The sequence below is a fragment of the Heterodontus francisci genome, chromosome 4, assembly GCF_036365525.1.
Source record: "Heterodontus francisci isolate sHetFra1 chromosome 4, sHetFra1.hap1, whole genome shotgun sequence".
NCBI lineage: Eukaryota > Metazoa > Chordata > Chondrichthyes > Heterodontiformes > Heterodontidae > Heterodontus > Heterodontus francisci.
The window spans coordinates 151,725,873-151,870,051 of NC_090374.1; the positions used below are offsets into that span (position 1 = coordinate 151,725,873).

At 44.1% G+C, this 144,179-nt stretch overlaps 1 protein-coding gene across 4 annotated transcripts; it reads left to right on the forward strand.

The window, feature by feature from the left end:
* The first annotated feature begins 24,384 nt into the window (after positions 1-24,384).
* On the forward strand, positions 24,385-121,260 carry mfhas1 (multifunctional ROCO family signaling regulator 1). 4 transcript variants are annotated; one of them, XM_068030345.1, is made up of 4 exons: positions 24,386-27,587; positions 113,141-113,364; positions 115,798-115,918; positions 119,741-121,260. In XM_068030345.1, the coding sequence occupies exons 1-2, from the start codon at positions 24,746-24,748 to the stop codon at positions 113,269-113,271; spliced, it is 2,973 nt and encodes a 990-aa protein (XP_067886446.1). In that variant the 5' UTR covers positions 24,386-24,745; the 3' UTR covers positions 113,272-113,364; positions 115,798-115,918; positions 119,741-121,260. The 4 variants fall into 4 exon arrangements, with proteins under 4 accessions (XP_067886447.1, XP_067886448.1, XP_067886446.1 ...); XM_068030344.1 differs by lacking the exon at positions 115,798-115,918; XM_068030346.1 differs by lacking the exons at positions 113,141-113,364; positions 115,798-115,918; positions 119,741-121,260 and adding an exon at positions 76,402-77,984 and having other exon boundaries at positions 24,385-27,587.
* The last annotated feature ends 22,919 nt before the right edge of the window (positions 121,261-144,179 follow it).

Genomic DNA, 144,179 nt, shown 5'->3' on the forward strand with positions numbered 1-144,179 from the left:
CTGTAAAATTCTAACAGGACTTGACAGGGTAGATACAGGAAGGATGTTCCCGATGGTGGGGGAGTCCAGAACCAGGGGTCATAGTCTAAGGATACGGGGTAAACCTTTCAGGACTGAGATGAGGAGAAATTTCTTCACCCAGAGAGTGGTGAGCCTGTGGAATTCGCTACCACAGAAAGCAGTTGAGGCCAAAACATTGTATGTTTTCAAGAAGGAGTTAGATATAGCTCTTGGGTCTAAAGGGATCAAAGGGTATGGGGTGAAAGCGGGGACAGGCTACTGAGTTGGATAATCAGCCATGATTATAATGAATGGCGGAGCAGTCTCGAAAGGCCAAATGGCCTAATACTGCTCCTATTTTCTATGTTTCTATTAGTTTTGAATATATCCCACCTCAAGTGTTGGCCACGTCCTGTGGTTCGATTGTTCTGGACAAGGTGAAATAGCTTGTCATTATCTTGCCCCTTTACAATATTAAAAACAGCAATCATATCACCTCTCACCCATCTCTTTTCCAATGAGCATATGGCCAATTTTCCTAATTACGCCTCATTATCCAATCCCTCCATCCCCTCATTCATTCTGGTTGTATTCTTCCAATACCTTTTGGTATGCAGCAATTACAAATATACTTAGTATTCTAAGTACAGCACCAATGGTGTATAAAGTGGCAGGATGACCTCACTATTTCAGCTCATTACTGACTATATAAAACATCATCGTACTATAAGTAGGTTTTCTCTTTGTTTTTCTTTCTTAAAGTTGATGATAATTGTAATATTTCATTACACAAGCCTCACATTATCACTGAGTCAAACAAGAGAAAAGGGAAAACAGGCCTCATAACCACATCCTGCCCACAGAAGTACTGGTATTGGCCCCAAGCAATTTACTGTGTCCATTTTGAAAATACTAGGATGTTCAACAATGCAATCTGTGATGTGATTACTTGCTTATTTTGTTAGTGGTTCCCAAATTTGAAACTTTAATTGAAAACGCAAGCTCATCGCACGTGGCAACATAATGCCCTATAGCCATTGAGGCTTGGCTCCTTCTTCTTTGGCCTCCTTGTCTCGAGAGACAATTGCTAAGTGCATCGAGGTGGTCAGTGGTTTGTGAAGCAGCGCCTGAAGTGGCTATAAAGTCCAATTCTAGAGTGACAGACTCTTCCACAGACGCTGCAGATAAAATTGGTTGTTGGGGCACTTAGACCATTAGCTCTCTCCTTGCACTTCTGTCTTTTTTCCTGCCAACTGCTAAGTCTCTTCAATTCGTCACTCTTTAGCCCGCCTTTATGGCTGCCCGCCAGCTCTGGCGATCACTGGAAACTGACTCCCATGACTTATGGTCAATGTTACAGGACTTCATGTTACATTTGCTGACTTCTTTAAAGTGGAGACATGGACGGCCGGTGGGTCTGATACCAGTGACGAGCTCGCTGTACAATGCGCCCTTGAGGATCCTGCCATCTTCTATGCGGCTCACATGGCCAAGCCATCTCAAGCGCCGCTGGATGTATTTGCTGGGGACGTTGACTGCCTCGAGGACTTCTGCATTGGAGATACGGTCCTGCCACCTGATGGCTCCTAGTACCTTTTATTTGTAGTGCAGGATCAGACTTGGACACACAAAGTTCAATCTACCAGCCTGCTTCGGTCTATAGAATTTTGGATTTAACAGCAAAACACCAGGGGTGTTTCACAGACTCTGGGGTCTCGAAATCTGACAAAGAAAGAAGACTTCCAGGAATATAAGTCTGTGAGACTTTCCCATCCTCCCCAAAAATATAGTAACACCTGCCTAGTTTTGGATTATTACAAGTTTCAGGTCTGCTTTAGATAGTCTCTTGGATAAACACAGAAAATTCTGGAAATACTCAGCAGATATGGCAGCATCTGCAGAGATAGAAACAGAGTTAACATTTTAGGTTAATAACCTTTCATCAGAACTGAAAAATGTTAGAAATGTGATGGCTTTTAAGAAAAAAGGCGGGATGGTGGAAAAAGAACAAAAAGGAAGGTCTGTGATAGAATGGAAGACAGAAGAGATTGAATGACAAAAGAGTTGGTAGTGTAGGGCCAAAGAAGTGGTAACGGGACAGGTAAAGAAACAAACAAAGAAACAAAAGATGTGTCTAGAGGAGTTGTGAATGGCAGAATGAACAGCTGCCATGTGAAAGCAAAAACAAGACAAAAACAAGAGTTAAACCAAAACCTTCAAAGAAAAAGGAAACAAACTGGGGGCAGAGATTATGGACTGAAATTGTTAAACTCTTTGTTGAGTCTGGAAGGTTATAGAGTGCCTAATCAAAAGGTGAAGTGCTGTTCCTCGAGCATACATTGAGCTTCATTGGAACACTGCAAGGACAGAGAGCAAGGTGGAGAATTTAAATGACAGGCTCAGTGTCACGCTTGTGAACTGAATGGAGGTGTTCCGCAAAGCAGTCACTCAATCTGCGTTTGGTCTCCCCAGTGTAAAGCAGACCACATTGTAAGCAGCAAACACAGTATACTAAATTGAAAGAAGAACACATAAATCACCCTTTCACCTAGAAGGAGTGTTTGGGGTCTCAGACAGTGAGGAGAGAGGAGGTAAAAGGGCAAATGTTGCATCTCTTGCGCTTGCATGGAAAGGTGGGTGGGAACCGGTGGGGGTGTTGGGAGTGATTGAGGAGTGGTTCAGTTGTTGCAGAGGGAACAGTCCCTTCGGAATACTGGAGGGGAGGGGAGATATCTTTGGTGGTGGCACCATGCTGGAGGTGGCAGAAATGACGGAGTATGATCCATTGAATATGGAGGCTGGTGGGTGGAAGGTGAGGATAAGGGGAATTCTCTCATGGCTGTGGGAGGGAGGAGAAAGGGTGAGAGCAGAAGTGCATGAAATAGGTTGAACACCCTGACAACCAAAGTAAGTGGAATCCTCAGTTGAGAAAAAAGGAAGACATATCAGAAGTGCCAATATGGAATGTTACATCATCAGACCAGATGCATCAGAGATGGAGAAACTGGGAGAATGGAATGGAGTCCTTGCAGAAGGCAGGGTGTGAGGAAGTGTAGTTGAGGTAGCTGTGGGTTTATTGTGAATATTTGTTGATAGCCTATCCACAGATATGGAGACAGCAATGTTGAGGAAGGGAAGGGAAGAGTTGGAGATGGACCATGTAAAGGTGAGTGAAGGATGGAAATTGAAGCAAAGTTGATGATGTTTTCTAGTTCAGGGCAAGACAGATATCAATGTATGCTTTTATGCTCTCTTGGATGTTGTGGGACCAGTCACTTCCATAAGCAGTCTGAGCCTTGTATGTTCCAGAATGCGCCTGTACTGTCAAACATTTAATTATACAATATGGTTACCCACAGGTTTAACAACAGGACCCACTTGTGACCTGAAGTATCTATTGTGTCTTTTGTCTATGTCCTCACATGTGCCTCTCTGTTCTTTCTTAACACACATTAGTGGTTTGAAGTCTGATGAGAACCATTAAGCTGCTTTATTTCTCTAACAGCAGTGAACATACAGAGCAACAGTTGCAGTCAAACCCCACTTCACGCAATTTTCACTTCTCTCCTTGAAACATGAGGAACAGAAATAAAACACACACCCTATCCCTTTTCGGGGCTTCCTTTCATGTTTTTGGCATTTCGCCCATCTTTCTAAACAACTTCTTGATATAAACACTGAATTCTTTATCTTAGTTTCCAACTCCAGGCTCAGGCACACAGTTTCTTGTTTAAAACTTGACTGACTGTCTGTGAGTTACTGCTAAACTCTTTGGTTTAGAAACTGGTTTGATGGTAAGCATAAAACACACGCCAAAACATTCCACATTGGTAAAGGCAGAAATGTTCAGGGCCTGCAGCTGAAACAGACGTTAGACTCCTGATTTGTATATACAAATTACCTAATTCCTGTTTGAGATCCCCTTTGCAAGTTTTGCCTGTCCTGAACACAACTGGCGCTGCATTCAGGAAAACGTGGTCTACAAATGGCCTAACTAAAGGGACTGCTGCAGACTGCTACCATTAAGGTAGGTTTTCTAAAAAAAAACTGCATGTGGAGGAATGCTTCTCCCAGGTCCACTGCAGTGCTGAAGACCACAGCTAGTTCCCGCTCCAACACTTCCTCTCCCAATCCTTCCCCTCCCTCTTGATCTTCCCCTCCTCTCAATTGCTTCTTCCTTCTCCTGATTGCCACCCTCCCTCTCTATCATCTCCCCCCACCCTGAAATTTAACAAATTTGGTGAATAATTTCATGAAGTATTAAGTTAATTGGTAACTTAAACATCAATTTAACCCCAAATGGGTTTCAGGCAAGCGTGAGTTTCGGGAGGGTTGGGGTAGTGCGTAACGCATGCACAGGTTTGAGGTCTGGGGTATTTTGACTCCTGGGCCTCGTCTACATGACCCCAGACAGCTGCTTGTCTGTATTAGGTGGAAAGCAGCAGCTGGCTTGGGTGGATGTGGTTCGGGTGACTGCAAGCTGCCAGCCGGCACCACAGAAAGGCTTGTCAACATGCAGTTAAGTAACAGAAGGTTGTGGGGGTGGGCATATTCCTTGTGGTGTTCAGTCAGAGCACTGCTGCTCCTCCTGGTCCCACAAAGGAAAGTCTTGCACTTACCTTGAAAGATTTGCTCTATCTGTACCTGCTTCAGCCTGACAGGAAAACTGCAGCAGCTTCCACACTCAGGCCACAATTAAAATTCCTCCAAAATCCTTTTGACACAATAGGACACCAATTTGCTTAATCCGCCTGTAGAACCCCACAAGTAAAAATCATCAGTGCCAGGAAAGGGTCGAGTTATCAATGGGAAAGTAACCCCGTCCCCTCGTTTTTAATTGTCCACCTACCCAATTTCTGCCAGGTGGGTAGTGTTAAAATTGACACCTTAATTAATTATGAAATAGAGCTAGTAACTTAGCGGATGATGAAATCTTTATCAAACTACTGGTTGCACGACCTTTCCTGTTGGGGCTCGATGTCAGATCTGCAGACTGTAATGTAATTCTTTTAAAAGACTTTCTTTTCCTAATAATTCTTTTGCAGAATGCTCCTGCTCCCTGGGTAAGTAGTTTTTAGGTCTTTCTCACAGAAAACAGTGCTGACACATCAACCCAAGGTTCGGTTTGCACTTGTATTTGTTGGAAAGGACTGAGTTTGAGCTGGGGTACTGGAAAGAAACCTGATTAGGTAAAAGAAGTAGCATTTTTATGGGTCTAAAAGATCAAATTAACAGTCCAGTTGATGCCACGCGAAAGGCAGAATTTATCACCTCTTTGGGGCATCCCAAAGTGCTTTTCAACCAATAGGTTACTTTTTGATGAATATTGGCCAAGACACCAGGGCGAACTCCCCTACTTTTCTACAAATAATAGCATTGATCTTTTATGCCCACCTGTGAGGACAGATGGGGTTTCAGTTGGATGTCTCATCCTCCTCCAATCAAGTAGGTGCTAACCCATATGTTTCCACAGGTACTAGTTGACCTTTGGTATCTCTTCATGTCTTCACATGAGAGCTTAGCTCCTGAGGCAATTCAGCACCCAACTAGTACTCATAGTCACTCAAGTCCACTTTCCAGCAGGAAGAAGAACTAGCATTTATATAATGCCTTTCAGGGCATCAGGAAGTCCCAAAGTGCTTCACAGTCAATGAAGTACTTTTGAAGTGTAATCACTGTTATAATGTAGGAGTCACTGAACAGTGATCAGGAGTCAGAATGCTTGCTGATTTTAGCACCTACCTGCACCCCTACCACCCTACCCCCCCTAACCCAGTGGCATATGGACATGGGGGACAAATATGACACCGGGGGTGGATTTCTGCCCAGAGCGGACTTTAAGTGGTTAACCACCAAAATTACTGTGATCTTGGTCCATTTTGAGGTTGGACCTCATTAATATCGGTCTATGACTGGAGATCATGCATCCTGCAATAGCCTCACCGGCCTCTGGTTCAGGACAAGGTAGTTCCATTGGGGAAGGCAGAGCCAGAGCGGCAGCACCAAGGCTAGTCTTGCGAAGAATGGAGCCGCAGTCCTGCTGCTCCTGGCCCCAAAGAAATAAAGAAGATCTCACCTTTGATGTCCTATTCAGGCAGGCTGGGTTGGGCAAGGGATAGAGCTAGGTTAAGTGAGTGGGCATGAAGGTGTCAGGTGGAGTATAATGTGGGAAAATGTGAGGTTCTTCACTTTGGTTGGAAGAATAGAACGACTGAAAACTTCTTAGATGGTGAGAAACTACTAAATGTTGGTGTCACAAGGGATCTGGGTGTCCTTGTACACAAAACACAGGAAGTTAACATGCAGGTACACCAAGCAATTAGGAAGGCAAATGGTATTTTGGCAGAATTGCAAGGGGTTTGGCGTACTGGAATAAGGAAGTCTTGCTGCAACTGTACAGGGCTTTGGTGAGGCCACACCTGGAGAACAGTGTACAGTTTTGGTCTCGATATTTTGATTCCTGCGATGAGAGAATCGTCATATGAGGAGATATTGAGTGGAATTGGCCTGTACTCTCTGGAGTTTAGAAGAATGAGAGGTGATCTCATTGAAATATATAAGATTCTGTGAGGGCTTGACAAGGTAGATGCTGAAAGGCTGTTTCTCCTTTCTGAAGAGTCTAGAACTAGGGGTACAGTCTCAGGATAAGAAGTCGGCCATTTTGGACTAAGATGAGTAGAAATGTCCTTGCTCAGAGGGCTGTGAGCTTTTGGAATTCTGTACCCCAGATGGTTATGGATGCTCAGTTGTTGAGTATATTCAAGGCTCAGAATGATAGATATTTTGATTCTAAGGGAATCAAAGGGATATGCTGATCAGATGGGAAGTTGAGGTCGAAGATCAGCCATGATTTTAATGAATGGAGGAGCAGGCTCAAGGGGTCGTATGGCTTTACTCCTGCTCCTATTTTTATGTCCTTCTGTTCTCCCAATCCTCTATTCACCTTGTTTCTCCTCTCTGATGCTTCATCCTGCTTTCCCTCTGTAGGTGCAGTTGTCCGTGATTCTTTTATCGTCATTGATGGAAAGGGCTCTACAACATTGTGCCATTATATTCAGATGTTGAAAAAGAACAAATATTTCAAAATGCAGGGTTTTTTTGGTGACCTTGATCTCACGTGGTGGAATGGCAGATTGATAGCTTGTCAAATTTGATAACATTTCTACCAGAAACCCATTAAAGTATAGCCACTCCCATCCTCTATTATCTTTAGCCACTTGATTTTGCTACCTTGTCAGCGTAGCCTTTCAGGCCCTCTGTTGTTGGTCTCACTCTCTTACCAACAACCCCATTATAATTTGATCCAGGCGTAATTGTAATTCAAGTATAGGATTCCTATTTAGGTACAAACTTCCTATTCCCTCATGTTATCATTGAATTAACTCAATGGCCCACAATTTGCTGCAATGGCAGTATTGGGGACGAACACTATGGGCTGGATTTACACTGCGGGGTCAGGAAACGGAAGTCGGGACCGTTTCCGAATTCCAAACCCACCCCAGGGGAACAGAAATGGTCCCTGAGTTTCACTAGGGTGACCATTTAATTGATATGGAGTCAGGTTTGGCGGCCAATTAACACTGTGACGGGAACAGAGGCGGGCCAACTCCAGTGTAGGCCTTATTTAAACTCACCCTGGCAGTCATTACAGTGGCTACTGTTTCACTGCTGTGACTGCATAGTGAAAGATCAGAGAAAATGTCATTTGCACAAAGTCTCAGGAACCCGTGGCAGGGCAGCCTCTCGATTTTCAGACACAGACTTGGAGGTGATGTTGGAGCCCACGAGGGAGAGGAGGGAGGTTCTGTTCCTGAAGGGTGGCAGGAGGAGGCCACCCACACAGACCAAGCAGGCATGGATGGCATTGCTGACACTGTCAAAAGCAGAAGCGTGGTCAGAAGAACTTGGATCCAATGCAGGAAAGGTTCAATGACCAGATACGCTCTGCAAGGTGATTGCTACCCCCAATCCTCAGGACAGGCTTCTGGGTATTTACCCTCCAGCAGGCACACCAACTGAGGAGCCTCAGGGCACATGCTGCTCCTGAACATGGGAGGAGTGGATGCCCAGAGCACTTACCGATCTCCGAATGGTTCAGAGCCATAGTGCTGCTGAAGACCTGCCAGCATTGAAACATGAATTGGAGCAGCTGCCATTGGCCATAAAGGACAGCGGGGCCTTATTATGCTCTCTTTTCTCCTTGCTGGAGGAATGGGCATATAATGCCCAAGAGAGGGCTCAAACAGGTGGAGGGATCCCATACCGTCAGATCATCACAGCAATGGAAGAGAGAACAATGGAAATAGCCAGGATCACAGACCACAAGGAAGTCAGCCCAGGCAAATTGGACATCCATGGTGGAGATGGTGATTACAGAGGGCAATGCACTCGTTAAGGGCAAGATTTGTTCTTCACCCCATCTGACAGCATGCCAAGCACTGAGTTGCATTGGGAAACCTCTGCACTGCAGAGTCTTTTGCTCTCCAAGGCAAGCTCTCATGATTTCTTCTTGTGTCCACCACAAGTGTAAACGTCCACCCAAGGAGACCTTCTCCCTCTCCATGACCAGGCCAAGATGACCAGCAAGGATCTGAAGAAGCACCATTACATCGTACAAGTGCACCATACACCAGCGCAGATTCATTCACCTCAGTGGGCCTGCATGCACGTTTAGATAGGGTTGGACTGGGTGAGAAGCATGGCAGTCATGTGCAGGAGGAGGTGCCAGAGGCAGAGGCAGCTGTGGTCAGTTCCTCTCGGAGGAGGGAGGACAGGCACAGCCCTGCTCAGCTGGCCACGGATACAGGGCCTCAGGAGTCACTGGAAAGGAGGCTCTACCGAGACCAACAGCAGCAGATACGCTCCTACATGTCAGAGTTCCTTGAAGAATGTGGGGTCATGGGCAGAGAATGGAGGTCCATCCAGTTCATGTGCACACAATGGGCTCAATTTTAAGGGGCTGTTTTAGATGGGAACAGAGCTGGGGGTGGGGACATAAAGTAGGTACAGAAGACATCGGACACGAAGTCCACGCTGTGACCTCTTCGGGATTTTACTATCAGCGGCTAACATGGAGGACGGACTTCGCACATTCACGAGGTAGGCAGCCAATTCAGGTACTTAACATCCCAAGGCTTTGTTCAGAGTTTTAAATTGTCTTGACAGCAGACGGGAACCACAGGGCTTCAGGGCCTCGCCTGGTAAAAGGGGAAGACCAGCAGATGGGAACTCAGTGTTGGCTTCATTGGGAAGCTATCGGGTTAAGCAGCGTCACTTGACAGTAAGTGTGGTGGAGGGGGGACATTGGGAATCACTGTAAGGAGTGGGGGCTAAAGTGCCAGCACTGCAGGGAAGCCATACTAGGATGGCATCAGGGCAGTGCCACCTCATTGAAGGTCACAAGTAAGAGAAGGGGGAAAGGGTCTGTTTGGCTTGAAGGCCTTGCACTCAGGGAGAGGCAATCTCTCATGGGCCTCATTCACCCTGACTCGAGGCCCCCGTGGAAGAGGAGAAGGAGCGGCAGAGAGGGAGGGAAGGAGGTTCAGGCATGGGCAGGGGCACGCCAGCAACTTTGGGCACACAGAAGAAGCTACCCTCCAGAGAGGGTCTACCAGCCACGGCTCAACTACCTGCAGAATTCTGAGGGACAGTGTCTTCGAAGACTCCACCTCTCCAGGGAGGCAGTCAATGATCTATGTGCCGTGATGCAAGATAAGCTGAGGCCCATGGAACTTGGTGGGCACCTGATGCCGGTGGCACTGAAGGTCACCATGGCACTAAACTTCTTTGCCACTGGATCATTCCAGGGGACCACTGGAGATATGTGCAGAATCTCCCAGTCTGCGGTGCATCGCTGCATCATGGAGGTGACCAGTGCCCTGTTCAGGAGGACCAATGACTATGTGCACTTTGCACTGATCCAAATCGAGATAAGGAGGCCCAAAAGAAAGAAGAAACAGTCAAGCTAAGAGGGCTATAGGATTCGGGGCCACTGCTGGATTGCCCCAGATCCGGAGGGTCATCGACTGCAAGCCCGTGGCCATCAAGGCTCCCACTGACCAGCCTGCCGCCTTCATTAATCGGAAGGGCTTCCAGTCGCTCAATGTACACATGACTGCATCCTGGTACTCAGCTCATTAGCATACTAAGATCTTAAAGGGACATCACTCTTAAAGGCAATCACAGAACACCTGGGGCCCTTCATCTGACACTGCCTGGGCAGCAGCATCCTCCACATCCTCATCAGAGGAGGCATCGCGCTCCACGATATCCTCACTGGTCAACGCCTGCCCCATCTGTAGTGCCAGGTTGTGCAATGCACAGCAAATCATCACGATACACAAGACCCTTGCTGGGATATAGTGAAGGCCTCCACCGGATCGATCTCGGCACCTGAATCTCAACTGATCTGCGACCACCGCAAACAGATCTTACAGGTGTGTGCACGATTCCCAGGAAGCAGCTACAAAGCCTACATACTAAGGCAGTCCCTGGTGCTGGAACCTTTCTGTGCTCCCACATGCATTCAGGGATGGATCCTTCGAGACAATGGATACCCACTTAGACCATGGCTATTGACCCTGTGAGGAACCCACACATGGATGCAGAGGAGAGGTACAACACCTGCCACAGGTCAACCTGAGCAACCATTGGGCTGGCCATTAGTCTCCTGAAGATGAGATTCAAGTGCCTGAGAGGACCCCCCAGATGCAGCAGGCAGCCGCTCCTCCCCCCTTATAAGACACACTTGTACCTCCCTGTGGGCCTGAGAGGGTCGTGGACCCGGTGGAGACTCCAGGTGCCTTGACCCCTCTCGCCTTGTCACTGCTGCATTGAACTCATGGACAAAACGATGCAGTGCAGGTCTGTGCGCATCTCCAGCAGCCATTGATTGGTCTGCTGGATGTGGCTTTCTCACCAGTCTCTCAATGGAGGAAGCCAAATGTGCAATCGGCAGAGACAGTGCAGCACCAAGGCCTGGATGGACTCCTCCTCCATCCGTGCTAATGTACGCATGGCCTCTGGCATCTCTGCCAAATGTTGCCTGACCTTTTGCTGCAGCTGCAGCATTTCCTCTGTTGCTGCTGACACCAGAGGCACGGCATCAGCCTGGGGCTCAGCATAGGCCTGGCCTCCCACTGTCCTCCGACTACCAGTGGTCTGGGCTGTCCCAGCCTCCGTTAGCTGCCATGGTGCTTCTGTGCTTTGCTCACCAGGTTGTGTGCCCGAATCTAAACGCATATGAGTGCCCACCGACGAGAGAGTATCTGCACTGGTGGATAGTGCGGGGGAATGATGTGATGGTGGACCCTCTGAGGCTGCATCCTCCTCCTCAGAGGTGGCCGGCTGTCCTCCAGCCTCTTCACATCTCCCTTGTCGTTCATCTTGACCTGCATTAGAAATCATCGACCTTGAAGGATTAGGGTTTGTCCATCGTCACATTCCTATCACCCCAAATGTGCTTTCCCATTGATGCAGTGGTGATCAGATGCACAACATTGCTCTTTGCCACCAGATAGATCCTTGTGCCCCAGGAGATACTCACTCACTCTTTTGGGTAAGCACCCCTATCTCACCATCAGCTAAGGAGTGACTGCCTTGTTGCCCAGTCAGTTCCATGGTCTCCTTCTCCCTCGAGATGAGGACATGTGGAAAAGGCATTCCACCACTGGTCTTGGTACTCTCCTTCCTATTGTGGGCTGTCTTCTCCTGCAGACATAATGATGAACAAAGTTGTCTCCCAGCAGGTAAAAGCCTCACACTTCTAATGATAGTCCAACGGGCTATGATGGGGCATACGTATGCCTCCTGCATGCAGTCACTCTTAAGGGACTATGTAGAGGAATGCATTGACAGACAGGTACCTCTCAGTGAGATGTAGCAATGCCTCACGAGACATTTCTGACTCCATAGCCCCATTGCCACGGCTGGGTGGTCACTCACTCTCCACCAAATGCAATCTCTTCCCTCTGACACAAACTGGGCACAAAGGGTTGGAATTGAATGGAGCACTCACCTTGGCAGACTGGCTCATTGACCATTTTCAGGCACTGGATCCAGATCCTTGGGGTGATCCCACAGCTGTTGACCTCCTCCCCTATCTGCATCTAGACTTGCTTGGTAAAGCAGGCTGGTGTCCTCCTCCCATCCCTGGGGAAGAGGACCTCCCACCTTTCCCTTGCAGCCTGGAGCAGAGTCCGGAGGGAGACATTGCTGAACCATGAGGCCACCGGGGTTTTCTTTCTGCCTGCAGGCTTCCAATCAGATCCTTGGCAGTTCTCAATGCTGGAGCTCTGGAACAGCAAGCAGCAGTCAGGCAGGGCTGTGTTACACCAGGTAGCAGTCAGGCAGGGGCCGTGTTACAGCGGGCGGCAGTCAGGCAGGGGCCGTGTTACAGCGGGCGGCAGTCAGGCAGGGACCGTGTTACAGCGGGCGGCAGTCAGGCAGGGACCGTGTTACAGCGGGCGGCAGTCAGGCAGGGACCGTGTTACAGCGGGCGGCAGTCAGGCAGGGACCGGGTCGCAGCAGGCGGCAGTCAGGCAGGGACCGTGTTGCAGCAGGCGGCAGTCAGGCAGGGACTGAGTTACACCGGGCGGCAGTCAGGCAGGGACCGTGTTACAGCAGGCAGGACTGAATGTAAGGCTGTCAGCCCTTTAAATATGGCGGCAGGAGCTTCTGCTCCGTGAGGGGTGGCACCCTCATCCTCCTGGCACTGGACGGACCCCGCACCTCCCGACTCTTAATTGGCTGGCCGCCATTTAATTGTGGTCAGCTGGCCACTCATTACCCCAAATGGATGCTGTGCCTGTTTCCGGTTCCGACGTTGGGACCTGCATCCTACAAATAAAATTCAGCCCAATGGCGCAGGGATAGAGCGCATGAGCTCCTCCGTGGAGAGAGTGTCCAATCTCACGGAGAGCCATATGCGGCAGCATTTGGAGCACATGCAGGAACTGCACACTGACGTCCATAATATGCATGTCACACTATGTAACCTTGACTAGTCAGTGGTGCTGATGGTGCAGAGATATTTGGAGGGGATTCCAGTTGCGCCCCAGCTGGTGATCCCCTCCTGCCTTTGGGAAAACAGCTAAGGGCTGAGGATGTCACCGAGGAGGATGAGGGTGCCACCCCTCACGGGCAGCACCATCATCTTCGGCCTCCCTGGCCCCTCTGACAGAGGGAGCATCTGTGCAGCAGGGCCCAGTGATGGAGGCTTCCCTTGCAATGATGCAGGTGCAGCAGCCTCTAGAGGAGCCCCCATGGGCACTTCCACGATGAGGCGACTACCACATGCATCTCAGCCACAAACCGAGATAAGTGAGCAGGCTATCTCCACCTCCTCCAAAGCCACAAGCGGAGCACCACAAGAGGTGGCTGAGCACAGAGGCCACTCTGTCACGCACAGCACTGAGTGGGTCACTGGGGTATCTTCTGGCTGTAACTGTGCACTGTTTTCCTTTCTGAGCACAATGTAAATAAAAACATTTGAAGCAACATGTGTAAAACTCCTTTAATTGATAGCAGGACAAGAGCTGTGAGGTGGTTAAAGCGATCAAGGGTTCCTCAAAGTTGACGGCAAAATCTCCGTGCAGATGTGCACCCTTCATTGGCAGTAAGAGTTTACACGTACCAGGCTGTGTCTTCAATGAAAGTGTTAACACAGGCACCTCAGAGTGAGTTCCATACCATGCTATTCCTCCTGGGTCAGAAGGGCTCAGTTGAAACATTCCTGAAACAGATGATCGCTAACATTCATTGCATCCTGACAAGACCTTCGCATCTTGTGCCATGCCGTGCCCTGCCACGTCTCTCGGCAGCCGGGGCACCACGGGTGTTCTGCATCTTCCTCCTCCTCTTCCTCCTCCTCTTTCTCCAGTGAGCTGTCTCCTTCCAGGGCCTCATCGTCCTCAAGAAGCACACCTCTCTGGTGGGCCATGTTATGGGGAGCACAGAAGACCACCACAATGAGCAATACCCTTGCAGGAGAGTATTGCAGGGTGCCACCCAACCGGTCCAGGCACCAGAAACGCATCATAAGAAGCCCAATAGCCTGCTCAATGGTGGTCCTGGTGGGCAGGTGGCTTTGGTTGTATCAGCTGTGATACAAGGGATATCCCTTGTCCCCTAGGATCCATTTATGGTCCTTGGGGTTTGGAGTAAAAAGCTGTGGCAGCCTGGACTGCACAGGATGAAGGAGTCATGGCAGCTGCCAGGAAAATGAGCCCGCACATCGAGGAAGATCTTGTTGTTGCTGAACGTTGAGGGAGTGGAAGCCTTTCGTGTTGATGAATCTGATTGGGTGGTCACTGGGTGCCTTGATGGGCACATTGGTGCACTCAATGATGCCCTGTGCCTATGGAAATCCAGTAATGGCAGTGAAACCCATTACCCACTGTGTCTGCAAGGCTGTATCAGTTGTGAACTGAATATACTGTTCAGGTCTGGCAAATAGGGCATCAGTAACCTATGATTGCAGTGGTGTGCTGCCATTTTCGAGATCCCAGCAAGATCCACTGCTGATCCTTGGAAGGAGCTGGAGGTGAGGTAGTTCAAGGTCACAGTGATTTTGATCGTCACTGGCAGGGCATGACGACCAGTGCTGTGAGGTGCAAGGCCTTCAGCGACGAGGGCACAGATGTCTGTGACCATCTGCCTGGAAAGTCGCAGTCTCCTGTGGCACTAGTTCATGGTTATCTCCAGATAATGCTGTCTTCACTGGTAGGTCCTATGCTCAGGGTATGGCCTCCTTGTCCCTCATTCCTCTCCTATACCCTCCTGATGCACAGGACTCTGCCCTTTCTGCGGAGGGTGTTGCTCCACATCACCACTGGGCCCAAAATCTGCTCCGTTGCCAACTGCTGTCTTCCTTGTGGTCAGGTGGCCACCAAATTGTCCTTGACCGCCTTTCCCCCTGCTCATATGCCCGCATGATGCCAAGAGGGTGATGGCCCCCTGCATTTCCCAAGCACTCACTGCCGGCTCTCCCCGCAACCTGTGCCGTTCCAAGGTGCACCTGTTTGTCAATGGCCGAGTCTCCCACTGTGCTGTTCACCCTTTTATGGGGCCCAGGGCTTTCCCTGGGATGGCTATGACTGGCTTCCCACTGTGTACCCTCCTCCCTTCACCTGGTTTGCCCCAGATAGTGTGTGCAGCCCAGGCGCCCCTGTGGAAATCACAACATCCCCCATTAAGGAGCTCTTCATGAGATGCTTAACCAGCTTAATTGGCCTTAGTAGGGGATCGGGCAGGTTTGCTGGGCCGCCCTTCCCCCACCCTAGTGAACTTGGCCGACGTCGGGAAACCGGCATGCTGGCCAGCACTAGTATTTTGGACCCCTGACCATGTCCGTTCCCACCCCTGGTGGGACCCAAAGATTCGGCACCAATAAGTTGGGCCACAGTTCTCCCCGATCCTCCAGTAGCAAATTCACACTTCAGTTTGCTGGAAAAATTATTTGAATACACTGCAGTGAACATAGAGGTGGAACATGAGCAGCATGGCCATTGTCTGACACACATTCAAGGCACCGGGACCCAACCCAGAACAGAAATACAGGTTATGTAACAGGGACGCATTTAGGAGCAATGATTCCAATATGATAATGTGGGGGTGGGTCACAATCTGTACAGACCCATCATCTAGATCGGGTTTAACTTGATTGTTGGGTTTGTACTGAAACAGTATAAATATATAAATTGATGTTAAGAAGGGGCTCAGATGAATTGGGTTGTCTCAGTAACTACATATGATCCCTAGATATATTTCATTTCAGTGCATGCTTATTGCATAAGCTCAGTAGAATCATAAAAGCTTACAACATAGAGGGAGGCTATTCGGCCCATCGGCTCTTTGAAAGAGCTATCCAATTAGTCCCAATCTCCTGTTCATTCCCGATAGCCCTGCAAATCTTTCCTTTTCAACTGTATATCCAATTTCCTTTTGGAAGGAAAAAATCATAACATAAAAATATCAATCGGGAAATCAGAGCATGTGTGACTGTCAAAATGCTTGTTTTATTATTTAATTAAGATTTAAAATTTCAATGAAATTCCTAGAGCCATTGTTCTCCTCTTACAACCCACTCAGCAATTGAATACTTTACTGATTCTAAGCCCTGTGGTGCCATTTTGCAATAAGGCAAGTACAATAATTTGGAAAATCTGATCTCTCCATTCATTTTAATGGGGGTGGAGCTGTGATAATTAGCTGTTCAATTTTTTAACAAGGGTCCCTATGGAGTAGCTCAAAAAGAGTGGAGATGATAAAAAAAAAAACAGCGAGTTGTTATGATCTCAAGTGCACTGTCTGAAAGGGTGGTGGAAGCAGATTCAATAGCAAGGTTCAAAAAGAAATTGGAGGTCGGGAACCGTGAGGTCACCTCAACACAGTGGCACCCTCACTGGCCTGCACAACAGTAATCAAATAAGAAGAATCCAGGCCGGTAAATACAAATGGATGGAGGGGAAAACCCTCTGATGAATTGGTCTGGGACGCGATAGTGTCCGTTTTTTACTTCAGCCCCCCTTTTTAATGGCATGGAGCCTCCGGCTCTGATGGCCCCCCAGCCTGCCACAGGGATGCTGCCTCCATTCAACTGGCAGCTTCCTCACGTGGCAGGGGGCCACGCAAAATGGCGAACAGGCTGCAAAATTGCCCCAATTGGGGCGTTAATTATGCAAATTGGCTGCCCAGCTCCATGGATCAGGCAGCCAACCCACTTCCCATCCTGCCCCGGGAATGTTCCGCTCCCCGCTATTTTACCAGCGGCCCTCCCCCTGGCCGCCTCCAAGCACGCCATCACTGGGCCAGGAAAATTCAGCCCAACACTTTAGGTCAATGACCTTTCGTCAGATCTGGAAAAAGTTAGAGATGTAACAGGATTTAAGCAAGTACAAAGTCAGGGAAAGGTGTTGAGAGGAGCAAAGGACAAAAGGGAAGGTCTATGATAGGGTGGAGGGCAGGTAAGATTAACTGACAAAAGGGATCATGGTGCAAGGCAAAAAGAGACAGTAAGGGACAAGGAAGGAAACAAAAGATGAGTCAAAAGAGGAGGTGTAAGTGGGAATAGCAGAATCAATTACAACATTTGCTGTCTCAAAAAATGGGGGCAGAGGTTATGATCTGAAATTGTTGAACTCCGTGTTGAGACCGGAATGCTGTAAAGTGCCTTATCAAAAGATGAGATGCTGTTCGTCGAGTATACGCTGAGTTTCTTTGGAACAGTGGAGGAGGCTGAAGACAGACAGGTCAGAGTGGAAGTGGGGTGGACAATTAAAATGACTGGCAACAGGAAGCTCGGGGACACATCTGTGGACTGAATAGAGGTCTCCTGCAAAGCAGTCACTCAGTCTGTGTTTGGTTTTCCCAATGTAGTGCAGACTGCATTGTGAGCAACGAATACAGTATACTAAGTAGCAAGAAGTAAAATTAAATTGCTGCTTCACCTGGAGGGTGTTTTTGGGGCGTTGGATGGTGCGAAGGGAGGAGGTAAAAGGGCAGGTGTTGCATCTCCTCTACTTGCATGGGAAGGGGAGGGGCATCAGTGTGATAGGGGAGTCGACCAGGGTGTGGTGGAGGGAATGGTCCCTGTGGGATGCTGAAAGGGGAGGGAAAGGGAAGATGCATTTGGTGGTCGCATCAAGCTGGAGGTTGCAAAAATAGTGGAGGCTGATATATTGAATGTGGAGGCTGGTGATGTGGAAGTTGAGGACAAAGGGAGCCCTATCATGGTTCTAGGAGGGAGGGGACGGGGTGAGTAAAAGTGCGGGGAATGGACATGGTCAACGGCCCTGTCAACCATGGTGAAGGAAAATGGAAGACATATCTGAAACACTGGTATGGAAGGTGGCATCATCAGAATAGATGCAAGAGCGATGGAGAAACTGAGACTGGAACAGAATCCTTACTAGCAGTGGAGTAGAAGGAAGTGTAGTCAAGGTAGCTCTGGAAGTCAGTGGGCTTATAATGAATATTTGTTGATAGCCTATCCCTAGAAATGGAAACAGCAAAGTCAAGGAAGGGAAGGGATAAGTCGGAGGTGGACCATATGATGGTGAGGGAAGGGTATAAATTGGAAGCAAAGTTGATGAAATTTTCCAGCTCGGGTGAGAGCAGGGAACGGCATTGACATCGTCATCAATTTACTAGAAAAAGAAATGAGGGTGGGGACCTGCGTAGGATGGGAACAAAGAATGTTCCACATATCCTACAAAAAGACAGACATGGTTAGGACCCATGTGGGTGCCCATAACAACACATTTTATTTGGAGGAAGTGAGTTGAGTTAAAGGAGAAGTTGTTCAATGTGAGAACAAGTTCAGCCAAGTGGAGGTGGGTGGTGGTGGATGGGGACTCATTCAAGGAAGAAGCGGAGTGCCCTCGTCCTGGTGGGTGATGGAGGTGTAGAGGGATTGGACATTCTTGGTGAAAAGGAGGCGGTTAGGGCCAGGAAACTGCAAACTGCACATCAGAAGAGCCACAAAGGTGGGAAGAGATTGGACAAGGGGAGAAAGAAAAGAGTCAAAATGAGAAGGAATAAGTTCCATGGGGCAAGAACAAGCTGAAATGATAGGACTGCCCTGGTAGACCTGTTTGTGGATCTTGGAAGGAGGTAGAAGTGGCCTTGTTGGAGGTTAGGGGACTATGAGGTTGGAAGTTATGGAGAGAAGATCTCAAGAGGGGTTGTCAGTAACAGTCTTGGAGAAAATGACTTGATGTTCCTGATGGGGTCATAGTCCAGGGGGAAGTAGGAGGAAGTGCCAGGGAGTCAGCGTTCAGCCTCCGGTAGGTGGAGGTCGGTTCACCAGACAACAACAGTCTCACCCTTGACAGCAGGTAAGGTGACAATGTTAGTGTTAGACCTGAGATAACGGAGTGCTGCACGTTCAGAGGAAAACAGGTTGGAGTGAGTGAGGGGAGCAGATCAATTGTCATGCCGACAGTTCTCAATGAAAAATCTAGAGAGGGTATGTGGTCTAAATGTTATAATCTGGACAGACAGTTGGTGAAGGATAGTACTGGAGCCTATCTTTACTCAGGCTTGCATTTATTTACAGAGTGAAACATTACAAGCATACACCTCCTAATTCAACCACACCACGGTGTCTCTTTATATGTGCCTGTGAAACCCCAGTTAATGCCCTCCACCTGTATATAATTAAACACAATATACAATTAACATAAGAGCAGGGTCCAGGTGGAAGGAGAATGCTGAAGTTAGGAGGAAGTGACCATTGTTGGGGGGTGGGGGGGAACTCCTGGCTAAAGAAATGGGCAGGGAGGCAGAGGCAATGGAAGAAGAGCTCATCATCATGCCGAGTTCAAAATTCATTAAGGTGGGGGTGTAAGGGATGAAGCTGATGCCTTTGCGAAGGACAGATCGTTCAGAGTCAAGGGACAATCAGACAAAGGATGAGAATGGAAGAAGGGATGGGGTCAGAGGAATGTGAAGAAGGATCCAGAGGAGTGCTGGTGCCCAAGAGTTGTTGAAACTTGCGATTTTTGATATCCTGAAAGGAAGATCAAAAGTTTTTTGTTAAAGCGCTGGATGAGGCAAAGGATGAAATGAAACTGTGCAGCAGAACAGCTTTGAGATAGAGTGAGTTGGTACTGTTGAAGAGAGAGGTCATGAGTGTGCATGTGGCAGTGCATGGCATTGAATGTGGATCTCAGGATGCAGCGAGAACAATAGTTCAGGGATGTTAATGTCTGGGAGATATCTGTAATCGTAGGTGGATTTGAAACACAAAGAATGGAATTTTAGCTGGAATACATGTGGAATAAGTCAGAGCTGGAGACAATTGCTGAGAAAAAAATTGTAAACTTGAAAGCAAGTTTTGGTAGATACCTGATCAAACACGAGAAAGGAAATAGAAAGCAATGAAAATAAACAAGGTAAAAGAAACAAACAGAAATCCTGTTGGAGAGAAGAATAGAACTTCTTCAAGATGGGCATTCCTGGTGGCACTGAATTAAACACTAATACAAAAGCAAAATACTACAGGTGTTGGAAATCTGAAATAAAAGCAGAAAATGCTGAAAATATTCAGATCAGGTAGAATCTGCAGAGAAAGAAACAGAGTTAGCGTTTCAGGTGGATGACCTTTCATCAGAACTGGAAAAAGTTAGAGGTGTAACAGGCTTTATAAACAAACTGATAGATCTCATTTACACATGAGAAATTCTGTGGAGCTAATCCTAAACCTATTAGTTTTAGTATATATATTGAAACTCCATTTAACATCCATGTAAATACTACGTACAGAGCAACACATTGCAGCCCTACGTCAAGGTTGTCTACCCAAAGAGTGGTAAGAATGTGGAATATGCTACCACAAGGAGTAGTTGAGGCAAATAGCATCGAAGCATTCAGAGGGAAGGTAAGTAAACACATGAGAAAGAAAGGAATAGAAAGGTATGCTGATGGTTAGTTAAAGGGTGATGGGAGGACGCTCATGTGGAGCATAAAAATTCACCACAGACCAGTTAAAAGCCAGATGGAGGTGACATTTTTTTTATCCAGTGAGTTATGTTCTGGAATGCACTGCCTGAAAGGGTGATGCAAGCTGATTGAATAGTAACTTTCAACAGGGAACTGGATAAATACTTCACGAGGAGAAATTTGCAGGGCTGTAAGCAACCAGCAGGGGATTAATTGGATGGGTCTTCGAAGAGCCAGCAAGGGCATGATGGGCCAAATAGCCTCTTTCTGAACTATATGATTCTAAGGGTTGAATAGCCTATTTCTGTGCTGTTAATTCTAAATAGAACTCATGTGCCTTAAAGGTAGTTGAAGTTCCCACAGAGCTTTGTTTCAAATAATTTTCTTTCATTGTCGAGTTCTTACTGGTTAAACCTTACTGGATGCTTTATAACTTCTTAATGTCTTGTTACATTCTACCTTTGCTTCCTATCTTTGCTTTTCCTAAAATATAGCCATTGTTGTATAAGCCTTTGATGTCTTATCTTTTGCAATCTCTAAAGTAAAAGGAACCTGTTTCCTTATTTATATGGCATTAATTTCATTCTTTTACAGAAGACCATACTAGGAGCAGGAGGACGCCATACGACCCTCAACCAGCTCCACCATTCAATAAAATCATGGCTGAAATTCTACATCCACTCCATCTTCCCATCCTATCCTCATATCCATTCCCCTTGTGCTCAAAAATCTATTGATTTCAGACTTGAATGTACTCATCGACTGAGCCTCCACAGCCCTCTGGGATGGAGAATTCCAAAGATTCACAACTCTCCAAGTGAAGAAATTTCTCCTCATCTTAGTCCTAAATGCCCAGCCCCTTATCCTGAGACTACAGACCCCTTTTGCTGTTATAAAAACCCTATGAGTTTTAACCTAACAACCCTTTTAGCTCCATATTATATTATTAATGCCAAATTGCTTATTATTTAATAATCTATATGTGCCTAAACTTAAGAGTACAATGTCTTTGGCTCTGAAGTTCATCCAGCTTCAAAGAAATGATGAGATTTGCAAGCAGACAGTGAAAGTCAATTCTGCCTACATTAGTTTTGCTGACCATTACAACCTCAGTGAGATCATTAACATGAAATATATGAGGTATGACTCCCAGACCAATTTAAAGGATTACATGACAAGATTTCATGTTTTAAGACTTTAACTACAACTACTAAACTAAAAGACTAACTAAATAATACTTTATAAGTAGCTGATACCCCACACAATTCAAAGAAGAGCAGGGGAGTTACCCCCAGTGTCCTGACCAATATTTATCCTTCAATCAACATCAGAAAAACAGACTATCTGGTCATTATCACATTGCTGTTTATTGGAGTTTGCTGTGTGCAAACTGGCTGCTGTGTTTCCAACATTACAACAGTGATGACGCTTCAAAAAGTACTTCATTGGCTGTAAAGCCGTTTGAGACGTCCAGTGGTTGTGAAAGGCACTATAGAAATGTGAGTTTTATTTTTATATAAATATTGTTGTTACAAGAACAGGTCAAAGGCTGGAAATTCTGTGACGAGTAACTCAATTCCCGCCTCCCCAAAGAATTTTCACTATCTACAAGAAACAAGTCAGGATATGGTTTCATTCTTCCCAATATTTAATTGGAGGAAATTTCTGCTCACCTAGTACTGGTTGTCGGATAAGTAGACTGACACGTTAGCAACAATGGAGAAGTCAAGAGGTATGGTGGTGAAGTGTCGCCAACGTACTTGTGGAAAATGGCGTGTTTTCGGATGATGTCACCAAGGGGCAGCATGTAGGTGAGAAATAGGAGGGACCCAAGGATAGATCCTTCAGATACCAGAATGGGAATGGAAAGAGAAGACATTTATAACGATTCTCGGACTATGATTAAATAGATAAGAATGGAACCCAGTTGGATGATGGTGTAGAGGCATTGGAAGAGGATAGTATGACCAAACATGTCAAAGGCTGCAGACAGATCAAGGAGGAATAGTGTGCCTTTGTCACATGTCATTTATGACTTTGATAAGAGCCATTTCGGTACTTGGGGGGGGGATCGAAAACCTGATTGGACAAATTCAAATATGGAATTCTGGGAAAGACTGTGTCATGAAAACCCTACATGACAAATGGGAAATATTAATTAATTTCATTGGTTGGAACCTTGCCTGAGACTTTTACTGCAACAATGGGGTGCTCTCTGATTAAATTACATGGAATGGCCTATTCAGTATGGTCGTCAAGGGCCACTGACTTTGAAAGAGCCAACCCGCCCCCCATCAAGTGTGACTGTACAGCTTGAGGGGGTAGAGTCTTGAATATCAGAGAAGCTTCTGGAAGGACCTCATCAAAACCACAAAGAGATTTGGTAATGTCATGTGACTGCTTGTGCATCTCTGGAGAGACTGTAAGCTTTTCTCAGACAAAGCAGAGAAGAGTAACTGTAAGCCATCAAGGAGGAAGCTCTCTCTCTCCACTAAAGATCCAGAGAAGACTTGGTTGCAACTGATAAAAGCCTTGAGCCTACAGACCACCATAACCAACAACTAGGAGACAAGAATCAAACCCCCTCTTCTGCCTTCCAGAACCCTGAGAAGCAAGCCCACAACCGTGCATGTGGCCCAATGAGGACTTCAGAACTACAATTTCAACTGAGGACTCTGGGCCTGATATTCAGTCGTTAAATTCCATTTATTCCAACCACCATGCTGTTTTCCCTCTGTAATCTATTTGCGTGTGTGCGATTCTCATGTTGAATGCGTGCGTGAATGTGTAGCGTATATTAGTAATTTTAACTGGTTACATCTTTCTTGTTCAAACTCAAGAAAACCTGTCTGGTTCTTTTACAATTACATTAGAGGAACAGAAGCAAGTGCTCACGGAGGTGGTAAGTTCAATCACTGTGTTTAAACCAGAGAAGGGACAAAAAGGGAGCCTGAGACCCCCTCCTCATCTGGCTGTAATAACAGGCATGAATTTGAGAGGCGACAACACTTTCAGGGACATTGGAGAAGAAAGGGAGGTTGGCGGTGGGCAGTAGTTTGCAAGGATGGTGGGGGTCAAGGGGTTTTTAGAGGAGGGGGTAATGACAGCAGATTTGAAGGAGGGACAAAACCTGAGGAGAGAGAACTGTTAACAATACCAGCTAACATGGGAGCCAGGAGGGAAGTTGGATGGTCAGTACTTTAGTGGGAATAAGGTCAAGAGAGCAGTAAGTGGATCTCGTGGACAAGATGAGCTTGGAGAGGGCATGGGGGGAGACAGAAGAGAAACTAGAGAAAGATTCAAGTTCGGGGTAGGGCAGGGGGAGCATTAGAGTATGTTCACTCAGTGGGCTCGAGGAAGGGAGTGAAGTGGCAGAGGCAACTGATCAGACATCTCCGTCTCAGTGATAAAGAAATTCATGAGCTCCTCGCACTTGTTGGAGGGGACAGGGGTTTAAGAAGATGGTTTGTAGTAGAGGAAAGAAGCCGGGGTTTATCTTTGCATTGCGGATGCTCAGGGAATAGTGAGCAGTTTTTGAAGACAAGAGGAGGACCTGATAGTGTTTTAAGTGGTCCAGCCAAATCTGGCAGTGAATGGCTAAACCAGTTGTTCACAATATCTGTTAGAAGTCTGAGTCCCTTGGATGTAGGGGAGTGGAAACGGGGGCATGGCCAGGGTGAGTAATGGTGATGAAGGTGGCGGTGAGGTAGAACACCAAAAGAGTAAAATTTTAACATGGCAAAGGGAGAATCGATTATGAATCATCAGTTCGTTTAAATTATGGGGAATTTGCTCTTGTACAGCTGTTCAATGTCACTGCAGTCAATTTTAAAGAGCGTTAGCTTCCCTCCCCCATCCTCCCCAGGGCAGGAGGGCCTGACTGCCTCGGAGAACCTTTATTCCACACCCCACAGGCCAGACTGCTCTTTGTTACCGGCGGCTGCTTTGGACAAGGCGGGCAGGAGGCTGAGGAGGGGCGGCGGCGGCTCCTCCTGGGGCACCCAGCCCGGCTTGACGTGCTGCGTTATTGGCTGCCGGGTGCGGCTTTGAGCCGGTGTCACAGGAGGAGGAGGAGGAGCAGGGGCGGAGGGGTAAGAGCTGCAGCCTCTTTGCCCGGGTACATGGCGAGAGGTGACAGGGGCTCCTCTCCCCCTCTCCCGGTATCACGACCCATGGCTCCCGGTGCAAGATGCGGATGCCGCCCGGGACACTTGGCGCTCGGAGCCGCGGCTGAGCCTCCTATGGAGAGGGGGAGGGAGCGGCTGGACATGTAGGAGCAGGAAGGAGGCTGTCCCGTCTCAACATGGCTGAGAACACTGGCAATGGGAAGACGGTCAAAGTGTGGCGGGAGGCAGCGCTGCGCTGCAGGAAACTCCGCAGTAACTTGCGCCAGCTGACTCTGTGCAGCCAGAGCAAGCAGCGCCTCACCCTGCCCGAGAACATCAGCCAGATCCAGATCCTCAACCTGGGCAACAATTCACTGCAGGAGCTTCCCGAGGGGCTGGACGGCTCGCTCAGTAACCTGCGGGCGCTGATCCTGCGGAGGAACCGCTTCGGCCACATCCCGGCGCCGCTCTACTCCCTGGGCCAGCTGGACGAGCTGGACCTGAGTCACAACTGCCTGAGTCAGCTGGCCGGGGAGCTGGGTCTCCTGCACCGCCTCAAGAAGCTCTGTCTGAGCCACAATAAGCTGCAGCTGCTGCCGCCCCAGATCGGAGCCCTGCAGAGCCTGGAGGAGCTGGACATCAGCTTCAATGAGCTGGGCCAACTGCCCGCTACCTTCAGCCAGCTGAAGAGGCTGCGCACGCTGGACGTGGACCACAACAAGTTGACTCATTTCCCGCACCAGATCCTGCATCTCAGCGAGTTGGAGGAATTGGATTTCTCCGGCAATAAGATCGACGTTTTGCCCAAAGAAATTCTGATGCTGCAGTCGGTGAAAATTCTGTGGCTGAGCAGCCTGAAGCTCTCGTACCTGCCGGAGACTTTCTGCAAGCTCACCGCCTTGGAGAGCCTGATGTTGGATAACAACACTTTAAATTCCCTGCCGGAAAGTTTCGGTGACTTGGAGAAGCTCAAGATGATTAATCTGTCATCCAACCTATTTGAGGATTTCCCAAATGCTCTCCTGGAGCTGGTTAATTTGGAGGAGTTGTATTTGAGCAGAAACAGGCTGTCTGTTATCCCGCAGAAGATTTCCAATATCACCAACCTGGCCACGCTCTGGCTGGACAACAACAAGGTGAGATACCTCCCAGACTCCATAGTAGAGCTCAGCAATCTGGAAGAACTTGTGCTGCAGGGGAACCAGATCGCCATTCTCCCTGACTCGTTTGGAAAGCTCTCCAAAGTCAGTCTGTGGAAAATCAAGGACAACCCTTTGATACAGCCTCCCTATGAAGTCTGTATGAAAGGGATTCCCTACATAGCAGCTTATCAGAAGGAGCTTGCACTGTCACAGCCTGCCCTGAAACCCAGGCTGAAACTTGTACTGATGGGCTCCAAATGTGCTGGTAAGACATCACTAAGACAGTGCCTGGTTGGAAATATGTCCACTCTCCCTGCCCTGCACAGCAAAGGAATCGAGGTAACACAATGGGTGGCCGATGCTGAAAAGAATCTAACGTTTATTGTCTACGATCTAGCAGGGGATCAGAACTGTGATCTTATCCAGCCATTTTTTCTCTCTCCTGGGGCTCTTTATGTGCTGGTGGTCAGTCTGAAAGCTTATGTTTCTGGTCGGTTTTATGAATTAGTTGGGTATTTCTTGCACCTCCTTGGGGCCAGGGTCCCTCACGGCGTTGTGTGTGTGGTGGGAGCACATGTGGACCAGTGCAATGAGAAAGAGGTGGAGGAAAAATGCCTGGACATCCATCACCAAATTGCCCTCCAAGAAAAGCGAGACGTTGAGTTCATGCAGGCTGTAGCTGAGAAGGTGGATGGGGCTCTTGGCCAGGAATTTGAGCTGCGAGCTACAAGTCCACATGCGCCCTTTTATGGAGTCTCTGATAAGAACTTGAGGAGGAAGAAGGCTCAAGTACAGTACCTGCTGAACAACCGCCTCCAGATCCTGTCCCCAGTCATCACTGTGAGCTGCCAGGGGGAACACATTGGAATGAACCGCTTGAAGGAGAAGCTGCTGTCCGTGGCCGAGCATCGGGAGATTTTCCCCAATCTGCACCGAGTCCTGCCCAAATCCTGGCAAAGGTTGGAAGAGCTGCATTACAAGCCTCAGGAGCTCTGGCTTTCCTGGTGGGACTCAGCCAGGCTGGGATTACAGGCTGGTCTTACAGAAGACCGACTGCAAAGTGCCCTGTCCTACCTGCACGAAAGCGGCAAGCTGCTGTACTTTGAAGACAGTCTGACTCTTAAGGAGTGCGTCTTTCACAACTTGACCAAGCTGATTGACATCCTGAATGTCTTCTTCCAGCGCGATGCCTCCATTCTGCTCCAGAAACTCTTGGCAGATGCCAATATCGACGAACTGAGGGCAACACAGCTCCATTATTATGTGGAGGGATTCCTGCTTCATGGGCTGCTCCCTCTGCACATTATTCGATTGCTTTTGAAGCCGCATATAAAAACCCAGCAGGACCTCCATCTCATTCTTGAACTACTGGAGAAAATGGGACTCTGTTACTGCCTCAACAAACCCAAAATTAGGCCTCTAAACGGCGCGGCAGTTTGGTTCAAATTCCCGTGCTATGTGAAAAATGAAGTTCCTCATGCAGAAGCCTGGATCAATGGGTCTAACCTCTCTGGGCAGCCGTTTGCAATTGAACAGCTACAAGTAGAATATAGTTTCCCCTTTTTGTTTCCACCAGGCCTATTTGCCAGATATAGCGTCCAGATCAACTCTCATGTTGTACACCGATCAGATGGCAAGTACCAGATCTTTGCTTACAGGGGCAAGGTCCCAGTGGTAATCAGCTACAGACCGACCCAAAGTAGTCTGCAAGCAGACACCTTATCTATTGCTAGCCATGCTTCATTGCCAAATATTTGGACTGCATGGCAAGCCATAATCCCTCTGGTGGAAGAACTAAACGTGCTCCTCCAGGAATGGCCGGGGTTATACTTCACTCTGCATGTCCTGTGCTCCAAGTGCCTTAAAAGAGGGTCCTCAAATCCTCACACCTTTCCAGGTAAGATCTTTTGATAATTGTAGAGTCATAGAGTCATAATGGCACAGAAGGAGGCCATTTGGCTCATCAAGTCCATGCCAGCTCTGTAGAGCAATCCAATCAGACCCATTCCCCTGCTCTATCCCCTTAGCCCTGCAAGTTTACTTCCCGCAAGTGCCCGTCCAATTTCCTTTTGAAATCATTCATTATCTCAGTTTTCACCATCCTCATAAGCAGCAAGTTAAAGGTCATTAGCACTCGCTGCGTAAAAAAAAAAAGTTTGTCCTCACATCCCACCTGCATCTCTTGCCCCAAACCTTAAATCCATGTTCCCTAGCCCTTGTACCATCAGCTAATGGGAACAGCTTTTCTTTGTCTACTCTATCCAAATCTGTTAGAATCTTGTACACCTCTATCAAATCTCCCCTCAAGCTCGTTTGCTCCAAGAACAACCCCAGCTTCTTCTAACCTTGTAACTAAATTTTCTCATCCCTGGAACCATTCTGGTAAATCTCCTCTGCACCCTCTCAAGGGCGGCACAGTGACGCAGTGGTTAGCACCGCAGCCTCACAGCTCCAGCGACCCGGGTTCAATTCTGGGTGCTGCCTGTGTGGAGTTTGCAAGTTCTCCCTGTGTCTGCGTGGGTTTCCTCCGGGTGCTCCGGTTTCCTCCCGCATGCCAAAGACTTGCAGGTTGATAGGTTAATTGGCCATTATAAATTGCTCCGAGTATAGGTAGGTGGTAGGGAAATATAGGGACAGGTGGGGATGTGGTAGGAATATGGGATTAGTGTAGGATTAGTATAAATGGGTGGTTGATGGTCGGCACAGACTCGGTGGGCCGAAGGGCCTGTTTCAGTGCTGTATCTCTAAACTAAAAGACCCTCACATCCTTCCTGAAATGTGGTGACCAGGACTGGATGCAGTACTCCAGTTGGGGCCTAACCAGAGCTTTGTAAAGGTTCGGCATAACTTCCTTGCTTTTGTATTCAATGCCTCTATTTATGAAGCCCAAGATCCCATATGCTTTGCTAACCATTCTCTCAGTATATCCTGCCACCATCAAAAATCGATGCACATGAACCCCAGGCCCCTCTGTCCCTGTACACTCTTTAGAACTGTAGCATTTTGTCTATATTGCCTCTCCCTATCCCTTTTGCCAAAATATGTCACCTCACACTTTTCTGTATTAATTAGAAGTAACTGTCTCAACAGCTCTTATATGTGTGATTCATTAAGCTTTTCACTTGTATGTTTTATTCGTACTTTAAATTCTTAAGACCTTGCAATTACTTAAGATACATTCAAAAGTCAGAATTCATAATTGAAATTGTGTAAGTTGTACTTGTTGAGTCTTTCACTGACTTTATAACCGTGTATCCACGATTGCTGATGCCACTAAGTTAGGTGGCTGATGGGAGCAGAAAGTTGCAACAGACATTGATATACTAAATCAGGGATTTTCAACCATTTTGCTTTTGAGGCCTCTCCTCCCCTGTCATAAAAAATCCATGGACCACCTGTAACAAGCCACAAGTATTTTTTCTGTATAAAAATTCTCTCAATGCCATTTCCACTCACCATGTTACTGCTGCTGCTATCCCAACAACTGTTCTTGGCATATCAACTGGTCCTGATTCTCTGCTTGATTGCCAGTCAAACAGCCTTCCCCATGCACCCCATCTCCAATATTTTTATAACCAATAAACAAACATGTACAATGAAAATTCAAAAGACACAATTAAGGCCCATATGATTTTAGTCCCCCGCCCAAGTGCCTAGATTAATGTTTTATTCCTGGTGACTCTGGGACAATCTTGGACAGTTGCAATCCTACTGGAGGCCAACATTGGGTGTGAATAATCAGATGTGCCTGGTGGAGCAAGACTGCTACCACTCAAAGTATAGGCTCACAGGTGAAGAATGAATGAGGTTAGGCACCAAAGGGCAACCAGCACCCTTTTAACTATACCACACTGTGACTCAACATTTTTTAAGGCAGCAGGAGAGAAAATGGGGACATAAAATTACAGTGCAGAATATTTAAATGAGTTTGCAAACCAGTTTTAGTTTCTTAACGTTGTGTATTCCACTCTTCTTCCGCCACGAAGACAGTGACTCACCGTTTGACCTCCTTGCAGCTGTTATCTATTTCCTTATCCCTTCTTCATTTGATCAATAATCGTGACCATGTATATAACAAAAATATTACAAAAAATTCAAATCTGAAATGGAACTGTGTAGAAAATCGCACGGAACCGCCATTGGCTGGTTTCAATCGTAGCAGGATACTTGAACTGAATGCATCACAATTGCTGCTGGTGACGTGGCAGCAGGAAGATTCAAGGAGTGAGAAGTGAAAGATTAACTGCCCCAATTAGCCCGGGGATGGTGGGGGGAGGAGGGGGTGGTGTTGGTGGGAACAACAACTCATGCAGTTTTGGCATTAGGACAAATGTGAGTGGGGGAGGGGGCTGCGAAACATACAGTAGGAGCTGGCGAGAGGAGAGTGGAGGACAGAGCTTGAGCATGAGATCTGCGGTCAGCAACCAGGGGCCACCATCTCTCTGTGTGAGTGGGGGCCTGGGCTCAGTGGCAACTGCCATCATCATCATCATCAGGCAGAGAAGTACTAGGCAGGTAGTGCAGAAGTCCCCTGGGTCCATCTCCCTAGCTAACAGATTTTCTGCTTTGGATACTTTTGGGGCAGATAGCTTCTCAGGGGAATGCAGCAAGAGCCAAGTCTGTGGCACCAGAGGTGGCTCAGCTGCACACGAAGGGAGGAAAAAGAGTGGGAGAGCTATAGTGATAGGGGATTCTATCATAAGAGGTACAGATAGGCGTTTCTGTGGCTGCAAACATGACTCCAGGATGGTATGTTGTCTCCCTGGTGCTAGGGTCAAGGATGTCACGGAGCGGCTGCAAGACATTCTGAAGGGGGAGGGTGAACAGTCAGAGGTTGTGGTTTGCATTGTTACCAATGACATAGGTAGAAAGAGGGATGAGGTCTTGCAACAAGAATTAGGGAGCTAGATAGCAGATTAAAAAGCAGGACCTCAAAGGTTGTAATCTCTGGATTACTCCTGGTGCCACGTGCTAGTGAGTATAGGAATAGGGGGATAGAGCAGATGAATGCATGGCTAAAGAAATGGTGCAGGAGGGAGTGCTTTAGATTCCTGGATCTGTTTCTGGCAAAGGTGGGAACTGTACAAGTTGGACAGGTTGCACCTGAATTGGAATGGGAGCAACATCCTTGCTGGGAGGTTTGCTAGTGCTGTTTGTGGGGGTGGGGGGGTGGTTTTAAACTAATTTGGCAGTGGGATGGGATACAGAATGGAGGTACAGTAGGGGGTGATGCACAGTCAAATATAGAAGAGAAACTAAGTCAGTCTGGAAGGCAGAGCAAATATAGACCTGTTAAGGCACAAGTGAATAATGCAAGGCTGGATTGCATCTATTTTAATGCAAGGAGCACAGTGGCGCAGTGGTTAGCACCGCAGCCTCACAGCTCCAGCGACCTGGGTTCAGTTCTGGGTACTGCCTGTGTGGAGTTTGCAAGTTCTCCCTGTGTTTGCATGGGTTTCTGCCGGGTGCTCCGGTTTCCTCCCACCTCCAAAGACTTGCAGGTTGATAGGTAAATTGGCCATTGTAAATTGCCCCTAGTGTAGATAGGTGGTAGGAGAAAGGTGGGGATGTGGTAGAGAATATGGGGTTAATGTAGGATTAGTATAAATGGGTGGTTGTTGGTCGGCACAGACTCGGTGAGCCGAAGGGCCTGTTTCAGTGCTGTATCTCTAAATAAATAAAATAAATAAATAAATGGTAAGGCAGATGCATTGAGGGCGTTGATTAACACATGGGAATATGATATTATTGCTATCACAGAGACATGGTTGAGGGAAGGGCAGGACTGGCAACTCAATATTCCAGGGTATAGAATCTTCAGGCGTGACGGGGAGGGGATAAAAGAGGAGGTGGCATTGCACTGTTGATCAAGGAGTCAATTACTGCAGTAAGGAGGGATGATATCTTCGCAAGTTCCTCAAATGACGCCATATGGGTAGAACATAAAAACAAAAAGGGGGCAATCACTTGGCTGCGAGTGTACTAAAACAGTCAGGGAGCGATAGGGGAGCAGATTATGTAGGCAAATCTCAGAGAGGTGTAAAAATAATGCGTTAATAATAGTAGGGGATTTCAACTTAAAGGCCTGCTCGGGTCGGGAAAAAGAACTCGACCAAACCTGACCTCCCCAGCGGACTCGAGCCCCTCCAATTTTGCCCTGAGCCCAACTTGATCCGAGCCCGATCCGACCATTCCTACCTTCTGACTCAGAACCTCCAGGAACTGTAGCGCATGCATGATGATGTCATAGTGATGTCACTCGCTCACTGAGCAGACTCAGTTTCGTCCCAGACTCCCAGCTCAGGTAAGTTTTTTTTTAAATTTCAGTACTTACCAGCGGAGCACTTAGCGTGTATGTCCAGCCCGACCTGACCCGAGCCCGAAAGCCGGGCCCGATCTGACCCGAACCCGAAACATGTCGTCGGGTCCTGTCGGGTTCGGGTCGGGTAGTAGGCCTTTATTTCAATTTCCCCAGTATTAGCTGGGATAGTCTTAGTGCAAAAGGCTTAAAGGGGGCGGAATTCGTGAAGTACATACAGGTGATCTTTTTGAGCCAGTACGTAGAAAGTCCGACAAGAGAAGGGGTGGTACTGAACCTAATCCTAGGGAATGAAGCCGGACAAGTGGTAGAAGTGTCAGTGGGGAAGCACTTCGTGGATAACGACCATAACTCTGTAAGATTTAAGGTAGTTATGGACAAGGACAAAGGGGGACTGGAAATAAAAGTACTAAATTGAGGGAAGGCCAATTTCAATATGATAAAACAGGATCTGGCCAAAGTGGACTGGGAGCAGCTACTTGTAGGAAAGTCTATATCAGACCAGTGGGAGTCATTCAAAAAGGAAGTAGTGAGAGTTCAGGGCCAACATGTTCCCGTAAAGGTGAAGGGTAGGACCAACAAGTGCAGGGAACCCTGGATGTCAAGGGACATAGAGGATTGGATGAGGGGGAAAAAAGGAGGCTTATGGCAGATTCAGAGTGCTGAAAACAGCAGAGGCCCTAGAGGAGTATAGAAGTGTAAGGGGGTACTTAAAAAAAAAAGTAATTAGGAGAGCGAAGAAGGGACATGAAAAAACACTGGCAGGCAAGATAAAGGAAAATCCCAAGGCATTTTATAAGTATATTAAGGGCAAGAGGATAACCAGGGAAAGAGTAGGGCCCATTAGGGACCAAAGTGGCAATCTGTGTGTGGAGCCGGAGGACATAGGTGAAGTTTTAAATGATTACTTTTCATCTGTGTTCACTGTGGAGACGGACGATGTAGGTGTAGAGATCAGCGAGGGGGATTATGATATACTTGAACAAATTAACATTGAGAGGGAGGAAGTATTAGCTGTTTTAGTGGGCTTAAAAGTGGATAAATCCCCAAGCCCAGATGAGGTGTATCCCAGGCTGTTATGTGAGGCAAGGGAAGAGATGGCAGGGGCTCTGACACAAATTTTCAAATCCTCTCTGGCCCCAGGAGAGGTACCAGAGGATTGGAGGATAGTGAATGTGGTACCATTATTCAAGAAGGGTGGCAGGGATAAACCAGGTAATTACAGGCCAGTGAGTCTAACGTCAGTGGTTGGGAAACTATTGGAAAAAATTCTGAGGGACAGGATTAATCTCCACTTAGAGAGGTAGGGATTAATCAAGGATAGTCAGCATGGCTTTGTCAGGGGGAGATCATGTCTAACAAACTTGATTGAATTTTTCAAGGAGGTGACTAGATGTGTAGATGAGGGTAAAGCAGTTGATGTCATCTACATGGACTTCAGTAAGGCTTTTGGTAAGGTCCCGCACGGGAGATCCAGGGCAATTTGGCAAATTGGATCCAAAATTTGCTTAGTGGCAGGAGGCAGAGAGTGATGGTCGAGGGTTGTTTTTGTGAGTGGAAGCTTGGGATTGGTGCTGGGACCCTTGCTGTTTGCAGTGTACATTAATGATTTCGACATGAATATTATGAGGTATGATCAGTAAGTTCACAGATGGCATGAAAATTGGTGGGGTCGTAAATAGTGAGGAAGAAAGCCTTATAGATGGGTTGGTAAGATGGGCGGAGCAGTGGCAAAGGGAATTTAATCCTAAGAAGTGTGGGGTGATGCATTTTTGGAGGTCTAACAAGGCAAGGGAATATACAATGGATGGTAGGACCCTAGGAAGTACAGAGGGTCAGAGGGATCGTGGTGTACTTGTCCATGGATCACTGAAGGTAGCAGCACAGATAGATAAGGTGTTTATTAAGGCATATGGGATACTTGCCTTTATCAGCCGAGGCATAGAATATTATAGCAGGGAGGTTATGATGGAGCTGTATAAAATGCTATTTAGGCCACAGCTGGAGTACTGTGTACAGTTCTGGGCACCACACTATAGGAAGGATGTGATTGCACTGGAGAGGGTGCAGAGGAGATTCACCAGGATATTGTCTGGCTGGAGCATTTCAGCTCTGAAGAGAGACTAGATAGGCTAGGGTTGTTTTCCTTAGAGCAGAGAAGGCTGAGGGTGGACCTGATTGAGGTATACAAAATTATGAAGGGCATTGATAGGATAGATAGGACGAAACTTTTTCCCTTAGCGGAGGTGTCAATAACCAGGGGGCATAGTTCTAAGGTAAGGGGCAGGAGGTTTAGAGGGGATTTGAGGAAAATGTTTTTCACCCAGAGGATGGTTGGAATCTGGAACACACTGCCTAAAAGGGTGGTAGAGGCAGGAACCCTCACAACGTTTAAGAAGTATTTCGATGAGCACTTGAAACGCCATAGCATACAAAGCTACGGGCCAAGTGCTGGAAAATGGGATTAGAACAGATAGGTGCTTGATTGCCAGCACAGATACGATTCTGTGCTGTATAACTCTATGACTCTATCGTGCATATGTTCGGGAGGGGCAAACAGAGGTAAGAGTTGGGGCCAGTGCTGCCAGTTTGCTCTGCTTGATCCGACCTTTACGTGACACTATTTTTAAAAAATCTTTTTTTTTTAATTGCTCAGGTTATTTATGGAGGATCTGTTGAAACCTTCTCTCGGATCCCTGGTTGAGAACCCCTGCATTAGTGACTGGGCAAAGCTGTGGCCGATGAAGTTCAATATAGGGAAGTGTGAAGTCCTTCACTTTGGTCCCAAGAAAGTATTTTCTAAATTTTAAGAAGCTAGGAGTTGTGGAGGAGCAGAGAGATTTAGGGGACCAAGTACAATTTTTTTTTAACTCCGCTATGATTTTTCCTCTCGGATCACTTGCAGCAGTGTTGAGAGGATTCACTTTTATTTCCAAGAAACTCCAGGATGAGCCAGGAAGGTTGGCAACCCAAGCAGTGTGCAAGAGCTGTGAATTTCCACATCAGAAGCTCTCTGCTTTTCCCTAATGGAAAAACATGGATCTTCTGCAAGGAAGGAAAATTGACGAGCGAGTCATGCTTGTGCACTTCTTGTTGACCAGCTGAAGAGCATCGTGGCTTTTGAAAGCAGGTTGGATGCCCTCTGATTCCAGTCTATTGCAGGGAGCAAGGGGGATAAAGGTAGCAAGAACTAATGGATGAATAATCTGTGTGTAAGGCTCTCATTTGTAGCCAAAGAATATTCAAGGACTTGTGACTCCATCCAGTTTTATATATATAAAAAAATGCCCTGCTTCTCTAAAGACTTGTTGAACCTTGCACACAATTAGTTAACATACCTTAGTGTTCATTAAATCATTTTTGAGTTTAGGCTGAGGTGCAGATTTAATCTATTGGAAACTATCTTCTGTTTGCTGGCCTTAACTATTAGGAATCCTGGGGTTTAGCGATGAGTTTAACATTGTTATAATTACACCACACGACCGCGCCCGACCCGACCCAAGCCTGAACCGACCCGAGTCTGAACCGACCACCGGAATGTTCGCTTTCTCCAGTTGACAGCATTCGTTTTACATCCATCGTGCACTCGCTGTACTTACCATTTTTGGATGGATGGAATGGAAGGAAGCTGCAGCATGAGCGCAATGATGTCATAGAGACACTCACTGCACAGACTCAGAGTCTGTGGTTCTAGATGCATGTTTCCCTCCTTGACGTCCCGGACTTCAAACTCAGGCAGGCTTTTCAAATTTTGTCGCTTACTTACTCAACTTCCCTTTTCCTCCCAGCAGAGAAAAAGGTAGTACTGTGTGTGTCCGGCCCGACCCAACCTGAACCCGAAAGCTGGATCCGGAAGAGCGACCCGACCTGAACATGACACATGTCATTGGATCCCGTCGGGTTCAGGACGGGTAGCAGGCCTTTATGCACACACACACACAAGAAGAGACAGAAATAGGGGAAGAAGGGGTAAGCGATTATAATTGGGGGGGAGCGTACGGGGGTCACGGTAAACCTATTGAATTCTCTTGGAAGTCAAGTTCTTGTTGCTTGCAGGTCTGAGATGTTTGTAGATTTCTCTTGGTTGAAAGTGCAGTTGAAGACAGTGGATCACTTCTAATTCACTGCTGTATAAAGTGGAGATGTAGAATTCTACAGCAGGGTGCGTCCCTTCTGATTTGCTGGAAACAAGCTTCTTGGATGTTGCTTTCTGGGTGCATGTGTCTGTCTCTCTCTAGGCTGCTTTTTAAGATAAAGATGTGTTGCATCTCGCCTCCTAATAGGAGACACTTTGGTCTCTCCCCCATGGTGATCACACAGTGCCCATGATGTTTCCACTTCACACCTTCTTTGTTTCAGAAGAACCCATTCAATTTGGGAATATTTCAGGATGGGTGCCATTGACACCTCTTAGCTTTGAATATTTCCCTTTGTTCCCATCAGACAGTTTGAATATACAAAGGCCAAGTCCTTTTTCTTCGGTGGCCATTTTGATGCACATTGTTCACTCTTTAAAAGAAAGGTCCATTTTTTTAAAAGACAAAGTCAGTTTTTATAACTATTCAGTTTTTGTCCATAATTTTTTTAACGTTGTACTTCTTGTATGTGTGACATTCCTAAGTAAACTATGATGACAGCCTGATTAGGTTCAGTAGCTTCTCTGCTCCACTCGTTGCATTGGATTGTGTTCAACATTAATATCATAAGATTCTTTATTTCCCTTTTAGTTATGATACATGGTCAAAAGGAGTTCTAAATGTAGAAATTGGATTGTTTGGCAGCAATTGGGAGCAGATTATCTTTTTGTGTCTTTGTACTGTATCACAAGCCCAAAGATTTGATGCAATCTATGGTTAATAAGAATTAGTAGCTCCCTTGATGGCTTAATGAGTTTATCCAGTAAATAGCTGAATCATGCAGATCAGAAAGGTCGCAAATTCGATCCTGGCCTGTGCTGAGAAAACTCATTTCAATGGGCCAGTGAGGTTGCTACAAATCTCCTCTCCCCATAGGGACTGAGGTTAATGTCCTGAGATTCCCATTCCTGAATGTCACCCCTGTTAAAAGTGCAAGATGAAGCTTTTTGGTTAGTTCCCCTTTGGGAAGAGGAAAATTCTGTATTCTACAGCCTCTGCTAAACGTGCTGGCTGCAGAGCAGGGTAGAGTTAAGATTAGTCCCAGTGCCTTTGCGGAAAGAAGAGAATCAGCTCACTTCCCATTGCTTTTCACTATCCATGCTCATAGGTAAAGAAAGGTTCAATCTGTTCCTGGGGAGCCAGTGGCCCATCCCAGGGAGTTCACAGGCCTTTGACTGCAGAGTAGAAAATTTGGGTGAGTGGAAACATGAAGTGAATGATTTGAAGAAATATTTCTGCGCACCTATTTTGCAGTTATTTTTATTTTCATATCTGCCCAATGCAGAGATTCCCAGGCTGGGCACAGAAAGATGATACTTTTCCAGTTCTTTATGTCCCTTCTGATGTGCCCATTCCAGTATGTGTGAGAGCAGCTCAGCTGATTCATCTGCTTTGGGATTTTCTTCTGTGGGAGTACCAATCTTCTGCTTGCAGCTTTTCTTTACGGATTAAATTTATATTTAAAAAATGCAACTTGACAGCATTGTTCTTGTCCTCATGATGTCCCATTGGCCGATGAATTACTTTGAAGTGCTGCCACTGTTATAAAAAGAATCAAAGCTACTGCAGCAAAATCCCACAAACTGGAATGAGATGAATGCCCAGTTAATTTTTTTCTGGTGCTGTTGCTACAGGGAGGAATGTTGCTCCAGAAAACCAGGAGCATGCTGCTCTGCATAAGTAGGATCTCTTGGACCCATCTGAACTGGTGGATGGGATCTTGCTTCAATGGCAAGCAAAAGAATGCACCTCCTGGCAGTGCAACACATTCTCAACACTTCACTGAAGTGTCAGCCTAAGTTATGTGACCAAGGCCTGGAGTGTGGTTTCAACCAATGATCTTCCGACTCCGGTGAATGTGTTACCAGTGGAAGAATGCCGCTAGCTGCGATCTGGAAATTGCAGGATACAGGTGCATGGGCACAGAGCCTCTTGTATATAAATTTATTTGCTCCCTGCTCATTCTTTACAAAATAACTTACACTTCAATCAGAGGAGCATTAAAAATAAAATCTGCGTGGAGGAGGAGAGGAGTAGGGAATCAGATGGAGGACAATTTTGAGAGTGCTGTACTGGAGGTGGAAAGAGAGAGAAAGTGCTGTCATTTTAAGGGAGGTGGAGTTTTTCTGTTTGAAGTTGCAGAGTGACTTCATTTGAGCTACAGCTTTTCTAGGCCAGGTACGTTGCACACATACTTTTAAGCTGTAGCACATTTGGAGGTAGAACATAATTGAGTGACAACACCAGTAGAATGGTGAGCTTTTCATGCACCTTCTCTATGATTAAGGAAGCCAGCATAAAAAGCCTCATTTACGTTTTGCATTACTGCTAGATCCTAGTCCCCATCCCCAACACACACACACAATGCTTTTGGATGGTCTCTATCCTCTTGACCCCAGGACACACCCACCCGACCCCATCCCAAGCCCTAAAATCCTCTACCACCTAGTACTACCTGACCCCAAGACCGCCCAGTGTTCTCATACACTTGCCTAGCTCCTACCTCCGCTGCCCTGTGCTCCGATATTCTAGGATCCGTCTCCAAGTTATTCCAGATCCCAAAATTGACTCCATTGCTCCCATAATTAAATCCTTATATAAGCCTTTTAAGTATCTAACTACCTTAACTGTGATACACGCAAACAAATGGACCGCTGGGTGGAGCACTACCTAGAACTGTACTCCAGGGAAAATGTTGTCACTGATATTGCCCTCAGTGCAGCCCAGTCTCTGCTAGTCATGGATGAGCTGGACGAACAGCTAACAAAATTGGAACTCAGTGATGCCATTGATTCTCTAGCTAGTGGAAAAGCCCCTGGAAGGACGGCATAACCCCTGAAATAATCAAGAGTGCCAAGCCTGCTATACTCTCAGCACTCCATGAACTGCTTTGCCTGTGCTGGGATGAGGGAGCAGTACCTCAGGACATGCGCGATGCCAATATCATCACCCTCTATAAGAACAAGGGTGACTGCGGTGATTGCAACAACTACCGTGGAATCTCCCTGCTCAGCATAGTGGGGAAAGTCTTCGCTCGAGTCGTTTTAAACAGACTCCAGAAGCTGGCTGAACGTGTCTACCTTGAGGCACAGTGTGGCTTTCGAGCAGAGAGATCCGCCATTGACATGTTGTTCTCCCTTCACCAGCCACAGGAGAAATGCCCTGAACAACAGATGCCCCTCTACGTTGCTTTCATAGATCTCACCAAAGCCTTTGATCTCGTCAGCAGATGTGGTCTCTTCAGACTAGATCGGATCTCCACCAAAGCTACTAAGTATCATCACCTCATTCCATGACAATATGAAAGGCACAATTCAGCATAGCGGTGCCTCATCAGACCCCTTTCCTATCCTGAGTGACGTGAAACAGGGCTGTGTTCTCACACCTACACTGTTTGGGATCTTCTTCTCACTGCTGCTCTCACATGCGTTCAAGTCTTCAGAAGAAGGAATTTTCCTCCACACAAGATCAGATGGCAGGTTGTTTAACCTTGCCCATCTAAAAGCGAAGACCAAAGTACAGAAAGTCCCCATCAGGGAACTCGTCTTTGCTGACGATGCTGCATTAACATCTCACACAGAAGAGTGTCTGCAGAGACTCATTGACAGGATTGCAGCTGCCTGCAACGAATTTGGCCTAACCATCAGCCTCAAGAAAACGAACATCATAGGACAGGACGTCAGAAATGCTCCATCCATCAATATCGGTGACCACGCTCTGGAAGTGGCTCAACTATCACCAGTAACCTGTCTCTCGATGCAGAAATCAACAAGCGCATGGGAAAGGCTTCCACTGCTATGTCCAGACTGGCCAAGAGGGTGTGGGGAAATGGCGCACTGACATGGAACACAAACGTCCGAGTGTTTCAAGCCTGTGTCCTCAGTACCTTGCTCTGCGGCAGCGAGGCCTGGACAATGTATGTCAGCCAAGAGCGACGTCTCAACTCATTCCATCTTCGCTGCCTCCAGAGAATCCTTGGCATCAGGTGGCAGGACTGTATCTCCAACGCAGAAGTCCTCAAGGCAGCCAACATCCCCAGCATATACACACTACTGAGTCAGCGGCGCTTGAGATGGCTTAGCCATGTGAGCCGCATGGAAGATGGCAGGATCCCCAAGGACACATTGTACAGCAAGCTCGTCACTGGTATCAGACCCACCGGCCGTCCATGTCTCCGCTTAAAGACGTCTGCAAATGCGACATGAAGTCCTGTGACATTGATCACAAGTCATGGGAGTCAGTTGCCAATGATCACCAGAGCTGGCGGACAGCCATAAAGGCGGGGCTAAAGATCGGCGAGTCGAAGAGCCTTAGCAGTTGGCAGGAGAAAAGACAGAAGTGCAAGGGGAGAGCCAACTGTGTAACAGCCCTGACAACAAATTTTATCTGCAGTGCCTGTGGAAGAGTCTGTCACTAGAATTGGCCTTTATAGCCACTCCAGGCGCTGCTTCACAAACCACTGACCACCTCCAGGCGCTTACCCATTATCTCTTGAGACAAGGAGGCCAAAGAAAAAAAAAGGACACAAGCTCAGTTCCTCACCTGGTTTGTCTGGATTCCCGCAGCCTGACTGCGTAGCCGGGTGCTCACTGCCTGACCCGACACTAGTATTGCAGGTTGTGGTTGCGAAAAGGGAGTTTGACCAGTCCAAAGTGTCACTCTGGCCCAGCAAAAATGATGAGCTTGTTGTGGTTACTACGCCGCATGACCGCAATTTACGGGCTAACTGATCCAGAAAGTGCGCATCCTGTGATGGTTGATAGTTTCTTTTTTAGTCCTACTGTGTCTCATTGTTCAGCAACGGCGAGCTTTGCGTTTACAAGCCTGAAACTGAGTCTGTCGGCCGTAGTATTTTTCCTTTCAATGTTTAACCTTTGCTGTTGCTTATTGCAATGGGCTGGGTGGGGTGTCAGTGTACAGAGGCTTCTCAGTGCAGTGAAGTAACTATATTGTTAATTCAATACAGCAGTATTTAGCAAGTAGCTTGCTGCTGAATCCTGTCTGTACTACAGTTTACTCACTATGTCTTTTCTTAAACTGCCTCAGATTGCAAGCATACTTTGTTCTTGAGCTGTATGGCCCAGTTTCCTTTATTTCCCCTCCCCCACTGCACTGCTGCCAATATCCATTAGTTTGCTATATTGTTCTTTTGGTGTCTGGCTTTGTTTTCTACTGAGGAATTTATTAGAGAGGCAGTGACTGAGCAGACATTCCTTTGGAAAAATGATCAGGGGCCTCACTGCATTTAATTTAAGGATCAGTAGAATTTTCCAACAAAATGTTGGTCTTCGTTGAAAGCTTTGTTCAGAAATTCATTCTTTGCGGTCACTGAGTCAGAACCAGGTGAGGAGTTTTTGTGCTTTTAAACAGGCGGTAAATTACAATACAGTAACATTTCTGAAGGTCATGGGTTCAAGGCCCACTCCAGAGACTTGAATGTAAGAGACCAGGTTTTACTGAAAAGGTAATGACGTCTGAACGATGCACACTGTTATTAATGCACAAATTGGCAAACGACCTGTAATGAGGAAGCGATACTCTGAATTGTGAATCGTCACAAGTTGCTGGAAAATTTGCACCGCTGCACCATTAGCTTCATGAAAATGGCATCTTGTGCTTAACCTCTCAGTGGTTTTCATGAATTTTCTGTTAATAAATTGCCCATTAAACTCGCCACAGAAAGTTAAGTCTTGTAATTAACAATGTAAGTACCCTTTTGACAACATGATAATTGTTGATGACTGCCAATCAAACTTTCTAGCCTAGAAAGCCAACAATTATAAATGTGAGTCTCATTCCTTCGGGTTATGAGTGGTTTTAGGAGATTTTAAAAATGTCAAATTTTAAAGTTTTCTTACTTTTCTGCCTTTTTCCCCTCTCAATCCAATCTTTCTCTTTCTGTACTTGATTTTGACATTTTTACTTTCCTTCTCAGCCCTTCCTCTGTTTATTTCTCAATCCTTAAATCTCATTAAGTAGATATATTTGTTCCATTGTACACCAAGGTCCTAGATACCCTGTTTCCCCTCACTGCGTCACTATCAGCTCACACTTCAGCAACTTTATGGGCAAAATATTTATAAAACCTAAGGATACATGAACAAGTCTAACTAACAGGGGCAGGCCACCAGATGATCTGCTGCAACAAAATCTGTGCAAATTGGTTCTGTTCCACACCAACCCTAGAGTGGTAGTGTAAATGCAGCTTGCACTGGAACCTGGGCCTGAGCTGGCACTGTAGCAAAGTCGAGTGAGATTCCCTGGAGAAAGAGTTCAGGATGAAGTGGAACAAGGCTCTAACGGTGAATTTTACACTGTACAAGTTTAGCATTGGTCAAAAGCTAAAAATCTGTTGAGTGAGTGCACTGTAAGCATTACCTCCCCCATACATTGACAGTGTGGCTGTTCAACATTGCATTCTCTGTAAAACTATGTCCAACAATAGCATGTCAAAAGGAAATGTGCTTGATCTGAAGACCAGAGCAGTCCTGATGACACTGTGCAGCGGAGTGATTGTGTGCATTTTCAGTAGTTTAAACACTAGCCAACTGCCATTAGTGAACGACCATATTCCAGATCTCATCCCCTCTCGTGCTGCTGGTAACCAGCTGTATTTTCACAGGTGCAAACATCGGGAACCGTACTTTGAAATGACACTTGAGTGAAAGACTGAGCAAAAAATAGCTCTCCATGAGGGCGAGGAAGGGAAATGACCCATTCCCTGCTTGTTACTGATATCTAGTTGCTGTTGGGGAGGAGGACAGGGAAGTTGAACTGGGCCTTCTGTGTTGTACCTGTTGTAGAACATCCTGTCTACACTAGCCAATTAGATTCATTATCTGACATATCTTCTTTGGCCTCCTGATCTCGAGAGAAAATGGGTAAGCGCCTGGAGGTGGTCAGTGGTGTGTGGAGCAGCACCTGGAGTGGCTATAAAGGCCAATTCTAGAGTGACAGGCTCTTCCACAGGTGCTGCAGAAAAATTTGTTTGTCGGGGCTGTTACACAGTTGGCTCTCCCCTTGCGCTTTTGTCTTTTTTCCTGCCAACTGCTAAGTCTCTTCGACTCGCCACACTTTAGCCCCGCCTTTATGGCTGCCCGCCAGCTCTGGCAAATGCTGGCAACTGACTCCCACGACTTGTGATCAATGTCTAGACACTTGGAAATAGTAATAGAGGGACATTAAAAGAAAATTAGCCTTTTCCTATTCCTTCACTCCTAAGTCTAAGGACATTGAGGCCAAATGTAGCTGGCTCAAATGAGCTAACTCAGCATAGTGTGGCTGAACCTGAGACCTTACTGATTTTTATCCCTCAGTACCATGCAGTCCAATTCCCCCCTGTACACTGTTTCCAATCTCTAGTTAAAAGGCACTAACCGTTTTCAGGGAGACTCCCTGTTCTGTTGACTACCTTTGATCATGGACTCCAAATAGATGAATACCCAGGATCATCAGTCTTTCAGTTTAGGTTGAGTCTTTTTTTTTGTGTTGGCCCAAAAGGTTTCAGGCAACGCATCAGACCTTTTTAGCTGAAACATAGGAATTATTGAGTCAGAAAAAGGTTATGTTCCATTTAGCTTGCCCTCTACCATCCTGGTCGTCACATGATACAATGATAATGGAGTTATTGACTAATTATGACAGTCAATCTCTATCAGTTAGTCTACAACAGATCCAGACATGAGGTAAGGAAAGTCCCAATGGTGGAGAGCTTTGGGAACCATAGGCCCAAAGTCACCTGCACTCTGCCATATGTCAAGTTTCAAATTACTGATACGCTGTATCCCAGAATATTATTTTCTGGAAGAAATCTATTTAATTTGCATACGAATGAATCAATGCTGACTGCTTCCACCATGGTGCCTGTTCTGTAGATCCACCATCCACTCATTGAAATAATGTTTCCATACATTAGTTTTGAATTTACCTCGCTTTAAGCACAGGTCAGGTCCTCCAGTTCTGCTGTTTTGCACAAGCTGAAATGGTTTATCTACATTATCTTTGTCCTTTAGTCCCTTTAGAATCCTAAACACAGTAACTATAATCAACTCTCAATCTTCTCTTTTCCAGTCAGAAATGTTGAATTTACATAATTGTTCCTCGTAATCCAATCATCCCCCCTCTCAAATGCCCTCAATCATTTCTGATCTCTTCTGTATTCTTTTAATAGCTGCAATATCCATTCTGTACTGTGGTGACCAGAACTTGTTGACAACCCTTAATCTCAGGGTGGAATTCTCTTTGGCTTCCATTCCACTGCTAAGGGTTGGAGATTGCAGTCTTGCTTTCTAATGGTGCATTTTATATTGTCTATTTGGCAGCTTTGCAAAGTGATTCTCGTGTACATGCAGGGTCTGATCTGCCTCTGGAGCGAAGCAGTGTCAAGACTGTGCTTCGGTTTGACACTGCATGAAGTATAAATCCAGTTCCGTGTTAAACCTGGTGTATAAAATGCTCAACAGTCCCTCAGAACCCTGAGCATTGTTTTTAACCTACTTGACCTCCATTTAAATTGTTTATAGAGTGTGGGTTTGCTGCTCATCCCTAATTGCTAAATATTTGCACTTCAAGTTGCGGGGAATGAGCCCTGCCTCTGTGTGGTTATAATCTTATGCACAGGTTTCAGTTGGGTAACTGCAGTGTGAATGCACCTTAACATTCTTCAGTTTCCTGTTACTCAATACCTGATGACTAAAAGAGGTCATGTGACTGAGAGCAGCCGCCTCTTTGCACAGTGAGGATACAGATGTGGATTGACTGCTCTTCTCGCTGTCTAAAACTGTCTTTGATTTAGATGTCCTTAAATTCTTCCATATGTAGGACAAGATGAAGGACGGAGTTAGGGCGTCCTTCCATTTGGGATTCAGCTTTGAGTTCATCATTTAAGTAATGCAACAAAAGCGCCGTCCCTGGGTAGTTTCGATCAAGTATTTAGAAAACACAGCAGCCAACTTGCACACAGCAAGGTCCCACAAACACCAATGAGATGGATGACCGCATAATCTGTTTTTGATATTGTTTGCGGGCGAAATATTGGCCAAGACACTGGGAGGACTTTCCTGCTGTTTGAACAGTACCATGGAATGTTTCTTGTCCACACGACAGGGCAGATGGGCCCTCACTTTAATGTCTCATTCAAAAGACAGTACCTCTGACAGTGCAGCACTCCCTCAACACTGCACCAAAATGTCAGTCTGGATTATGTGTTCAAGTCTCTGGCGTGGTACTGAAACCCATTGACTCAGCGATAAGAGTGCTACCACTGAGAAGAATCACACTGGTGCAGTACAGAGTGCTGTCGTGCAGTTCAGCTTCAGACTGAAGTAGAGTAGAGGGATCATGTCTTCCTTTTCCTATGTCTGACCTGAGACGGTGATGCTGAGATTCAGTGACACTGGTAGAAGAAGGAGCCTCTTGCTCAGAATTGAAAATCTCCAAACTTGATGTTCAAAAATACAGTAAATATTTCCTTAGGCTTGCATGCAAAACTCTTGGTTAATTTAGCTACAAGGTAACTAGAACTTTTTAGAATTAGAATTAGAATTAGAATATTACAGCGCAGTACAGGCCCTTCGGCCCTCGATGTTGCGCCGATCATCTGACCTACACTATTCCATTTACATCCATATGTCTATCCAATGACCACTTAAATGCCCTTAAAGTTGGCGAGTCTACTACTGTTGCAGGCAGGGCGTTCCACGCCCCTACTACTCTCTGCGTAAAGAAACTACCTCTGACATCTGTCCTATATCTTTCACCCCTCAACTTAAAGCTATGTCCCCTCGTGTTTGCCATCCTCATCCGAGGAAAAAGACTCTCACTATCCACCCTATCTAACCCTCTGATTATCTTGTATGTCTCTATTAAGTCACCTCTCCTCCTCCTTCTCTCTAACGAAAACAACCCCAAGTCCCTCAGCCTTTCCTCGTAAGACCTTCCTTCCATACCAGGCAACATCCTAGTAAATCTCCTCTGCACCCTTTCCAAAGCTTCGACATCCTTCCTATAATGCGGTGACCAGAACTGCACGCAATACTCCAGGTGCGGCCTCACCAGAGTTTTGTACAGCTGCATCATGACCCCGTGGCTCTGAAACTCGATCCCCCTACTAATAAAGGCTAACACACCATATGCCTTCTTAACAGCCCTATTAACCTGGGTAGCAACTTTCAGGGATTTATGTACCTGGATACCAAGATCTCTCTGCTCATCTACACTACCAAGAATCTTCCCATTAGCCCAGTACTCTGCATTGCTGTTACTCCTTCCAAAGTGAATCACCTCACACTTCTCCGCATTAAACTCCATTTGCCATCTCTCAGCCCAGCTCTGCAGCCTATCTATGTCCCTCTGTACCCTACAACACCCTTCGACACTATCCACAACTCCACCGACCTTCGTGTCATCCGCAAATTTACTAACCCACCCTTCTACACCCTCATCCAGGTCGTTTATAAAAATGACAAACAGCAGTGGCCCCAAAACAGAACCTTGCGGTACACCACTAGTAACTAAACTCCAGGATGAACATTTGCCATCAACCACCACCCTCTGTCTTCTTTCAGCTAGCCAATTTCTGATCCAAAGCTCTAAATCACCTTCAACCCCATACTTGCGTATTTTCTGCAATAGCCTACCGTGGGGAACCTTATCAAACGCCTTACTGAAATCCATATACACCACATCCACGGCTTTACCCTCATCCACCTGTTTGGTCACCTTCTCGAAAAACTCAATAAGGTTTGTGAGGCACGACCTACCTTTCACAAAACCGTGCTGACTATCGCAAATGAACTTATTCTTTTCAAGATGATTATAAATCCTGTCTCTTATAACCTTTTCCAACATTTTACCCACAACCGAAGTAAGGCTCACAGGTCTATAATTACCAGGGCTGTCTCTACTCCCCTTCTTGAACAAGGGGACAACATTTGCTATCCTCCAGTCCTCCGGCACTACTCCTGTCGACAATGACGACTTAAAGATCAACAACAACGGCTCTGCAATCTCCTCCCTGGCTTCCCAGAGAATCCTAGGATAAATCCCATCTGGCCCAGGGGACTTATCTATTTTCACTCTTTCCAAAGTTGCTAACACCTCCTCCTTGTGAATCTCAATCCCATCTAGCCTAGTAGGCTGTATCTCAGTAATCTCCTCGGCAACATTTTCTTTCTCTACTGTAAATACTGACGAAAAATATTCATTTAACGCTTCCCCTATCTCCTCTGATTCCGCACACAACTTCCCACTACTATCCTTGATTGGCCCTGTTCTAACTCTTATCATTCGTTTATTCCTGACATACCTATAGAAAGCCTTAGGGTTTTCTTTGATCCTATCCGCCAATGACTTCTCGTGTCCTCTCCTTGCTCTTCTTAGCCCTCCCTTTAGATCCTTCCTGGCTAGCTTGTAACTCTCAAGCGCCCTAACTGAGCCTTCACGTCTCATCCTAACATAAGCCGCCCTCTTCCTCTTGACAAGCGCTTCAACTTCTTGAGTAAACCACGGCTCCCTTGCTCGACAACTTCCTCCCTGCCTGACAGGTACATACTTATCAAGGACACGCATTAGCTGCTCCTTGAATAAGCTCCACATTTCGTTTGTGCCCATCCCCTGCAGTTTCCTTCCCCATCCTACACATCCTAAATCTTGCCTAATCGCGTCATAATTTCCTTTCCCCCAGCTATAATTCTTGCCCTGCGGTATATACCTGTCCCTGCCCATCGCTAAGGTAAACCTAACCGAATTGTGATCACTATCGCCAAAGTGCTCACCTACATCTAAATCGAACACCTGGCCGGGTTCATTACCCAGTACCAAATCCAATGTGGCATCGCCCCTGGTTGGCCTGTCCACATACTGTGTCAGAAAACCCTCCTGCACACACTGGACAAAAACAGACCCATCTAAAGTACTCGAACTATAGTATTTCCAGTCAATATTTGGAAAGTTAAAGTCCCCCATAACCACTACCCTGTTACTCTCGCTCCTGTCGAGAATCATCTTCGCTATCCTTTCCTCTACATCTCTGGAACTATTCGGAGGTCTATAGAAAACTCCCAACAGGGTGACCTCTCCTCTCCTGTTTCTAACCTCGGCCCATACTACCTCAGTAGACGAGTCCTCAAACGTCCTTTCTGCCGCTGTAATACTTTCCTTGATTAACAATGCCACACCCCCCCCTCTTTTACCCTCTTCTCTGTTCTTTCTGAAACATCTAAATCCCGGAACCTGCAACATCCATTCCTGCCCCTGCTCTACCCATGTCTCCGAAATGGCCACAACATCAGGATCCCAGGTACCAACCCATGCTGCAAGCTCACCCACCTTATTCCGGATGCTCCTGGCGTTGAAGTAGACACACTTTAAACCAAGTTCTTGCTTGCCAGTGCCCTCTTGCGTTCCTGTAACCTTATCCCCTACCTCACTACTCTCAACAGCCTGTACACTGGCACTGCAATTTAGGTTCCCATTCCCCTGCTGATTTAGTTTAAACCCCCCCGAAGAGCACCTTTAGATGTTTTAGCTTTGAACTGGAAGATGAGAGGTGCCTGGAGATAGGGTGATCATTGGCCCTCTCTGCTACTGGGATGAGGGATGGAGTCAGTAGTTAGGGAACAGAGTTTGGAGCAGGGACTCGAAACAATGGCTTCAGATTTCCCAATATTTATTTGGAGGAAATTTCTATTCATCCAGTACTGGATGTCAGATAAGCAGTCTGATAATTTAACAACAGTGGAGGAGTCAAGAGAGGTGGCGATGAGGTAGAGCTGGGTGTCATCAGAGTAAATGTGAAAACTATTGCTGTGCTTTCGAATGATATTGCTAAGGGGCAGCATGTTGATGAGATCTAGGAGGGGGCCAAGGATAGATCCTTGGGGGACACCAGAGGTAACAGTACGGGAGTGAGAAGGGAAGCCATTGCAGCTGATACTCTGGCTACGATTAGATAGACAAGAATGGAACCAGGTGAGAGCAGTCCCATCCAGCTGGATGACAATGGAGAAGCTTTAGAGGAGGATGTTGTGGTCAACTGTGTGAAAGGCTGCAGACAGGTTGAGGAGGCTAAGGAGGGATAGTTTAATTTTGTCACAGTCACATAGGATGTAATTTGTGACTTTGATAAAAGCTATTTTGGCACTGAAGCAAGGGCGGAAACCTAATTGGAGGATTCAAACATGGAGTTCTGGGAAAGATGGCCACCGATTTGGGAGGCGACAACACGTTCAAGGACATTGGAGAGGAAAGGGAAGTTGGAGATGGGCCAGTAGTTTAAAAGGACGCGGGGGTCATGGGTTGGTTTTTTGAAGAGAGAGGTGATGATCTAAAGGATAGAATAACCACACCTGAAGAGAGAGAACCGTTAACATTATCGGCGAACATGGGCACCAGGAGGGGAATTTGGGTTGTCAGCAGTTTAGTGGGAATAGGGTCGAGGGAGCAGGAGGTGGATCTCATAGGCAAGATGAGGTCGGACAGTCCGTGGGGAAGATAGGAGTGAAACTAGAAAAAGAGGCGAGTTCAGGGCTGGGGCAGGGGGAGCTTTAGGGGAAGTTTGACCCGCTGGGCTAGCGGAAGGGAGGGCACGACAGAGGTAGCTGATTGGATTGTCTCGATCTTAGCCACACTCACTCTCTCACTAATACTCATAATCTTACATTAATATTCACACTCACATACCAATAGTCTCTCACTGTCTGTTGTGCACACACACAAACACATCTACTCTCACACCCTAATACAGTGACATCCAGACTCGCATACTAATTTATCTCTCAAGCATATAGTCGCACACTAATACACAATCTCATACAAATATACTCACACTCTAACATTCTTGCACCCACTAATACACTCACGTACACACACACACAAACTGAAGTATCATAGAAATTATAACCTTCGAACTGTGGCGTTAATAACCTCTTAAAGCTGTTGTCTTATCCATCAAAAAGAAATCTTTGTTTCAGCCGCTAGTTTTCCTGCAGACTGAGGTTCTGTCTACCATTTTTATAATTCAGTGAAAATAGAGTGTTTTTCATGTTGGCCTTGTCTATCTTTTAAATAAGGCATGAAATAAAGTCACAAACTCCTTCCCTTGTCTTGGTGGTGGGGCTGATAATCAGATGGCATAAATTGTGCGTAAGGCTCATTAGACCCCGGCAACTCTTCAAATTAGGAGCCAGCCCCACCCATTTTCTTTGGTGCCTCTCCTGTCCCTTGTTCGGGGAAAATCAGGCAGCCAGTAGCCACTGGCGCCCAATATTCTGGCCTTGGCTCTCCTGGCACATCACAGGATGTGAACACAGAACACCAGAGAATGTTCTAATTGGAATGGCATTTATCTGGTTAGGTCAGTCCATTTGTGCAAGGTTGGGGCCTTATCACCAATGCGCATCACTGGTTTAGACAGGATGATGAATGAAGAATTGCAGCAAAGTTTTTTCATCTTAATAGAGATGAAATTACAGAACATTACAAATCACACTGGTTAGGCCTCAGCTTGAGTATTGTGTCCAATTCTGGGCACCACACCTCAGGAGGATGTCAAGGCCTTGGAGAGGATACAGAGGAGATTACTAGAATGGTACCAGGGATGAGGGAATTCCGTTACATGGAGAGACTGCAGAAGCTGGGATTGTTCTCAAAGTAGAGAAGGTGAAGGGGAGATTGAATAGAGGTGTTTCAAATTATGAAGAGCTTTGATAGAGTAAAATAAGGAGAAACTGTTTGCACTGTCAGGGGTTCAGTAACCAGATTATACAGATTTAAGATAATTGGCAAAAGAGTCAGGGTTGCGATGATTTTTTTTTTAATGCAGCGCATTGTTGTGATCTGAAATGCAGTGTCTGAAAAGGTTGTGGAAGCAGATTCATTTTGGATAAATATGTGAAAAGGAACACATTGCAGGATTATGGGGAAAGAGGAGGGAAGTGGGACTAATTATATAGCTCTTTCAAAAGGTTGGACCAGGCACAATGAGCCAAATGGCCTCCTGTGTATAAGATTCTATCATTCCAGTAGGTACGGGTTGTATATTTGAAGTGTTGCCTTTGCCGTAAATGATTGGTGTTTTTCTGCTGGGCGCATGTGCTGTAGGGTCATGGAGCAGAATCAGGCTGTCATTTCTCTTCTGAAATTCATTGCGTGCATTCTGTTAAGCAGTAAAGATTGTTTTTTTTTATCTTTTAAATCTCTTATGACCATAATTACTGTCTCCAAGAACGAGAATTCCATGAATCTTTAAAGTAAAATGCTACTTCATGACCTTTCTTGTCGGAAATATGCCGCCTTTTTGTCCTGTTCAGTGTTTCTTCCCACTGGATGTCTGGAATTCCAAGGGTGAAAGGTTTACAGATTTGGTGCTTGTCACGCTGCACTCATAAAAGATATTTAACAATTTTGTTCTCTCTGTTAATGATAATCCCATTCTTTATTAATCTTTAAGTACTTGGGAGGATTTCATGATTGACCTTTGCAGCTGTACTATATTAACACAGACACTTCATTTTACATGATTAAAATATGCAATGTTGCACACTGCACTTTGGTTTACTTTTATTACATTTTATTAAATTGTTTAAAAAGAAAAGACTAGGATCTATATAAGTGCCTTTTACAACCTCAGGACATCCTGAAACTCTTCATAGGTAATGAACTTTTTTTTTGTACATTACAACCACTACTGTAATGTTGGAAACATGGCAGCTAGTCTTGTACACAGCAAGATCCCACAAACAGGAATGAGATAAGTGACCAGGTAATCTGTTTTAGTGATGTTGGTGGAGGAATAAACATTGGCCAGGACACTGGGAGAACTACCATGCTCTTTGAACTTGTGCCATGGAATCTTTTACATCTGCCTGGGAGGACAGACAATACCTTGGTTTAATGTCTTACCTGAAAGACGGCACCTCTGACAAGTGCAGCACTCCTTCAGTACTGTTGAAGTGTCAACCTAGATTATGTGTTTAAATCTCTGGAGTGGAACTTGAACCTGCAACCTTCTGATTAAGGCAGGAGTGCACCCGATTGCCATTCCACCTGCAGTATTTCACAGATTAACAGTTGTGCTATCAAACCATATTCATCCATATTGGATGTCATTGTTCAGGCTGCATACACGCTGCATTTCTTGCTGTCAGACCCTTCCATGCAGCATCATACCTCTCTCTCTGAGCCAACTGATGCTCGAAAACCCTTATTGAAGCAATTCTGTGCCAAAAATCAAGAGAACATCAAGTTTCAGTGTGAACTGGAAGCCAGGGAGGAAATAGCGGACGCTCTGAGGATCATCTTCAAATCCTTACTCGACACAGGAGAGGTACCAGACGTTTGGAGGTCTGCGAACATTGTACCTTTGTTTAAAAAGGGTGCGAAGGATAGGCCAAATAATTATAGGCCAGTCAGTCTGACCTCAGTGGTGGGTAAATTGTTAGAATCAATTCTGAGGGATAGGATAAACTGCCACTTAGAAAGGCACGGATTAATCGGGGATAGTCAGCATGGATTTGTTAGGGAAAAGTCATGTCTTACTAACTTAATTGAGTCTTTTGAGGAAGTAACAAGGAGGATTAATGAGGGTAGTGCAGTGGATGTGGTCTACATGGACTTTATTAAGGCATTTGACAAGGTCCCACATGGCAGACTGGTCAGTAAAATGAAAGCCCATGGGATACAGGGGAACGTGGCAGGTTGAATCCAGAATTGGCTCAGTGACAGGAAACAAAGGGTAGTAGTAGATGGATGTTTTTGTGAATGGAAAGCTGTTTCCAGTGGCGTTCCACAGTGCTTAGTGTTGAGTCCCTTGCTGTTTGTGGTATATATTAATGATTTGGACTTAACTGTGGGAGGCATGATTCGGAAATTTGCTGATGGCACAAAAATTGGTTGTGTAGTTGATAGCGAAGAGGATAGCTGTAGACTCCAGAATGATATCAATAGTTTGTTTGAATGGGTGGAAAAGTGGCAAATGGAATTCAATCCAGAGAAGTGCGAGGGAACGCATTTGGGGAGGGCAAATAAAGCAAGGGAATACACAATAAACGGGAGGATATTGAGAGGGATAGAAGAAGTGAGAGACCTTGGAGTGCATGTCCACAGGTCCCTGAAGGTGGCAAGACAGGTAGAGTGGTGAAGAAGGTATATGGAATGCTTTCCTTTATTGGCCAAGGTATAGAATACAAAAGCAGGGATGTGATGCTGGAACTGTATAAAATGGCCACAGCTGGAGTATTGCATACAGTTCTGGTCACCACATTACAGAAAGGACATAATTGCTCTGCACAGAGTACAGAGGAGATTTACAAGAATATTATCAGGGCTTGAAAGTTGCAGCCACGAGGAAAGATTGGATAGGCTAGGATTGTTTCCCCTGGAACAAAGGAGGCTGAGGGGTGACTTAATTGAGGTGGACAAAATTATGAGGGGCCTAGATAAAGTATACAGGAAGGAGCTGTTTCCCCTAGCAGAGAGGTCAATTACCAGGGGGCACAGATTTAAGGTGATTGGTAGAAGAATTAGAGGGGACATGAAAAACTTTTTCACCCAGAGAGTGTTGGTGTCTGGAATTCGCTGCCAGCAATGGTGGTGGAGGCAGAAACCCTTAATTCGTTTGAAAGGTACCTGGACATGCACCTGAAGTGCTGTAACCTGCAGGGCTATGGACCAGGTGCTGGAAGGTGGGATTAGACTGGGCAGCTAGTTTGTTCGGCTGGCACGGACACAATGGGCTGAATGGCCATGATTCTAACACAATTTTAGTTGATGTGTTTTTTTTGAAAGTTCTAGTGTTTCTCTAATTTTAAAAGAACAGAAAGACTTGTCTTTCATGTAGCGCCCTCCACGACCTCAGGATGTCACAAAGTGCTTGACAGCCAACTAAGTTCTTTCGAAGTGTTGTCACTCTTGTCATGAAGGTAATTTTAGTAATTTGGTTAAGTTTTTTTTAGCTCCATTCGTGAGACTGATGCCTATTCATTTCTGGGGCATAAGATTGAATGGATTCTGTGCAGCACCCTAGGTTTCAGTGGGATTTACTTTTTTCAGTACTGGTCTTAGAATTGTAACATTTTACAGTTGATTAACAGACAACTATATTAATTGTTCCAAGTGTTTGTGCATCCTGCTGAATCAGCAGAGTGAAGGAGCATGAGACCATTGACACAAAAGCTGACCTGAATTAAGGCAAGCTCTCACATAAATTTTAAGTCAGAGGCTCTGGCATGTGTCCAAGGCAGCAATGTGACGGAGTGATGTTTTGGTGAAGTTATAAACTGAGGCTTGCTCTTGCAGCTCAACATTTCAGATGAATTTCCTGATTTGATTGCTGCTACAGTACAAAGGAAAGGAAGGCTTGCATTTATTTAGTGTTTTTCATAGCCTCAGGATATCCCACAGCGTCTAAGTCATTGAAGTACTTTTGAAGTGTAGTCACTGTTGTCATTTATTTAGAGATACAGCACTGAAACAGGCCCTTCGGCCCACTGAGTCTGTGCTGACCAAGAACCACCCATTTATACTAACCCTACAGTAATCCCATATTCCCTACCACCTACCTATACTAGGGGCAATTTACATTGGTCAATTTACCTATCACCGGCAAGTCTTTGGCGGTGGGAGGAAACCGGAGCACACGGCGAAAACCCATGCGGTCACAGGGAGAACTTGCAAACTCCGCACAGGCAGTACCCAGAATTGAACCAGGGTCCCTGGAGCTGTGAGGCTACGGTGCTAACCATTGCGCCACTGTGCCGCCCAAATGTAGGAAACAAAGCAGTCAATTTGCACACCACAAAGTCCCACCAACAACAATGAGATAAATGACAAGTTTTTTTTAGATATTTGTTCAGGGATAATCACTGCCCCTGCTCATCTTTGAAAAGTGCCACCAAATCTTTAACAGCCACCTGAGAGGGCAGACGGGACCTCAGTTTAACATCTTGTCTGAAAGACAGCACCTCCGACCATCAGCCTAGATTATGTGCACTAGTCGCTGCAGTGGGACTTGAGCCAACAACTGATTCAGAGGCACGAATGTTACCCAAGCCACAGCTGTAATATCAGTTTGATATCTGGCAAATGCCCAGTCTCTGTACTCACACACCTGTCAGCTGATCCCATGATGGCAGTCTCTAAACTGCCCTTTAGTCACACTGAGAGACCCTTGAGTCTTAGTACAAGAGCAGCACGAGCCTTGTGCAGAGAATGCGGAGGATGGATAAAAATGACAGTGTTCCACATTGTATATGCAGCCAGCTCCCTGCTCAAAATAGCAGGTAATCATTGAAAGAAACCTTACATTAGTTTTCATTGAAGTGTTTCTCTATAAATTGCTTTTCTCCCCACCCTTTTTATAGTGTTCGCTGAGCTGAAGGATGTCAGTAATATGTAACTTTAAAAAAAATTATGACCGATTTATGTTTGATTGGGCTGCGGACTTGCAGAGGAGTGTTTTTTGGGAGAGGACAGTAACCCGGGACCAGCAAAGGATTCCCCTGAGTAAAAAGTGGCACACTGGCCATAGTGGAAGTTGTGAGTTAAGATACTTCAAAGAAGGTTTGATGTGTCTGAGCTGTGTACAGATAGGTGGGTGGTGTATGACAGGCAAGCCAGCAGCTTTACTGAAAACAAGTAAAGCTGCACACATTACACAGGAATGACTGCTTTACTGGACAGTGTCATCTAGTCTATTGCTATCATTAAATTTATACCCAATTATTCAGCTGTTTGTTGTCACATACACAGAAACTACTTCCATATGGCTGCAGTAACTGAGTGGTAGAACTCTCACCTCTGAGTCAGAAGGTTGTGGGTCCTAGTCTCACTTTACAGACTTGAGCACGTAATCAAGGCTGACACTCCAGTGCAGTACTGAGGGACGTGCTGCTTTGCCGGAGGCGCTATCTTTTGGATGCGATGTTAAACCAAGATCCAGCTTGCCCTCCCGGGTGGATGTAAATGATCTCATGTCATTATTCAAATTGCTAAATTTAGTTAAATTTTGGAGCTGTCAATGTTGAATAATTTAGCAATAGCTTTGATTTTTAGAGTTTAAACCCAGGGTTTGTGCACATCAAGGGAAATTTTACCAAACAGGGTTACGACAATTTAAATGACTTTTAAGTACATGAATAGTGTATAAAAGAGATCCCCAGTTTTAGTTTTGAGCTCCCAAGATGCATCCCAGACACTTTTACCGATTTCACACTGCTGTTTTACTAACTTTAAAACCAACTTAATTAGCTCCTCTGTCAGATTGTGGCAGGAATCAATTAGCACAGCCACCTTCCTGTAAGACCACTTTATTTCTCTGCTGCCCCTTCCCTTTCCCTTCAGCCTTTTCCCCCCCCTCCATGTTAAATCCTGGTTGACGAAGGGACTGGACTTGCATGTATGGCTTCAGCAAGGCTCTTTGCTTCCTGGATGAATCAAAGGAGTTATTGTCCTGGTGGAGGCCGGAGCAGCTTTTCATCGAATTGTGTTAAACCTGCTTCTCAACATCAATCAAGCCTCCTCCTTGACTTTTTTAAAATTCCTGCCATATCCTAGACTGTCTTTTGATTTTAGGTATTCAGCAGTTCCAAGTAACACTGGCAATCTTGAGACATAGGTGTTTTGTAATAACTCGTTCATTTCCGACCTAATTATTTTCAGCCTCCACACCAGAAGATGAGGTTTTTTTTGCCCGTCATTCTCAAACCTATGCTGGGATTTGATCAAGAATGCTGAGTATGCTTTTCCATCTGATGGCCAATAAATTCTAGCTGATGGCCATTATATAAATTTAATTTTAGAATTTGTTTCCTTCTCTTTTCCCTTCTAAAGACATTGATTGCTGCTGCAGTACAATTCCATGCCTTCTCAGGTGGATGTAAAAGATCCCATGGCGCTATCTCGAAGGAGAGCAGGGGAGTTCTACCTAGTGTCCTAGGCAACATTTACCCCTCAGCCAACACCTAACATAGATGATCTAGTCATTATCACATTGCTGCCTGTGGGATCTTGCTATGTGCAAATTGGCTGCGACATTTCCTACATTACAGCAGTAACTTCAAAAGTGCTTCATTGATGGTAAAATGCTTTGGGATGTCCTGAAGTGGTGAAAGGCACTATTTAAATGCAAGTCTGTCCTTTCTTTAAAAGGTGCAACAAATAACTAATCACTGTATGCAGAACCCATCCTTTTCTCATGGTGAACAGTACCTGTTCTGTTTGTATATGGGACACCAGAGATGGTTCTGTCACTTTGAACAATACAAAACATTGCTTGCTGCTTACTCTGATGCTGTATTTGATGTTTCCAGTATGTGACTTAATTCCAGTGACCCAATTTTCAGGGAGTTAATCGCTCCTTTGTACCAACCTGCTGTGCACATTTTAATTTCCATGGTCCGTCAAGGAAAGGGAGTGTTGAATTTAACATCATGGAATGTAATTGCTACAGCAATGGTTTGGAGTCTCTTTTGATTACTGCCACACTTTCTGGCATGGCTAGTTTCACCAGTTGCAAGCAGTGCTAATGGGCATTTATTCAGCTGGGGGAGTAGATACCATAGTTAGGAAACCCTTTGGCACCTGAGTTTCAGCCCAATGGAATTGAAAGCCTCCATGTGTCCGATAGAACCTCAGTTCAGTTCTTCAGGGATATTGGTGAACAGCACAAAACTGATACTAAATTGATGATTTTACGCAGAAACCAAGGGCTGGATTTTATGGGCCCTTCGGAGGCGGGGGGCCTGTCGTCACCCCGTCACAATGCAGTTTTCCCTCCCTCATGGGCAATCTGTGGCCCACAGAGGATCCCCACTGGAAAAAATTACAGGTGCATGTCACTTCCAACATGCACTCCTCACCGCACCCCGCCCCAACCACAACCACAATTAGGGCATTCCGGACTTTCCCTGGCGACTTCGCCTCAACTACCCGAGGTCCAGGGTTCCAGCACTGGGCCTGAGTCCAAGGCCTCTGCAGTACCAGCAGTGGCCACCTAATTATAATTGGGAGAGGCATCCATTGGAAAACCAGAATTTGAATCTAAATATTGTTGGTATTCAGGGCCTGCCTAGTGCTCAGAGATGTGTTTGCCCATCTTAGTTGGGTCATAGGGCAACTTGGCATAGAACCATTCCACTTGTGAATCAAAGGCTGCAATATTTCATTCCTTCTATCTCTTCGATGTGCTTTTCCCAGCTTAAGGTAAAAGCTGTTGTGTTGTGGAAAATTATTCCGAGAGTTTTAATTGCTTATAGATGGTGGCATTTTTGAGTTGAATGTGTTTTAACACATACTGTATGTAGTTGAGATATTGCTGTGCATTTAAGTGCTTATTTCTTAGGAACATTGGTCTATTCCTGTTTCCTTTCGGCCCCTCAAACCTGTTTTGCCTTTCATTTAGATCATGACTGATCTGTACCTCAACTCTGCCATGCTCCATATCCCTTTATACTTTCAGCTAATAAAAATCTGTTCTGCCTTTAACATTTAAGTTGACCCACTGCCTTTGATGGGCGAAATCTTCAGATTTCCACTGCCCCTTGTATGCGAACTTGCTTTCTAATTTCACTTCTACATGGCCTAGCTTGGATTTTAAGATTGTGCCTCCTTATACTGGATTCCTCCACCAGGACAAATAGTTTCTCTCTATCTACCCTATCAAAATCCCTTTATCATTTTAAAGGCCTCGATCAGATCACCTCCTTCTAGAGTTTGTGCAGAGCTAATTGACAGCAGTGTTTCAGACCCTAGTGTGTTGACTAGAAGGAGTCGTGTTTATCCTTCATTCCAAATAAGAAACATTTGCATTTTGTGTTGAATTCTTCAAGTCCTGCTCTTGACAAGTGATCTAAGCTCCACTATGGAGTCTTACTAAATTTGGTTGCTACAGCCCAGTTTGTTTTGATCAGTGATGATTGATGCCTTTGGGTGGAAGTAAGAGATTGCGAGTCCCATTTTGTTAACACAACATAGTGATAATATTGGCATGTTACACCAGGGATTGTGTTTTAACCATTTTTGGTAGTTTTCTGCATTTTCTGTGCAAATATTCTGGCTGCTTTACAGGCACAGGGTGTACTGGAGCTCTGAGTCTCTAATTATTCATCTCTGAACATTGGCTTGAATAGGTTCCAGATTGTAGCCAGTGATCAATAAATATATTGTAACTATGGTAGTCTCTCCTCGCTTTCTACTCCAGGCAAGTTCATTTAAGACTTTTAAAGATAATCACTTTAACACAGCTTTCCCATTTTTAAACAACATCTTGTGTAAACTGCTGTTTAAATACGGTATGGTAGTGTAGTGGACTGGTAATCCAGAGGTCAGGCGATCCAATCCTACTACAGCATGTTGTGACACAGAATTCAATAAATCTGGGCGGCACAGTGGCGCAGTGGTTAGCACCGCAGCCTCACAGCTCCAGGGACCCGGGTTCGATTCCGGGTACTGCCTGTGTGGAGTTTGCAAGTTCTCCCTGTGTCTGCGTGGGTTTTCTCCGGGTGCTCCGGTTTCGTCCCACAAGCCAAAAGACTTGCAGGTTGATAGGTAAATTGGCCATTATAAATTGTCACTAGTATAGGTAGGTGGTAGGGAAATATAGGGACAGGTGGGGATGTTTGGTAGGAATATGGGATTAGTGTAGGATTGGTATAAATGGGTGGTTGATGTTCGGCACAGACTCGGTGGGCCGAAGGGCCTGTTTCAGTGCTGTATCTCTAATCTAATCAAAATTTGTAGGCTGGCACCGAGGAAAAAAGTGATCACAAAAGCTGAATAGTCAAAAAATCCAACTAGTTCACCAATATTCTTTGGGATATTTGCCCCATGTGGTTGACTCTTGATGCTCTCCTGGGCAACTAAAGACCAATAAATGCATCTCAAGATCGAAATTTAAAAACAAATCTACAGCAAGAACAGCTAAACATTTTAATGCATTTATGAGGCGACAATGTAATAATCTGAGGAAGGGCCGCTCATTTTTTTTTATTTGTCAAGTGGCAAAAAAATTATGGCATGAATGATAGAAAAGTTGGGGTCAAAAATTCTTGCAATGTGTCCATCATAACCTGTATTAGGCTAAGATCATGCATAACATAGACAGTGGGGATGGGAGGAGTACATATTGGGCCTGTTGGAGTTGTCAACAGTGGTCTTAGCCCCACCAGAAGAGAAAGGGTCATCAGCCAAAAAACATTTGCTGAGTGGCAGTTGTGTTTGAGAAGAGAATGGTTGGCCTACACTGATCAGAATCCATTTTCTCCATCTATGTCTTCACATCTGTTGCACCATGAGTGCTACAGCTTATTTCCCCCTTGTGATCTCTAGGTGGAGGAAATCTGTACCCTGGTGCCATGGAAGGCCAGAAGTGACTTTTTTAAATTCTTTCATGGGATGTGGGCATCACTGGCAAGGCCAGCATTTTTTGCCCATCCCTAATTGCCCTTGACAACTGACTGCCAGGCCATTTCAGAGGGTAGTTAAGAGTCAACCACATTGCTGTGGGTCTGGAGTCACATGTAGCCAGATCAGGTAAGGACGGCAGATTTCGAGTTGAGTGCATCCACCCACTCTTACATCCTGTCAGCATTACAGTCTACAGAGAGGACAGCAGGCTATTGTGTTGCTGAGCAATGGAAAGGTCACTTTCTCCATGGAGCAAGTCTCTGTGCTATGCATGGGGCATGAACCAAACATTAATAGAAGCCAACTGGGACAAGCCATGGAGCAGGGGATCTCCCAGATGCGCATTGATCCTGGGGGCATGGCTGCAGGAGGTACAAGTTTCGTGCCTGCACACATGGCTGGTCTGGACTTCCAAGCTGTCAACGTTGACTTCGTCTCTGAGAGAAAGAGCTACAGAGGAACTGCAGCAGCTTGCACAACTGCAAAGGTTCCTGCTGGTTTAGGCCTTAGTGCTGGCCAAGCCTCTGTCCAATGTTTTATAGAGCATTTCGTGCACTCAGAATGGTCCAATTGCCACTCCTTCTGATGAGTGATGTGTGCAGCCACAGAATTCTCCATGATGGTCTACTTTACACATTGGGTCTCTTCATACATTGTTTCAATCCTCTCAGGCCAGTCTTGCAACTGGCGCATGGCCTCATCATCTCAGGCCAGTCCTGCGCCTGAGGTATGCTCTCTGAGTCATTTATTGGCAAAAGCTGAGCTTGGGTTGGTGGGGAAATTCTATCACCTGTTGACATGTTCTGTGAGAGACCCATCATAGGGGATAGTTTTCAGCCTGCTCCTGTGGAGCTACAGGACCCAGATTTATTTGCAACAATTCATGTCAGATGAAAACCAGGCACAGCACTTATAAACAACTGAAGCGCAAGTGATATGGGAACAGCATCAAATGTAAAGAGTTTTCATCGGTGTTTTATCCTATTAAGTAAAAATTCTGAGCTAACTTTATTTGGGGTGAGATTATTTTTGTGGCTGTTGCTGGGCCAAAATCCTGGAACCCCCTACTTAACCGCATTTTGGGAGCACCTTCACCACATGGAGTGCAACGGTTTAAGAAGGTTCACCACCACCTACTTGAGTTACTATGAATGCCAGCCTTGCCAGTGTCACCCACATCCCAAGAGTGATTTTTTTTCTTTCTAGTAAGGGAGTTACTTTGATGCTGAGTTTGGTCACAGTTAGTCAAGCCTGAACCATGGCTAATGACCCCTTGTTCAGGCTGCTGATTCTTGGGGCCTCAACATTGACAGGAATTGTTTTTGGACAGAGCTTCAGAAAGATTTACAAAGTCACTGTGAGCAGTGAAGGAGGAGGAAATAAATAAAAACAGAAACTGCTGGAAATACACAGCAGGTCTGGCAGCATCTGTGCAGAGAGAAACAGAGTTAACATTTCAGGTCTGATGTTTCAGAACTGATAGGTTATTGAGCTGAAATGTTAGCTCTCTTTCTCTCTCCACAGTGACTGCCAGATCTGCCAAGTATTTCCAGCATTTTTTGTTTTTATTTCAGATTTCCAGCATCTGCTGTATTTTGCTTTATATAATCACGTACATAACTGAAAAGGAAATGTTTTTAGGAGGAAGAATACACAAGATGTTTGTGTCTTATGCAACTATTACCAAACCATCATGGAAGGTTAAGGAGGAGAAATATTGAAGGTAAATAATTGGGAATCAGAGGTTTTGAGTATCTCCTATTTTGGCTCTGTGTCCAGTTATTATTTTTCCCTCATGCCTTTATGAAGCACATTAGAAAGTTTTCTCTATGTCAGAGGTACTATGTCAGTGCAAGTTGATGTTTCTTAAACAACATTTGCCAGTTAGCAAGGGAATGTACTGTATTGTCAGTAACTTAGTAACTACTTCTCTCTGTGGGGAGATAGCTACACCAAGACAGGTATGATATGGGGGACCATTTTTTTAAGTAACCCCATGCCTTTTGGGGGTGAGTTGGTGTGGGAAGAAGGGTGACTACCAGCTGAGATGAAGCTAGCCAGCAGCAGGCCTTGGTACTTCTGCTGCCCCTGAGGGGACAGAGCTCTGGCTGTCGATGGGGCTTTTGTGTTTTTTCAAAAAAGCGCTGTCATTGTATGGAGCATTTCAAAGAAATAAGAATGGAGAACAGGAAGGACAGATTTCTATCCTACAGGATCAGCATTGAGAATGAGCACAGGAGAGAAACTTGAGAAGAAGAAGCCAGATGATACAGAAAGGGAATCATTATAAGCAAATGGGTTGGGACATGCATTCTAACACTAGAAAAATACTGCTGCTTGGGTGTCTGAGATTAACAGTTGCAAGCAACTGCTGCGAATTGCAATAATTGTGGCCAGAATACAGTTGAATATAATACAATTGACCCATAGTGCCTCTTCGAATTAGATGTGTTTCTCTCCTGGGAGTCTGGCGTACTGTCGCAATACAGTTGTTGGCCGTGTTTTCAGCTCTGTGATGTGCTGCAAACCAAGTTATTTCTTCCTTTTATAGGATGTTCCAGGCCGCCTTGCTATTAACCTCTGCAAACTGATGAGACTTGCTGCCTGTAAGCCTTGGCAGAATTAGGAAGCTAAATATAAATCCAACGCTAGCTGTCAATAGTGCCAGCTACAAGATCTTTTTTTATTCTATATTTGGATGGGTGCCGATGTATCAAATCAGAACATATTATTTATAATAAAATAGCCTAAGTATATCTATATAATATATTAAAAATCTCACATCAGCGTGCACTTCCTGCCAACTGTCTCCCCTATAAATTCTAATCTCCATTTATAATGAAAACTGCCTAAGTAAACTGGTTCTGCTGTAAATAACCTGTTCGACCAGGAGACGTGCTATAGTGTCACCACTGGCAGGAGGGTATGATTACAGCATGACCCATTTACATTGGCAGTTTGTGTTTAAATGGGGAAAATAAAAATTTATAATGGGTAGAAAATAAGTACAGATGTATGACTTTAAAATAGAGACTGAATTATGTCTTAGAGGCCTGGACAATTTACCCCTCGCTCTTTTTAACCCACTTCACCTGAGGACTGGACTTGGGTCTTGACTCACCATCTAGTTTGCCAAGGGAGATTGCCAAGTATGATTTAATATCGAAACTGAATTGAAAACAGTTTAATATCAGCAGATCAGTCAGCATTTGAAAAAGGTCAATGTTTTGGGTGTCAGTGTGTTTGTGGCTCAGTGGTAGCACTCTGAGCCAGAAATAAATTGTTCACAAGTTGTTCATCATAGGAATGCTGGGCTGTCTGGATCTCATCACTGGTAAATTTCATCATGATATTGTGAAATCTGATAAAAGAAGGAAACACACTCTAGCATTTTTCAGCTTGGCTCAGTGGTAGCACTCTTGCCTCCAAGTCAGAAGTTTGTGGATTCAAGTCCCACTACAGGACTTGAGCATACAGTCAACTCTCACTAATTTATCGCAAGAGAGGCCATTAGTAAAACTGAGCCTCACTTGCGGTCTCGAGAGAGGGCTGTGAAATGTCAGGCTTTTTGACAGGCATTGAAAAACGCATTTTTCTTAGCCTGCTGTGTCCTCATCCATCCCCGATGGAGCGGGTGAGCACAAGGGCTGCTTTCAGTGTGGAAGCAAAGCTTTCAGCAGACACACGAGAACAGGCCGCAGGTTTGCGAGTGCCCAAGCCGGGGCAAAGATGGCTAAATGTGGCCGTGTGAGCAATTGGGAGTTAGAGGGAGGTAGACGTCTGAGGTTCAGTGCTGTGTAAACAGGGATCTACTGGATCCTTAGGGTTGAAACACCCAGTGATCTGCTGCATGCATAACATTGGTGCTAAATCTCTTTAAGAGAAATCAGAATTTGCACTCAAGGGGTACACCTGGAACACGATGACCAGAACCTAATTAGGTTAAACATAAAAACTGAAAAGGAGAGGGAACAGTCAATGATAAATGTGCTTTACTGGGGCCAATTTCATAAGATCATAAGAACTAGGAGCAGGAGTAGGCCGTCCGGCCCCTCGAGCCTGCTCCGCCATTCAGTAAGATCATGGCTGATCTTTTCGTGGACTCAGATCCACTTACCCGCGCTCTCACCGTATCCCTTAATTCCTTTATTGTTCAAAAAGATATCTACCTTAGCTTTAAAAACGTTTACTGAAGAAGCGTCAACTACTGCACTGGGCAAGGAATTCCATAGATTAACAACCCTCTGGGTGAAGAAGTTCCTTCTCAATTCAGTCCTAAATCTGCTCCCTCTAATCTTGAGGCTATGCCCACTTGTCCTAGCTTCACCTGCCACTGGAACCATCCTCTCTACTTGTATCTTATCTATTCCCTTCATGATTTTATATGTTTCTATAAGATCCCCCCTCATTCTTCTGAATTCCAATGAATATAATCCCAATCTACTCAGTCTCTCCTCATAAGCCAACCCCCTCAACTCCGGAATCAACCTAGTGAACCTCCTCTGCACCCTCTCCAGTGCCAGTACATCCTTTCTCAAGTAAGGAGACCAAAACTGCACACAGTACTCCAGGTGCGGCCTCACCAGTACCTTATACAGCTGCAACATAATCTCTCTGCTTTTAAACTCAATCCCTTTAGCAATGAAGGACAAAATTCCATTTGCCTTCCTAATTACTTGCTGTACCTGCAGACCAACCTTCTGCGATTCATGCACAAGGACACCTAGGTCCCTCTGCATAGCAGCATGCTGCAACTTTTTACATTCAAGTAATAATCCTTTTTACTGTTACTCCTACCGAAATGAATGACTTCACATTTATTAACATTGTATTCCATCTGCCAGACCTTTGCCCACTCACTCAATGTATCTATGTTCCTCTGCAAAGTTTCACAGTCATCTGTACACTTTGCTCTGCCACTCATCTTAGTGTCATCTGAAAACTTTGACACCCTACACATGGTCCCCAACTCCAAATCATCTATATAAATTGTAAATAATTGCGGTCCCAACACCGATCCCTGAGGCACACCACTAGTGACTGATTGCCAACCAGAATAGCACTCCTTTATCCCCACTCTCTGCTTCCTGTTAGTCAACCAATCCTCTATCCATGCTAATACTTTACCCCTGACGCCATGCATCCTTATCTTATGCAGCAGCCTCTTGTGCAGCACCTTGTCGAAGGCCTTTTGGAAATCTAGGTACACCGCATCCACTGGGTCCCCATTGTCCACCTTGCTCGTAATGTCATCATAGAATTCCAAAAGATTTGTCAAGCATGACCTGCCCTTCATGAACCCATGCTGCGTCTGCCCAACGGGACAATTTCTATCGAGATGCCCTGCTATTTCTTCCTTGATAATAGACTCAAGCATCTTCCCCACTACAGAGGTTAAGCTAACCGGTCTATAATTCCCCATCTTTTGTCTACCTCCCTTTTTAAACAGTGGCGTCACATCTGCTGTTTTCCAATCTGCTGGGACTACCCCAGAGTCCAGTGAATTTTGGAAAATTACCGCCAGTGCACCTGCTATTTCTCCCGCCATCTCTTTTAGTACCCTGGGATGCATTCCATCAGAGCCAGGAGACTTATCAAACCTTAGCTCCATTAGCTTGCCCAACACTACCTCTTCCGTAATAATGATTGTTTCCCGGTCCTCACCTACGTTCGTCTCTGTCAATTACTGGCATGTTATTAATGTCCTCCACTGTGAAGACCGATACAAAATACCTGTTCAATGCCTCGGCCATTTCATCATATCCCATAACTAAATTCCCCTTCTCATCCGCTAAAGGACCAACGTTTACTTTAGCCACTCTTTTTCGTTTTATATATTTATAGAAACTTTTGCTATCAGTCTTTATATTCTGTGCTAGTTTTTTCTAATGTTCTATCTTACTTTTCTTTATAGCTCTTTTTGTGGCTTTCTGTTAACCTTTAAAGTTTTCCCAATCTTCTAGTTTCATGCTGTTTTTGGCCACTTTGTATGCCTTCTCTTTCAATTTGATAGCCTCCCTTATTTCTTTAGACACCCAGGGCAGATTACCCTTTTTCTTCCAGTCCTTCCTTTTCACTGGAATATACTTTTGCTGAGCACTTTGAAAAATTGCTTTGAAAGTCCTCCACTGCTCGTCAACTGTCCCACCATAAAATCTTTGTTTCCAGTCTACTTTAGCCAAGTCCTCCCTCATTCTATTGTAGTCCCCCTTGTTCAAGCGCAGGACCCTGGTATTGGATTTTATCTTCACACTCTCCATATGTATTTTAAATTCAACCATACTGTGATCACTCCTTCCAAGAGGATCCCTAACTATGAGGTCATTAATTATTCCTGTCTCATTACACAGGACTAGATCTAGGATAGCTTGCTCCCTCGTCGGTTCCATTACATACTGTTCAAGAAAACTATCATGGATACATTCAACGAACTCCTCCTCAAGGCTACCCTGACTGAGCTGGTTCGACCAATCTACATGTAGATTAAAATCCCCCATGATAATTGCCGTACCATTTTTACAGGCATTAGTTATTTCTTTGTTTATTGCCCGCCCCAATGTGATGTTATTATTTGGTGGCCTATAGACTACGCCTATCAATGACTTTTTCTTCTTAGAGTTTCTAATTTCCACCCAAATGGATTCAACCTCATTCTCCATAGAACCTATATCATCTCTCAGCACCGCCCTGATGTCGTCCTTGAATATCAGAGCTACACCACCTCCCTTACCTTCCTGTCTGTCCTTCCGAATAGTAATTTCAATAAGTTAAAAAGGCAAGTAGCCCAGATAGATTGGATAGAAAAAATGGCAAATAGGACAGTGCACAAATCATGGGAAATATTTAAACTGGAGATGATCAGGGAACAAAGCTTCACACAATTACATTTAGAACTGATAGAGATAATCAAATGCACTGACCAATAACTCACAGATTAATGCATTTGTAAACAACATGCACGTAATATGAAATACTTATAAACTAATAAACATATACACATATGCATTTTGTTACAACCAGGTGAGAAAGATGTCTAGGGGTCCCTCTCAGCCTTTACCTGGTCTTACTGTAACAGGGTTTAATTTTAAACACACCGTGTTTTGAGCTCCCCCTTGGTGAATCCTTGTTCACCGCTTTCCAATTATAAGGCAAAGAAACGAGCACAAACGGGCTTTCTTAGGTTTAAAGAAGAAAAGTTAAATTTATTAAACTTAAACTCTAATTTACGGATACAAGACATGCCCGCGCTCGCATGCATACATGATGCACACATGCAGATAGGGACAGAAAAGAGCAGAAGAAATAAAGTGGAAAAGTTTGAGGCAATAACTGAAGAGTTTTTTGTTATGGGTCTTTGAGCTCACTGTATAATCCTTGCTTGTAGGTAGATTTTGCTTTTCATTGGGACACAGTATTCTTTTTAAACTTTGTTCACTGTAGGAGACTTTTCTTTCTTGGGGTTCATGTCTCTTCAGTGGATTCCGAAGCTGGTGAGAAAGAGATGGGAGCAGACTGGAGAGGCTCCTTCCAATCCAGGAGACAAGAACTTTCTTCCAGTTCAAACACTATCTCTATGATTTAAAACTCCCCAAGTTGGCCAGCAGGGCAGTCATGTGACCGAACTAGTTTGACCAGGTCTTTGTGTATGGTATGGGAGCAGAGGATAGCTCCTTTGTTCCAATACTGTCTGCTAATATGCAAAAATGTCTTTATGGCCAGGGGCCTGGCAATTTCTTGTAACAGGCCTTCTCTTCTTCCCAGCAACAATTTGAAATTTAATGTCCATGTGATGAAATTAATGGGTCTCATTCTTGGCAGGTGAGCGGCCTGCATGACATTTTATAAATAAAACAGATAGAAGTGCATTCATAACTAGCGCATAAGTGCTCACAAAAATTAATATTTACAGCCCAATTAATTTAAGTGTAAGGGATACATCCATCTAACTAACAGACTGATGCGTATCAGTGCATTAATATGATGATGAACCCTTCCTGCTCCTCTCCATGCCCAGCATCCAGCAGCTGTGAGGCCCGAGTTCTCTGTCTGGTGCAGAGGACCTCTCCTGGAGTCCTGTCCACGATTTATCACTCTGCTAATATCATTATAACCGACCAACTGGTCATTTATCTCATTGCTGATTGTGGGTCCTTGCTCTGCGCAAATTGGCTGCTGTGTTTCCCTACACGGCAAAAGCACTCAATTGGTGCTTTGGGATGTCCTGAGGATATAGAAGGAGTTATATAAATCATCAACATTTAGATTCTGTTGCCCTTCCACAACAAAACAGGGATTTCACCCCCACCCCACCCACCGCCAAACTTCCTGCTGTCCAAAATGTTTCTATATTTCCAGAATTGCAATATTTTCAGCCTAAATTAGGTGCTTGGATCCCAAAGTGTGACTGATTGAGACTAACTAGTTCTCATTGGAGAAAAAAAACACAAGAATTTTAGTTAATTTGAACACCAATTTGTGGGTTTTTTTCTGCTTAAATAATTATTTTATGTGACCTGGAAGAATTTACTGATTTTCGACAGTGTGAGGGAGCAAGATTAACACTGACCTGTTACCAGGAAAAACCCAGGGTTGCATCAGCTTTCAGAAAGGGGCCATTTAGTTTCCTCACAGCAGGCATTGAGCTCAGTTATTTATCAGTAGTTCTCCCAGTTATTTCAGGAGCAGCCATGCTTTAACAAAAAGACAAATTGATGAATGGATGTAGCAAAAAAAGTTAATTTTAATCAAAATTCTTATGTTGATAAAGGCTTTGATGGGGACACTGCCTCTTTTTAAGTGTCTGTGTCTGTTTGGCAGAACTACTTCATTCATCTCTTGGCAGAACAATGTGATGAGATTACTGGGAGAACTGGTGGTCCACTCGGAAAGTTGCAGCAACTCGAAACCATTTCAAGGCATTTTTATTACAATGTTCTACCTCTTTAGGAAATCTGACACAGGAAATTGCTGTCCATTTGTAAGTGATACTGAGAGCAAGCCTCCGATTGACAGTATGTCCAGTTTCTCTTTTAAAGCTAATAGGCTTGTCACTTTAATGGCTTTTGGAGCCCGACCTCAATAAAAGGTCGTTTTGTTAAGAGCTCAAGCTCTGTGTATCTCTCCAAAGCTGAAGCTTTTTGCTTAGGGTTAATCTGTCACACTAACTTTCTCCCCCCCCCCCCCCCCCCGCCCCCCACCCTGTCAGGGCAAGTACAATATAAGGAACATTTGAGACCAATTTGTTTTTCATTGATTTCCCTGCAATTCCAGAGATTCTACTGATTCAATGCATCATTTGAGCAAATGGGGATTTTCGGCAGTTCCTATGGAAAACTTCCTTGTCTCAGGTTGGGGAGCAGCGGTGGAAGCAGGAGGATAACCTGCCATCTTAATAGATGGTAAATAGGGTTGGGAGAAGTTTAAAATCTAGGACTTGGGTTGCAAGTACTCAAGATGAGAATTTTTTTATTCCCACAAAGCACTAAATATGTAGACTAGACTCACAAGGAGGGCCATTGAGCCTAACTTGGCTTAACCCTCCAGAGTCCCACCATTGCAGCTTTCAGTTGTTTATTAATTAATTGCCAAGACTTTTTCCTATCCTGGAGTCCATTCCATTGGTTGATCACTCATTAGGTGAAGAAAAACGGCCAGATATCAGGCCTTAAATTAAGTTTCCACTGTGCCATTGTAACTTCACTGGAAGCGCAGTGGGAAACAACATCATGTACTGTGAAGTGAAGGTATGGAGTGGGAGCACTGCAAGGAGCTTCCATGGTCCGCTGACTCTATTCTCCTCTGTCTTATCAGCAAAATGAAAGTTTATCTAGCACGACTTCAGTCTTCATTTTGAGACTGGAGGGAAGGGAGGAGAAGCAACTGTCTGTATTCATCTCTGATCATGCAAACTACTGTTGCAATCTGTTTCCTGGAGGATGGAGTCTGTGAGAATCCTTTACACTATCTGGTGCATTGCGAGATATTTTGACATCTGCAAGCAAAAAAATGTCCTGTTGGGAATCGGATTCCTTGACAAATCATGCTTCGTGCCAACTCTGATTGAACGTGTTCCTGGAGCTTTCATTACATGACCTCTGACCTCCAATTGCACCACTCAGTCAAACAGCTTTTTTATGCCCATCTGCAATCTTTTTATGACTAAGAAACAAAAGTGGTCCATGAAAATGGTTGTGGGGGGGGGGTGGTAAACAAATATTTTGTTTAATGCACCAATGATGCTTCTCCTGGGTTGTTCTCAGCAGTGTCCAGGAAATTAATTCCTGGAGATGGCAGGACAATCCTGGTGAGTTTGTTGATTAACAGCGCTGCAATTTAAATCCCCTTCGCCATCAGGAATGTCGGCGGGGGGGGGGGGGGGGAGGGGAGGTGGTGGTGGGGTGATGTCGTCCCCAACCCCGACAGTGAAGGGACCCCGTGCCGATCTCGGCGGCGGTGAGGCGTCATCGCGGCTGCAGCACCACTCGGCGACGGGACTCCCATTTAAATATGTAAACTAATTTACATACCTGATTTAATGAGGATCCCGTCGCCTCCTTAATTGCCGCACTGATCTTCATTCGGGCGGCGACAATGCTGCGCTTTCAAATCCCCATTCGGGGAAATGTAGCACGACACCTGTGGGGAGCGGGAAGGAGGATTGTTTCTCTGTGCAGGGGCAGGGAGCGCGGGGTGACATCACTGCGGATTGGTCTGGGGTGGAGTTATGGGAAGGGGTGAAGAGCAAAGGTGCCAAACTTTAGTGGGGGGTGGGCGGTGGGGAAAGGTCAAATTCTTAATAAACAGATTCTGGGGGGAAAAGGACAGGAATGTCTTGAAATATCATTGGGGGGTGGGAAAATGAATTTAACGGTATTTTAATTGTGCTTTTTGATAAGTGAAGAGAGCTGGCCCTTTAATTTTTAAACCTCCATTGAGGGCTTTAAACCCTTTAAAAATGGCACCTGCGCATTGGCGCTGGATGCCGTTGCCTGCGACGGCTCGCCTGTCCCCTCTGCGTCATCGCAGGGGGCTGGCGCTACGGGCATGCAAATGAACCGCTGCGTTTGAAATCACGGCGGCTCCGTGACATGGTGCCCGTGCCCGCGGGCCCCCTTTTTTTTACCACCTACTCCGGCGGCAGATGCAGCCCATAGAGTCTACATTCATTTAAAACAATAAAGGGTAAAGCTCTGTAAATAATAGCCTTCAATTGCTTTAAGCCAAGAATCTTGCTATTAATGGGGTTGTTTTTGTATCTTTTTTTTTAGATTAGAGATACAGCACTGAAACAGGCCCTTCGGCCCACCGAGTCTGTGCCGACCATCAACCACCCATTTATACTAATCCTACACTAATCCCATATTCCTACCAAACATCCCCACCTGTCCCTATATTTCCCTACCACCTACCTATACTAGTGACAATTTTATAATGGCCAATTTACCTACCAATCTGCAAGTCTTTTGGCTTGTGGGAGGAAACCGGAGCACCCGGAGAAAACCCACGCAGACACAGGGAGAACTTGCAAACTCCACACAGGCAGTACCCAGAATCGAACCCGGGTCCCTGCAGCTGTGAGGCTGCAGTGCTAACCACTGCGCCACTGTGCCGCCCTAGTTTCCAAGGGAAGAGTGTAAGACAGTGGAAGGATTTGCAGGCTGGTTAACAGTTTTGACAGACCATGATACGAGCGTTCCTTCCATGCCTGTAACCATCTTTTATCAGCCGATAGGATGGTTAGTCCTTTATGGCGGGAGAGTTTTATGGGCTCCTACAACCCACACAATGGGGGGTTGACACCCACATTGCTATCCACTGGATGCAAGTATCCCACTGGATGTGAACCTAGAATTCAGAGCTGGAACTCCAGTCTCCATTCATGGGAACTGTCTGGAGAGGGATTCAAACCCTGCACCTTCTGACTCGGGCAGGAATACTATCAGTGAGACAAAGAATGGTGTAGTAAGATAAAACTGGAAGGAACCTGTGTACAAATTGAAAGTTGTTTTCATCAGACTTTCTGGGTGGAGCTTTTTTTAATGATGCAAAGGACTGCATTATAGTGAGGGTGATTTATGTTGCAGTAAAACTGATTATTTTGTAGTTGGTAAATTCTGCCAAACAATTCATACAGATCATTGTGTGAGGCTAAATATTTGCATCTTTTTATATATAAATGTAACACTGGCAAGGCTGTATTATTGCCTGTTGCTAGTTGTCTTGAGGGCATTAAGTCAATCACACTATTTGGGAATGGGGTCACGTGTAGGCCCAGATTGGGTAGGGATGCAGGTTCCCTTGCATGAAGGACATTAATGAACACATTGGGTTTTTAACAACAGTCTGGTAGATTTTATGGCCATTTCACGGTGCCACACACGAGAGAGACGGGCAGTGAGTTAGATAGAGATCCTTTTCAACTTTAGGTCACTATTATAAAAGTAATAGTTCACTGTATTCTGGCTATTTCATCATTCACCCAATCCACTGGATTCATGTGTAGGCCAGACTGGGTAGAGATGACAGGTTCTCTTCCCTGAATGACACTAATAAATCAGTTGGGTTTTTACAGCAATCCACTAGTTTTAATGGCCATTTTCTTTCTGGTGCCAGCCTACAAATTACCAGATTTATTGAGTACAGTTTCATTACTTGCCATGGTGGTATTTGAGCTCACACTGTCTGGATTACTGGTCCAGTACCATAACAGCTAGGCTGCTGTACTTTATTTAAAGTAATATTAACAATTCTGTACAATGATGCATCATTTAATTTAAGAATATTGATTGTGTGTCTATTTGTCTTTAGCAAACGGCACAATAAAGACATAAAAAGCATTTGCTACTCAGACATTAATACAGGTTCCAGTCTGTAACACTGAACATCTGTCTCTGTTTTGGCTCAGTTGATATATATCCTCTCTCAGGGAACATCAGCAATGGAAATTTCCTCAATTCTGTGTCCAATTAAATCAAAATTGGCAATAGTGCAGAGTTCCTTAATGTACTTGCTGGCTCGTTGAGTCATATTGAAGTAATGTGACTTTTTGCCTACTTACCCGGTTAATGGACACTATTTGCAATTATAGATCTCAGGGTTGGGAATTTCTAGTTGCACTTGCTATGACAGTCTGGATGAGGATTAAACTTACTGCACTGTTTCCTAGTTACTAAAATAGCATGATCATGTTTTTAAAGTTTTGTTTTAATATTAAAAGAAGAACTTGCATTTTATGCCAACAGGTCAAGGTCAATGGATGTCAAGGGATGTAGAGGATTGGATAAGGAAAAAAAGGAGGCTTATGGCTGATTTAGAGTGCTGAAAACAGCGGAGGCTCTAGAGGGGTATAGAAAGTTTAGGGGAGTACTTAAAAAAAATAATTAGGAGAGTGAAGAGGGGGCTTGAAAAATCACTGGCAGACAAGATAAAGGAAAATCCCAAGGCGTTTTATAAGTATGTTAGGGGCAAGAGGATAACCAGGGAAAAAATGGGGCCCATTAGGGATCAAAGAGGCAGTCTGTGTGTGGAGCTCCGGCATAGGGGAGGTTTTGAATGATTGCTTTTCATCTGTGTTCACTATGGAGAGGGACGATGTAGATGTAGTGATCAGGGCGGGGGATTGTGATATACTTGATCAAATTAGCATTGAAAAGGAGGAAGTATTAGCTGTATTAGTGGGCTTAAAGGTGGATAAATTCCCAGGCCCATTCCAGGGCCTCCCAGGCTGTTATATGAGGCAAGGGAGGAGATAGCAGGGGCTCTGACACAAATTTTCTAATCCTCTCTGGCCACAGGAGAGGTACCAGAGGACTGGAGGACAGCAAATTTTTTTTTTATTTGTTCATGGAATGTGGGCGTCGCAGGCCAGGCCAGCATTTGTTGCCCATCCCTAATTGCCCTTGAACTGAGTGGCTTGCTGGACCATTTCAGAGGGCATTTAAGAGTCAACCACCTTGCTGTAGGTCTGGAGTCACATGTAGGCCAGACCAGGTAAGGAAGGCAGATTTCCTTCCCTAAAGGACATTAGTGAACCAGATGGGTTTTTACAACAAGCGACAATGGTTTCATGGTCAGCATTAGACCAACTTTTAATTCCAGATTTTTATTAATTGAATTCAAATTTCACCATCTACCATGGTGGGATTCGAACTCATGTCCCCAGAGCATTGGCCTGGGCCTCTAGATTACTTGTCCAGTGACATTACCACTACACCACCGCCTCCCCAATGTGGTACCAATTTTCAAGAAGGGTAGCAGGGATAAACCAGGTAACTATAGGCCTGTGAGTCCAACGTCAGTGGTAGGGAAATTATTGGAAAAATTCTGAGACAGGATTAATCTCCACTTGGAGAAGCAGGGATTAATCAGGAATAGTCAGCATGGCTTTGTCAGGGGGAGATCGTGTCTAACAAACTTGATTGATTTTTCGAGGAGGTGACTAGATGTGTAGATGAGGGTAAAGCAGTTGATGTAGTCTACATGGACCTCAGTAAGGCTTTTGATAAGGTCCCGCATGGGAGATTGGTTAAGAAGGTAAGAGCCCATGGGATCCAGGGTAATTTGGCAAATTGGATTCAAAATTGGCTTAGTGGAAGGAGGCAGAGGGTGATGGTCGAGGGTTGTTTTTGCGAGTGGAGACCTGTGACCAGTGGTGTACCGCAGGGATCGGTGCTGGGACCCTTACTGTTTGTAGTGTACATTAATGATTTAGACATGAATATAGGAGGTATGATCAATAAGTTTGCAGATGACACAAAAATTGGTGGTGTCGTAAGTAGTGAGGAGGAAAGCCTTAGATTACAGGACGATATAGATGGGCTGGTAAGACGGGCGGAGCTGTGGCAGATGGAGTTTAATTCTGAGAAGTGTGAGGTGATGCATTTTGGGAGGTCTAACAGGCAATGGAATATACAATGGATGGTAGGACCCTAGTAGGTACAGAGGGTCAGAGGGACCTTGGGGTGCTTGTCCATCGACCACTGAATGCAGCAGCACAGGTAGATAGGTGATTAGAAAGGCATATGGGATACTTGCCTTTATTAGCTCAGGCATAGAATATAAGGGCAGGGAAGTTATGATGGAGCTGTATAAAACGCTGGTTAGGCCACAGCTGGAGTACTGTGTACAGTTCTGATCACCACACTATAGGAAGGATGTGATTGCACTGGAAAGGGTGCAGAGGAGATTCACCAGAATATTGGCTGGGCTGGAGCATTTCAGTTATGAAGAGAGACTGAAAAGGCTAGGGTTGTTTTCCTTGGAGCAAAGATGGCCTAGTGGGCACCTGATAGAGGTATACAAAATTATGAGGGGCATTGATAAGATAGATAGAAAGAAACTTTTTCCCTTAGCGGAGGGGTCAGTAACCAGGGGGCATAGATTTAAGGTAAGGGGCACGAGGTTTAGAGGGGAGTTGAGGAAAAAGTTTTTCACCCAGAGGGTGGTTGGAATCTGGAACACGCTGCCTGAACGGATGGTAGCAGCAGGAACACTCACAATTTTTACGAAGTATTTAGATGAACACTTGAAATGCCATAGCTACGGGCCAAATGCGGGAAAATGGGATTGGTTTGGATGGGTGCTTGATGGTCGGCGCAGGCGCGTTGGGCCGAAGGGCCTCTTTCTGTGCTGCAAAAAAAAGTCTTTCATGACCTCAGATGTCCCAAAATGCATTACAGCCAATGATATACTTGTGAAGTGTTGCCATTATTGTAAGAAACATGGCAGCCAATTTGGGCCATAGCAAGGTCTCCATGAAGTAAAGGTTAATCTCCAGGATACTACAGCGAGCAACCTGGAAGAAAAATCATAGGATTTTTATTTCTTTGATCATTTTTGTTTATTGTTTGTCATACTAGGCCCACACCTGCCAAGAATGAGGCACATCAATTTTGTCATGAACATTGATTTTTAACTGTTGTTGGAGTGAGGAAATGACTTGTTAAACAGATCAGCCACGGCTGGAAAAAAACATTTACATACTAACAGACATCGAAGGTGAGGAAGCGCATTCCAGGGCCTGCTAAGGAGGATACAATCCACAAGAGCTCGGACTGGTTAGACCAGCTGGTCACATGACTAACTGGCTATTCCAGGGTTTTCTTTTGAACTGGCCACGGAGAGTTTGAACTCAGAATGACTGTTTGCTCCTAGACTAAGATCTCTCCCGTCTGCTCCCATCTCTTTCTCACAAGCCTCTGTGTCCACAGAAGACACATGAACCCCAAGAGAGGAAAGTCTCCTACAGCGAACAAGGTTTAAGAAGAATACTGGGCCCCAACGAAAATCAAGATCTAACTACATCAAGGACTCTACAGTGAGCTCGAAGAACCGTAACAAAACTCTTCAGATATTGCCTGAAATTTTTCTACTTTATTTTCCTTCTCTTTTCTGTCTCTATTTGTGTGTATGCATGTGGGCACGTCGTGTATCCGTAGGCGTCAACCAAATTAGAGTTTAAGTTTAATTAATTTCAATTTTTCTCCTTTAAACCTAAGAAAACCTGTTTGTGCTGGTTTCTTTGCCTTATAGTTGGAAAGCAGTGAACAAGGATTCACCAAGGCGGAGCTAAAAATACAGTGTGTTTAAAATTATACCCAGTAATGGTAAGACCAGGTGAAGGCTGAGAGGGAACCCTAGACCCCTTTCTCACCGGGTCATAACATGTTATAAAAATAGTGAAGATAATGGGGTGTGAGTGGTCGGGACTGACCTCTAATATTTGACTAACTGTCGAGTCATCCAATCTGGTGACACCCAATGGTCGTTGTGAAGGTGGATGTGTCAGGCGACCAATGGTGGAAGCATGGGATGGGCTGTTGGAGGTGGGAGGTCATGTGATGAAACCTCCCAGAACACATCCAACCACAGTCACAAGCACCGCAGCCTCACAGCTCCAGTGACCCAGGTTCAATTCTGGGTACTGCCTGTGTGGAGTTTGCAAGTTCTCCCTGTGTTTGCGTGGGTTTCCTCCGGGTGCTCCGGTTTCCTCCCACGTGCCAAAGACTTGCAGGTTGATAGGTAAATTGGCCATTAGCAATTGCCCCTAGTATAGGTAGGTGGTAGGGAAATATAGGGACAGGTGGGGATGTGGTAGGAATATGGAATTAGTGTAGGATTAGTATAAATGGGTGGTTGATGGTCGGCACAGACTCGGTGGGCCGAAGGGCCTGTTTCAGTGCTGTATCTCTAAACTAAACTAAACTAAACTAAATTCTACTGATGCACAACAGAAACCCAATATTTTCTCCAATCCCATCTCCACTGAGACCAGCTGGCCAGTTGTAGAAGTGTTCTCCCTCTTTATAGCACTGACTTTCAGCAATTTGTGCCTGTGTTTTAAAATGTATTTACTGTGTTCAATCCCTTATTTTATGATCCCAGTAATAATGAGTCCTTGTGAGTCTTCTCAGATTGTGACCTGTTCTTGTTACAACTACTTAGGAGAATAAATCAGCAATTGTTGGATTTATCTTCTGGACTGTTTGAAAGATTCCCTCCCAAATTACATCTAAATAAGTAATTGCCAGAAAATTAGTTGTTAAGAGCTTCTCCTGCCAATTGTCAATCAAGCATGACCTTTGCCCTCCAAGAAACGTGCTTCAGGAATACCGATTTGTTTGTTCTGTCAGAAGGAGGTTAAAGATGGCTGCTGTTGAGCACTTTCCCAGAAATTTGAGCCCATTCTCAGGCCTATCTAAAAGTTGACCTTCAGGACTGACCTCTGATGGTACTGGTAACTGCTAAAGATCTAATGTGGCTGCTGGAGAAAAGGTTCTCCACTGTCTTATTCAGGAATAGGATTTGTTGCGTTTTGAATGAACTATTTTTTTGTTTAAATCCTGTACGATTTCCTAAGCAAAACACAATCCAGTATGCAATGTATGATTTTGTAACTATAGCACTTACTACTGTATATCATGTATGCAGTATCCATAATTTAAAACACCCATATTTAAAATGAGCAGTTGCTTATATTGGCCAAACAGCAATAACCGTTATCTTTTGGATTAATATCGATTTCAAAGTAGCCAAATATAGCATCTTAAGTGCTTTGATAATTTTGGGTTTACTCACTAGTTCGCAACTCATTAAGGTGCACTGAATATTAATATACAATAACATCACATAGGCTGGATTGTCAAGAAAAATAGGAGTACTTCATCTTAAATCCCAAACATCTCATCACTCATAAAAACAGAAACTGCTGGAAATACTCCGCATCTGTGGAGAGACAACGAGTTAACATTTCAAGTTGATGACCTTTCATCAGAACTGAGAGTACTTTGAGATGTAATAGTTTTTAAGCAAGGCAAGGAAAGGGGTAGCGGGGGGTGGTTGGGTGTAGGGAAAGGAAGATGTGTGATACGGTGCAAGGCAGCAGACAAGGGGGATGATGATGCAAGGCAAAAAAAGGTGTTTAATGGAACAAGTAAAGAAACAAAAGATGTCTCTAGTGGAGGTATAAATGTGAAAAGAAGAATCATCACCAACAGCTGCAATCCAGATACAACAACCCAGAAAGAAGAAAATGGGGGAAGAGGCTATGATCAGAAATAATTGAACTCAATGGTGAGTCCAGAAGGCTGTAAAGTGCCTAATCAAAAGATGAGGTGCTGTTCCTTGAGTATACATTGAGATTCAATGGAACACTGCAAGCGACCGAAGACAGAAAGGTCGGAATGGGAGTGGAACGGAGAATTAAACTGATAGATGTTATGAAAGTACTTCCATTTTTAAAAATGTTTTGAGGACTCTTATTTGAAGATTGTGGAGATGGATTCATTTGGGGCTGAAGAAATTCCATAGATGCTGGACCTTGTTTTTTTCTTAAAAAAAGGTCACTGGAAGGACTTGAGCTTTCTGTTTAAATACATTTACTGGATGTCACTTATCTTAAGCTAAATAAACAACAGGAGCCTTGGTGACTAGGGGGAGCTGTTTATGGGGAAGTGACATGTCAGGATTTATGGTGGTCAAGAGTTAGTTTTGTTTTGAGTCAGTTGGGGTCAGCCAGCTAAGAGAGAAGACACCAGTTCATCCTTTCTCCACCTCTCTGAGAAACCCTGAGAATTCAGTATGATAGCTGAAACCCCTGATGCTGCATTTCTCCTGGAAAGCCTGCCAGACTAAGCCACAACATTGTCTGAAGAGAACTGCTCCAAAAAGATCCCAGTGACTGCCATCTACATGTATTTAGGACGCCAGAATAAAGGGGCAATTGATATCATTCCATATCTTCTCCTTTTCTTTCAAGAATTAACAAGTATTTGGCCTAAGTATTTTTTTGTCTTTTTTTTGGTAAAGAGATCTCTGCAGAGAAAGCTTCTTTATTTTTTCTTACTGTGTGTGTGTCTTAATCTAAAAGGGATCTTTCATATTTCAATCTGTCTGTTAGTGCTTTGCATCTTTACTGATAAGTCTTGTTTTATAATAACTTAATAATTTTGTTTATTAAAGAAATCTGGTTTATTTTTTATTTATTTTTTATTTATTTTTTATTGGTTTTTTTATGGTTGGTGGATTTTATTCTGAAATAGAAATACTGCATATAATTGGCCATATTGGTAACTGGGTAAATGTTTAAATATATGTTGCGACCCATGGGGAAGTGGAACTAGAGGAAGACAGTGCATTCCTCCAGCCTCAGTCGTAACACAGGCCTGAAAGCCCAGGGTCGTGCTTGCGGACTGAACAGAGGTGTTCTGCAAAGTGGTCACCCAATCTGTGTTTGGTCTCTCCAATGTAGAGGAGACTGCATCGTGAGTTGTGAATACAGGATACTAAATAAAAGTAAGTACAAGTAAATCACTGTTTCACCCGGCAGGTGTGTTTGGGGCCTTGAACGGTGAGAAGGGAGGAGGTAAAAGGGGAGGTGTTGCAACTCCTGTGCTTGCATGGGAAGATGCCGTGCGAAGGAGAGGGAGTTTGGGGGTTTATTGAGGAGTGGACCAAAGTGTAGCGGAGGGCATGGTCTCTTCGGAATGGTGAAAGCGGAGGGGAGGGGAAGATGCGTTCGATGGTATCATTTTTATTTTAGATTTCCAGCATCTGCAGTACTTTGCTTGTGTCATCACTCAACCAGGCAATAATCAGCCCTGTAGACTGGCTGGCACTAGCCAGTGTTACCACGTTTGATCAAACTAGAACAGGAGTGTTAGCTGATCAATGTTTCATTTACTCCCTCAATCAGCATTAAAGCAATGGAGCTACATTAATAGGCAAAATGTTTTACATGACTTTTCAGAACATGTGTGAAATACAGAGCCTTCAAGGTTCTGACTACTCTGAGATCAAATATTAACATGGTGCAAGAAGAGGGCCCATAGCTAAATTACTGCATGAGCTAATGAAATTGAAGTGTTTGTTCAATTTAACTGTGTTCACTTTTTGGTCACACAAATCCTGCTACAGAAATGTTTTGTATTATTTTGAATTTTCTTATTGTTATCAATATATTAGTGATTTAATTTCATGGATATTCAATATGGGGTGCTAATATTCACCATAAAGTCTCTCAAACATTATGCCAGGCATCACTGGATAACAAGCAATTTGCATTTGCACTAATGCCCACTGTAAGAGGTGGGAACTGTATATGTGTGTTATATTTTGTACACAAGGCTGTTGTATGTTGTGCAATCCATGGATGTTGTATGTTGTGCACGTGAGTGCCTGTATGCAGCATACCATTTGGTATTTTGTAAACAGCCCCTGTGTGTGGTATTTTTCAAATGCAGCACCTGTTTCCTGTACAACGTGTGATATTTTGTGTACACAGTCCCTGTGCAGTGTATGTGTTTAGTATTTTGTCTGCTCAATCCCTGTATGCAGGATATATGATACACCTTGTTCATTAGATTTTTACCTTGAGTGTTTTATATGTGTGTGTGTACCTGGACAACTGTTGTTGCATTACATGGAGGTAATGACGGTGAGGACAGCATATGATTATGCAGTCCTTCAGCCTGCACTGTTGTCTGAATTTCACTGACTGCAACTCAGCTTACTGCAGACTGGCATAGCCAGTTGAAATGAGAATACTGCCTGGCCTTTAACAATTAACAGTCCAGGTATAAATATTTCTTTTATAAAGTTTTTATTAACAAAATAGGGAAGTTGTACACTGATTTTCATACTGATACACTCGTGGTGTATGTTCTCAGAACTCTCCTTACAGGCGGCGAGAGTGACAGCCTTTCTGTGTAGTAATTCAACATGCTTCAGGTGAAGGATGCTATTGCAGATATTTAGGGGGAATTTGTTTTGGTTGGGTCACTTTTTCTGTACAGCAGAGAACTACTTCACATTCACATCAATCTCCCATAGTATCTTGGTTCCTCTGATTGGAAAACGGTGGTTTGTTCCATGGTGAAGGTCTGTGTGCTTTCAGATGTGCTAAGTGCTGATGTCTTCCTGGATTATTGGGCTTTATTACATGACATTTGCTCTGTATTAATGAGAATGCTAAAGGTATAACGACTGAGATGTGTGTTGCTTTAAGGCTTTGCACTCTTGTTATGCATCATAGGGGAACCAGAGTGCAGAGCCGAGCTCTGCATTTGTTGGATTGACAGGTTAATTATGATTTGGCTGAGACTGTGGAACAGATATGTTGGAGAGGGATAATTGTAACAAATCCGACTATGACTACAAGTGACTGAGAAGTATGACTGAAAAGTGCGACACTTTCCAGAAGTTCAATATCTTCTGCAGCATTGCATGTGGGAATTGACACCAAGTGCAGAGCTTGTGAAGTGGTTTGGACCAGGTGTGCAAGATGCTGCTCTCATCCCATTTTAAAGTCTTCCCTCATGTAAATTTCAATGTAAATGGGCTTTTAGGGATATGGTATGTTACTGGACTAGTAATCCCAAAGGCCTGGATTAATAATCCAGAGCAAGAGAGTTCAGATCGCACCGTGGCAGTTTGAGAATTTGAATTCAAGTTTTAAAAATCTGGAAATAAAAAGCTGGTATCAGTAAAAATGACCGTGAAGCTGTCAGATTGTTATAAAGACCCAGTGCCTTTTAAAGAAGGATACCTGTCCTCCTTATTCCGTCAGATATGTGACTCCAGTCCCCCATGTCAACATGGTTGATTCTAAACAGCTCTTTGAAGTGACCAGGCAAGCCACTCCATTGTAGCGAACTGCTGTAAGAAGGCTGCCCACACCACATTCTTGAGGGCCATTAGCAATGGGCAATAAATACCAGCCTTGCCAGGCCACCCACATCCTACGAATCATGTTCCCCAGCAATTGCGGGTTATTTCTATTTGTGATTTAATATTATGAGTTGCACAGTTTATGTAAAATTTGCTATTTTCTGTAAAACACATCACCCTAAAGCTGCTCACCCTTTTCACTGTTTTTATGAACTTAATGCATCAGAGAGGAGTCCCACTGCGACAGATCACATAACCAAGTTCCTGGCAGCCTGCTCACGTACGTTTACAGTAAAGGCCCATGGAGCTTCCAGAAGATTTTTGCATATTCTGAATTTTCTGGCAGAGTTCCCAGACAGGGCAGGATGTAAGTGGAGTTCATGGTCGCAGTAGTGAAACTCAGCATCACATCTACACTCTCTCTAATCTGGCATCTCAAATGGAACATTCCAGTCAACTGCAAGAACCAGTGCTCTGTAATTCAAACAATCTGTGCCTCTTCCCTCCACTCTTTCAAAAAAAAAATCCTCAAAATCCAGCATTCTTGCTGCAGCTTCTGATCATCTCTCCTAACTATGACCTCATTCTGCTGTGCTTGGGAATTCAGATTAAGCAAGAATCTTCTGGAAGCTCTTGGGCCTATACTGTAAACGAATGTGACAGCTTGCCAGAAACTTGGGTATGTAATTTATGGCTCATCCCTCTATAAGAAATTCTTGAATTGTGCTCCTTCTCTAAAAGAAATTCTTTGAATTATGGCCCTTTTCTCTAAAACACCCATGAAGGATTTTCTGTGTTAAAGGCACTATATTCAGGAGAGCTGTATTATCTACATTTAGTTTTAGCACCAAATGGAAGTTAGATGAGGTGGCAAGCTTACTTTGCTCCAGCTCACTTTTCTGAGCCCATGTGGCCACACCCTGGTGCGGTGATAAGAACAGGAGTAAGTCATAAAGCCGCTCGGACCTGCTCTGCCATTCAATAAGATTCTGCTGATCTTTGACCTCAATTCCACTTTCCTGCCCGATCCCCATATCTCTTTGGTTCCCTTTGAATCCAAAAATCTATGTCACCCTTGAATATACAAAACAACAGAGCATCCACAGCCCTCTGGGTTGAGAATGCCAAGGATTCACAACCCTTTGAGTGAAGAAATTCCTTCTCATCTCAGTCTTAAATGATCATCCCCCCTATTCTGAGACTCTGACTCCTATTTCTAGCCTCTCAGCATCTACCCTGTCACGCCCCCTCAAAATCTTGTGCGTTTCAATAAGATTCCCCCTCTGTGCTCAATCTCTCCTCATAGGACAGCCCTCACATCCCAGAAATCAATCTAGTGAACTTTCACTGCACCACCTCCAAGTCAAGTATATCCTTCTTTAGATAAGGCGACCAAAATTGTGCACGGTATTCCAGGCGTCTATCACCAAAGCCCTGTACAATTGTATTAAGGCGTCTTTATTCTTGTACTCCCAATTCGCTTCAATAAAGGCCAACACACTATTTGCCTTCCTAATTGCTTGCTGTACCTGCACGCTAACTTTGTGTTCCTTGTACGCAGACACCCAAAAACCCTCCCTGTTGCATCTTGTATGCCAGTGTGTAATAAATGAGATGAATTTGGAATTGAACCATTCGATACAGTGGTTATTGAGTTGAGCATGATTGACGAAAGCTGACTTGTCCCATTCACTGTGTTTGAACCAGGCTTGGTGTTACCTTGAGTCGAGTGTGTAGGCTGTGGCCTGTTTCTCCGATGTAGACGAGTCCACAGTCTCATGGTATGCTGTAAATTCCTGGTTTGTTGTGAGATGGTTTCTTGTCTTTGTGGCTGTAAAGGATGGAGTGCAGCTTCTTGGATGACTTATCTCCAAACTACTCCCATCATGCCAATCACAGATAAGGCCACCCTGATCACTTCCTTGTATCACTTTCCACCTACATCCCCACATCCTAATCCTACTTCATTCTGTGTCCATCCCAGGAAAAAACTATACTCCAATTCTTTCACAACTACGCTTTCAAAATCCCAAATATCTAGCTTTTGACCCTCCATTCAACATAACATTTTTGCAGCTGCTGATCTGCTCAACCGCATCTTCACCTCCACCTTTGATGCCCTAGGCTCCATTAAAACCATTACTCTCTCTCTCACCCTGGCCTTTTCCCCTGCTATGACCCTCATCTCCACTCCCTTAAGTCTAAGGGAAGCATACTTGAACGAATATGGTGGACAACTGGTTTAGCCATTCACTGCCAGATCTGGCTGGACCACATAAATCACTGTCGGGTCCTGCTGTCGTCTGCTAAAACTGCTCATTAATCCAGGATCATACTGGAATGCAAAGAGAACCAACTTCTTTTCCCTACTGCAAACCGTCATTTTAAAACCCTCTCCCTGTCTTCTCCACCCTCACCTCCAACAATAAGTGCAAGGAGCTTATGGACATCCTTGTCACTAAAATTGAGACCAGCTGCCTTTCCTGCTTCCCTCCCTTCCACGAGCCCACTGAACCAAACTTCCTCAAAAGTACCCCACCCCATGCTCGAGCTCTGAACTCTCATCTTTCCTTAGCTTCTCTCCTCATGCCCATGAGATTCATTTCCTGCTCCGTTGATCCTATTCACACTAAACTGCTGGCCACCCAGCTTCCCTTCCTGCTTCCCATGTTAGCCGCTATTGTTAACATTTCTCTTTCTTCAGGTATTGTCCCTCTTTCAAATCTGCCATCATAACGCCTCTTTAAAAAAAAAAATGACTGACCCCACTGTCCTTGCAAACTATCACCCCATCTCCAGCCTCCCTTTCTTCTCCAAAGTCCTTGAACGTGTTGTTGCCTCCCAAATCCATGGCCATCTTTCCTGGAACTCCATGTTTGAATCTCTCCAATCAGGTTTCTGCCCCTGCCACAGTACTGAAACGGCTTCTATCAAAATTGCAAATTGCTCCCTATATGACTTTCACAATTGTAAACTAGCCCTCCTCGTCCTTCTCGACTTGTCTGCAGCCTTTGGGATAGTTGATCACACCATCCTCCTCCAACACCTTTCCACTGTCGTTCAGTTGGATGAGACCACATTCACCTGGGTCTATTCTTATCTAATTATAGCCAGTGGCTTCTCTTCCCACCTCCGTTACCTCTGGTATTCCCCCAAGGATCTATCCTGGGTTCCCTACTATTTCTCATCTACATGCTGCCCCTCAGCAATTACAAGAACAGGATTGATGTAGAACTATACAACTCATTCAGCACAATCTCTCTGTGCCTCGTCCCAATTCCCCTGTCCTTCCCTGCACTCTTTCAAGTTCTCTTTCAAATATCTATTTACTTCCTTTTTAAAAAATGATCAAGTTTTCTGCTCCCACCAGTGTTTCTGGTCAGGTGTTACATGTCCGAAAAGCCTTCCGTGCAGAAAACAAAATTCTTCTAACTTCCCTATTCTAACTATGCAGTGTCTCCTTAAATGAAAGAAATATTTCAGAGCTGCAATTTTAACTTTGTGAATATGGACGGATGAATATTAATGGCCGTTGTGATTTAAGATGTTTTCTGAATGCCTTGGTGAGGTTATGGCCTTGTAATCATTTCTGGGTATGTGTGTAATTCACGGATAGACATTGTTTATCCTATAATCAGTCCCTACTGCTTTCAGTATTCTGCAAGCTGTATATGTTTCCTCATTTTTTCATGTTATATTTAAATCTGAAATAACATGCTGGTCTGGCTCTAGCTAGAATATTGTACCCAATATAGGGCATCTTTCTTTAGGAAGCCTATCAAGGTCATAGACAGACTGGAGAAACTTAATATATTTTTGTTAGAACAGAAGGTCAAGTGGTCTGGTAGTGTTCAAAATTCTGAGGGGTTTTGATGAGATACATTAATGAAAAATGCTATCCACTGGTTGGGGAGTCAGGAACGAGGGTGCGTAAGCTTAACAGCATCAAAAGAACAAAGTTAGGATGTTTTTTACACCGAGGGCTGTTAAGATATGGAATGCCTGACCAAAACTAGTGGCGGAAGCAGAATCCATATTGGCTTTTAAAAGGGAAGTGAATCAATATTTGAAAAAGAAGAACTTGAGGATGTGGGGAAAGTGTAGGGGACTGGGATTAAGTGGATAGCCCTTTTAGACAGCCAGCACAGGTTTAATGGGGGGAATGGACTTTCTCTGTGCTGTAAAGATTTATGTAGCTCTTGTCCTTACAATTGTAATACCAAAGGTTTGTTAATGATTCCAACGTAAAGGAAATGACCTCTGCAAGCTCTAGAGAAATTCCGGTTGGGAGGAAAGGTGGTTTGAATGAAAATTTGTAGTAAGTTCAATCAAGAAACCATTTTTAATTATAATATAGCAGAAGACCAAAGCACTTGCTATCGGGAGAAAAGTGACAAAAGGTCGGGAGATTTTACAACACCACAAAAGGATTGAAAAAGGAGTGTTTCTGTTACCCCCCCCCCCCCCTCCCCCACAAATAAAAATAATGTGCTAGTAACCAACAAGTGGAGAAAAATTTAGGAACCTCATGACCTTGGAGAGGCTTCCCTGGCATCATCTTGTGGACCCCATGGGTAACCGACTCCCGTCTGAAAACATGGAATGTATGCATGTGTACAGATGAAGAATTGGGAATGCTGGGAGTGGACTCAAAGCAGGAAACATTTGACATGCAAAGCAGGTTAAATATTTTTTCACCAGAGCAGAAAAGGAAGTAGAGAGCTTCTATATTGGACTGACTAAAAGAGAGAGTAGAGTGCAAGGGGTAAAGGACAAGAGCAGAGATAGCTAGCTCCTAGTACAAAGAGGTAACTCCTTGCATGAAGACACGCTAAGGGAAAATGTCTTCACCAGTAGATGCCAGTTTTCCATTTGGTGGGTAGGGATGTAAAATTGCGCTGAGACCCACCCCATGAGTACCTGTCATTTTTGGATCTTACAGGGTCACTTCTTCTCTTGGAAGCAGCTGTTGAAAATGTGTCTGGTTTAACAAACAAAAGGTGATAATGGTGGAGTGACGTTGTGATTCACCTTTTTGCCATAGCAACCTGGCCACTAATGAGGGGCAGCATGTTACTGGAGTCCAGGATTGCTTGGTTTGGCAGAGACCTATATATTTTTAAAATGCAATCAATCACCGGTAAATAATCTGCACTACTGTACTAGCATTTAGCAACAGTTCGAGCAAAGGCACCTTCCCGATCTGGAAGAGGGAGACCTTTGATGTTGCTGTAGGTTTCAGATTCCCCTCCTCTCTTTCTGCCTCAGGGCCCCCACCCTCCGCCCAAAATATTTAAACTTGGCAACGGTGGGGAATTTCGTCAGTGGATGGCACAACTGTCAGGGCCAGCAAAGCTTCCACAAGGATAGCTGGGAGAGAGACTAGACCAGGCTACTGCTTCCAGAGGTTGGCTGGCTTATATTGTCACAGCAACATGTGAAGCTGCAAAAACTGACCCAGTATGAACAGGACACACCCATTATCCTGTCACACCAGGATGTGGGAAATGTGGTTTGTTTTTCTTAAGTTTAGTGCACAATGCAGGGAAGTGTTGTGGGCTGTGAGTCGCTTTATTTTTCACTCTGATAAACCTTTAAAAAGATGAAAGCTGCGTCTGAGAATGAAGCCATGTCTCACACAGTGATGAGCTAAGCAGCCTGCGTGATTAATTTTTTAACAAGTGGAAGTGAAGCGCATTTTTTTTTTTAAAAAGGAACTGGCCTGTGTCATGTCTGTGATTCAGCAATTTTATTTTGAGTTGATGTCGAATGATTTTTAGAGCTGTTTTGATTTACTTCAAAAATCAAAGTGTTTGATTTCTTCATTTAACAGCACTCTCTCTTTGATATAAAGAAGTACTTGTTCATGCTGATATGTAATATTTGTCCAATGGGCACAGATGGAGAGTGTTAATATCTTCCCAAATAATAACCATTGCAGTGATATAAAAGCAAAATACTGCGGAGAGAGAACCATTGCAGTTTTGACATAGAAAACACCAAATTACCAGGGATAAGAGCTTGGTTGCAACTAGGAAGAGAGTCAGTTGTTTTTCACTCAGGTTGAGGGGTGACTTGTTGGAGGCCTTCGAAATCATGAAAGGTTTTGATGAGGTAAACCATGGCCAGTTGTTTCCATTGCTCGCTGAGATGGTAATGAGAAGGAAGAAGTTTAAGATAATCAGAAATAAAAATTAAAGGGGAGGTTAGATAATGTTTCTTTATACACAGGGTGGATAGACTGGAATTTTCTGCCACAGACTGTTGCTGAAGCAGTCAATAATTACTTCTTTTAAAAAGGAATTGGGTGGCTTGAAAAAGAATAATATTAAACTGGACTGGGAATGGACAGGAGAGTGGGATTAGACTGTGTGGAATATTACAGGGTATTGTGAGTGTGGAGGAGACTGGAATTACACTAGGTGGATATTAAAGGGTAAGGGGAGTGAGGAGTAGAAGAAGAAGAACATTACAGCGCAGTACAGACCCTTCGGCCCTCGATGTTGCGCCGATCATCTGACCTACACTATTCCATTTTCATCCATATGTCTATCCAATGACCACTTAAATGCCCTTAAAGTTGGCGAGTCTACTACTGTTGCAGGCAGGGCGTTCCACGCCCCTACTACTCTCTGCGTAAAGAAACTACCTCTGACATCTGTCCTATATCTTTCACCCCTCAACTTAAAGCTATGTCCCCTCGTGTTTGCCATCATCATCCGAAGAAAAAGTCTCTCACTATCCACCCTATCTAACCCTCTGATTATCTTGTATGTCTCTATTAAGTCACCTCTCCTCCTCCTTCTCTCTAACGAAAACAACCCCAAGTCCCTCAGCCTTTCCTCGTAAGACCTTCCTTCCATACCAGGCAACATCCTAGTAAATCTCCTCTGCACCCTTTCCAAAGCTTCCACATCCTTCCTATAATGCGGTGACCAGAACTGCACGCAATACTCAAGGTGCGGCCTCACCAGAGTTTTGTACAGCTGCATCATGACCTCGTGGCTCCGAAACTCGATCCCCCTACTAATAAAAGCTAACACACCATATGCCTTCTTAACAGCCCTATTAACCTGGGTAGCCACTTTCAGGGATTTATGTACCTGGACACCAAGATCTCTCTGCTCATCTACACTACCAAGAATCTTCCCATTAGCCCAGTACTCTGCATTGCTGTTACTCCTTCCAAAGTGAATCACCTCACACTTCTCCGCATTAAACTCCATTTGCCATCTCTCAGCCCAGCTCTGCAGCCTATCTATGTCCCTCTGTACCCTACAACACCCTTCGACACTATCCACAACTCCACCGACCTTCGTGTCATCCGCAAATTTACTAACCCACCCTTCTACACCCTCATCCAGGTCATTTATAAAAATGACAAACAGCAGTGGCCCCAAAACAGAACCTTGCGGTACACCACTAAACTCCAGGATGAACATTTGCCATCAACCACCACCCTCTGTCTTCTTTCAGCTAGCCAATTTCTGATCCAAAGCTCTAAATCACCTTCAACCCCATACTTCCGTATTTTCTGCAATAGCCTACCGTGGGGAACCTTATCAAACGCCTTACTGAAATCCATATACACCACATCCACGGCTTTACCCTCATCCACCTGTTTGGTCACCTTCTCGAAAAACTCAATAAGGTTTGTGAGGCACGACCTACCTTTCACAAAACCGTGCTGACTATCGCAAATGAACTTATTCTTTTCAAGATGATTATAAATCCTATCTCTTATAACCCTTTCCAACATTTTACCCACAACCGAAGTAAGGCTCACAGGTCTATAATTACCAGGGCTGTCTCTACTCCCCTTCTTGAACAAGGGGACAACATTTGCTATCCTCCAGTCCTCCGGCACTACTCCTGTCGACAATGACGACATAAAGATCAACAACAACGGCTCTGCAATCTCCTCCCTGGCTTCCCAGAGAATCCTAGGATAAATCCCATCTGGCCCAGGGGACTTATCTATTTTCACTCTTTCCAAAATTGCTAACACCTCCTCCTTGTGAATCTCAATCCCATCTAGCCTAGTAGGCTGTATCTCATTAATCTCCTCGGCAACATTTTCTTTCTCTACTGTAAATACTGACGAAAAATATTCATTTAACGCTTCCCCTATCTCCTCTGATTCCGCACACAACGTCCCACTACTATCCTTGATTGGCCCTGTTCTAACTCTTATCATTCTTTTATTCCTGATATACCTATAGAAAGCCTTAGGGTTTTCTTTGATCCTATCCGCCAATGACTTCTCGTGTCCTCTCCTTGCTCTTCTTAGCCCTCCCTTTAGATCCTTCCTGGCTAGCTTGTAACTCTCAAGCGCCCTAACTGAGCCTTCACGTCTCATCCTAACATAAGCCGCCCTCTTCCTCTTGACAAGCGCTTCAACTTCTTGAGTAAACCGCGGCTCCCTCGCTCGACAACTTCCTCCCTGCCTGACAGGTACATACTTATCAAGGACATGCATTAGCTGCTCCTTGAATATGCTCCACATTTCGTTTGTGCCCATCCCCTGCAGTTTCCTTCCCCATCCTACACATCCTAAATCTTGCCTAATCGCGTCATAATTTCCTTTCCCCCAGCTATAATTCTTGCCCTGCGGTATATACCTGTCCCTGCCCATCGCTAAGGTAAACCTAACTGAATTGTGATCACTATCGCCAAAGTGCTCACCTACATCTAAATCGAACACCTGGCCGGGTTCATTACCCAGTACCAAATCCAATGTGGCATCGCCCCTGGTTGGCCTGTCCACATACTGTGTCAGAAAACCCTCCTGCACACACTGGACAAAAACAGACCCATCTAAAGTACTCGAACTATAGTATTTCCAGTCAATATTTGGAAAGTTAAAGTCCCCCATAACCACTACCCTGTTACTCTCGCTCCTGTCGAGAATCATCTTCGCTATCCTTTCCTCTACATCTCTGGAACTATTCGGAGGTCTATAGAAAACTCCCAACAGGGTGACCTCTCCTCTCCTGTTTCTAACCTCGGCCCATACTACCTCAGTAGACGAGTCCTCAAACGTCCTTTCTGCCGCTGTAATACTTTCCTTGATTAACAATGCCACACCCCCCCTCTTTTACCCTCTTCTCTGTTCTTACTGAAACATCTAAATCCCGGAACCTGCAACATCCATTCCTGCTCCTGCTCTACCCATGTCTCTGAAATGGCCACAACATCAGGATCCCAGGTACCAACCCATGCTGCAAGCTCACCCATCTTTTTCCGGATGCTCCTGGCGTTGAAGTAGACACACTTTAAACCAAGTTCTTGCTTGCCAGTGCCCTCTTGCGTCCCTGTAACCTTATCCCCTACCTCACTACTCTCAACAGCCTGTACACTGGAACTACAATTTAGGTTCCCATTCCCCTGCTGATTTAGTTTAAACCCCCCCGAAGAGCACTAACAAATCTCCCCCCCAGGATATTGGTACCCCTCTGGTTCAGGTGAAGACCATCCTGCTTGTAGAGGTCCCACCTACCCCAGAAAGAGCCCCAATTATCCCGGAAACCAAAACCCTCCCTCCTACACCATCCCTGCAGCCACGTGTTCAACTCCTCTCTCTCCCTATTCCTCTCTTCGCTAGCACGTGGCACGGGCAACAACCCAGAGATAACAACTCTGGTTGTTCTCGCTCTAAGCTTCCACCCTAGCTCCCTGAATTTCTGCCTTAAATCCCCATCTCTCTTCCTACCTATGTCGTTGGTGCCTATGTGGACCACGACTTGGGGGTGCTCCCCCTCCCCCTTAAGGATCCCAAAAACACGATCAGAGACATCACGTACCCTGGCACCTGGGAGGCAACACACCAACCGTGAGTCTCTCTCGTTCCCACAGAACCTCCTATCTGTTCCCCTAACTATGGAGTCCCCAATGACTAATGCTCTGCTCCTCTTCCCTTTTCCCTTCTGAGCAACAGGGACAGACTCTGTGCCAGAGACCTGCACCCCATTGCTTACCCCTGGTAAGTCGTCCCCCCCAACAGTATCCAAAACGGTATACCTGTTGTTGAGGGAAACGGCCACAGGGGATCCCTGCACTGCCTGCTGGTTCCCTTTCCTTCCCCTGACGGTAACCCATCTACCTACTTCTTTTACCTGAGGTGTGACTGCCTCCCTATAACTCCTGTCAATAATCCCCTCCGCCTCCCGAATGATCCGAAGTTCATCCAGCTCCAGCTCCAGTTCCCTAACGCGGTCTGCGAGGAGCTGGAGTTGGGTGCGCTTCCCGCAGATGCAGTCAGCAGGGACACTCTTGGCGACCCCTACCTCCCACATTCTGCAGGAGGAACATACAACTGCCTTTACCTCCATTCCCACTATTCTAGATTCCCAACAAATCTACTGAAAAACCAAACGAAAAAAAAAGTCAAAACTTGTTCGCTTAGCAATCCGACGGACTGAACTTTTTAAATAAAAAGCTTACCTTATCAACACACCAGAGTCCTTTTTTTTTGGTTAGAGGAGGAGGGTGGGTGGGAGACACTACACGTGTAGTGTCTCGGGTACTGCCACTGCCCAAATAAATAGTTTTCCCTTACCCAGCAGTCCCCTGGTCCTCCGAAACAAAAGGGGATTAACTTGTAACTTACTGAAATTGACCGCTCAGCTGTAAGTCCGCTCCGCACCTCGTTCTGTCAAGCTGCTCTGAAATTGACCGCTCAGCTGTAAGTCCGCTCCGCACCTCGTTCTGTCAAGTAGAGTGGGATTAGACTAGGTAGTCCTGCTCAGGAGCTAAATTGAAAAGCAGGACCTAAAAGGTAACAATCTCACGACTATTACCTAACTCATGTCCAAATTGGTATGGGGACAGACAGATTAGCAAAGTCTACACGTGCCTATGGGAGTGGTGTGGGAAAGATGGGTTCCATTTCATGGGACTCTGGCACCAGTACTGGGACAGAAAGGAACTGTACCATTGGGACGGGCTGCACCTGAACCAGGCTGGAACCAAGATCCTAGCCCAAAAGATAACTCTGGCTGTAAATAAGACTTTAATAACATGTGGGGAGGGAACTACTAGAAATTACAGAAATCTAACAATATAAGTATTAGGAAAATAGAGTGAAGGATAAACTGAAGGAACAAGGATAGCACTAATGGCTAAAGATCTGATGATGTCATAGAGCACAAAGGTAAAATAACTACTAACACAAAAAGAGGAATAAACTGTACAGCCTTGTACATAGTATTCAAAACAAAATGGAAGAATTGCAGAATAATTTGTAAAAAGGATCTGGATATAGTAGGAATGACTAGAACATAGCTATTTAGAGAACAGGATTGGCAACTGAACATTGCTTTATATAGCACGTTTAGCAAGGGCTAAAGATAACTGGGACTAAAGATAACATCATGGTGGTAGAAAAAGAGGATGTATCTAACAGTAAAGTAGATACAGAATCCATAAGGATTGAGTTACTCTAGACCACCAAACAGTGGAAGGGAAATGGAGAAAGAAATATGTAGGCAAATCGAGGCAAATAGCAGGCATAGAATAATAATCGTGGGAGATTTCAATGACCTCCAAATAAATTTGCAGGACGTAGTAAAGAAAAGAGAATAGGGAAATCAAGTTTTTACAGTGTTTTAGGACTTCTTTCTCACTCAGTTTATAAGAAGTCCAACAGGAAAAAAAACGCTGCTGGATCTTGTAATGGGTAATGAATCAGAACCGATAAAAGTAAGAGCAGGAGGGCATCTTAGTAAAAGTGATCACTGTATGGTAAGGTTCACAATTAGGAACAAGAGTGACATAAGTAGGATAAAAGCTAAGGTAATAGATTACAAAAAAGCAATTTATGAGGAAATGAGGCCGGAACTAAAGTAAGTAAGTTGGGAGAAAATCCAGAAAACCAAAGAGATAGAAAAACAGTGGGAAAGTTTTAAAAAGGTATTCAATAGAGTTTAAGAGAAATATATTCCACTAAAAGCCAAAAAACAAGCAAGCTGGGACATCTTGGTTGAATATAGAACTAAAGGGAAAATTGAATCGAAAGGAAAAAGGCATATCAAAAATACTTGGAGTTGGTTTTTGTTCCCAGCCCAAATTTGGGTTCCATGGCCGGGAGCGGGAGGGGACGGACAATCGAAGTCGCAGCGGCCGCCACGGAACCCTACGCTGGGATTATCGGGCCCGATCTTTCTGGCAGCGGGGAAGCTCCGTAGCAGCCCCTCCGCCACTCTGCGATGGCACCCGACTTACCATATTTAAATGACATATTTACATGAATTAAAATATACACGACAGCGATCTTACCTTCAGTTCCCAATCCTCAGCATGACGAGAGGCACTCAGACGCCTTCACTTTCCCATCCAGGGAAAGCTGGTGCCACTGAGGTGGGGAAAGGATGATCTCTGCACTTTGATGGGTTGTGGGGGGGGGGGGGGGATGTGGGGAGGATGAACTCTGCACTTGGGTCGGGAGGGGTAGGGATGAACTTTGCACCCTGATGGGTATGGGGCGGGGGGTGGGGGGGGAGGGTGAACTCTGCACTCTGTTGGGGGGTGGGGGAAGGGGTGAACTCTGCACTTTGATGGGAAGGGTGAACTCTGCACTTGGGTCGGGAGGGGTAGGGATGAACTTGGCACCCTGATGGGTATGGGGCGGGGGGAGAGGGTGAACTCTTCACTTTGATGGGTGTTGGGGGGTGGGGGCGGGGAAGGGTCAAACTCTGTTATGGTGTACTGTTTGCAGGGCTGGCAGCCTTTTACAAATAACACCTGCTCCTTCAACAGGTGACACAGTGAACGGCGTCGCGAGGCTGCCCCCACCATGTGATTGGGGGGGTGGGGTGGGGGGGGCGGCCGCCGTGAATATACAAAATGGCCACCCGCCGTGTAATCTCATCGGCATGTGTCCCATGGAGGACAGCTGCCATGGTCTGCACTTGCGAGCACTCCCGACAGCAGGAATACAAAATCCAGCCCTTGGGTACTAAAAGAAGATGATCAAAATGGAATACAGAGAAGCTGAAAAAACCCAACAGGAAAGCAAAGAGAAATTACAAAATCAAATTATCGAGGAATATAAAAATAAACAAAATGTTCTATGGACATAAATAACAAAAGGAAATGAAAGTAGGGAAATGGCCGCTAAAGGATAAGCAAGATAAACTCTCAGGTAATGGTAGAGAGAGAAATGGCAGCAGTATTGAATAACTGCTTTGCCTCCCTTTTTGCTAAAGAAGATAGCAAAATGGACACTTCATTTGAGAATGATCTTTAAAAAAATACAGTTGGGATAGAAAGGGAGAAGAGAATTCACAAATTAGCAAAGCTGAAAGAGACAAATCCCCAGGTTTGGAAGGTTTGTGCCCAAGCATACTCAGGAAACTAGGGAGGAGATAGCAGAGGCACTAGTTTATTTTTTTTTATATAGATATATTAAAAATGTTCCATCAAAGAGGGGGTAGTGCCAGAGGACTGGCAGACAGCCAAACTGTATATAAAAAAGAAGATAGAACAAAAGCTGGGAACTATATACAAGTCAGCTTAACATCAGTGAGAGGAAATACACTGGAATCTATAATAGAAGAGTATCTAGACAGAAAATATAATTAAAAATAGTCTGCGTGGATTACAGAAGGCTAAGTCATGCTTAGCTAAGCTGATAGAATTCTTTGAAAGGTAATGGAAAGAACAGACAAGGATAATGCAGTCGATGTCACTTACTTTGATTTTTAAAAAGCCTTTGATAAGATACCACAGAGCAGGTCCATTTTTTTTATTCATTCATGGGATGTGGGCGTCACTGGCTAGTCCAACATTTATTGTCCATCCCTAATTGCCCTTGAGAAGGTGGTGGTGAGCTGCCTTCTTGAACCGCTGCAGTCCTTGAGGTGTAGGTACTCCCAATGCTGTTAGGAAGGGAGTTCCAGGCTTTTGACCCAGCGACATGATAAAGGATAAGGCATGTGGAGTCAGGGAGCAAATAGCTGAATGGATAGAAAATTGACTAAAAAAAGAAAGGAGAGAGAAGAGGTAAAGCAGTTATACAGATTGGAGGAAAGCAGAACGTGGTATTCCACAAGAACCAGTGCTGGGACCATTCATTCATAATGTACATTAATGATCTGGACTTAGGAACAAGTAACTGAATATCAAGATGTGCAGATGATACCAAGCTGGGAGGTATAGCTAACACTGAGGAAGGATACAACATAATACAAGAAGACATTGGAAAAATTGCAGACTGGGTAATTAAGTGAGAAATTATGCACAGTTCTGGGCTCCATACTATAAACAGGACATGGAAGCACTGGGAAAAATACAAAAAAGACTCTCAAGGGTGGTACTAGAACTCCGAGATTACAACAATAGAGAAAGATTGAACGGGTTGAAGATTTTTTTCTTTAGAAAAGAGCAGACTTAGAAGAGATCTGATAGAGGTCTGTAAAATTATGAATGTTTTGGACAGGGTAGGTGTGGAGTGATTGTTTCCACTTATGGGAGAATCCAAAACTAGGGGTCATAAATACAAGGTAGTTACTAATAACTCCAATAGGGAAATAAGGAGAAATGTCTTTACTCAGAGTGGTTAGAATGTGGAACTCACTATCACAGGAAGTGGTTGAGACAAATTGCTTAGATGCTTTCAAAACAAAACTAGACAAGTACATGAGAGAAGAGGGAATAACAAGATATGCTGAAAGGCTGAGATGAGGTAGATGGAATGGGAGGAGACTCGAGTGGAGTATAAACACCAGAGTGGAGTGGTTGGGCTGAATGGCCTGTTTCTGTGCTATATATTCTTTGTAATATAGAAGGAGGATATGGGAGTGAGGAGGCAACTGAATGACTCGTGCTGAAAAATACCAATCCAAACTTGATGGGCTGAATGGCCTGTTGCTGTCTGGAGCATTCTATGATTCTGCTGGAGAACCAAACAGAATTGTGGGGTTTGGCATGTTAAAGGTTAAAATCGGTAGTTTAAAAATCTTCTAGTTCTTTTAAGAGAACAGTTACCTGAGAGGTCTCAGAAGCAGGCCCTGTTTGACAGGTGACAGTAAACAGAGATTCAAGCAGAAACAAAGGCAGAAGGAATTCACCCACCCAGTTTAATGGACGCTAACTGCACTGCATTATCTGAACACTGGTGAGGAGCAAAGTCACCTGGGAAGGAGGTTCCTGTTGTCCAGCTTGTTATAAAAGTATAAAGAGGTGTAGAGAGTCTTGTCCACTTAAAGAAGAATTTGCATTTAAAAGTGTTTTTACGGCCAAATAAGTACTTCTGTAGTGTAGTTACTGTTGTAATGTAGGGAAACATGGCGGCCAATTTGCACACAGCAAGGCCCCAGAAACAGCAATGAAATAAGGACCTGCTCTTAGTAACATTGGTTGAGGGACGCCTCGAAAACACTCCTGCTCCTCATAAATAGTACCAATGGATTTTTTACATTCACTAGAGAGTGCAGACTGGTTTAACATCTCATGCGAAAGATGACACCTCTAACAGTGCAGCATTCCCCTAGTACTGTATTGAAGTGTCAACCTGGATTATGTGCTCGAATTTCTGGAGTGAGACTTGAACCCACTCAGCTGTGGTTGGCACCATGGACTGAGTTCATTTGATGGACTGTCACCTGACTGACCGCACTCTGAAGCCTGTGTAAGGTCAGGCAGTGCAAACTGACTCATAGCTCAAGGCAACAAGTATGTTCAGGTACCAGGAAGGACTATCGATTCAATAATGAAGTTTGACGTCGGCCATTGCTAAGCAACCAGCAGAGTTGCTTCAGGTATGTCATAAGTAGCCTCCAACCAGGGGTGTAGCTCTCTTGTGATTGTTGATTAACCTCATCTGTCTGTGGCTGCACTTCAAATCATGATGGGCTGCATATTTCAGACTGAGGCTTGAGGGCCAGGAAACCAAACCTTCCGGCTCGGAAATTTGTATACTGCAACATAGTTACCCCACAGGGTTAGCTGGCATTGGAGTGGCCCTCAGGTTGGTTTGAAGTGGTGGCGCATTCCTGTTTGCAGTGTTGATGCTCTGGGCTGCTACCCGTCGAGGCCAAAGTGAGCATGAGATTTTACTCAAGGGTCTCTATGGTGCTTGAAAAAACTGTTGTGTTTTCTTGCAAGTCGATTCTGCAAGGAAACCAAAAGGTGCTCCATCTACACTTCCTCTTTTAAGACTTGACCTTGCCACCTGTCCTTAGCTGTTTTTTTCAAAATTGGGAGTATGTTTTGGTTCCGTTTTAATTTCAGATAAACCTTAACCCAAAACTCAAGATTATATGAACACAAAGACTAAATGTTGGAGCTTCTCCACTGCCAGAGGGAGACATTGGACACAAGGCCACAAGCTTTTTTGCATCCTCATTATTTTTAAAATTAATTGTGATAGTTGTTTAATTATATTCACTGGCTGTTTGCTGGGAGTCACTGGATGGTCAGATGCCGTAGGGTTTTCTATTATTTATGGCAGTGCGCCTCTTTCTTGGCTATCGGGACGTCTGCTGTCTATTTCTGTAGGGAGCCATTAATGGTTTTATTGGATAAGTGCCTGCAGGAGCTATGATCCTTTGGGGTTGTGGCCCCCTGCACATTACACTCCCATCCATAAAGATGCATTGTTAAGCTTCCAAAGCTTGTATGAAACAGAATAGGGATAAAAAATTTGGCGAAAGGACCAAAGGTGACATGAAGAAAACCTTTTTTACGCAGTGAGTGGTTACAATCTGGAATGCACTGCGTGAAAAGATGATGGATGCAGATTCAGTCTTGGCTTTCAAAAGGAAATTGGATAAGTACCTGAAAGGAAAAAAAATTGCAGGGCTACGAGGAAAGGGTGAGGAAGTGGGACTAGCTAATTTGCTCTTACAGACAGCCAGCACAGGCTTGATGGGCTGAATGGTCATCTTCTGTTCTGTAACCATTCTATGATTCTATAATGGGAATGTTCCCTGAGTTACAGGATGTGATAAGTGGTGTTCCTCAGGGATTTGTTCTGGGCCTCAGCTTTTTATTGTATGTAACTAATGACTTGGATGAAGGAATATAGAGTCGTATATCCAACTTTGCAGATGACTTTAAGTTAGGAGGTACATTAAGTTGTGTAGACAGGAGCAGGAAGTTACAAAGGGACATTGATAGTTTTGCCCATTCACTTAATCTATGGCAGCTGGAGTTTAATGTGGGGAAGTGTGAGGTTATTCACTTTGGATCCAAGAAAGACAAATCAGAATATTTTCTTAATCATGAGACACTAGGAGCTGTAAAGGAGCAAAGGACTGTAAGTGTCCATATATGCAAATTACTAAAAGCTAGTGCACAAATGGAAAAAGTAATCAAAAGACTAATGGAATGTTAACATTTATTTTAAGGGGGCTAAAATAGTGAGGAAGTTATGTTTTGGTTGGTCAGATTTGTGTTGATACGGGTACAGAGGCAGATGTATCAGATTGATGTCAGGACTTCAAGGTTAAATTATGAAGACAGGTTGCATAAACTTGACTTTTAATTCCTTGAGTTTAGAAGATTGAGGGATGATCTGATTGAGGTGCTTAAATTAATAAAAGGATTCAATAGGGTAGATACAGAGAAACAATCTCCTCTGATGGGGAGGAGGTTCAGAACAAGGGGAAATAATTTTAAAATTAAAGCTGGAATTGAACTCTTTTGTCAATGTTTGGACCAAGGCTGTATTCAGGTCTGGAGCCAAGTAGTCCTGGCATAACCCAAACTGAGCATCAATGAGCAGGTTATTGCCAAGTAAGTACCACTTGATAGCACTGTCAATCACACGTTCCATCACTTTGCTGACGATTGAGAGTAGACTGATGGGCAGGAGATTGGATTTATCCTGACCTTTATGGACAGGACATACCTGGGCAGTTTTCCACATTGTTGAGTAATGCCAGTGTTGTAGCTGTGCTGGAACATGCTGGAACAGCTTGGCTAGAGTTGAGGCTAGTTTTTGAGCATAAGTCTTCAGTACTTTGCTGGGGTGTTGTCGGGACCCATATCCTGTTATATCCAGTGCCTTCAGCCCTTTCTTAATATCATTTGTGAAGGTGGGAATCTCAGGAGGAGGCTGAAGAAGGCTGCAAATGCCTCAGCTTTATCTTTTGCACTGACGTGCTGGGCTCCCCAATCTTCGAGAATGGGGATGTTCATGGAGCCTCCTCCCACCGTTAGTTGTTTAATTGTCCACCACCATTCACGACTGGATATGGCAGGACTGCAGAGCCTTGAATTAGTCTGTTGGTTATGGGATAGCCTACCTCTATGTATAGCATGCTGCTTCCACTGTTTAGCATGCATGTTGTCCTGTGCTGTAGCTTCACCAGGTTGCCATCTCATTTTTAGGTATCTCTGGTGCTGTTGATCAGGGATACAGAGAAAAACCTGTTGCTCCTACAACACGATAAAAAGGCCATTTTGCCCATCATGCCCAGAGTTTGTCCAGAGAGGGAGACTGCTTCACATTGGTGCAAGGATTCCAAGTGTTCAAGTTTATTTATAGAATGAAAAACTTGCATTTATACAGTGCCTTTCATGACCTCAGGGTGTTCTGAAGTGCTTCACAGTCAACTAATTATTTTTCAAGTGTAGTCACTGTTGTAATACAGCCTGTTTGAGCACAGCAAGGTCACACAAACAGCAATTAGATAAATGGCCAGACAATCTGTTTTTGTGGTGTTGGTTTAATAATATATTGACCAGGATACCAGGAACAACTCCCCTGCTGGTCCTCAAATATTGCAGTGGGATCTTTTACGTTCAGCTAGGAGAGCAGGTGGGGGCCTTCCAAGCTTATCAGGTTTGAAGGTAGGAGTAAGTGTACTAGCTCACACCAAGTCCCATTCACGAATCTCCCCTGTGCTCACTGCCTTACTTTGCCTCCTAGTCTGGCAACACCTTGAATTTAAATTCTAATCTAGTGTTCAAATTACTCCTGGGCCTCACCTCTCCCTTCTCTGTGACCTCCTCCCAATTCTCCGAGATCTTTACATTCCTCCAATTCTTGTGTGCATCCACAATTTCCTTCACCGTTGGTTATCTATTCCCTAAGCATTGGAATTTCCCTCACCCTTAACTTGGTGATTGTTGTTGTGAAAACAAAGATTGATTGTAACTGAATTTTTTAGGCTCTGTTGATCAATATAGTTGGCATTTTATTGGATTGTGGATCACTGAATTTGGCAACAAGAAAACAATAAAAACCACACCAGTTCCTTAGAATATGGCAGACCATACACACAGCAATCAGACTGAGCAAGCCCCAGCTTGCCCCAGCATTTCATTCCAGCTAATCCAGCTTGTTAATGAACAGAAGATCAAAAGACTTCAGGACAGCTTCTAATTTGGCTCTCGGGCTTACTGGAGTCTAGAGTTTAAAGCTCAAATTCAGATGTGTAACTAAGAATCTAGCAAGCTCCTGAACTTTCTATAGAGCACTGGTGAGCAGGTCATCGACATTGCAGTACTTCTGCGGCAATGCACTGAAGTATCAGTCTAGATTACACACTGAGGTTTCTGAAAGTAGGGTTTGAACCACAACTTCCTGCCTCACAAATGGATGCTACCATTGAGCCATTGACCACGTCCAAGTCCTATATTTCCATTGCACATAATCGGGCAAAACTTATCTCTGTTGTAATCCTTGTAATGAAGTCCAGGTATATAGAGACATCAAAAAATATAAACTGGCACCAAAGTGCTTCCTTTAGCTCAGTAGTAATTCCATATAAATCATGGAGTGTGATTGGAGAGCACCATCTTGCATTAATTTGCACTGAAAGATGTCAATAGTGATGGGGAGTTAGAGTAATGGCCTGTCAACCATTGTCAGTGCATTCCTTAAGATGTATGTAATTATGGTAACACATGGTGTCATTGATCATGAGATCCATACTCCCATTCTAATGAAATCTGTTTGGAAGAGTTGGCTGTCACAATTTTAAAGATGAGGGACATGAGTTTGCTTCAGTGTGTAAAATGCCTCTTGCAGCAAGACTAATGCCCAGAGCTGATCTGCTGTGGTCCCCTGTTGCAGCATACTATGAGCTATATTTCATGCAGAGCTTTTGCAGTAAGTTTTCTGTTATCTTGCATTGTGGGGATACAATGTGGGATGGGATACTAGGGATAATTTTGCAAGGGTCCACTTCTAGCTGGGAACACAGATGGAGGTGGTGCTGTCACACTATGGAGTTAGGGTTACCAACTCTGGTTGCGTATATTCCTGGAGATTTCATCACATGACCTCCCATCTTAAACTACCTCGCCCCCACACTCTCTCTATTCTCCATCCTCCAGGTGCATAGCCGTCCCATGCTAATTGGAAAGGGAAAAATCTCTTTGTTATTTAATTGGATTAATCTTGATCTTTTCCCCTATGAACAATAGTTGTATAACTAATAAATGAAACAGTTCAAATAAAATGAAAGAATACACAATTTTGTTTAAGGCCCCTGTGATTTTTCTCCTGGGTTGCTTGCAGCATTGTCCTGAAGATTAATCTCCAGGACAATGCTGGAGGTTTCACAAGCCATATAGGGTCGATTCTGTGACCAGCACAGTTGTAGAGAGCATTACTGGGAGCCAGTCACCTAAACGCCAATCTGACTGGGGACTGATGGGTGGTTTGAGGGGACCCATCTTTTAACTTAACAGATCTTTTCTTTTATGTAATCAAATTGTACAGATCATGAAGGAATTATTAAATGTGCCTAGGTTGTATTACCTCAGCAAAAAGGTGTGAAGTATTGTAAGATTACCAATTCATTTTGACACCAATCCTTAAATGTATTTGCAGAGTGTAGTAAGTCCTTTCACACAGGAAAGAGATACCAACTTGAGAATAGCTTGAAGTTCCATGTCCTTTGCAATTAGGAGTTTGAGTTTCAATGGTTGACTCTTAATGAGTTGCTGTGCTGAAACTACCTTTGATCTTCTCTCTGGGTGTCCAGGAGTTCTTACTGTGGGGACCCACCTCATACAACTTGAAAGGCAGCTACACTATTTCCTGTCATTGATTTGGTTAGTGGAACTCCTGAAAATGTCCCTCGTGCTGATCAACACAGAATTAAAGTAGAGATTTTCTTTTCTGTAGTGCATTTGAAATAATTTGCCACATATAATCATTGTAAATGGGAAACTTGCATTGTATCACAAGGGTCTTCCACTCACAGAACAAACCAATAGTTGCCAAGGCCTCGTTTTGGAGCATCCCATTCCTAGCGGCTGCTGGATTGTAATTTTGAATTGTAGTAGTCAATTTGGATTTGCCAGCTTTGTTCATCATACACAACAGAATTTAAGTACATTTCTGGGTGAACTTTGTCCCCTTTGTTCCAGAAGTGAGCAAGAAGATATTTGAACTCTATCCCGTTAGGTCTGGAAGTGATCTTGTAGCTCTTCTTTGAACTCTGTCCATTAACCTTTTAAGCTTTTAGGAATATTCCGGGAGGAGAAACTAGTGGGAATCGTAAATATAAGCACAAATAATGGGGCTTTGTAAGCCAGAGGTCAGATCTCACAGGCTGCTGTAATTCAGATACCCAGTTATGATGAAGCACACTGGCCCTGGAAATAAGCTAAAGCTCAATATTTACTCTAATGATCAAGTATCTTCTGTGTATAGCACAATGACCCTTTTTGTATGAAAGTATTACACAATAACTAGTTTTTTGGCCTACATTTACTATGTTGAATGTCCACATTTTGCACTTTGATAGTTGAAGTATGCTTGCTTAATAGCTAGTTAATAAAATCCTGACCTTTATTGACATAACAGTCCCATCACTTCGAAGTAATTCATGGAATGTGAAATTCTTTGCTTCTGGGACACATAATGAACAAGACATTTTCATAACTCTAGTTGGTGTAATAAATGTACTGGTAAATGTGGGTAGCAGGCTGAAGCAACAGGTGCCAGCTGTGGCTCAGTGGTAGCACTCTCAGCTCTGAGTCCGAAGGTTGTGGGTTCCATCTCCACTCCAGAGACTTGAGCTCATAATCTAGGCTGACATTTCAGTGCAGTACTGAAGGAGTGCTGCATAGTTGAAGGTGTCATCTTTTGGGTGAAACATTAAACCAAGTGTACCCTCCCAGATGAACAGAAAAGTTCCCACAGTGCTACTCAAAGAAGAGCTGGGAACTTTGCCCAGTGTCCAGGGCAATATTTATCCCTCGCCCAGCATCTAAAACAGATGATCTGGTCACTATCACTTTTGCTGTTTGTGGGATCTTGTGCACAAATTGACTATGATGTTTCCTATATTACAATAGTGACCTGAAGTTGCAAATGGCTCTATAGAAATGCAATAACTAAAGAATTAGTTTGAGTGATGTTGGTTAAACGATAAATATTACTCATGACATCAGAAGAAATCCCCTGCTTCTTCTTTGAATATTTCCCTTCAATCTTTTGCATCCACCTGAGAAGGCAGACTGGTTCTCGGTTTAACGACTCATGAGAAAGACGCACCACTGACAGTCCAGTACTCCCTCAATTCTGAACTGAGGTGTCAGTCTGAATTATATACTGAAAACTCTGGTGTTCCTGTTCGCAACACCGTTCAGTTGCCACGTCCAGGTTTAGCGTTTGTTTGATTATTTGCATTCTGGTTCCTTTAACCAATTGCACAATAGTGGCTTTGGAAAAATGTCAGAATTAGATGCTGCATCTCAACCAGTCAGAACTTGTCCAGTCTGTACGTGCAAAGAAGCATTTCTGTTGACCCTAATCAGTGTTGATAAATCAGATGTGTTTAAAGCTTCCATGCACTGAATCCCATAGTTTCTGGCTCTCTGGTTATAGATGTGGAGATATGACATGCTCTCTGGAACATGCCTGTCATTAAAGGGAAATGTACTTTTAAAACTTATTACCATTGTGAATGAGCTGTGGTTTGTGATGTGCCTTACCTTATGGTGAAAGCACATGGGCCAGAAGGAAGTATTCATTATTCCTCCCCCCAAATAAATGTCCTGATAGAATATTTCTAACAGCCATTTGGAGAAATTCCACATTGAGTAATTGCATGCAGCCTGCACAAGAGCCTGCTCCATTACCACGTGTTGTGGGTATGTCAGTGATTTCTGTCATTGCTCGGACCAGGTATCAGTCTTCTGCTCCTTGATGCTGCCCAGGCCATTAGTATCCTGTACAATCCAGGAGTTCAGTGAGGGATGTTTGTGGATATGATTCTAGCTGACACTGAACATTCCTCACTAGAATTGAGGGGTGTTGATCCCCAGTCATAAACTGTCACTTTTGCCTCTTAAGTCAGAAGGTCGGCAGTTCAAGCTCCACTCTAGACTTGAGCAGATGACCTAGGCTGACACAAAGCAAGCTTAAGGGATTGGAATAATAACAATTGGGCAAATGCAGGCTTGTTTGGAATTATGTCCTAGCCACGGACAGTGATGAATATTAACTTTGCAGTTTTGAGGGAATGCTGCCCTGTCAGAGGTGCTGTCGTTCAGATGAGACATTAAGCTGAGGCCCTGTCTGCCCTCTCAGATCCCAGGGTATTATTTGAAGAGCATGGGAGTTTTCCTGGTGTCTTAGCCAACATCTATCCTTCAATCATCCATCACTAAAACAGATTATTTGTTTGTTGGGATACTGCAGTGGAAAATTAACTGCTGCAGTTCCCTACAGCTGCTGCATTTAAAAAAATAATAATTGGCTGTGAAATGTTTTAGGACATCCTGAAATCATGAAAGTCTCTGTGTAAATGAAAGTTCTTTCTTTCAAAACAGTGAGAGTAGCATTGTGATAGACCCTCTCATAGATCAAACAGGGATCCACCTTCTCTGGCTGGGATACCTGATGTGACAGGCAGATTGCTGTTAAGTGTTCAAATATTTGTGTTGAAAGTGTTATATAATTTTTTTTTTCCTTTTTAGAAGTTCCTATGTTTAGATTGAGGGAAGAAAATCTACCATCTTTACCTGGTATGGCCACATCTGAGCCCAATCCAAGACAAATATGTTTGATCATAACTGACCACTCAATTGTATCAAATCACTAAAGAGTACTTGCTGGAAATGTTTAGATTAAACATTTGTGCCTCCCACAGTTGGCACCTTCCTAATGAGAAATGATCAATATGCCTTTGCAAATTAATGTGTTCAGGCTCTCTGTGAGAATACTGGCACACACAGCATTTACATCATGCAGACTTCAACATGTTTGGGTAGAGAGGCTGACCAGAGATAAGACATGAAATATTGCACATTTTACTGGAATCCTCGATGTGTGGAAATACTGTATCCATCTGGTGTCCTGATCTAATCAGAGAGAATGTCATTGCTTTGAATGGGAGTGGGGTCCTGCTGCTGAGGCCTGTTTAGTTTTATCGTTCCCTGTTTAGGAAATTCTCTATTAGCCTTCAGGTAACCTGAATTGTATCACTCGGCGATATATCAATTTTGCTTCAATCTGCTTGCCCTACTGTGAATCATTAATTTTTTATTTACTTACAAACCTACACGAATGATTTGGGCCCATTAAAAAAACACCACATGCTGAAGGTTGAATATCTCTAATTAACTGTCTCAGCTGCCAAGTGTTGGTCTGCTTTCTTGTTCTAATTCATGTTGCTTTCAATGCCAGAATACACACACATGCAGTTGTAACAATACAGGATCAGGGCTTTATTGAAACAGATCTTTATCGTACTTCACGATTCCAATATGAGTTTTCAAATACATCATACTACACAATTCCAGTATGAGTGCAAAATAGAGTCTCACTCACTTCTTATACCTATTTTACCTTTGATCTCTACATTACATGCATATTAACAATAAATCATTGTGTATCAAAAAATGCATAAAACTGACAACAGAATTACAACATGGAGCCAGCCAATGCACTTAGCCCTTGTCTTTCTTTTCTAGTTGTTTTATTACCATGGCTATATTACCCTTTTAAGCTCTTCCCATCATTTTATTACCATAAACACAAGTGACCAAATTAATATATTCCAAATCATCATAGACATGGCTGAGTGACTTTTACACATTCCACCACCCTCCTATCTGAGAAGATATCCTTGCTTTAGGCCCACTTACACAATGCACCTCGAGCTCAGCAGAAAGTTGTTTTAACTCATTGCGTGCTGATCCCACAGATAGCCCAGGACATTGAGGTACTCGAGTATGTTAACCTTCGTTCCCACACTGAGTAGGTCTGCATTAATGAGCTAGCTCGTGACTTCCATCCAAATTCAGATTCACAGCTGTCAGCCATTGGTTTTCCACCTTCCCAGTTAGTCCCCTCATGGGACAGAGTTTTACCTCGATGCCCAAGGTCATAGTCATTTTCTGGAGGGCTTAACTTCTGTGAAATCCTTTGGAGAGTGTTGATATCTTTATATTATTAAAAAAACTTGTGCATTTGTTTACTTTCTCTCCACAAACTTGACTTCCTGGAACATTTATCATGTCAGTATTTACAATGAAAACTGCATATGCAAATGGTTATAATGGGATTCTGTATGTAAACAATTTATGATGGAAAATTTCCTATGTAAACAGTTTCTGTCATAGTATGATGCCATGTTGGGATCAATAGTTAGGTCCATAGTTATTAATTGCAATCACTAGTTAGGTCCATTGTTTTATAATATTGAAATCTTACAGTTACTCCTTGCTATCTTTAAATAAACATTGTTACGGGCATGTGGTAAGGGGTGTGGGTGGTTCCCACTGTTCACCTCCCAATTGACTGCAATTGTGTTTTATTAAAGTGATGCTTTAGTCCCTGAGTGTCTTTAGGGTCAAGTAAACAGACAAATGACAGGTTGTCTTGTAGGTTTAAAATAATAACTATTTTGGAACAAATCCCACAATGATCGCAACCTCACTCACACCCCCATTCACCCATATATAGGCCGGGATTTTATGTGTGCGACGTTTCCGACAGCGGAACCAGAAGTTGGCGGAAATTCTGCTTCTGTCCTTTTTCCCGTTTCTCACACAATTTTACGGGCAAATTAAAGGTGCGGCAATGGGCACAGGAGACACATGTGATCATGCAGTGGAGACAGGCTTTTGTTGGTGGAACCCGCCGTCACTCTGTGAAGCACCATGAGCCACACGTCAATAAATCATTCTGTTGTTGCAAGCCACAGGGATCAGCAGCCTTCAGAAACATATGCTGATTGCAGCCACAGAATAAGCTTACTATAATTTGTTCCTGGTTTGTCTTCATTTTCAGTTTGCATCCAAGAAGCACTACCCCCCCAATTTTTTTTTTGCTTGTGATCATTCCCTCTGCCTGCCAGTACCCTGATGTGGGCACACAGGACCCCGACCTAGACAGCGATCCTCCCTCCCTTTAGGCCCCTCATGACCATCAGTTTACTGACAGGAACACATCAACCCACCACCCCCTGCAACCACACACAACTAGCCTCATCATCAAAAACAGCCACTACACACACTGGACACTGCCCTCCTCCGTCCCCCGCTCCTCCATGAAACCCCCCCCCCCCCACTCCCCCATGCCTTCCCCACATCGCCAGAGAAGATTTGCCCTTGCTGGTGCGGAGCCTGGAGCCAAACATCCATTCCAACGTGGGCCTTTCTTGTGCAGATGAGTTCAAGACTCAAAACTACTGACCTCAGACACAACTGCACAAAGCCGACTGGTGTACGCCATGTTTAAACGAACGCGAACTGGGTGGCATGGGAATACAGTTCAGCACTAACTTTAATCTGGCAGGTAGGACTTAATTTGGACTAAGTGTAGGGTAGTGAGTATTCATGCTATGGAAATGCATGCAAAGCTGCAATGTGCCACCATGCAGGGGGAACCCTGGACTGCCACAAACACATTGCAGACTTAATTACGATTTTTTTAAAAAGCCCGCCATGGAAATCTGTAAAAACAGCTCATACCTAATTAAATCACCCTGCTCACCACCAAAGCCGCTCTTGCAGGGCCCATAAAATTCCCCCCATACATACACAAGAATAGATAGATAGAAAAGGATGAGAGGTAGTTTAAAGTCCCAAGTGAGGTAAGTGTCTGTGGTTTACAGAAGATTATTGAGTCTTATCGAGAGGAAAAGTTTTTTTTTTAAAGTTGTAGACCTGATTATTTGCAGTCTTGAACTTGCAGAGGTGTTATAGCGTTGTAGTGGTTGTAATACAGTCCAATGCTGGTGGTGTGTTGTTTCTAACCTTCACGGATGGTTAGTCTCAAAGTCACTTTGTGATCTCTCTGCTGTGGTGGCTGTTCTTGGTCAGCAGGGTTCTTCTCTTGCCTGCTGTATCCTTCTCACAGGCTTTCTGTGATGTTGACTAGTTCTCCCCTCTCTCCGGAGAGCTACCTTTTTTAAGGTAAAAATCTCTCTCAGTTTCTGTTAGGTGATGCATGGCCCTCTCCCTTGTTGTGACTACACAATGGGCCAAGATCTTGATAACCATAGCCATCGTTTGATGTTTGAATGGGAATCATTCTGTTATGTTATTGCAGCTTTACTCCTTATTCATCTTATTTTGGCTATGAGCCAGACTATTTCCAGCATCCTCTGTTAATCCATTCATAACAATCAGAGTCATTAATATGCAATAGCTCCTTTCAATTTCAAAGGGGTACTCCCCAGAGCTATTTCAGACGAGCTTAATGAGCTTCATCTTTGCAGACGAGTTTGTGGTTTTCCAGTACAGGAGGGCTCACATGGCTGCTACTCCATTTTGACTGTGTATAAATGTCCATGTTCTTGTTATTTTCTTTAGCAGTTGACTTTTTAAATTCATAATTCTTCCATTTCATTGTTTATTTCATCACGGCTTCTTCTTTGCATGAGAACATGTAGTTTTGAGAGTTGTGGGACCGTAGTAGTGAATCATGGTTGAAACAGGCTCTCAAAGTGGGTTATTTCTGTTCAATCACCCATGCATCTGCATTACTTAGTTGGCATTGGTTAGTTTGGTGGAACCAACAAATATTTCAAACATTGTAATGCATGCAGATGAGGCCTCTGAAAATGAGGTGCTAAGATTTTGTTAGGCAAAATTACACTGAAATTTGATTGCAAACCAGTGCAATCTGCCCTGACAGGAGACTGCTTTTAACAGTTTAACTAATTAGTAATAACACTTGCCAGTAAAAACAAATGTTAAAATATTTGCGTATCTATTAAAACAAACAAAAAATTGGAATCATTTTATTTCTAGTGTTCGGGTGCCATATTTAGTCATGGTGTTCCCTGTACAGTGTAAGTTTGGTAAATTATAATCTACATTAAAAATGCTTTGTCTGCTGGTCAAATCCAGCAACTGTCTCCTGGGGCAGACCAACTTTTAAGCTTTCACCGTGGCACTGAAGCTAGCACTAAAACTACAGAAATAAAACTGTTAAACAAAATGGTTTTCTTTGTAATTGTAACTTTAAAATTGGAATTATTGGGAGCAAAAAAGGCTTTTAAATTCAAAATTCAAATTCCGTTTCATGAATAGCCACACCTGCCCAAGTTTCTCCCAATAGTGCCAATTCTAACCTTTCTTTCCAGTTTACCTGTTGTCTTTTGTTTTCTGCCTGCTCCCACTGACTTAGCTTCATTTTAGGCTGACACCTCGGTGCCAATCTGAGGGAGTGCAGTATTGTCAGAGGTACCGTCTTTCATATGCTCGTTAAGTCGAGATCCCCTCTACCTGTACGAGTACATGTAAAATATGACATCACATTATTCTGTGAAGAGTAAGTTAATTCTCCCAACATTTACCCACCCCCCCCCCAACCCCAATACAACACTACCAAAACAGACCAAAGGATGATTCATCTTATTTGCTGTTTGTGGGTCCATGCAGTGCACAAGAAGAATGCACTTCAAAAGTAATTAATTGCTGGTGATGCGCTTTGGGATGTCTTGAAAATGTGGAAGATGCTATACAAATGCAGGCCTTTATTCCCTCCATTCATCCTATGCTGGAGGGGGAACTTGAACTGAATACTTAACTTGGTGATCAAATTCAGAGGGACCAGGCCAGGAAAGTGCTAAAAATTGCCAGTGTGACTGATCTACTGGTGAGAAAAGGTTCATTTGTCCAATTCTTTGTGTGTTCTCAGGATGTGGGCACCATTGGTAAGACTACATTCATTAACCATTCCTAGTTGCTCTGAGAAAGTAGTGGGCCTTCCCTTGAACCGCTACAGTCCTTGTGATGATGGTGCTCACACAACAGTGTTCAGTAGGGAATTCCAGCATCCTGACCAGACAACAACAAAGGAATGATGATATATATCCAACAGAGTGTGTGTGATTTAGATGATAATGGATCTCAAGGCATTGCTGTTCTTGTCTTTCTTAGTGGCAGAGGTCGCAGCAGAGGGAGTGACGAGAGTGGAACAAAGTCAACTAATGGACATATTCTTGCATTACAACAGTGACTGCACTGCATATAATATGATTAATTAGAGTTTGCTTTGAAAATAAAAGAGTTCTAGATGTCCCAAAGCACTTTACAATCAATGAGGCACTCTGTTGACATGTAGGAAACATAAATATCTAAAATTTCAAATACATTTATGCATTTTTATTGGATGAAGGACAATGAAAAAGACTGAAGTCAATTATCAGTCAAACCTGGGCATTGTCTGCAATCTTTAACTGTATGGTGTGTGTGTTTGGTACTTGCCATTTTTCAACCACGAGAAACCATTTTGTTTGATTATAATTATCTGGGTCCTTTAGTAATGTTAGGCTTGAATTTGACAATGTCTAATAAATAGCTTATATACTCTCTTTTGTCCAGCCGACACAGCTTTGTACAGAGTCTTCTCACCGTTCAGATACAAATGCAAACACTCTCGTATCATGCCAGCTGTGATAATTGGGAAACGGTCACCTGGGTTGTTGGAACTGTAATTCCATAAGTCTATTCTGTAACTCGAAAACAATACTTCAAGATACCTCATCTGTGAATACCCCTTAAGACAGTCACTTTTGTATTCTGCATCTATTCATTGACAATTAATTGCCCCAATGGGGGTAATTTTAACTTTCACGAATGGGGGAAAATGAACAGTAGCCTGTTCTTTTGTCAGCAAAAAGGAAAATCGAACCTGTTTTACAACATGACCCAAAGTTAGAATTACTTCCAAAATGGAAATCGCAACCAAAATTCAGAAACGATTAGTTAATTTTTCAGTGCTTCGAGGGTTAATTGACGGATGGAGCTTTCTTTTCCAAGCTGGCAGTGAGGGGAGCTTGGGTATTGAGTTGTTTTGCTTATAGCTACAGTGCTGTCAATCTGTAGGTGCTTTGTGTACTGTACCTGCCCAACTTGCAGGCGGGCTTAGGAATGATTTCAAATTATTAATCCTTCAAATGAAAACTCTGCTAATGTGAATTTGACTGTAGTCAAAGATGAAGGGATTTAACTACTTTTTAAATATATGAACCTCTTTCTCTCTCTCTCTTTCTCTTTTATCAACAGGGGAACTATTGACCCAATCCAGGCCGGAAGGAGTGACTGAGATCATCTGCCCCAAAAATGGAAGTGAGCCTGTGGACGTGGCTCTGGTTTATCCACCAACCCCCACTGTGATCAGTCCCTGTTATAAGTGAGCAGTGGGCCATCCTGCTCGTCCTCATCAGAAATGATACCTTTAAAATTCTGTTCAAATATTTGGCAGACAACAAGGTTTTGGCAAGAATAAGGTAGGGTGTGTGCTTCAAATTACGGTTTTGTAAAGTGTTATCCAATTACCCTTCAAATTCAGACCCTGTGGATCTTGAGACTCAATCAAGATGGATTTGGATTTTAATTTGAGTGGATCTTCCAATCGAAGCAATCCAATGATTTGATTTTTCTGGTACCAGCAGCCAGATGAATTTGAGAACAGGCAAACACAAGAAAAAGGACAGTGAAAGACCAACTGGTCCATCAGCCTGTCTTATAATACAATCACCATTAAAGCCTCCTTACCCCTCAGTAATTCAATTCCAAACTCCCTGCAGAGGCAAAACAAAAAGAGAAAGGGTCAATTTAGGAAAATAAAAATTCAGGCAAGTTCCTCTTTGACCTCCTAGAGGTAATCAAACAAGAATCCAGGGGCTCACGGTTACTGGTGATTCTAGTCCAGTTAGCTCACACCCCTTCTATGACTCGAGATGTTCCACTTGCAGGACATTTTGAACATTTGCATTAAGTCCACATTCACCACATATAATAGCAACTTGTGGTCAATGACTCTGTGAACAGAAATACTTCCTGCCATCTAAACTAACTTACTGCTTTAATAACTTTTACTGATGCCACTAGACCTCACTTGCCTACCTGCCCAAATAACCTATCTGCTCAGACAGAATCTAATACCTTCTTTGTTTGAAAGCGCTTAATCATAGACTTAATCAAAGTCTACCTTTCTAAGGTCAAAAGTCCCAGTCTATAAGCATTTTTTATGTTCATTATTAGTTAACTATTAAGTAGAGAGTTCCAGGATTTTAACTGACGATGAAGGAATGGTGATATATTTCTAATTCAGGATGGTATGTGACTTGAAGGGTAACTTGAAGGGTAAGCTGGACACTATTCTAGATATTGCCAGACTAAGGCCTTATACAAGGAAAGAATTGTACTTCGGAATCATAGCATCATACAACACAGAAGGAAGCCATTCACCCCATCGTGCATATGCCGTCTCTCTGAAAGAGCTATCCAATTAGTCCAGCTTTCCCATTTATTTCCCCTGAACCTTGCAAACTTTTCCTTTTTGCGTATATATCCCATTCTCCTTTTGAAAGTTACTATTGAATCAACTTCCATCACTGTCAGCCAGTGCATTCCAGATTATAATAACTCATGGCATTAAAAAAATTCTCATCTCCCTTCTGGCTCTTTTGCCAGTTATCTTAAATCTGTGTTTTTGGAGGTTTTTTGTTTATTGAATCCACCTTTAAGCAGATGCTTCCAGTTGATGTTTGTACTGATTTAATCTCCTCAGTTTGATCATTGTTCGGAGTGAAGTAGTACAAATGCCTCACAGGTACAGGTCACACTGGTCCACCAGCATCAGGAAATGTGGAAGCCAATATAGTAGACGTAATATTTTTGGACTTCCAAAAGGTGCTTCGATATGGTGCGACATAGGATACTCATGAATAAGGTCAGAACATGTCCAGTCAGGGGACAAGTAGCAGAATAGATGGCAAACTGGCTACAAAACAGAGAGCAGGGGTTAAGGTAGTTACTCAGATTGACAAATGGTGGGAAGCTATGTTCTACAAGGATCAGTGCTGGGGCCACTGTTGTTCACCATTTACACAAATGATTTGGACTCGGGAATTGGAATTACAATTTCATAATTTGCAGCTGACAAGAAGTTGGGGGTATGTGGTTAACACAGAGGAGGACTGTGACAAAATACAGGAAGACATTAATAAACAATGCTATGTTAAACTTGTATAGAACCTTGGTTAAACCACACTTGGAGTACTTTCAGCAGTTCTGATCTCCATATTATGAAAAGGATACAGAGGATGCAAAGAAAAGTTATTAGAATGATACCAGAACTGAGAGGTTATACCCATCAGGAAAGATTGAACAGGCTGAGGCTCTTTTCTGTAGAAAAGAGAAGACCAAGGGTGATCTGATAGAGGTTTTTAAGATTATGAAAGGATTTGATAGGATAAATATAGAGATGTTTCATAACACTGGTCACGGTTCTTCAATAACTCCTAAACTACCAGCTTCAGAGCACCCACCCAGTTCCTTCTCCCACTTCCCTCTGGCTGTGCAAATGCATCTAATTAGCTATCCAACCCCCAACCCCCAAGACACAACCTTGCTTATAAGCATTTTATGCAACACTTCTTCAAAGACTTTTTGAAAATCTAGATACAGAATATCAACCGGCTTCCATCAATCACCAATTTTGCATCCTTCTCAAAGAATTTGAGTTGGTGGGACAGGAGCTTCTCTTTCAGAAAGTATGCAGTTATCCTTGATAATCCCTTCCAACAATTTGCCCCGAACTGAACTTAACAGTCCTATAGTTTGCTGGTTGTAGCATATTGCCAACATTCCCAGATCTCATTCAGCTGTGCGGTGCCATTCAGTGACTTCCATAACACGGCCCTCATTTCTCTCAGCTGTTTGCAGGATATCCTATTGCGATGTAAATGTCGAGGATCTGTCGGAAGCTGCCATGAATAGACATTGGTGCAGGTGTGATGAGGCTGATTCTGCATGTCTGCGGATGTCATGATCACTGTAGGTTATTCCATTGGAAAATGCCCTGGGTTTTCTGGACTGTAGTAATGTTATTTTGTACTTTTTTTAACTGATGGGTATTTAATTGGATTAGTTTTTATATTGTGGGTTTGAATCAGCACAAGACTGCACTCTGGGGTGAAGGTGTGTTCTTCCCCATTGGGGGTCTTATACCACTGTTATATTGTCATCTGCTCTATAGACTGGCCCTTAGCTCTGACCCAGTGTCTTTAAAGAGGCACCATAATAGCTGATGAGAATTATTGGTGTTACCATGAAACAACTTTATCACCATCGAGCCATGTGGATAGATAGTAATTATTCTTGGTTTGAGTGTGCTTTTTAGGATCTGTTCGTTTATTTAGTAAACACACTTAGAGTTTGAGCTTAGCCTGTCAACGGTGCCTCAGTGACATGTAATGTTTCCATATTGACTAAATTCCCTGCTGTGTCATTGTACACTCGGTATGTACGAACATGCAAATGTATATTGCAGTGTATCTTATGTTACGACCAGGTGAGAAAGAGGTCTAGGGTTCCCTTTCAGCCTTCACCTAGTCTTACTGTAACAGGGTTTAATTTTAAACACACCATGTTTTTAGTTCCCCCTTGGTGAATCCTTGTTCACCGCTTTCCAATTATAAGGCAAAGAAACCAGCATAACAGGATTTCTCAGAAAGGGGAAATTGATTAAACTTGGACTTAAACTCTAATTTGATTAACCCCTATGGATACAAGACGCGCCCATGCTAGCATGCATACGGATACACACATGCAGGTAGGGATAGAAAAAAGCAGAGGAAAATAAAGTGGAAAAGTTTGAGGCAATATCTGAAGAGTTTTTATTACGGGTCTTCGAGCTCACTGTAGAGTCCTTGATTGTTGGTAGGTCTATCTTTCTTTTCATTGGGGCCCAGTATTCATCTTAAACCTTGTTCGCTGTAGGAGACTTTTCCCTCTTGGCGTTCATGTGTCTTCAGTGGGTTTTGGAGTTCCATGAGAAAGAGATGGGAGCAGACAGGAGAGGCTGTGGCGAGCCAGCAGGGAAGGTCTTTTCAATCCAGGAGCATTCTGCTTTCTACCAGTCATAGAAAGATACAGCACCGAAACAGGCCCTTCAGCCCAACGAGTCCGCGCCGACCATCAACCACCCATTTATACCGATCCTACATTAATCCCATTTTCCCTCTCACATCCCCACCTTCCCTCAATTCTCCTACCACCTACCTACACTAGGGGCAATTTTTACAATGGTCAATTTACCTATCAATCCACAAGTCTTTCGCATGTGGGAGGAAACCGGAGCACCCAGAGGAAACCCAGTCTCTCAGTTCAAACTCTGCAACAGCTGGTTAGTCATGTGACTAACTGGTCTGACCACGTCTGTTTGTGGATTGAATTGGAGCGGGGAAAAGCTCCATTGTTTACAAGCACTGTCTGTTAATATGCAAAAATGTCTTTCCAGCCAGGGGCCTGGCAACCTCCTGTCACAGGTCTTCTCTTCTTCCCAGCAACAATTTGAAATGTAATGTCCATGTGACAAAATTAATGTTCCTCATTCTTGGCAGGTGGGGGCCTGCATGACACTTATCATAAACTGTGTGTACAGAGTACATAATGACCAGCAGCAGTGTGATATGCAAGTGTCAAGTCTGGTGCTGCAAGTTACCTTTTTGAAGTTTATTTTCAATATAAAATAAAACAGAACATATGAAAACCTATATAGCAGAGTTCATGCTTCATCAATTGGTGTTTGAAGCTATAACCTTTGTCAGAGTCACACAATCCCAAAGATCTTTGCTCAACTCAATCTCCACATCATTGTGCCTTCGATGGTTACACCCAAATCATTTAGCCAAAGTTTAATAAATGCTATGCTTAGCTGATGGAAAGTGTAAACAGGTCAGTAATCCAATATGCTATACCTTGCAGTATATCACAGACTAGGAAGGACACAAGTTCCTTGATAGCAGGGGTGTCCAGGTTTCTCCCTTCATAGGCTACGTGGATTTGTACCGTCAAGCTTACACATAAAGCTTGAATCCCTGTGCCATTTAATTTACAGATATTTCATGCTACTGATGCTTGGTGTTCTGATTGACGATTTATCCACCAATCAGGCAACAGTGACATGAACAGCCCTTTCCAATGTTCCAGGCTCATGATGGTTACAGGGCAGGCTGGTGAATAAGGAATATTTGTGCAAATAGGGCTGGTTCACCAGGGCTCATGTGGCCCAGAGAATGCACATTGGACATCCCTGCTTTCTAAGTCTGACCAAAACAAAAAGGGGAAAAGTGAAGTACAGAAATGCTAACTACTTTTACAAAAGAGCCCTGGCCAACATTTATCCATCAACCAACATCACTAAAATCAATCATAGAATCATACAGCACAGAAGGAGGCCATTCGGCCTATTGTGCCTGTGTCAGTGCTTGAAAGTTTATCCAATTAGTCCTACTCCCCTGCTTTTTCCTTGTAGCCCTCAATTTTTCCTTTTCAAGATTAACCTGGTTATTTTTCGCATTGTTGTATGTGGGCTCTTGTTGAGTTCAATTTAGTTTAGAGATACAGCACTGAAACAGGCCCTTCAGCCCACCGAGTCTGTGCCGACCATCAACCACCTATTTATACTAATCCTACACTAATCCCATATTCCTACTGCATCCCCACCTGTCCCTATATTTCCCTACCACCTACCTATACTAGGGGCAATTTATAATGGCCAATTTACCTACCAACCTGCAAGTCTTTTTGGCTTGTGGGAGGAAACCGGAGCACCCGGAGGAAACCCACGCAGACACAGGGAGAACTTGCAAACTCCGCACAGGCAGTACGCAGAATTGAACCCGGGTTGCTGGAGCTGTGAGGCTGCGGTGCTAACCACTGCCTACATCATAACAGTGATTACAGTTCAAAATACTTAATTGGCTGTGAAGTACTTTAAAACACCCTAAAGATGCAGAAGGTGCTACATAAATACAAGTTTGTTCTTGTAGCCCCTATTTTCAAGGTTGTGATATCCCAATGACTCAAGTTGGGTGATAGGTCTCGGTCTACCACGGCTGTGCATCAGAAAGCTCCTCCTGTGGAAAGGGTTTTTATTTGGCCTGAAATTCTTTAAACCTCCAGCCAAGTGGGTGCAATTTAGTATAAACTCAATGTTTTGAAGGTATGTGGAGCTTTCTGTGTTTTAACTGTGACTGTGGAAGCTGTGTGTGGGATAAATGAGCCTCTACTGGATAGACATGTAAATGTTCTTTGTCAACTTTTTCTACAGTGTTCAGTTACCCTTTGTACACCAGATTTAATGTTGGTGTGAAGTGGTTTGCAAATGTTAGAGGTTTCATATTGTGTAAATCCAGAGTTGAGGCCTGATCTGACATCTGAGCAAGGCTTCCCCACTCCAGTCTTGCATTGGTATAAGTCAGAGGGAAATTGTGATCAAACGGTACCCAATTCTCTGGCCACCTTGGATACTGTGTCCAGTTCTGGCCACTGAGACACTCGAGCACTGGGGGGGGGGGGGGGCAGTGCACAGAAGAGTTTCTTAAATTGGACCGCTGGAAGGCAAAAACCCTGAAATCATTTAAAAACCAATCGGATGTGATAGTGAGGGGATTTTAAGATCATTTTGCATGAATGAACTAAGATAGCCAAGTAGCCTTCCTCTTCCATAACTATCTTCTGTTGTCGTGTTGGAAATTATTTTGTACCAATGCTGCATTTGTGATATAAATGCAGCCCAAGAACCATTCCCTCATGTTAGACACAAGGCTGGGACATGTTCAGGCTTTTCATTTCTTTTGTTCTCTTAATTAGGTTGATGTTAAGCTGAAGTGTTTGTGACCTGTCGTGGAATGTCCATTTTCCTTGGATGTGTCGAAGGAAAGAACTAACCCACGGATGCTTTTTAACAATGGATTCAGAGCAGCTCCATGATGGGCTCAGGACATTGGAGATATTGCACCTGACTGACTGTCTGCACAAAGCATAGAGAGAGGCTTTCTCATCCACTCAAAGCTGTCCTTCTTTGGAGGTGGAGCAAGGGATTTTCATCATTTGAAAGCAAGTTGACCTGACACACCCATTCTTCCAATGAATAGCGCAGATGCAGAGAGTACCACCACTTAATTTTTGGAATGAGTGACTCCTCAGGGATTTTCTTTTGCAGTGTTTTACTAAAGCCATACTTTCAGTGTTGTCTAAAGGCTGTAAGAATAAAATACCAAACGTGATTGATCTGCCCTTGAGACTGGGGCACAGATGACAGAGTCTGTGTAAGCACATCAGCACTATTTTTTAAACACACTGAAAGATTTAATTTAGAGCTTTCAAGAAACTGTTTGTGCAATACTCGGTGTGACAAGGCAATCCTATTCACATTGTGTTATATTCATCCTTCTTCTGAATCGCAGTTGAACAAGGCCCCCAATTGATCCTGATCTATCTGTCAGATCTCCCTATGGATGAAGGATTGGGTTAAAGTTGCAAGGCCCCATGATTCCTATACATTTGTTCAAGGGTATTAAAATAGGATCCTGGGGAACAAGTACTGTTTGGAAGATGCACTTTTTTACAAGAATATATCTCAAATGACACACACAAAATCTACATTCTCCTTTCAGCCCATCTGCACCCTATCGATGTATGTTCTGCACGTTCTGCTCCGCTCTGTGATAGCACACTCATCCCTGAGTTGAGTCTGTAGGTCGTGGGTTCAAACCCCACTTCAGACCATGAGCACATAATCCAGGCTGATACTTCAGTGTAGTGCTGAGGAAGTATTACACTGTTAGAGTTTTCATCTTTTGGGTGAGATGTTAAACTGAGACCCCATCTGCCCTTTCTGGTGAAAAGAAAGGATCCCATAGCACTACTTGAAGAAGAGCAGGGGAGTTCTGCTATGCTGGGCAACATTCATCCCTTAACTAACGCCACCAAAAAAAGCCATTAACTGGTCGTTCTTTCAATTGCTGTTTGTGGGACGTTGCTGTGTGAAAAATGTTGGCTGCTTTTGCCCATGGAGCAGTGACTTCATTTCAGAAAGTAATTCATTGAAAATGAAGTACTGAATGTGACATTCTGAAAGCATGACAAGGCAATTTATAAAGACCTGTTCTTTCTGCTGCAAAGGGCATTTCAAAGTTGTGCATCTTCAAAACTAAAGATTTTTTCTTTAAATTAATACATTTGGAAGGAAGAATGAAGATCAGTGCAGCTTACAAGTATCTTATTTTTTATGTGTTCCTAATAAAAAGTGTATTGCGATGAAACCGAAACATTTGCACATCAAGTCACCTTGGATAAATGAGACTTATTAAAAGGATCAGTGGAAAATTTCCATGCTTCCATTTTGTGACCCCTGCTTCACAGCCTCACAATAATGTTCAAAGATTGAATAGAGTTTAAACATTTGCCTGTGCTGTGGAAAGTTGTTTTGGTAAACATTTTTTTGCATATTTATTCTCAGGATGTGATGAGACTGACCAAGCAAGTTTGTTGCCCATCCCTAGTTGCCTTGAAGGCATTATTTTTGTAACTGAGGTGCCTGTAAGGCCATGTAAGATGACATTTAGAGTCATCCATGTAGTGTATCTCTTATAGGCCGGACGGAGTAACATTAGTGAGCCAGTTGGGCTTTTACAACAATCCAACAGTTTTTGCAACGTCATTTTTATCAGCTGATGCCAGCCCACAAATCGCAAACTTATTAAATTGAATTTTTCCCCCAGTTTCAGATCTTGTCACCAAGAGCTATGAATGAACAGACCAGGGGACTTGCTGTAGCTTGTACTTTCATCCTCCTCCCCAATATGAATTGGTGGTGGTGGAGGGATTCTTCTATATATATTGGAAATTTGTTAGGAGCATGGATATGCTTTTATTCATGAATATTAATTTAAGGAACAAGAATGCTCCATTACCATGCCATTTGATGCTGTTAATTAGGGTCTTCCTAAAACGTTCATCAATATTGTTAAAGGGGTGAGTGCTGCTATTATCTGAATGAACGTAAGAAATTAGAGTATGTGGAGGCCATTCGGCCCCTCAAGCTGAACTAAAAACATGGCTGATTTTCTACCTCAGCTATACCTTCTCGCACTATTCCCATATCCCTTGATTTCCTTAGTATCCAAAAATCTGTCAATTTCAGACTCGAGTATACTCAATGACTGAGCATTCATATCTCTCTGCAATAGAGAAATCCAAAGGTTCACCACCCTTTGAATGAAGAAATTTCTCTTCATCTCAGTCCTAAATGACCGACCCCTAACATCTAGGCACTGAACTCTAGTTCTAAATTCCCCAACCAGGGAAAACATCCTCCCAGCTTCTACCCTGCCAAGCCCCTTAAGAATGGTCAATGTTTCAATGAGATCACCTTTCATTCTTCTAAACTCTAGGAATATAAGCCTAGTCTACTCAGTTTCTCCTCATGGGCAATCCCATCATCCTAGGAATCAGTCTGGTGTGCCTTTATATCGTTCCTTAGGTAAGGAAACCAAAACTGTACACAGTTTTCCAGGTATGGCCTCCCCAATGCCCTATACTGTTGAACTAAGACTTCTTTACTCTTAACCTTTATACAAAGGGATTGGAGTATAACATACCATTTGCTTTCTTAATTGCTTGCTGTACCTGTATATTAACTTGGTGATTCGTGTACAAGGACACCCAGATTGCTCTGAATATGGACGTTTCCCAGTGTCTCTCCATTTATAAGAATATTCTACTTTTCTATTTTTCTTACCATAGTGGATAACTTCCCATTTCTCCACATTGTATTCCATCTGCCATGTTCGTGCACACACAGTTAATCTATCTAAATCCTTTTGCAGCCTCTTTGCGTCCTCTGCACAGCTTACTTTCCCACCTAACTTTGTATCATCAGCAAATTTGGATGCATTTCACTCAGTCCCCTCATCTAAGTCATTGATATAAATCATAAATAGATGAGGCCTAAGCACTGATCCTTGCATTACCCCAGTAGTTACAGCCTGCCAACCTGAAAATGTCCCATTCATTCATGCTGTCAGTTTTCTGTCCATGAACCAATCCTCAATCCATGCTAATGTATTACCTCCAATCCCATAAGACATACTTTTATGTAATAACCTCTTGTATGGTACCTTATCGAATGCTTTTTGAAAATCCAAATATACACCATCCACTGGTTTCCCCCTTATCCACCCTCCTTGTTACATCTTCAAAAGAAAACTCAACAGATTTGTCAAACACTATTTCCCTTTCATAAATCAGTGTTGACTCTGCCCAATTATATTTTCTAAGTACCCTAATAATAAAGTCTAGCATTTTCCATACTACTGATGTCAGGCTAACTGGCCTTTAATTCCCTGTTTTCTCTCTCCCGCTTTTCTTGAACAGCAGGGTTATGTTTGCTACATTCCAATCCATGGGGACTCTTCTAGAATCTAGGAAATTCTGGAAGATCAAAATCCACCATCTCTGTAGTCACCTGTTTCAAAATCCTAGGGTGTAGACCATCAGGTCCAGGGGATTTGATGTCTTTTAGTGCCATTAATTTCTCCAGTACTTTTTCTTTACTAATACTAATATCCTTAAGTTCCTCATTTTCACTAGATCCTTGGTTCCCCTTTACTTCCAGAATTTTTTTTGTGTGTGTTTTCTTCTGTGAAGACTATATTTGTTTAATGTCTCTGCCATTTCCTTATTCCCTATTATAATTTATCCTATCTCTATCTCTAAGGGATCTAAAGAATCCAAGTTTACATTCCTATAGAAGCTATTACAATCTGTTTTTTATGTCTCTAGCTAGTTTACTCTCATCCTATTTTCTCTTTATCAATTTCTTTCTCATCCTTTGCTGAATTCTGAAGTCCTCCCAATCCTCAGGCTTACGACTCTTTGGAAACATTATAAGTCTCCTTTCATACTATCTTTAACTGTCTTGTTAACCACGATTGGACCACTTTTATCCTGTGAGGTTTTTATTCCTTAAAGAAATGTATAATGGTTGCAAATTATGAATTAATTCTTTAAATGTTTGCCATTCCCCATCAACTGTAATATCTGTTATCTAATCTCCCAGTCCACTTTAGCCAACTCGCACCTCATATCTATGTAGTTTGTTTTGCTCAAATTAAAGACCCTAGCTTCATATTTAACTAAATCACTCCCAAACTCAAGATAAAATTCTATCATATTATGATTACTCTTCCGCAGAGGTTCCTTTACTACAAGGTTATTAATTAACCCTGTCTCATTGCACAAAACTAAATCTAAAATAAGCTGTTCCTCAGTTAGTTCCTTGACATACTGATATAGAAAACTATCTTGTATACATTCCACAAACTTGTCCTCCATACTATTACTGCAAATTTGGTTAGCCTAGTCCATACAAAGATTAAAGTCCCCCATGATTACTGTATTACCTTTGTTACATAATACCTCTAATTTCCTGATTTTTCTTTACTCTAAACACTGCATCTATTATTAGGGGGGCTATAAATAACTTCCACTAATGTTTTCTGCCCCTTGCTGTTTCTTTACTCCATCCAAACTGATTCTACTTCTTGATTTTCTGAGCTAAGATCATTTCTTTGTACTGTCTTTATCCAATCTTTTATTATCAGGGCAAGCTCTCCTACTTAAGGGGGCGAAAGGTTATCGGGGGTAGGTGGAAATGTGCAGTAATCAGTTCACCAATGAACTTATTGAATGGCGGGGCAGGCTCAAGGGGCCGAGTGGCCTACTCCTGCTCCTAATTCATATGTTCTTTTCCATTTTGCTTCGACAGGTCAAGTACCCATGAATAATTAATGCCCAAACTTGGTCAATATGCAACCCCTCCTCTATATGGCTATTAGATCAAACCCAATAATTTTTAGTCCTTGTTTTTAAATCATCTATTTTGTTGTGACTGTTTTGTACATTCAGACATAGTGCTTTTAGCTTTAACTTTTTTTCAATTTTTCTCTGATGTCACCCTAGTCACGAATGCCCCATTACCTTTGTTACTCTCTCTGTCCCTTCTGGAGACACTTTGCTGATTTTTACCCAAGCTCTCCTCTACAACCTCTACTTCTCATTGTTTTTTGAGTTTTCCCTTTTCTATATCCTCCCACTTGCCCCGCTCACACCACCACCCCCCCCCCCCCCCCACCTTTATTAGTTTCAAGCTGTATCTACTACCATAGCTATTTAATTTACCATGACACTGCTCCCATCCCAGTTTAAGTGGAGCCCATCCCAACGAACAGCTCCTTCGTTTCCCAGTACTGTTGCCAGTGCCCCATAAATTGAAACCCCTGTCGCCCGCAGCACTCTTTCAGCATTTAACCTGCTAATCTGTTTGGCCCTATGCTAATTTGCACATGACTCGGGTAATAATCCAGAAATGATTGCCTGTGAGGCTCTGCATTTTAAGTTCAACCCCTAACTCATCAAGTTCTCTCAGCAGAACCTCATTCATAGTTCTAACTCTTTCTTTGGTTCCATGATGGATCATGAATGATAGTTGGACCAACCCTCAAGAAGAGCAGAGTTTCTATTGTGGCACCAAATTTTCTGGTCCTGCTACTAAGTGACTTCCTACCACATATTGTATCAGTCAGCTCAGGAGATAAACCACCGTGTGGTAACATTTTTGCAGAATAGCATTATCTAAAAGAAATCGCTGGCTTGCTGAGGTGACACTGTTTTAGCCACAATCACTAATTTTAGTAGAAAACTCCTTGCACACAATCATGGTAAATGTATTTCCCATGTATATTGATGTAACAAATGTCAATTACCATTCCATGTTATACTTTGAACTTTCTTTTTAAAGTTTAGAAATCAGCCATGCGTTTATTGGACACAGTGCAATTTAATGAGGCTCCTAGGTTTTTGTCCAACAATTGCAAGCAGTATTTTGACTTCCTCAAAGTGATTGCTGAGAATATTGATTCACACAGCCAGAAGCAACAGACCCACCACCAACTCCTTATTGGGCTTTATTCTGATATCCAGGAATAATTATTCTGGTTGGTCAAGCTGACCACAATAAGAGCTTCCCTTTCCATACAATGTTGCTGGTATTGCTATGGTGAATTCTCATATTTTCACTTGTTTTACACACCCTTTTAACAGATAACCAATAAACAGTAATTAAGGAAGTAAAGCAGAGACAACAATCAAAAAAGTTAGCAAGCGCTGCTTTTCGTCTTACTATTTTACCAACAAACACAAAAAGGTTGAAATTCACATACTTACACTATGTGAATTGAGATCAGATGCCCAACATTGGTGTCTGTTACTCAACAACAATTTACATTTCTATAGTGTTTTACCTCAATACAGTCTCTAAGGCACTTTAAATGAGCGTTATCAGACAATAATGCAATTAGCCACAGGAGCCAATATATTGGACAACACTTCTACAGTGCAACATGCTTGTTGATCAGCTTAAGCCCTACAGGGGTGGGAGGTAAGTGTTTACAGCAACAACGACAACAGTCACAGCAACCCTACTGCCCCAACACACCCAAACAGCCTGTTTCCATGTTGAAATTTCAATGTAATTCTACTAAGCCATCTAAACCATAATATAGCCTTGCGTTCCTTCCTTTACCATGAAGTTAGTCACTTGTTGGCCATTTGCCAAATGACAAGTTTGACTCCTCATGAGGTGGAGAGTTGGTACCAATAAATTTTCACAAGCGCATGGCAGGCAACACAAAGCATTATGTGCGTATCGGCAGCATGCTCCTAACTGCAGCAAATGTCAGTTCTAACAATTGAAGTTTGTCTCTATGCAACCCAATCATAGCTGGTAGTAAGCCCTGATTTTATGATCACCTGTTCTCATATCCAGCCTCCAGATTTTTGTTTAATTCACTCTTGGGATGTGGGTGTCATTGGCAAAGCCAACATTTATTTCCCACTCACAGTTGCCCTTAGAAGGTGATGGTGGCTGCCTTCTTGAACTGCTGGTAATGGTTTGCAACAACTGAGCTGTTTGCTGGGCCACTTCAGAAGGCAGTTAAAAGGCAACTAAATTGATAAGAGACTGTAATCACATATAGGTCAGACTGGCTAAGGACAGCAGGTTTCTTTTTCCCCAAAGGACATGAGTGTATCAGTTGTGTTTTTATGACAATCTGGTTTACTACCAGCTGCTTAATCTAAACCCTTGGTAAAGAGGCACACCTGTAGTGAGGATGAATTCTCCCCTCCTTTTATGATGCTCGGTTTTTTGCTGCAACTGTTTCTCCTTTTTGCCATAAACCCACCTTACGTGTTCGTCCGGGTGCTGGATCGAACATGCAACTAGACGAAGCACCTTCTACAATGTGGCAAGGAGTTTTGCAACGTTTGCAAACCCAAAACAATAGCTTAGCTTTTTTCAGATGCTGATATATCTGCTGTGTATTCACAGTGTTTCCTGTTTTAATAGCTTTGTTGACACTGTCCACTTAATCCAGCTAACCTTTAATGGGTTCTGGACTCCACCTTTATCTCTCCACAGATGCTGTCTGACCTGCTGACCTCTTCCAGCATTTTCTGTTTTTATTTTAATTGTTTCTGGTTACTTCAGCTAATGCAAACACTAATTCATAGAATTATAGAATCTTACAGCTTAGAAGGAGGCCATTTGGCCCATTGTGCCTTTGTCAGCTCTTTGAAAGCACTATCCAATTAGTCCCACTCCTCTGCTCTTTACCCAGAGCCCTGCAAAATTTTGCTTCTCAAGTATACATCCAGTTCCCTTTTGAAAGTTACTACTAAGTGTACACAATTATAATATATTCATTAGTGTTAGTAAATTTGACACGAACTTTTGCCCATGCTCATTTCAGATTGAGCAGTACAAAGGCCTAGCACCAACTATCTCGCTGACACTGCAACAACAGAATCATAGAATGGTTACAGACCAGGAGGAGGCCATTTGGCCCATCATGTCTGTGCTGGCTCTCTGCAAGAACAACTCAGCAAGTCCCACTCCCCCACCTTTTCCCTGTAGCCCTGCAAATTTTTCTCTTCAGATAATTTTCTAATTCTCTTTCAGAAGCCTTGATTGAATCTACCTCCATTACACTCTCAGGCTATCTCTGCTCTAAGCATCTGTCAGCTGTGAAACTGACGGCTGTGATTTTTTTTAAAAATGGACCAACCATAAAGTTGCTCTCAGGAGAGTTCCCGCTCTCTGCAACTGTCAGAAAGAGAGAGAGAGAGAGGGGTACAGAGACGGGCAGAGAGCGAGAGAGAGGGGGGGGGGGGGAACAGAGAGAGAGGGAGCGAGAGAGAGAGAGGGGGAAGAGATAGTGAGGAGGGAGATGGACACAGTGGGAGGAGAGGGGAGAGGGAGAGATGGACACTGAGGGAGAGAGCGAGTGAAAGGAGAGAGAGAGATTTCAAGATCACTCCTAACAGATGGACATCTCTCCAGATTGTCCACAGTTAATTGGCCACTTAAAGGGCCTCGATTGGCCTGGGCGGCCGGGCCGTTTCTAGCTGTACGCTGCCCCGCATAAAGTTGCAGCTGGCCGGGAGGGGGTCGGGAACGGCCCCACTCTCCACCGCACCCCCCACCTCCCACTCAATTTTATGCTCCTTCTGTCACCAACCCGCTCGTTGAGGGGCTGTAAAATTCTGGCCAATGTCTCACAGCACAGTGGCGCAGTGGTTAGCACCGCAGCCTCACAGCTCCAGCGACCCGGGTTCAATTCCGGGTAATGCCTGTGTGGAGTTTGCAAGTTCTCCCTGTGTCTGCGTGGGTTTCCTCCGGGTGCTCCGGTTTCCTCCCACATGCCAAAAACTTGCAGGTTGATAGGTAAATTGGCCATTAGCAATTGCCCCTAGTGTAGGTCAGTGGTAGGGAAATAGGTGGGGATGTGGTAGGAATATGGGATTAGTGTAGCATTAGTATAAATGGGTGGTTGATGGTCGGCACAGACTCGGTGGGCCGAAGGGCCTGTTTCAGTGCTGTATCTCTAAAACTAAACCAAGGGCTTTGACATCAGTGTTAACACATACATGCGAGTGGCCATGACTCATGAAGTATTTTGCCATTAAGAAAGATTGAGGTTTTCCTCACTCCTTGCTATTCTTTCTCTTTGTTTTGGTTTCCTCACAGTTCTACACTGGCAGCCCTATTTCAGGTCACTTTAACTAGCTTCCGGATCCTTCCATTGCTGTAACATCATCTCTGAGCATCCGTCAATAAAGCCTTTCCTGATTAACAATCAAAGCTGAGAAATTAGGGAAAAGTCCTTCCTTAACAGTCAATTTTTTTGTCAGCAAATTTAAAGCGCTTGGAATAAAAGAGACAGTGGCGGTATTTATTTATTATTTATTTAGAGATACAGCACTGAAACAGGCCCTTCGGCCCACCAAGTCTGTGCCGACCAACAACCACCCATTTATACTAATAACCTGACAGTAATCCCATATTCCCTACCACCTACCTACACTAGGGGCAATTTACAATGGCCAATTTACCTATCACCTGCAAGTCTTTGGCTGTGGGAGGAAACTGGCTACAAAGTTGTCTGAGTGACAGGAAACAGTGAGTAATAGTGAATGGGTGCTTTTCAGACTGGAGGGAGGTATACAGTGGGGTTCCCCAGGAGGCGGTACGAGCACCACTGCTTTTCTTGATTTCTCGTGCAGGGCAAAATTTCAAAATTTGCAAATGACACAAAACTTGGAAGTATTGTGAACTGTAAGGAGGATAGTGATAAACTTCAAGAGGACAGAGAGACTGGTGGAATAGGCAGACATGTGACAGATGAAATTTAATGCAGAGAAGTGTGAAATACTACATTTTGGTAGGAAGAACGAGAAGAGTCAATATAAAATAAAGGATACAATATTAAAGGGGGTGCAGGAGCAGAGGGACTGGGGGTATATGTGTAGAGATTATTGAAGGTGGCAGGGCAGGTTGAGAAAGCGGTTAATAAAGCATACGGGATCCTGGGTTTTAGAAATAGAGAGATAGAGAACAAAAGCAAGGAAGTTATGGTGAACCCTTGTAAACACTGGTTTGGCCTCAACTGGAGTATTGTGTCCAATTCTGGGCACTGCACGTTAGGAAGAATGTGAAAGCATTAGAGAAGGTGCAGAAAAGATTTACAGGAATGGTTCCAGGGATGAGAGACTTCAGTTACGTGGATAGATTGGAGAAGCTGGGGCTGTTTTCCTTAAAGAGAAGGTTGTGAGGAGATTGATAGAGGTGTTCAAAATCATGAGGGGCTTGGACAGAGTAGATAGGGAGAAACTGTTCACATTGGTGGAAGGGTGGACAAACAGAGGGCACCAATTTAAGATGAACCAAAGACAGCATGAGGAAAAACCTTTTTACGCAGTGAGTGGTTAGGGGTCTCGTTGGGTTTTTTTTTAAAAACGGTACCCACCGGAAAAATCTGAACTTGTCAGAGGTTCGGAGGCCGCTGTCTCTGCTCTAAGCACCGGTCAGCTGTGAAACTGACGGCTGCGATTTTTTTTTTTAAAGCTGGCCTGGGGAAAGAAGAAGCCAATGTGAAATTTCTCATCCCTGAAATTACCAGTCACGGAGCTCAAAATCTTTACCACAGACACTGGTGACCCTGTACGAACACGTTGCTGACCCCTGATTGTGAATGATTATGTATTTAGAATCAACCTTTCACTAATATTCCTCCACCTATTGACATTCAGCATGGCATGATTGAATGTGACTTCCAAACAGCACAGGCACTCAAAATGAAGATCGTGACCAACAGTCCTGAGCACAATCTATTTAAAGGCAATAATTTGTTACACAAAAGACCTCATTCTGAACTGGCAGAGGCCTTGGCTACCGCTACTTTCAGTTTTAGACGACTTTTTCTCATCACGTTTTAATCTTTTGTGGAAAACCTGTACAGGTTTATCAGTTTCAAGGCATTGGGCAGAATTTTAGATTTTGGACCCGCTTGCAGTGTGGGAGGCCTGCAGCCGGTCGGGAAACCAAAGTTTAATGGAGTGGCTTTTGCTGTGGCTCTTTACCAGAGCCTCAGCATTAGCATCCCGCTTCCAGATTTCCCAACCAATCGGAGTGGACGGGCATGATCATGACCCGCACCTGACTGTTCAAGCCTCAGTATTTAAAAGGACTCCAACATGGGACGGAAAGGATCCATGCTACAATTGTTAGGTTGGAAACAGTAACTCTACTGCTGGAGTCTCAAGATGGAAAGGCTGCACCCACCCCCGTTATCTGAGACATTCCTGGAGATCATGCTGTGGACTGTAAGGGCCAGAAGAGAAATATTGTCCCCAGCAGATAGAAGTCTTCCTCTGAGGCCAGCCTCTGAAAGCAAGCAGGCATGGCTGAAAGTGGCTGAGGAGGTGAGCGGCAGGAGTGATGTCACTTGCTCATGGATACAGTGTCACAAGGGGTTCAATGACTTCATCAGGGCATGAAAGGTGAGTGGCATGCCACATTCAAGTACCAATCCCCACAATCTGACTTCCCTAGCATTCTCCTGCACAACACTCCACAAAACAACACAACCTGCAGCTCCACCCTTTCCTGTCTCTCAAGGCAGCTCTTCACGTCCCCATCTGAACAGTCACCACTGACACTCACCTTCATTTTATTGCCATTTCACACCCATCTCTCATGGTCACCCTCCAAAAATGTTGTTCTTCCATCCTTTCAATACATTCCATTTCTCCCCACTCATAACTCTCTTCTTTCTCTCCTTGTAGGAGAAGCGAGTGTAAAACACTTGGGAGAGGCAGAAAATTGGGGTGGCCCTCCAGTCATAACCACCCTGACTGCCGCAGAGGAGGACCCCACTGGAGATTAGCAGAGTGTCAGATTGGAAGGCATTGGAGATGGAGAGATGCGGCAGTGGGGGGCAGTGGTCTCCTAGATACCTGGTGACAGATTTAGATATATCATGGCCACGTGGCACACAATGTTGACTTGATGTCAGCAGCCACTGAAATATGATCATCTGCACAATGTTGACTTTGAACACTTTCACCTTTTCAGTTCCAATTCCTGTCTTTCATCTCCCACAGGTCTTTCAAACATCCCTCAGGTGGTGGTGCTGGAGGGGAATGAAGGACCTCAGGGCAGGTTCAGTATTTTAGTGCTTTGTTCCAGTTAGCCTATAGGAAAAGAAAAGAAAACTTAGCAGCAAAATAAAAGTAGATACAAATAATCTAAATAATCAAGACTAAGGTGTGGCAGAGCAGATTATGTGTCTGGACTCTAGCATGTAGAAGTTTGTGGACAGCGGGACTTTATTTTTTTTATTTTTTTATTTATTTAGAGATACAGCACTGAAACAGGCCCTTCGGCCCACCGAGTCTGTGCCGACCAACAACCACCCATTTATACTAATCCTACTTTAACCCCATATTCTCTACCACATCCCCACCATTCTCCTACCACCTATCTACACTAGGGGCAATTTACAATGGCCAATTTACCTATCAACCTGCAAGTCTTTGGAGGTGGGAGGAAACTGGAGCACCCGGCGGAAACCCACGCAGACACAGGGAGAACTTGCAAACTCCGCACAGGCAGTACCCAGAATCAAACCCGGGTCGCTGGAGCTGTGAGGCTGCGGTGCTAACCACTGTGCCACTGTGCTCCTTGCATTAAAATAGATGCAATCCAGCCTTGCATTATTCGCTTGTGCCTTAACAGGTCTATATTTGCTCTGCCTTCCAGACTGACTTAGTTTCTCTTCTATATTTGACTGTGCATCACCCCCTACTGTACCTCCATTCTGTATCCCATCCCCCTGCCAAATTAGTTTAAACCCCCACAAACAACACTAGCAAACCTCCCAGCAAGGATGTTGCTCCCATTCCAATTCAGGTGCAACCTGTCCAACTTGTACAGTTCCCACCTTTGCCAGAAACAGATCCAGGAATCTAAAGCCCTCCCTCCTGCACCATTTCTTTAGCCACGCATTCATCTGCTCTATCCCCCTATTCCTATACTCACTAGCACGTGGCACCGGGAGTAATCCAGAGATTACAACCTTTGAGGTCCTGCTTTTTAATCTGCTATCTAGCTCCCTAATTCTTGTTGCAAGACCTCATCCCTCTTTCTACCTATGTCATTGGTAACAATGCAAACCACAACCTCTGACTGTTCACCCTCCCCCTTCAGAATGTCTTGCAGCCGCTCCGTGACATCCTTGACCCTAGCACTAGGGAGACAACATACCATCCTGGAGTCACGTTTGCAGCCACAGAAACGCCTATCTGTACCTCTTACGATAGAATCCCCTATCACTATAGCTCTGCCACTCTTTTTCCTCCCTTCGTGTGCAGATCCCTATCTGCCCCAAAAGTATCCAAAGCAGAAAATCTGTTAGCTAGGGTGATGGACCCAGGGGACTTCTGCACTACCTGCCTAGTACTTCTCTGCCTGATGATGATGATGATGGCAGTTGCCACTGAGCCCAGGCCCCCACTCACACAGAGAGATGGTGGCCCCTGGTTGCTGACCGCAGATCTCATGCTCAAGCTCTGTCCTCCACTCTCCTCTCACCAGCTCCTACTGTATGTTTCGCAGCCCCCTCCCCCACTCACATTTGTCCTAATGCCAAAACTGCATGAGTTGTTGTTCCGACCAACACCACCCCCAACACCACCCCCTCCTCCCCGGGCTAATTGGGGCAGTTAATCTTTCACTTCTCACTCCTTGAATCCTCCTGCTGCCACGTCACCAGCAGCAATTGTGATGCATTCAGTTCAAGTATCCTGCTACGATTGAAACCAGCCAATGGCGGTTCCGTGCGATTTTCTACACAGTTCCATTTCAGATTTGAATTTTTTGTAATATTTTTGTTATATACATGGTCACGATTATTGATCAAATGAAGAAGGGATAAGGAAATAGATAACAGCTGCAAGGAGGTCAAACGGTGAGTCACTGTCTTCGTGGCGGAAGAAGAGTGGAATACACAACGTTAAGAAACTAAAACTGGTTTGCAAACTCATTTAAATATTCTGCACTGTAATTTTATGGCCCCATTTTCTCTCCTGCTGCCTTAAAAAATGTTGAGTCACACTGTGGTATAGTTAAAAGGGTGCTGGTTGCCCTTTGGTGCCTAACCTCATTCATTCTTCACCTGTGAGCCTATACTTTGAGTGGTAGCAGTCTTGCTCCACCAGGCACATCTGATTATTCACACCCAATGTTGGCCTCCAGTAGGATTGCAACTGTCCAAGATTGTCCCAGAGTCACCAGGAATAAAACATTAATCTAGGCACTGGGTGGGGGGGGGGGGGGACTAAAATCATATGGGCCTTAATTGTGTCTTTTGAATTTTCATTGTACATGTTTGTTTATTAGTTATAAAAATATTGGAGATGGGGTGCATGGGGAAGGCTGTTTGACTGGCAATCAAGCAGAGAATCAGGACCAGTTGATATGCCAAGAACAGTTGTTGGGATAGCAGCAGCAGTAACATGGTGAGTGGAAATGGCATTGAGAGAATTTTTATACAGAAAAAATACTTGTGACTTGTTACAGGTGGTCCATGGATTTTTTATGACAGGGGAGGAGAGGCCTCAAAAGCAAAATGGTTGAAAATCCCTGATTTAGTATATCAATGTCTGTTGCAACTTTCTGCTCCCATCAGCCACCTAACTTAGTGGCATCAGCAATCGTGGATACACGATTATAAAGTAAGTGAAAGACTCAACAGGTACAACTTACACAATTTCAATTATGAATTCTCACTTTTGAATGTATCTTAAGTAATTGCAAGGTCTTAAGAATTTAAAGTACGAATAAAACATACAAGTGAAAAGCTTAATGAATCACACATATAAGAGCTGTTGAGACAGTTACTTCTAATTAATACAGAAAAGTGTGAGGTGACATATTTTGGCAAAAGGGATAGGGAGAGGCAATATAGACAAAATGCTACAGTTCTAAAGAGTGTACAGGGACAGAGGGGCCTGGGGTTCATGTGCATCGATTTTTGATGGTGGCAGGATATACTGAGAGAATGGTTAGCAAAGCATATGGGATCTTGGGCTTCATAAATAGAGGCATTGAATACAAAAGCAAGGAAGTTATGCCGAACCTTTACAAAGCTCTGGTTAGGCCCCAACTGGAGTACTGCATCCAGTCCTGGTCACCACATTTCAGGAAGGATGTGAGGGTCTTTTAGTTTAGAGATACAGCACTGAAACAGGCCCTTCGGCCCACCGAGTCTGTGCCGACCATCAACCACCCATTTATACTAATCCTATATTCCTACCACATCCCCACCTGTCCCTATATTTCCCTACCACCTACCTATACTAGGGGCAATTTATAATGGCCAATTAACCTATCAACCTGCAAGTCTTTGGCATGTGGGAGGAAACCGGAGCACCCGGAGGAAACCCACGCAGACACAGGGAGAACTTGCAAACTCCACACAGGCAGCACCCAGAATTGAACCCGGGTCGCTGGAGCTGTGAGGCTGCGGTGCTAACCACTGCGCCACTGTGCCACCCTTGAGAGGGTGCAGAGGAGATTTACCAGAATGGTTCCAGGGATGAGAAAATTTAGTTATCAGGTTAGAAGAAGCTGGGGTTGTTCTTGGAGCAAAGGAGCTTGAGGGGAGATTTGATAGAGGTGTACAAGATTCTAACAGGTTTGGATAGAGTAGACAAAGAAAAGCTGTTCCCATTAGCTGATGGTACAAGGGCTAGGGAACATGGATTTAAGGTTTGGGGCAAGAGATGCAGGTGGGATGTGAGGACAAACTTTTTTTTTTACACAGCGAGTGCTAATGACCTTTAACTTGCTGCTTATGAGGATGGTGAAAACTGAGATAATGAATGATTTCAAAAGGAAATTGGACGGGCACTTGCGGGAAGTAAACTTGCAGGGCTAAGGGGATAGAGCAGGGGAATGGCCAAGTGAAAATATCTACAGTAGATGTCTCCGTCTCAAATCTCTCTGGCTCAGACTCATTGAGCTGGAGTGTGAGTTGGAGACATGCTGACACATAAGGGAGGGGAGCAATATCTGCACTGTTTGCTCCAGACTTCTGTTGGACATGATAGAAAGGTGCACATTCAGAATGGGGTTGGTATGACCGATAGTGTGCAGAGTAAAGGGAACCCAGGTGAGCTAGAGAACAAGGAACCACGGAAACCGATCCTATCCAATAGGTACAATGTACTCGCTACATGTGAGGATAAGGATAAAGACTGCTGGAAGGACAGCCAAAAAGTGGACCATTGCACCTAGAAGTAGGAGGCATTCTAAAAGGGGAGAGGAGTAGGAGGGGAAGCATATTGTGGTAGTTGTAGCAGATTCAATAATTAGGGGAACAGCGCAGGTTTGAGAGTTCCACAAAGCATGTTGCCTTCCTGGTGCCAGGGGAAGGGACATCTCAAATTGGCTTGAAAGGATATTGGAGAGGGAGGGGGAAGATCCATTAATTTTGATCCATGTTGGGATCAACACGCAAGGGTAGAATAGGCAAGAGGTCCTGTTTGGAAAGTATCAGGAACTAGGAGGTAAATTAAAGAACAGGACCTCAAGGATTGTAATCCCTGGACTGTTACCCAATCCATGTACAAATTGGTGTAGGGATAAGCGGATTAGAGAATAAAGAAGTGGCTGAAGGAGTGGTGTGGGAAAGAGGGGTTCCATTTCATGGGACACAGGCGCCAGTATTATGACAAGAAGGAACAATACCATTGGGTAAGGCTCTACCGGAACCAGGCTCGGGACCAGGATACGAGTGGAAAGGATAATTAGGCTGATCACAAGGACTTTTAACTAGAAAGTAAGGAAGAGGGCTTATGTGGAAAAGGTAGTATAAATAATAAATCAAAAACAAACAAAAAGGGAGTATAATGTGTTACGACCGAGGTGGGAGGAGTACACTGTCTTTTCCAGTTCCACTTCTCCACAGGTCACAATATATATTTAAATGTTTACCAGTTACCGATATGGTCAATCATAGACTCCACTCCTAATCCCAGAATAAAATACACCTACCACGTTTCTTTAATAAACAACAAAATTATCAGTTTATTATAAAACAAGACATAACCAGTAACAAAACAAAGCATTAATGTACAGAGTGAAATATGAAAGTTCCCTTTTACTTTAGACACACACACACACAGGTTAACCAAAAAAAATAGAGATTTTCTCTTTAGATCTCTGTTACAAAAGAAAAGACAAAAAAGAATACTTTGGCCAAATACTCGCTAATTCTTGAAGAAAAAAAGATATAGAAAGATGTCAGTTGTCCCTTTTTGGTTTGGCGTCCTAAATATGCGTAGACAGCCATCACTGGGATCTTTCTAGAACAGTTCAATTCAGGCGACATTGAGGATCAGTTTGGCAGGCTTTTCAGGAGAAATGCAACATGAGTATTTCTTACACTTGATTCTCAGGAAGTTCTCAAAGTGATAGAAGAGGGCGCTGATGGTGACTGCTCTCTTGGCTGGTGTTCTCCAACTGCCTTCCAGACAGTTCACACCCACAGTATTTATGTGGCTGGTCCAGTTCAGTTTCTGGTCAATGGTAACCCCCAGGATGCTGATAGTGGGGGTTTCAGCGATGGTGTTGCCATTGAATGTCAAGGGGAGATGGTTAGATTCACTCTTGTTTGAGATGGTCATTGCCTGGCACTTGTGTGGTGCGAATGTTACTTGTCACTTATCAGCCCAAGCCTGGATGTTGTCCAGGTCTTGCTGCATCTGGACATGGGCTGCTTCAGTATCTGAGAAGTCGCGAATGGTGCTGAACATTGTGCAATCATCAACAAACTTCCCCACTACTGACCTTATGATGGAGGGAAGGTCACTGATGAAGCAGCTGAAGATGGTTGGGCCTAGGACACTACCCTGAGGAACTCCTGCAGTGCTGCCCTGGGACTGAGATGATTGACCTCCAACAACCACAACTATCTCCCTTTGTGTGACTCCAACCGACGGAAAGTTTCCCCCCGATTCCCATTGACTCCAGTTTTGCTAGGACTCCTTGATGCCACACTTAGTCAAATGCTGACTTGATGATAAGGGCAGTCACTCTCACCTCACCTCTAGAGTTCAGCTCTTTTGTCCATGTTTCGACCAAGGCTGTAATGAGGTCAGGAGCTGAGTGACTTTGATAAAGTCCTTCATAAGAGACTGTTAGCTAAAGATGAAGGTCATGGAATTGAAAACAAATTATTGACTTGGTTAGAAAATTGGCTGAGTGGCAGGAATCAGAAAGCTGGATTTTCGTTCCAGGGTCAGGAACCCGACGCCTGGAAAATTTCAGGGCACCAACCCCGCACTTCAGCAGCGTCACTCTCACGACATGATCATGGAATGCAAATGCCCTAATTAGGCAGGATGCAAGCCCAATTAAAGGCACTGGGCACCTTCAGGAGGCGGGAGCTGCCTGCCTAGGCCAGCGGCAAAGGCAGGCAGCTGTCATGTTGGGGGCTGCCTGCTGCCTTGCCGTGGAGCATAGGCAGCTCATGAAAGGGTCAGGACAATGACAAGGACAGAAAGTGCCCATAGAGGCCAAGTGGAGGTATAGTACCCAACCAGTGCTAGTTGGCCCCTCAAATTTATTTCCATCACACTTTCTTATAAACTTTATCTGACCTCGCGGCGACCCCAACAGCTGTGCATTAATATGCACCAGACTGGTCAGGATCAGCCAAAATCAGAATTGAAAATTTCCTTCCTGAACACCTGGCCCTTTAACAAGCTCCTAAAGAAGCTTAATGGCCCCTTAATTAGAGGCGAGAGGCTTCCCTGATCCCTCTTCCTGGCTTCACATTGAAAATGGCGGACTGCTCCGGAGGTATCAGACAACCTAAATGGCCATGATTTTCAAATGGCATCTGCTCCGGTTCCTGGCCCTTTGAAAATCTGGCTCAGAATGTAGGGATAATGGGCAGGTACTCTAATTGGCAGAATGTGACTAGTGGTGTCCTGCAAGGATCTGTGTTCGGGCCTCAACTATTTACCATATTTATTAATGACTTAGATGATGGGATAAAAAGCCACATAACCAAATTTGTCAATGATACAAAGGTAGGCGGCATTGTAAGCAGTGTAGATGGAAGCATACAATTAAAGAGATATTGCTAGATTAAGTGAATGGGAAAAACTATGGCAAATGGATTTCATTGGAGAGAAATGTGAGGTCATCCACTTTGGACATAAAAGGACAGAACTGGCTTCTTTCTAAATGGTGAAAAGCTAGAAACAATGGAGGTCCAAAGATACTTGGGGATTCCGGTAAATAGATCATGAAAGGGTACAGGAAACGGTCACAAAGGCTAATGGAATCTGTCCTTTATATCTAAAGGATGAGAATACAAGGGGATAGAAGTTATGCTTCGGCTATAAAAAGCCTTGTTTAGCCCGCACCTGGAGTACTGCAAGCAGTTCTGGGCACCACACGTTCGGAAGGATATATTGGTCTTGAAGAGAGTGCAGCTTAGATTTACCAGAATGATACCGGAATTCCAAAGGTTAATTTACGAGGAGAGTTCACACAAACTAGGGTTGTATTCCCTGGATTAGAAGATTAAGGGGTGATTTGATCAAATTTTTTAAGATGTTAAGAAGAACAGATAGGGTAGATTGGGAGAAACTATTTCTGCTGGTTGGGGAGTCTAGGACAAGGGCACATAACGTAAAAATTAAAGGCAGACCTTTCAGGAAAGAAATTAGGCAACACGCCAACACGCAAAGGGTGGAGAGGTTTGGAACTCTCTTCGGCAAACAGCAATTAATGCTAGATCAATAGTTAATTATAAAACTGTGATTGATAGATTTTTGTTAACCAACGATATTAAAGGATATGGGGCAAAGGTGGGTATATGGCGATAGGTCACAGATCAGCCATGATCTCATTGAGTGGTGGAGCAGGCTCGAGGGGCTAAATGGTCGAATACTGTATGTTTCTATAGGAATATCACATGCAAGCTGGAGCTCTGTGTTCATCCCCACTGTCCTGTGGAGCGAGAGGTGGCTGAGAAGAAGGTGGCTGCTGATGGTATTGCTTGTTTCTCATGAGAAGTCCAAGGCAGAGCTGCATAAGCTTGGTCCCATGCCACTGAGAAGGTTAACAGCTAGGAAGTGTAAATCAAAGGCAAAAAAGTCCAAGAAATGGCTTCCAAAGTGCTGGAAATCACCTCCAAAGCAGTCAAAGCACACTCTCAGAACAAGTCCTGTGAGCAAAACCTTTCAATTAGAAAAAGAAGCAGCTGTCATAGATCTGTATTTAAAGGCTTTCCAGCCTGTCAATTACTCAGACCCACCAATTCCTGCTGTGCTCTCAACTTAATATAGAAACAGCACAGGAGGCCATTTAACCCATTGTGTCCATGCCAGCCACAAAAGAGTTGGAGTACTGTGTACAGTTCTGGGCACCACACTATAGGAAGGATGTGATTGCAATGGAGAGGGTGCAGAAGAGATTCACCAGGATGTAGCCTGGGCTGGAACATTTCAATTATGAAGAGAAACTAGATAGACTGGGGTTGTTTTCCTTGGAGTAGAGAAGATTGAGGGGGGACCTGATTGAGGTATACAAAATTATGAGGGGTATTGATAGGATAGATAGGAAGAAACTTTTTCCCTTAGCGGTGAGGTCAATACCTAGGAGTTAAGTTAAGAAGCAGGAGGTTTAGAGGGGAGTTGAGGAGGAATTGTTTCACCCAGAGGATGGTTGGAATCTGGAACACACTGCCTGGGGGAGTGGTGGAGGCGGGAACACTCATGACATTCAAGAAATATTTAGATGAGCACTTGAAACGCCATAACATACAAGGCTACGGGCCAAGTGCGGGGAAATGGGATTAGTTAGGACGGGTGCTTGATGGTCGGCACAGGTGTGTTGGGCCGAAGGGCCTGTTTCTGTGCTGTAAAACTCTATGACTCTAAAAGAGCTATCTCGTCTAAACCCATCTTCCAGCTCTTGGTCTGTAGCCCTGTAGTGATCACAATTCCGTAAGCTTTAAAATACTAATGGACAAAAACGAGAGTGGTCCTAAAGGAAGAGTGCTAAATTGGGGGAAGGCCAACTATACCAAAATTCGGCAGGAGCTGGGGAATGTAGATTGGGAGCAGCTGTTTGAAGGTAAATCCACATGTGATATGTGGGAGGCTTTTAAAGAGAGGTTGATTAGCGTGCAGGAGAGACATGTTCCTGTGAAAATGAGGGATAGAAATGGCAAGATTAGGGAACCATGGATGACAGGTGAAATTGTGAGACTAGCTAAGAGGAAAAAGGAAGCATACGTAAGGTCTAGGTGGCTGAAGAAAGACGAAGCTTTGAAAGAATATCGGGAATGTAGGACCAATCTGAAACGAGGAATTAAGAGGGCTAAAAGGGGTCATGAAATATCTTTAGCAAACAGGGTTAAGGAAAATCCCAAAGCCTTTTATTCATATATAAGGAGCAAGAGGGTAACTAGAGAATGGATTGGCCCACTCAAGGACAAAGGAGGAAAGTTATGCGTGGAGTCAGAGAAAATGGGTGAGATTCTAAACGAGTACTTTGCATCGGTATTCACCGAGGAGAGGGACATGACGGATGTTGAGGTTAGGGACAGATGTTTGATTACTCTAGGTCAAGTCGGCATAAGGAGGGAGGAAGTGTTGGGTATTCTAAAAGGCATTAAGGTGGACAAGTCCCCAGGTCCGGATGGGATCTATCCCAGGTTACTGAGGGAAGCGAGAGAGGAAATAGCTGGGGCCTTAACAGATATCTTTGCAGCATCCTTAAACACGGGTGAGGTCCCGGAGGACTGGAGAATTGCTAATGTTGTCCCCTTGTTTAAGAAGAGTAGTAGGGAAAATCCAGGTAATTATAGACCGGTGAGCCTGACGTCAGTGGTAGGGAAGCTGCTGGAGAAGATACTGAGGGATAGGATCTATTCCCATTTGGAAGAAAATGGGCTTATCAGTGATAGGCAACATGGTTTTGTGCAGGGAAGGTCATGTCTTACCAACTTAATAGAATTCTTTGAGGAAGTGACAAAGTTGATTGATGAGGGAAGGGCTGTAGATGTTATATACATGGACTTCAGTAAGGCGTTTGATAAGGTTCCCCATAGTAGGCTGATGGAGAAAGTGAAGGCGCATGGGGTCCAAGGTGTACTAGCAAGATGGATAAAGAACTGGCTGGTCAACAGGAGACGGAGAGTAGCAGTGGAAGGGAGTTTCTCAAAATGGAGACATGTGACCAGTGGTGTTCCACAGGGATCCGTGCTGGGACCACTGTTGTTTGTGATATACATAAATGATTTGGAGGAAAGTATAGGTGGTCTGATTAGCAAGTTTGCAGACGACACTAAGATTGGTGGAGTAGCAGGTAGTGAAGGGGACTGTCAGAGAATACAGCAGAATATAGATAGACTGGAGAGTTGGGCAGAGAAATGGCAGATGGAGTTCAATCAGGGCAAATGCGAGGTGATGCATTTTGGAAGATCCAATTCAAGAGTGAACTATACAGTAAATGGAAAAGTCCTGGGGAAGATTGATGTATAGAGAGATTTGGGTGTTCAGGTCCATTGTTCCCTGAAGGTGGCAACGCAGGTCAATAGAGTGGTCAAGAAGGCATACGGCATGCTTTCCTTCATCAGACGGGGTATTGAGTACAAGAGTTGGCAGGTCATGTTACAGTTGTATAGGACTTTGGTTCGGCCACATTTGGAATACTGCGTGCAGTTCTGGTCGCCACATTACCAAAAGGATGTGGATGCTTTGGAGAGGGTGCAGAGGAGGTTCACCAGGATGTTGCCTGGTATGGAGGGTGCTAGCTATGAAGAGAGGTTGAGTAGATTAGGATTATTTTCATTAGAAAGACGGAGGTTGAGGGGGGACCTGATTGAGGTGTACAAAATCATGAGAGGTATAGACAGGTTGGATAGCAAGAGGCTTTTTCCCAGAGTGGGGGATTCAATTACTAGGGGTCACGAGTTCAAAGTGAAAGGGGAAATGTTTAGGGGGGATATGCGTGGAAAGTTCTTTACGCAGAGGGTGGTGGGTGCCTGGAACGCGTTGCCAGCGGAGGTGGTAGACGCGGGCACGAAAGCGTCTTTTAAGATGTATCTAGACAGATACATGAATGGGCAGGAAGTAAAGAGATACAGACCCTTAGAAAATAGGCGTCATGTTTAGATAGAGGATCTGGATCGGCGCAGGCTTGGAGGGCCGAAGGGCCTGTTCCTGTGCTGTAATTTTCTTTGTTCTTTTGTTCTGTATTATGACACTTCAAGTGCATATCCTAGTGTTTTTTAAACACGATGAGGGTTTCTGCCTCTACCATCTTTCAGGCAGTGAGCTCCAAACGACCGCCATCCTCTGGGTGAAAACAAATTACTTCTCAACTCCCCCCTAACCCTTCTACCAATTACTTTAAATCTATGGCCCATGGTTAACAGAAATAGGTCTTTCCTATCCACTCTATCTAGGCCCCTCAAAATTTTACACACCTCATTTCCCCTCAGCCTCCTCTGTTCCAAAGAAACAACCCCAGCCTATCTGATTTTTCCTCATAGCTAAAATTCTCCATTCCAGGCAACATTCTTGTAAATATCTTCTGTACTCTCATCAGTGCGATCACATCCTTCCTGTAATGTGGTAACCAGAACTGTACACAGTATACTACCTTCAGTCTAACTAGTGTCTTATACAGTTCCAGCTGCTCTCTGCTCTTATACTCTATACCTCAGACAATAAAAGGAATTATCCCATATGTCTGCTTGACCATCCTATCTACCTGTCCTGCTACCTTCAGGGATCTGCAGACATACACTCCAAGGTGCCTCTGTTCTTCTACACGTCTTAGTATCCTGCCATTTATTGTGCCTTCCCTTGCCTTGTTTGTCCTCCCCAAATGCATTATGTCATACTTCTCTGGATTGAATTTCATTTGCCACTTTTCTGCCCACCTAACCAGTCCATTGATATCTTCTTGCAGTCTCCAGCTTTCTTCCTCACTATTAACCACACAACCAATTTACGTATCATCTGCAAACTTTTTAATCATGCCTCCTACATTTAAGTCTAAATCATTTATACATACCACAAACAGCAGGGGAACCAATACTGAGCCCTGCAGAATCCCACTGGAAACAGCCATCCCCCTCAGTTACAAGAATGGTTGTCGACCATAATACTTAGCTTCCTGCCTCTGAGCCAATTTTGGATCCAACTTGCCACTTTCCCTTGAATGCCATGAGCTTTGAACTTACTGACCAGTTTGCCATGTTGGACCTTGTCAAAAGCCTTGCTCAAACCCATGTAGACTACATCAAATGTGCTC

What these genes read in the sequence shown, in the direction of transcription:
- mfhas1 (XM_068030345.1), top strand. Translation starts at nt 24,746, where the DNA reads ATGGCTGAGAACACTGGCAATGGGAAGACGGTCAAAGTGTGGCGGGAG. An exon ending in AAATCCTCACACCTTTCCAG is followed by an intron (nt 27,588 to 113,140) that starts GTAAGATCTTTT and finishes TTTTATCAACAG; the next exon opens with GGGAACTATTGACCCAATCC.